The sequence below is a fragment of the Dendronephthya gigantea genome, unplaced genomic scaffold (assembly GCF_004324835.1).
Source record: "Dendronephthya gigantea isolate DGI-Jeju-01 unplaced genomic scaffold, DenGig_1.0 000208F, whole genome shotgun sequence".
NCBI classification, from domain to species: Eukaryota; Metazoa; Cnidaria; class Anthozoa; order Malacalcyonacea; family Nephtheidae; genus Dendronephthya; species Dendronephthya gigantea.
This window is the reverse complement of record NW_021163218.1, coordinates 11,462-121,516: the sequence shown is the minus strand read 5'-3', so window position 1 is coordinate 121,516 and position 110,055 is coordinate 11,462. Positions and strand designations below refer to the sequence as shown.

The 110,055-nt window shown below is 36.9% G+C and overlaps 4 protein-coding genes, 5 long non-coding RNA genes and 1 pseudogene across 10 annotated transcripts; 5 read left to right on the top strand and 5 right to left on the bottom strand.

Moving 5' to 3' along the window:
- Positions 1-30,815: 30,815 nt before the first annotated feature.
- LOC114539588 lies at positions 30,816-33,191 on the bottom strand. The gene is made up of 4 exons (XR_003688907.1): positions 33,105-33,191; positions 31,286-31,385; positions 30,965-31,088; positions 30,816-30,873 (listed from the first exon to the last, which is right to left on the bottom strand). It is a non-coding gene; the product is annotated as an uncharacterized LOC114539588 (long non-coding RNA).
- Positions 33,192-34,208: 1,017 nt separating this feature from the next.
- LOC114539587 lies at positions 34,209-35,493 on the top strand. Its single transcript, XR_003688906.1, has 3 exons — positions 34,209-34,412; positions 34,519-34,677; positions 35,315-35,493. It is a non-coding gene; the product is annotated as an uncharacterized LOC114539587 (long non-coding RNA).
- A 5,992-nt stretch (positions 35,494-41,485) lies between these two features.
- Positions 41,486-43,786, top strand: LOC114539596. The gene is made up of 5 exons (XM_028560232.1): positions 41,486-41,907; positions 42,032-42,187; positions 42,262-42,392; positions 42,538-42,732; positions 42,816-43,786. Exons 1-5 carry the CDS (start codon positions 41,486-41,488, stop codon positions 43,718-43,720), a joined length of 1,809 nt encoding a protein of 602 aa, XP_028416033.1. The 3' UTR covers positions 43,721-43,786.
- Positions 43,787-44,094: 308 nt separating this feature from the next.
- Positions 44,095-45,779, bottom strand: LOC114539595. The gene is made up of 2 exons (XM_028560231.1): positions 45,776-45,779; positions 44,095-45,203 (listed from the first exon to the last, which is right to left on the bottom strand). The coding sequence occupies exons 1-2, from the start codon at positions 45,777-45,779 to the stop codon at positions 44,095-44,097; spliced, it is 1,113 nt and encodes a 370-aa protein (XP_028416032.1).
- A 4,357-nt stretch (positions 45,780-50,136) lies between these two features.
- LOC114539585 lies at positions 50,137-60,028 on the top strand (annotated as a pseudogene).
- On the bottom strand, positions 50,432-53,637 carry LOC114539586. Its single transcript, XM_028560226.1, has 9 exons — positions 53,291-53,637; positions 53,153-53,194; positions 52,638-52,727; positions 52,492-52,560; positions 52,098-52,189; positions 51,885-52,014; positions 51,737-51,781; positions 51,544-51,620; positions 50,432-51,407 (listed from the first exon to the last, which is right to left on the bottom strand). Exons 1-9 carry the CDS (start codon positions 53,405-53,407, stop codon positions 50,975-50,977), a joined length of 1,095 nt encoding a protein of 364 aa, XP_028416027.1. The 5' UTR covers positions 53,408-53,637; the 3' UTR covers positions 50,432-50,974.
- Positions 60,029-62,023: 1,995 nt separating the features above from the next.
- On the bottom strand, positions 62,024-63,762 carry LOC114539589. Its single transcript, XR_003688908.1, has 4 exons — positions 63,668-63,762; positions 62,527-62,631; positions 62,224-62,344; positions 62,024-62,131 (listed from the first exon to the last, which is right to left on the bottom strand). It is a non-coding gene; the product is annotated as an uncharacterized LOC114539589 (long non-coding RNA).
- Positions 63,763-68,504: 4,742 nt separating this feature from the next.
- LOC114539582 lies at positions 68,505-74,659 on the top strand. Of its 2 annotated transcripts, none has more exons than XR_003688902.1 (3): positions 68,505-69,503; positions 74,245-74,388; positions 74,492-74,659. It is a non-coding gene; the product is annotated as an uncharacterized LOC114539582 (long non-coding RNA). The 2 variants fall into 2 exon arrangements; XR_003688903.1 differs by lacking the exon at positions 68,505-69,503 and adding an exon at positions 73,012-73,048.
- LOC114539583 lies at positions 71,963-74,263 on the bottom strand. Its single transcript, XR_003688904.1, has 3 exons — positions 74,177-74,263; positions 72,798-72,847; positions 71,963-72,097 (listed from the first exon to the last, which is right to left on the bottom strand). It is a non-coding gene; the product is annotated as an uncharacterized LOC114539583 (long non-coding RNA).
- Positions 74,660-89,076: 14,417 nt separating the features above from the next.
- LOC114539594 lies at positions 89,077-101,999 on the top strand. Its single transcript, XM_028560230.1, has 7 exons — positions 89,077-89,465; positions 92,786-93,760; positions 95,254-95,714; positions 98,008-98,418; positions 99,144-99,554; positions 100,060-100,473; positions 101,628-101,999. Exons 1-7 carry the CDS (start codon positions 89,213-89,215, stop codon positions 101,997-101,999), a joined length of 3,297 nt encoding a protein of 1,098 aa, XP_028416031.1. The 5' UTR covers positions 89,077-89,212.
- Positions 102,000-110,055: the final 8,056 nt, after the last annotated feature.

Below are 110,055 nucleotides of genomic sequence, written 5' to 3'. Positions count from 1 at the left end.
CTGTGTTTGTTGATCTTCGCAAGGCTTTTGATACGGTCGACCATGATTTACTTCTGGAAAAATTGCATGGTTATGGGGTTACAGGAGGAGAACTCGATTGGTTTAAAGACTATCTATCAAATCGTAAGCAACTGGTTGACTATTTCAATACGTATTCTGATCCACTATCACTAAACTCAGGTGTACCACAGGGATCCATTTTGGGACCTCTTTTGTTTGTCATATTTGTAAATGATTTGCCGAATGTTATGAAGTCTTGTTCAATATTGATGTATGCTGACGATACGGTAATTTTCTACAGTGGGAAAAGTGTGACTGATGTTGAGAAGGTTGTTTCAGCCGATTTGAATGCATTAAATGCCTGGTTGAATGCAAATAAACTTTTTCTACATGCGGACAAGACAGAATGTGTTCTTTTCGGCTCTACAAAACGGCTGCATACGATAGAAAACTTTGAGATTTATATAAACGGTCAAAGGATTAAGCAGGTGTTTAAATACAAGTATCTTGGAGTTGTTATGGACGACTCTTTGTCCTGGAAAGACCATGTATATCATACTCTGATGAAAGCATCCGCGAGAGTTGGAATGTTAAGGAGATTGCGGAATGATATTTCGACACATGCTGCCAACATCGTTTACAAATCCTATGTTCTACCAATATTAGACTATTGTGATACGGTCTGGAATTGTTGCAATATCGGGGATGAGGAAAAGCTGGAGAAAATACAACGTAGAGCAGCAAGGGTAGTAATGAAAGTGGGCTATAGTGATGATGCTCTGCACGATCTGCGTTGGGAAACTCTGAAAAGCAGGAGAGAACAGCATATTTTTAAATTAGTTAAGAAATGTGTGAGGGGAATTGTTCCTCAATTTTTATGTGACTATTTTAGTTTTAATCGTCAATTGACAGTAAGAACCACCCGCCAAAGTAACTTATTGCATTTGCCAAGAGTTCGAACAGAAATGGCGAAGAAATCGTTTTACTATAATGGAGCAAAGGTTTTTAATCGTTTATGTGACAGTTGCTAGATACTTTCAATTTTTGGGATTTTAACTTACCATATTACATTTATATCATAGTTAATAGTTGCATGTAGCGTAGTTTTTAACATTAGAGAAATTTTTGTAGTTTATATAGGGCTCTCGTTGATAACAGACCAGTTGTGGTCTGATGAGAGTACCCTATCAAAATAAAGGTTTTATCTTATCTATCTATCTAAAGTCGTTGGGGCGAAAAGCAAGAACAAGTCAGAAGGAAATAATGACGGATTTCAGCGAAAATCGAATGAATTGTAATTACTGTGGCGACTGGCGACAGTCACAAACGTGGGCATGAGTTTTGCAGAGCTTATGCTGAGGTATTATGCAATTATTTGTAAGAAGTCAAATCACTTTGAAAAACAATGCAAAATGAAGCTTAGAGCGTGAAAGCAGAAGAATTTAGTGGGGCAGACTCTAGTGATTTAGAATATTTGGATAGTGTGACTGTTAAACCGGAAACGATCAGCGCCGTGGGCCGTGACCAGCCGAAAAAAATTTATGCAAAGATGCACGTAAACAGTAAACCTGTGAAATTCCACATCGATTGTGCGGCGACGGTAAATGTTCTTCCGCTGAAACACGTCTAGAATAAAGAGATAATAAAACCGACTGATCGAGTTCTGCAAATGTTGAATAAAAGTGAGCTTAAGCCAGAAGGGACTTGTTGATTAACAATACAGCATCCAAAAGATAGTCGAAAGTATTCAGTCGAATTCATGATCGTTAAAGAGGATCTTACGCCATTACTGGGTGCCAGAGTTATTCAACAAATGGGGTTAGTAGAAATTCACATAGAAAAGTTCGAGCAAGTTGCGGGTATGGGAATAAGGGATACCCTGAAGGGAGCCAGAGACCTTGTGAAAGAATACGATGATGTGTTTACCGGGGAACTTGGGACTCTCCATCGTGAACAGCATTTGGAAGTTGATCCGTCTGTGACACCCACCGTCCCACCATCCCGTCGAGTACCATTCGCAGTAAAATCTAAACTAAAAGCTGAGCTTGACCGTTTGGCAGATCTTCGAGTAATTAACCCGATTGGATGGCCTACTGACGGTCCATGACGATATGGTAATTTATGGTGTTGGCGAAACCGAAGAGGAAGCAATTGTGGATCATAATACGAAGCTGGAAGGGTTTTTTTCAACGCTGCAGAAAGACTGGAATTAAGCCTAACAAGAAGAAATTGATGTTCCTCTGCAAGGAAATTCCATATCCTCGTCATTTATAGTTACGAAAGATGGACTAGATGGAAGCGGTGTTGAAAATGCCAAGACCGGAAAACGTGAAAGCAGTCCGGAGATTTTGTGGGTTTGTGAACTATCTCTCGAAATTTATGCCACATAATTTATTTTGATTTTATGACACACAAGGATGCGCAATGGCAATGGAACCATGAGCACGATGCAGCATTTGGAAAGCTGAAACGAATGATTTCGAATGCCCCAGTATTGAAGTTTTACCACCCAGAAGATGAGTTGGCGGTGCAATGCGATGCAAGTGAGAGAGGGTAGGAGCGACTTTGATGCAAAGAGGGCAGCCTATAACATTTGCAAGCCGGGCGCTGACCGATCCTAAAACGAGATATGCTCAGATTGAAAGAGATGTTGCCGGTCTTATACGCAATGCAGAAGTTTGATCAATACGTCAGCAAGGGCGGATCTAGGGTCCAGTCAGTCGCGTGACTTACGTATTTTTGGCAGTAAAAATGATAATTAAATATTCAAATTTATCTTGAAATATGAATAATTAACTTCCTTCGAGATTATAATAAGAATTACAATCATAGTCCAGTTTTAAGGGTTCAGTTTCAAAAAACTCGCAGAATCGAGTGGGTCCGCCGGCTCATTTGATTGGTCGATAAGCCATTTGGACTTATCTCGACTGATTTGTGGGGTGGCCGGACTGATTTGCACCTTAAGGGGGCCAAATCAGTGCATTTCTTGCATTGCGATTGGTCAATTTGAATTTACCGGACTTATCTCGACTGATTTGCGGGGTGGCCGGACTCACTCGAATTTTAAACGGGGTTCGATCGCTCTGTCTTCAGAGTGATAAAATTACAAAATTTATTATTAAACGAAGCCAGGCTCTCTACTTCCAATATTCTGTTATACGAAGAATTACAACTTTATTGTTAGAAAATTGTTTTAATACGCGGACATTCGAAGCAGGATTTTACAAGATAACTGGCTCTTGATAAATTTTAGCGTGGAGCAGCGATTTCATGCGAGCACTGTGTTGATGTTAGACTTCAATATACGAGGGAATTAATCACGATATCCCAGCTGAACATGAAAACTAACCCTGTGTTGGTAAGAGAAACCCTGTGTTGGTAAGAATGGATAAGCCTACTTACTCAGCACTCGTTGGAGTGTTTGAAAATTTGCATTATATTGAAGTTTGCGATGCATATTATAATATTCACGACTATTTATAGCACATTGTGTTTGTTATGATTAGCATGGTTTTGTAAAGTTCTTGTACGCCTAATGCATCTTACGCGAAGCAATGGAAATATTTCTCTTTGTTCTATTTGTGGATATTGTTTAATTTGTGTTAAATCAACTATTGCTATCATAAGGGGATAATATGTGGGAGTGCGAAGTTGTGATCAGTGTTAATTCATAGGTCATTTCGATCAGATTGATCAGTGTCATTTCATAAAATTTCTCAGAGGAAAAAGTCAACGACGAAGTGCGAGGGGTTTTCCGAAAGAACTTCGTCAACTGGGGGAGCTGTTGAAAATGATCATGCCTCAGACTCATCGATAAACAATAAGATGTCTGACTCAGGTAATAAAGATTCTTGTCTGCATGAAATAATAATTCAAAAGGGATTGAAAATAGCCAGTCTCAATATTAATAGCTTATTAATTTAAGACATATTGATGAATTTCGTTTGATATTACCCAACTCTCAAATTGATGTTTTTGCTATAAACGAATCTAAAATTGATAATACGGTAACTGATAGTGAAATAAGTATTTCAGGTTATAATATGATTCGTAGAGATCGTAATAGATTTGGCGGTGGAGTGGTTGTTTACATTCCAGAGATACACTCCTTCTACGAAAGGAAGGATTTGAATTACGGTGATCTTCAAATGATTTGTATTGAGATCTCTAAACAACGAAGTAGATCATTTCTTATTAGTGCATGGTATAGACCGCCCAATTCAGAGATGAAATCATTTGATTCCTTTGAAATTTTTCTCAGTAAGTGTAATGCTGAAAACAAGGAGTTGCTTATTATAGGTGACATAAATTGTAACATGCTTAATTCACCATATGACTCAAGTACCAATAAATTACAATTTTTGAGCACACTGTATAATTTGGAACAACTAATCAAGGAGCCAACTAGGACAACAACTACATCATCAACTTTGATTGACCTAATATTCACCAATCAGCCTAACAACATCTGCAGTAGTGGTGTTATTGACATAGGAATGTCAGATCACAGTTTAATTTATGCGGTTAAAAAAATCAATGTTCCAAAATATAAACAAACCTATTCGAAAGTTCGAAACTTCAAACGATTTAATGAAAGCGATTTTCTTGATGAACTATCTAAAATACCTTGGCACATAATCACACAGTGCATGAATCCAAACGATAGTTGGCATATTTGGAAATCTTTTTTTCTGGAAACTCTTGACAGGCATGCACCCTTAATTGACAAAAGTCTTAAGCATAATTCTGTCCCTTGGATAAATTCCAACATCAAAAATTTAATCAGATCTAGAGACTTTCATAAAAAGAGAGCAAAGAAATATAATTCTGAGGTTCACTGGAATATATATAAATCTGAGAGAAATAAAGTCAACTCGGAACTAAAAATGGCCAAAACAGTCTATTATCAAACAAAAATTAAGGAAGTTTCTCTAGCAAAAGATATGAAAAAAACCTGGTCACTGATAAATAACTTATTAGGCAAAGGTAAAAGATCTAATATTGCAGAAATCAACATTAATGGCAACATATATAATGACCGCAAACAAATAGCAGAACATTTTAACGACTATTTTGTTAATATTGATATAGTCAAATGGGAATGATCAAGTAATGATTAAAGATAAACCTGTTATTCGCTACTCCTCTTTTCGTTGTTTGGGAGTAGAACTAGACGAAAAAATGAGCTGGGATAAGCATATAGATGCAACCTGTAAAAAAGTTGCGTCCGGCATTGGAATTATTAAAAGAGTAAAACAATTTGTACCGTACGAAACTTTACAAAATTTGTATAATTCTCTCGTGCTCCCATATTTTGATTATTGCTCTCCTTTATGGGATAATTGTGGAAGCTTACTCATTGAAAAACCTGCAAAAACTACAAAACAGGGCGGCAAGAATTATGACAGGGGCCAACTACGATGTTAGATCAACAGATTTGCTCCATGCTATGTCGGGGAAGAATCTGAATGATAGTCATAAAATGAATAAATCTGTTTTGATGTTTAAAATACTAAACAACCACTCATCCCCTAACTTAAAACATAGATTTATTACCAGGGAGACAAATATGAGAAATTATAATCTTAGAAATGGCGACATAAATCTCTCACTTCCTAAACCAAAAACTGAATATTTAAAAAAGAGTTTTGGTTACAGTGGGGCTGCGCTATGGAATGGCCTATCAAAGCAAGCAAAGGTAACAAAATCTTTAGGTATGTTTAAAAATATGATAAAATAATGTAACTACTGAGTCAGAAATCGATTATTCCTAGTTTTTATCTTCTTTAATACTTACATTGCATGTTTATTCGTTTATATTATAATACTATTTTTAATACTTGTACATAGGTATTTTTAATCTATTGTAATTGTGTGACGCCCCTCACGAAAACCATAAACAGATGAGGAGGGTAGCGTGGTTAAATAAAGTGTTATTGATTGATTGATTGATTGATTGACTATCTAATCCTCGTTGACTATTATTCCAACTTCTAGGAAATAAATCGATTACTTGATACGAAGGCGACCACTTGCATAAGAAAGATAGAGAGCCACTTCGCATGAAATGGGATCCCTGACGTGTTAGTTAGTGACAATGGGCCCCAGTTCTCAGCTGAGAAGTTTGCAAGGTTTACCAAGGAATGGAGTATTGAGCACCGAACGAGCAGCCCTGGACATCAACAAGCAAATGGGAAAGCAGAAGCGGCAGTAAAGATGGCAAAGAGTCTCATACGTAAAGCAGAAGCATCCAAAGGGGATATATATTTGGCGATTTTAGCACAACGCAATACCCCGACTGAGGACATGGGATCTAGTCCGGCTCAACGGTTTCTCGGACGACGTTGTAAGACACTACTGCCGACCACCACCGCGTTATTGAAACCACAAGCGCTCAGTCGGGAAAATTTTCTGAAAGAAAGAAGAGCTAAGCAAGAAAAGCAGGGCACTATTATAATAAAAGTGCGAAAGATCTCCCAACGTTGGAGGAAGGGGATGCGGTAGGAATGAGACCACTCACAATGAACAAGAAGACTTGGGAAAAGCAACGGTCGCCAGAAGGTTAGACGAGCGGCCATATGAAGTGGAGACCACAGCAATGAATTACCGTCGCAATTGATCTTAAAAGAACGGACGAAATGTATACGACGGACGATGTGAATAATGAAGTTCTAAATCAAGAAAGAGAATCGATTGAGAAGTCTCGTGCAAACACGGGGAACGTGAAAAAGGCGAAGGAATCAGTTGAAGTATCGTCAACGGAAAAGACTGGTGGAGAATATGTGTCAAACGAACAAAGACAGGGAAATGAGATCATGAGCAAGTTTGTAAATCCGCGACTTCCAGTTGAAGTGAGGTCAAGGCCAAAAAGAACTACGAGAGAACCGGATCTAAAAGATAATGATGGACGGTGAGAGAGGAAAAAAAGTATGGTAATTGACATTTAACTCGAATTAGGGTTATATAACGGACAGTGTTTAGTTATTTAAATTTTTGTTGTAACGATCTTAATTAGTGATATAAATTTATTTTTAATCTAATGGGACATTCATAGTTTATTCTATACTTACTGGACAGCCCTAACGGACATTGAAGGAAAATTAATGAGATGTTATGTGATAGCTACATAAATTATGGATTAGGTGCATGTACTTCCTGTTACGTATACTCACTTCCGATTACGTGTAAACTATATAATTGGCTAGTTTTAATAAAGTTGTCTTGTTTTCGGAACGTAACAGTCACGACAGACGAGCAGTCCTTTAATATCCCAGGGGGGGTATTATCAATACCAGCGGCTTTTGATCTCTTTAATTTATTCAATTTCTTCTCTACATATTGCTCAGTAACTGATTTAAACTGGAAACCTTTTATACAAACTACTTCCACCTAAAAGGAAAAGGCGTTTAAGGGAACGAAAACATGATTTTCGAAGTCGAAAGTCGAAAAAGAAAGATTTAAAAGGCGTTTTTTAAATAGATGTCTTTTTAAAAATTTTAGCTAATTTTATTAATCTTAAATTTTAATAATCTTAATAGTAAAACTTAAAGGATTGACTTTGAAAAAAATCACCCAAGCCTCAGGCACTTATGTCTATCGAGCATACCTTGAAACCCTGCTAAATTATGGTCCGGCAGAAAATAAATCTCAACTCACTTCTGCACTGTTCTACAAAGACATCGCAGGCAGAATGAGCTCCGTTGACCCCACTCTGGCGGACAACAATGCCAACGTCAAACTTGATCTCAAAGCAAGATATCGATTCAATTCAGAAAGTAAAATAATCGAAATGGTGGGCCCTCTAATTAGCGACATCTTTTTTTCGGAACGGCTTCTCTTGAGCTATGTTGATCTCAAAGTCATTTTCAATCGAAATTCTAAAGAATTTTGTATAATGGCCGCTCCTGACGACAATTCTAAACTAGTCATTTCCGACGCCTACCTCAAGATACGAAAAGTCAAAGTGAATCCGAGCATTTCCTTCGCCCATGAACTCGCACTCAAAAAAGGACCGGCTATCTACCCCATTCGTCGCGTCGAATGCAAAAGCGTCATCACTTCTTGAGGAAATCCGTATCTCCGTCTCTGCGCAAAGATAACTTGTACAACGGTCTGGTTCCAAAATCATTCATCATTCAGTGCAGCGTTCAACGGTGCAAACGCACAAAACCCGTTCAATTTTCAACATTTCAATGCGTCATTCCTCAGCGTGTCCGTAAACGGCGAAGAAGTTCAGGCAAACCATTAAAGCCAGGGGACTTATTGACAAAGTAACATTGCTAGAATGCATTTAAATCCATATGGACTGCATTTAGATAAACATGGCTCGGCTATATTAGCGAAAAACATCAACTCGCATATATCTAATCACGTAAATAACTATTGACTTGATTTGGCGATTTGCAACTTACCACCAACAAGCGCTTCGTATTTACCAGACCAAAAAGTTAGTAAAGTTATTTATCCGAAACTAAAAGGATTAAAATTTGCCCATGACCATATGAATATAGCTAGCCTGCCGAAACATCTAGATGAATTAAAACTTTTTCTCGAAAAACTACCATTTGAAATACTAAGTTTAAACGAAACGAGATTAGACGAAACAATACAAAACAACATAATCCAGATTACTGGTTATGAGATAATTAGACGAGATAGGAATAGAAAAGGTGGTGGGGTTGCTTTTCTTGTCAAAAATAATTGTTTGGATTTAGTTCCCAATAGCTTGGAAGCAATCTGCATTGAGTTAAAGCTACGTATGAGTCAGCCAATTTTAATTTTGACTTGGTATAGAGCTCACGACTCCAATACAGGGGCAAATGATTTGTTCGAAGAATTTCTACAAGGCTGAGGCAGAAAATAAAGAATTGATTATTCTAGGTGATTACAATTGTGATTTGCCGGTACACGGTAAACTTAAATGGTAAGATACTAATTGAATTATTAAATGTTTATCAGTTAAAACAGCTCATTAAGGTGGCTCGATACAATTTTTCGAAATTTTTAGATGCACATTTTAAACAGGGATGTTAAGCACCTAAATATCTCACTATAAGGCTAAAAGTTAATATACTTTGCAGGAAACATATCTAGAGCGGAAATATTTTCAGAACTTTTGCCTGGCACCCGTTACCATGGCAACAGAGACGTTTCAAAATGGCCGCCAAACAGGGTTTAATCGTGTTTATATCACAAACGAGTTCGATGACCCCCAATTTTTTTTCATTAAACGTTTACGCCATAAATGTTTTATCTAAAAAAAGGTTTTAAAAAAATTCTAACATGGGGAATTTTTTCTATTTACAAAAACGTTATTTTTGCTTATTAAAAATTTCCCCCATATTAGAATTTTTTAAAAACTTTTTCATCCCCGAGCCGGTGCGGAGCACCGTGCGAGGGTACTAATTCCGCCCGGAGATTAGGAATTACACCCGGGGCCCGGGGGAACATAGCAGAATCCAAAGTTGCCCAAATGTCATGGACGTTCAATGGTCATGGTACTTGTGCGCATGCGTGAAATTCGAACGAGTGTAGACTGGTAATCAGTAACTTCCTGATTGGCTAAGACGAAACGTTTGTGTTTCAGTGAAAAACGTCAGCAATTTAAGTATTTAACTGTCATTTTGCAAACTATATTTTTTAAAAAAATGTTTCGAAAACAAAATATGAAATGTGGAATCAAAAAACAGATAAAACACTGGGAAGAGTTTAAAATATTATCAGAACTGGAGGAATTAGCGGTGAAAAGGAACAACTTGATTATAATCCTTGAAATGGTAGGAGTCTATTTTGTTTATTTCGAGGTTTATTTCGTGTTTGCTGTACGAATACTTTTATGACCTTGGTACAGTATGTCGTTTTGCTCGGTTTTGCGAAGACGTAACCGACTATTTAAGGCTTTACATCATCGTTTTAACTTCCAAAAGAGTCCTTAAAAGTGTAATTCGGAGTTTTAATATAACAACTATCATTTTAAAGGTTTATATATAGTCGACTGCAATCACTGCACGAATTTGATAATCGAAAAACAACATTCGACGTTCACTGCTTGGTTATTTATATTATTTGGGCTGTTTTGATGTTTTTAAGCTTTAGCTATAATGAAGTATTAACTCTCACTTAAACTGTGAAAGTCTATAACTTAATGCAACGGAAAGCAGCAGGAAAACGGGTGATTTCACTTCACCTTTACGACTGTGTTTGTTTCCGAAAAATTTTTAAACATCAGCTATCGGCTTTACATTTAGGACATTTCATAATACTGAAGGTTAGGTCTGGCTAGCTCAGGAAATATTTTGCTTCGTTTGAAATGCGAGGGGTTGCTGCATGCATGTATTTCTAGTAGATAAATAATCTATAGCGTAAACGTTTAACGCAAAAAGAATTGGGGGTCACCGAAATCGTTTGTGATATAAACACGATAAAACCCTGTTTGGCGGCCATTTTGAAACGTCTCTGTTTCCATGGTAACGGGTGCCCGACAAAGGTTCTGAGAATATTTCCGCTCTACATATGTTTCCTGCAAAGTATATTAACTTTTAGCCTTATAGTGAAATATTTAGGTGCTTAATATCCCTGTTTAAAATGAGCCCCAAAAAAATTCGAGAAACTGTATCGAGCCACCTTAAGGAACCTACACGCGTAACAGCCAATACAAGAACACTGATAGATGTTATCATAACGCAAGTGGGAAACACGAATGTTACTACTTTAGGAGTCATACACCTTGGAATTAGTGACCATAGTCTAGTGTACACTTGTCTTAAAATCGGCAACCAAAGGGAAAACCCAAAAATTATTGAAACTAGGCAGTTTAAAAATTTCATGAGTCAAGCATTTGAAAGTGATTTAGACCGAGCTCTTGCTGGTAGTGACCTTTACAATTATGAGGACCCAAATCTGACTTGGGACGTTTTGAAAACTATATTTACCTCTCTACCCAATAAACATGCACCTCTAAGACAAAGACAAGTCAGAAGCACGTATAATCCCTGGATAATAGCGGAGATTAAGAATCTAAGTCACCGCAGGCATTTTCTCAAAAGGAAGCGATCATGCATAACTCAACTTATTATTTTAATGAGTATAAACAATTAAGGAACTATTTAAATAAAACAATTAAAGAAACAAAAAGCAATTTTTATAAATCTAAACTGGATGCTGCAAGGACCATAAAGAGAATTGGAAGTTGATAAGCGAGTTGTTGAACAAGGCATCAAAAACTACTGTAATTAATGAATTACTAGTCGGCGAAAAGAAAATAATGGGAGATGAAAATATTGCTAATGAATTCAATAGTTTCTTTTCGCGTATAGGTACACGTTTGGCTGAAAATATAAAAAACAAATAATGGCAATCCACTTTCGTTCGTCGAAATCGATTCCCAGGGTCAAATTTACCCTATGGGGAAGGCATTAGGGAGTTTTGTCACATTTTCCGACCGCATGACAACATTCCGAGCATGCGGTCAGCACGCGCTTAGCAACAATTATCGCTTAGCACTTATAAAACGTTATTTTCTCCGCTTCTTTTGCACATCCTACCCCAACAATTACTCAGAATTATAACAGAATGATAGTACGTAAAATTCAGACATTTTAAAGAACACAGAGAACAAAAAAAGCGAGAAAATACTGAATTTCTAAAGTATATGGTTGCTATGGAGAGTAATTTGAGATAACAAAGCAACATATTATTTGATTCATGTTTTGACCTATAAATAATACAAATGCAGTTTATTACTATATGCGGGTTTGAAAATACTATTTAAATCGTCTTTTCAAGCTCTATCGTTTGGTGTTATTCCGGGGTCTTTAGCCCAAATACTTGCTGAGATATTTGATGTTTTGCTTTTCCCGATTAAACTGACATCATGCATAATTACTTAACGTCTAGATGCATCTTTGCCTAACTAAAACGAGCAAATTGTTATATGTTGGTATGACTGACAAAAACATTGCCGTGACGTATTAACTGTTATTGCGAGTTCTTCCGCTGGCATTAATAATTTGCGTTTGTAGCACAACAGAATTGAAACGGAAAATTTTTAGAACAAATTGCTCATCCATGCACCATAAAAACACTTAATCCGTTTCCAGGGCCATAGCGAGAAGCTTCATTGGGAGGGGCTGTATATTCATATGTGCCCCCAAGGTTTTGAAGATCGTTCTTTGCCAACTGAATGGCGGATTTTATATTGAATATTAGAAGCTTCATTAGGAGGGAGTGTATATTCTATATTTGTTCGACGCCCGACTGATTTCTTTTGTACGCTATTGTTCCTATCGTATATAAATATGAAAATATTAATAAACACCCCCCCCCCCCGATTAAGCGGTGTTGATACAGTTTCTACGCCACTTCGCTACAATTTGCCCTCCTGCATGTGCGTTCGCTTATTTTTGTCCGATTAGCAAAAACCCCGCCCAAACAAATGTGACGCCCCACCCCCCTTCGTACGCCACTGGCAGGGGCGGCGGAACAGGGGGGGCTAGGGGGGCTAAAGCCCCCCCAGAAATAAAAGTTGGGGGGCTTAGCCCCCCCAAAAATTTCATGAAGAAAGCCAGAATGGGAGAGCAAATATACAAACTAAATTACCACGAAGTCGTCAAATTAATGCTGGCTGGCGTATTAAATGCTAATAAGATATCCTATATTGTGATACGGATCAAGTGAATGTAAATTGACTTTCTTTGATCTTTCATAGTTGTCTTTAACAGCAGAATATTCGTGGTTGTATATTGTTATAATTTTCGGACCGCCATTTTGTTTGGAAATTATTTTCAGAATTTGAGAGATGATTTTTCAAATGTATAGGAGATATCACAACACGCGCTGTGCCGTTTTCAGTTCAGTGTGTTTGCCCATGAAAAACTACGATGAAAGTGGCAAGTAACACTTTGAAATGGCCATTTCCGAAGATCTAGAGCATTGAAATTCAAAATAAATTTCGCTCGGGGCCAACCATGGTGGCCCTCGTGAAATTAGCCCCCCCAAAATATATTATGTTCCGCCGCCTCTGGCCACTGGCCATTTACAATGTTGAGTACAATAAAAAAGGTTTATATAAAAGGTTTATGTTTAGAAAAAAAATAGAGAACGTGCGAAATTTGAGTAATTTTAAACCGCCTGGCGAGTGTTAGAACCAAAACCTAGGCGCTAAAGCTGGTGTAATGCGCTCCGAGTGGTTGGGTTGATAATTGTGATTTTCTAATAAAAATCAACAATCAGTATGAAAGAAGCTGTCGAATAAATTAGTTAAATAACTCAAATATATGCTGGAATTTTTATCCACGCCTTTTATTAATCAGTGCAACTTGGATGCTTTACATTCAATAACTTCTTTAATTAGACTATTTCTGTTTCACTAATACCTCCTCTCCGCGAGGCTGAAAAGGAAAAAGTTTGCGTTTAAAAAATGTGGAGAGAACAAATGAAAAATAACTTGAAACAAAACAAAACAAAATAAGAGGCAATACGCACCAACAGCATTTAAAAAAGCCTGGACAAAGTGTGCCACACTCAAAATCGCCCCTGAAACAAAGAATTTTTGCATCGGTACAATAACCACCAATTTCCCAACAAGTATAAGTTGATTTTTTTATCTGCATGATGAAAAACATGATAGTATAATAAAAGTGAGATGAAGAAAAGTCTGAAAAAGCAGAATGAAGGTATCTTTAGTTCAACCTCTGCTAAGGGAAATTTTTATCCCAGCCTAAACAATTTTTTACATATACTCTAACCCTGATATTTTGCGCTTTCCCGAGCTGATACGCTTATATACGTAATGACGTCTCGCGGCCTAGTATAGATAAAAAAAACCTTTTACAAATTCATGGCCATCAACGTTAGAAAATGCCAGGAAAAGTTTTAAAAGCAGGCAAACTTTAAGGCGAAAATCCATTGTGGGAAGGCCGAAGGAAACATATCTAAAAAATTAATACGAGCAAAGACAACGATAAATAAAATCAATAAATGAGAACAGATTCATTTGAAAATACGTCATGCATATGCTGATGTATTTATCGTAGCCTATCGTAGACTTCAGCCGTCTTTGTGTAAATAGAGAATTATAAGGCAGGTCTTAGCTTTCCTAAAATCTGGCTGTAAGCTTTCGCCTACTGCATTGCCCGCCTGATTTACTAGAACTCAATGTTGAACACCGATACGATTAAGGCTTGTTCCCTAAAATTTCTCACTCCAAGGTTTAGAATATCGCCCTTTACCAACCGAATAGCCTATTTTATATTGAATATCAACTTGATAAAACCTATTACCTTCAAAGTAGAATTTCAAATAAAAAGCTATTTTTCAGTTACTTTTCGAGTAGGTATAATCATGCATGTGCAATTAAAAATCTTGCATATATAAAGAAATTCTATGATATACTCTTGACCCTTGAACGTAAAATTTAAATTATAGACGAACATCAAATCAGATCACGAAGTAAGAAACTAGCAAAGAACCTAAACCTAACTATCGAAAGATATACTATGAATCTCACATCAGTTTGCAGTCGGCCAACAGTAAAGATTTCAAAACCTCTCAGAGAAACTTTAGTTCGTCGATTTCTTAGTCAACAAAATGACCAAAATAATACATGTTTGACGACACGTCTGCACGAAAAAGGATAACGTATCTATTTTCATCGATGTGTCGGATGTGACTGTCTAAGCTGTAAATTAACAATATCGATCAGTAACGTCCTTTCCGATGGCCGCCATTGTTATTAGTGGTTATCTGGATAATTTTAGTTACCCTTAATTGAGTCTGTCCATAATAAAAACATGCCTATATTATAGATCTAACAATTTATCTTTCTTAGGATGCTAGATTGATGTTATTCTTTGAGTGAAAGGAAAAAATCATTATTGAAAAGTGATATTAAGGTGTTTTTATTATTATCATTTACGCTAGGCTACCATCGCTTATTGCTGACTCATTAAACTGACATCATGCATACTTACCTGAAGTCTAGTTGCATCTTTGCCTAACGAGCAAGATGGCGAGCAAGATGGCAGCAACTTTTGCTGCTCCCGCCGAAACTCACAAATCGTCTCCCTTAACAGCTATCCTGTTTCTATATTTTACCGCCTGGACGATTATACACATACAAAGAGATAAATGGAGTTCTGTTAGTCATCATATCCACCAAAACAACCTCCAAGAGCCGAATTTACTGGTAGCACTCGATCGAGTTCGACTGTTGGACACCAAACGACGTCGAACAAGTTATCATTCATCGTATATTGGCTATTATCCAAACGCATTTGCTCGATTCCAGTTAGCTCGAATATCGACCAGTGGTGATATAGCATTGAATCCTGGCCCTCCAGTACCTGGCACAAATGTTACCAAAGACAAAGCTCAAGCTCGCTCAAACGGAACGCCTTTGAAGAGCTCAAAGGCCTTCGTTTCTATTGCCCACTTGAATGTTCGATCGCTATGTTCTCGAGAAACTTCTATCTTGTCTGGCAAACCATCGTGGATGGGGACTATGACATATTCACTATCTCAGAGACCTGGCTGAATGCCTCTACAACTGACATGGAAATTAATATTCCTGGATACGTTCTCTTCAGACAAGACCGAGGCGAACAAAAGAGTGGTGGCGGCGTAGCTGTTTATGTTAAAGATATTTACAAGGCATCGGTGATAAAAGACACATCCTCTGTTGCTGAAAGCTTGTTCCAACAATTTTGGCTTAAAGTACAGTGTAAAAAGTTTAAATCCTTTTTGCTCTGCACGGTCTATAGGCCCCCAAATACGCCAATTAGCTTTCTTGAAGATCTGAGCACCAGCTTTGTGGACTCTCTTTTGCCTGGATTAGACGTCATATTATTAGGAGATTTAAATTGCAATTTATTGGGAGACTGCCGCGACGGCCAAGCATTATTTGACTTCTGTTCTACTCTTAACCTGGCTCAATTAGTACAAGAACCCACGCGTGTTACAAATAGTTCACAAACTTTAATTGACGTTGCGCTGACTACAAATGTGAACATAATTCATGAATGTAAAGTGAAATCCTCGACGATCAGTGATCACAGCCTGGTCAGTTTAACCCTGAAACTTAAACCACCAAAACCGCGTCCGACTTATATTACTACTAGAAGCTATAAAAACTATAAACCCGAGAAGTTTGAAGATGACTTGGCCAAAGTTCCATTCCATATGATCAGTTTCTTTGATGACTTCGACGACCAAATTCATGCCTTCAATTGTTTATTTTTGGATGTGCTAAACGACCACGCACCAATGAAGCGAACAAAAATAAAGACAAGACCGAATCCCTATATTACCCAAGAGATTAGACAACTCATGAAGGTTCGCGATAAATGGCATAAAAGTGCAATCAAGACAATGGACAAACTCCACTGGAATGCGTATCGTTTTTTCAGGCAGGAAGTGAAGCGGGAGATCCGTATTGCAGAAAAAGAATACGTCCGATCTGAGCTTCTAAATAGCAAAGGCAATTCAAACTCGATTTGGAAAGTCATCAATCGTTGCATTCAGAGAAAGGCGACAAAATCGATTACAACTGAAGATCCGCTGACTGAAGCAAACAAATTTAACGAATTTTATACTTCAGTGGGTAAGACAACAGCCGCTAAAGCACAAGCAATAGCCGAAGATCACTGTTTAAATATCTATAATAACATGGTTGAACTTCGTCGTACAATCACAAATGAACCGGAATTTAACTTCAGACCAGTCACTACACAAGAGATCGAGAAAATTATAAAAGCTCTGCCCTCAAACAAGGCTCCGGGAATAGACAAAGTCTCAGCCCGTGTTCTAAAAGCCAGTATTCCCGCTGTATTACCAACTATTACGCGTTTAATAAATGGATCGTATACTTCAAGCACATTTGCTGAATCTTGGAAATTAGCGGAAGTAATCCCATGCCCTAAAGATGGCGATACTGATGAACCATGCAACACACGTCCCATCTCTCTGTTGCCTATTCTGTCCAAGGTTTGTGAACGATCAGCACACTCACAATTCGTTGAGTATCTGGACAGTAATGGAAAATTAGCCCAATTACAAAGTGGAAATAGGAAGTTCCACTCGACAGAGACAGCCCTACTTCACTTTACAGATGAGGTACTTAGTAACATGGACGAAAAAAGTGTCAGTGGTTATTCTTCTTGATATGTCTAAGGCGTTCGATAGCATTCGCCATGATATCTTGCTATCAAAGCTGCTCAACATTGGAGTGTCTAGTGCTGCAAGGGCCTGGTTTAAAAGCTATCTCTCGAATCGGAAGCAAGTTGTTAGGATTGGAAATACGCTATCGAACCAAATGCCTTTGTCCTTTGGTGTCCCACAGGGGTCCATACTTGGCCCGGTCCTATTCACATTGTATGTCAACGACTTGTTATCTGTTCCTACCAACTGTCGTGCGATGGGGTACGTGGACGACACGAAATTACTCCTTGCCATACCGCCAAAACAGATCAATGAAACAGTTACAGCCCTAAACGACGATCTTATAGCAATCTCAAAATGGTGCTGCGCCAACTCTTTATTGCTAAATCCTGATAAAACAAAGCTTTTGGTAATCGGAGTCCCACAACTAGTACGAACACTTCCTGTGGAACCTTCAATAACTTTGTTGGGAAAGAAGATCGATCCCGTTCCAGTTGCCAAGGATCTTGGTGTTATAATTGACAGTTGTTTGAATTACAACGAACACATCACAAAGACATCTTCAAGTTGTATTTACAAGTTAATCATGATAAACAGGATCAAGCATCTACTAGACAAAAAAACACTTCTTCTGCTAATCCATTCATTTGTGTTTACTAAACTTTTTTATTGTTCTTCAGTTTGGAGTAACACCTCAAAAAAGAACAAAAATAAACTTCAACTTGTACAGAACTTTGCGGCAAGAATCGTCCTTGGACTAAGGAAATTTGATCACATTTCTGAAGGCTTAAGAACTCTGGGATGGCTCAATATTGATAAAAAACTTTTTTCAATGATTCCGTTATGATGTATAAGTGCATGCATGAGAGCACTCCAACCTACCTTACACAGAAGTTCAGGAAACGATCTGATATTCACACCAGAGCTACAAGGCATGCCCAAGACTTGGATTTACCTAAATGTAGATTGACCGCGGGACAAAGATCTTTTGTGTTCCGTGGATCAAAACTATGGAATGGGCTCCCAGAGTCAATAAAGAATGCCAAAAATATTAATGCCTTTAAGAAACTGTTAGCAAAGTATTTACGAATAGAATGATTATATTTTATATGAGAGTGATTATGATTGAGAGAGAGAGAGACGATTTTTAATTTTTATAATATTTTATATTTGTATTCTTATACATTGTTGCTGAAAAGCCCTTCGCAGGGAGCCTCAATAAAATGTATGTATGTATGTATGTATGTATGTAACTAAAAAGAGCAAATTGCTGGCATTAATTTGCATTTGTACCACAAGAGAATTGAAACGGAAAATTTTTAGAACAAATTGCATGCTCATGCATGCACCGTAAAAACATTTTTAAATGTTAACGGATTAAAATCCGTTTTAAAGGCCGTAGCTAGCAGCTTCATTGGGAGGGGGGTGTATATTCATATATTCGTTCTATGCCCGACTGATTTTTTTCGTACGCTGTTGTTCCTACCGTATATAGACATGAATATATGAATATACACCCCCCCTCTACAGTTTGTACGCCACTTCGCTACAACTTGCCTTCCTTTGCGTTCAATTATATTTGTCCGATTAGTAAAAACGCCGCCCCAACAAATGTGACGCCCCCTCCCCTCCCTTCGTAAACCATGCACTGGCCATTTACAATGTTGACTACAAACTAAAAGGTTTATAGAAAAAAACGAAAAATGAAGAGTTGAGTATGCACTTGTTGCAAAACTCTCTAAACCATTTTGGTTTGTTGTACTTCCAAATTATGGATATGGGTTTATGTTTGCAAAAATTAATAGAGAACGTGCGAAATTTGAGTAATTTTAAACCGCCTGGCGAATGTTAGGACCAAAACCTAAGCGCTAAAGTTGGTGTAATGCGCTCCGAGTGGTTGGGTTGATATTAATTATGATTTTCTAATAAATATCAACAATCAGTATGAAAGAAGCTGTCGAATAAATTTGGTAAATAACTCAAATATATACCGAAATTTTTATCAACGCCTGTTATTATTCAGTGTAATTTGGATGCATTACATTCAATAATTTCTAATTAGACCATTCCTGTTTCATTTATACTTCTTCTTCGCGGGACTGAAAAGAAAAATGTTTTTGTTTAAAAAATGTGGAGAAAACAAATGAAACATAACTTGAAACAAAACAAAACAAAACAAAACAAGAGGCAATACACACCAACAGCATTTAAAAAAGCCTGGACAAAGTGCGCCACACTCAAAATAGCCCATGATACAAAGATTTTTTGGATAGGTACAATAACCGCCAATTTCCTAAATTAAAAGTAGGTTGATTCGACCGTTATATCTGCATGATGAAAACATGAATAGTATAATAAAAATGAAATGGAGAAAAGTCTGTAAAATAAGAATGAAAATATCTTTAGTTCAACCTCTGCTAAGGTAAATTTTCTGCAATCACTGCAACCAGGGCATTTTTTAACTGTATAACTACTGGGGCATTTACCCCAGTAGGCCCTGTGCCTGCCCCAGTAGTGAACCTTGATTTCCTGATAGAATGGGCCCTTTTTTCACTGTAAAGGGTTGGTAATTTATCAGTTTTAACATATGCGTCTTAAAATTTTTTCGAAGAAATAAATACGTATGTAATTACGGCATTTACGTGAGACGTCTGTCAGGGGCGGAGGAACAGGGGGGCTAGGGGGGGGGGGGCTTTAGCCCCCTCAAAAATTTCATGAAGAATGCCAGAATGGGAGATTAAATATACATACATATTACGTTACCACGAAATCGTCAAATTAATGCTCGCCGGCGTATCAAATGCTAATAAGATATCCTATATTGTGATACGGATCAAGTGAATGTAAATTGACTTTCTTTGATCTTTCATAGTTGTCTTTAACAGCAGATTATTCGTGGTTGTATAATTATTGTATATATTTTCGGACCGCCATTTTGTTTGGAAATTATTTTGAGAATTTGAGAGATGATTTTTCAAATGCAGAAGATATCACAACACGCGCTGTGCCGTTTCAGTTTGCGGTGTTTGCCAAAAACTACGATGAAAGCAGCAAGTAAGACTCTGAAATGGCCATTTCCGAAGATCTAGAGCATTGAAATTCAAAAAAAAATTCGCTCGGCGCCAACCATGGTGGCGCCTCGTGAAATTAGCCCCCCAAAATATATTATGTTCCGCCGCCCCTGACATCTGTATGTAATAGACGATTCCCTTTATTGAGATTTAGTAGCGCTTTGCATCATGGTTATAGTGGTATCTTTGATTGTCAAGCCACATGTAAATTTTTTGTCTTCACCTGTGCAAGAGCGTTTAGGAAAGTTGGGGCAGGTGTATAAGGAATAACCAACAGCAAAATCGTGAGGAAAACATTCAATATTTTCATTCAAACTGTCTTGAATGTCAGTGATAACACCATAACCATAATGCAAAGCGCTACTAATTCTTAGTAAGGGGAATCGTCTATTACATATTTGTCTTGCGCATGGGCCCTAATACACACTTTACCCCACTAGTCAAAATTCCTTAAAAAATGCCCTGACTGCAACTGGGATCAAAAAGGTTTTCTACTGGGAGGCGATTTCTTCATTGCGCAATCCACGCAATTCTTGCACCATCTGTCGACATCCTGGACCGAGAGCGGATTTTGCCATACGTTTTCTGTGTTCCAAGATAACCAGCGGTAGCATCGTCGTGAGCCCAAACCAAAACCTCTTGTTTTCAAGCGTCTGGGATTACGGGTTGTGAGTATGTATCAGGTTTATACGTTTTTTGGGTGTTCCAAGAGAAAATAACAGGTCATTTGTAGTAGTTACGTCATCATGTAACGTGATATAGAAACATACACATAACGTAGTGAGAGACAGTATACATTGGGAGCACATCGACAGCATTGAGAGCGAACACGTAACACTTATAGGCCGTATTCTCTGGTACGGAAAGTCGCTTGGAAAACGAGGCTCCCCTTCAGGCACTACTTAAAATATATCTATTTTTTTATATGTTACAATCGAGCTTTTACCGTTCAATAAGAAGCTCTTGTCCACCACTGTACTCACTAAGTATGAATTATTCATAAGAAACGTCCAAAAAATTGTAAACAATGCAGCGACCCTTTTTCGTAACAACTTAGCATCAAATGTGGTGTGACAACTGCCTAAATAGATAAAACACTTCTCGACGTTTCGACCTGTGGACCTTCGTCAGGATAGTTAGTATGACTCTCCTGACGAAGGCCCTCAGGTCGAAACGTCGAGAAGTGTTTTGTCTATTTAGGCAGTTGTTATACTTTGGCGCATTCTGCACCCATAAAATTCGCACCATTGTCACTGTAGATCGAACGAGGCTGGCCGCGTCTCGCCATCATTTTATGGAGGACTTGTAAGAAATCCGGTGCTGATAAAGACACCGCCAGTTCAAAGTGAGCGCATCGGGTGGTCATGCATGTGAATAAGCACCGTATCTCTTAGCCATATTGTTGCGGGTTAACCGAACCGTGATTGGTCCAAAGAAATCTACAGACGTGTGATAGAAGGCCGGTTGCACGGGCGGTTATTCTTTCGATCGGCAGTTCACTCATTAGCTGGTGGCCCACCTTGGCTTCTTCTCGCTTGCACGTCTGGCATCTTCGTTTGAAATGTTTCACCACCTGTCGACCGTGAATTATCCAGAACTTATTACGGATGGCAGCAAGCACATGATCAACACCTCCATGATTTTCGAGACGATGATAACAATCGAAAACCAACTCAGGTAAAGGATGCTTCTGGGGTAAAATAATTGGATGACAAGAGGACACCGACGGGCTTGGGACCCTTAAAGTGACGAAACGTTGAACTTGCGCCATTATGCGTTGGGCTTTTTCCAGGGATGAGCACCGCGTCAGGATTATGCTGACTGGATGTTTGGAAAGATCTCTTTTCGAGCTTGAGACAAACACTTTTCTTGGCTTTGCTTCACTTGGCTCGTGTGTTTCTTCAGTTGGAGTTTCTTTAGGCCAGTCGTCTTCACTCTTCACGTTCACTGTGAGAGGAACTCGGATCCGATGAACCACCTTTTGGTAATAATCTCTTCCTTGTTATCGGGTCTTGACCGAGTACATAGCCAGAAAATTCGGACATAGTTAACATTCTACTTCCGCCTAAATTTGCATATGGTGTCAAAATAAAGCTTCGTGAGTTTATAGTAAACTGTAATGTGCACAATACTAAACGCTAAAAATACACCTTTAGGTCGATTATAATTTGCCTTAATTGCTCGTTGCAGAGCAAGTTAATCTTAATATTTTTATGTAGTATTTCAAAATGTTTTATCAATTTAGTCCTGCATTTTTAAAAGAAGGTTTTGGTCATTTATCATGTTGAATACCATATAAAACGAAAACCGTAATAGCGTAAAAATAAAATAAAAATGCAAAGCCGACATAAACCTTTACCAACAAAATATCACCTCAGGATCTTTAATATGACACGAATTACAAAAAACATGCGCAATATAATTTATAGTTCTGCAAACGAATAATATTTGAACAGATATGCAAATTTGCTGCGGCAATCTGCATATTCCATGTCCGTAATTTCTGGCCATGAGCGTAGTCACTCACATTCAACCGACCTGGTGCATGACGTCAAGACTTCGAATCGGTCAAGGCTTGGATCTCTCCGATGCGATGGGCCACAAAGGGCTAATACCATACAGCAGTGGAGCGCACCCATCAAAGAACGCATTTGCTGTTCGTTCAGAACACATGCCGATGTATAGTTAGTGTCAAGGCTTTACGAACGTACGTTGCTAAACGCGCACCGAGAAGCGCAACTTGCAATTCGAGTCGAGCAACACTCACTGCTTTCTTCGAGGCCACCTTTGTCTTCGCCATAATTATGGAGCACACGATGCTCCCATCTGCATACAGGCTTCAAAGGTACACCACAGCGGAAAGGGCTTTTTTCAAAGCATCACAGAGCGTATAAAGTTCAGAGCTTCTCACCTCCGCTATTCGTCGTTGTATACAACGTGCTATTTTGATTTTTTCTAACTCCGATAGTTTTGACAGCCAGTTTTTCCATTTGCTCAACTGAGAGGGTGGAATAGGATCGTCTCAGTCAAGTCCTAGAAGGCACAACTGCTGAGTGAGGATCTTCGCCTTTATCGTATAAGGGGAACAAAATCCAAGAGGATCGAATATTCCCGCTAGTTTGCTCAGCAAACCTCTCCTAGTGCAGGTTACATCTTCGATGGTGGTCACATTAAAGGTAAGTTCGTCCGAGAGTGTGGTCCATTTTACCCCAAGCATTTTTGCTTCAGACCCATTATTGGCAAGATCAGCTACTTTTCCTTCCAGTCCTAAATCTACCAGATCATTTCCGAGTGCGGCAGTCACTTCTGGGGAGTTGGACACCCACTTTCTGAGATGGAGGTCACCTTCAGCTAGGATGTTCTTCACTTCGTTCCCTCGTCGTATCGCGTCTCTTGTTGATTCTTCCGAGTCGAGATAGTCATCGACACATACATTCTCTTCAATAGCCCTTACAGCTTCTTCTTTTCCCATGCCATAATCGACGGCTGCACGACGCGTAATATAGATCACTTCACAGCGTGAGGATGTGTCGCCAAAGGCTGAACGATTCATCTGGTAGGTGTCAACTTTGACACTGTCCTTCTCTCTCCAAAGAAAACGATGGTATCTTGCATCCTATTCACGTAGCCGTATTCGATTAAACAGGTTTGGGCTAGGTAATAGTGCATCATTCAGAGATTAGGGTTGGGCTAGGGTAATAGTACATCATTCAGAGATTTTCCATTATATTTGGCTGCGGCATTGAACACTAACAGGTCTCCAGGTGTAGCTTCTCCAGATGTCTCCACTTCGATTTTATATCTGGCCATCGAGCTGTCTCGATGGGTTTACAGATTGATCCAAGACTCCAAGCTTTGAATGTGACATGGTCATTGCTTCCTTCAGGGGTCTTGACTCTGAGGACCACTTCAGTTGATGCCTTCCGTTTTGCTTCGCAACCAACACCAGAAATTTGAAGAGTTGTTTTCTTCCCCCTCAATCCCAGCTTTCTTACTTCTCCAGTTCTGGGAAACATGAAATGCCTCCAAGCAACTAAAACAAAGCCGCTTTTCTTTTGCAAAGCTTAATCGAGCTTCAACTGACAGTTCCTTGAATTGAGCACAGTTCATTGCCTTGTAGTCACCACTGCATTTTGGACACTTGGAAACTTTTCCTTGATTGTGCAAAGTTCTCCGGTGTCTTCTCTGGTTGTCTCGATTGATGTTGCCGGGCGGTAGTGCACTCCAATAAGCTCTCCCTCTGGCTCCAAACCAGGTGCGGAAATCCTCTAATGTCATTGCGACTTGCTCCTTCCCGACCATGGTACGCCAGGCCTTTGCATCATCTCGTGGTAGCTTGTTGGTTAATTCATGGATGAGGCAAGACACGAAGGGTGACACTCCTCTGCAGTATCTGCGAAATAAAGCCACTGCAGGGGATCGCCATTATAGACTGGGACTTCTTTTCGAACTGGGATCTTTCCAGGGTCCAGTGCTCTAGATTTGCTTTCACCATACTTCTGGAATTAGACAATCCATTCATCTTCCAGCTGAGGGTCATTATTGCAGCTTTCAACCTCTTGCGGTTCTCCAATTCGATCGAGATGTTTCACATATAGGGCTGCTTTCTCTGTACCAGGCATCTCTCTTTCTTTGGGGAGAACAGGTGTCATATGTCCTTGGGCGGTTCCCTTCTTGCTCGCAATTACAGACCGATTCTCGGCTTGAGATTGATTCTTAGCTTGTTCCTCAAGTTGAGCTGCCTCAGGCGTCTTCTGTCGAGACATTTGACTCAATTCTCGCTCTTCTCCATCTTGGTTCTCAGCATCATCTTGGTTTATTAGATATTAGTTTCGAGTTAAAAGGCGCAACGTGCCAACGGCAAAATGCTTCGCGAAGTTAGATCTCTCCCAAGCTTACCACCAGCTTGAACTCGACGAAAACAGTCGGTATATAACAACGTTCAGCAATCAGCACATATGTCGGTTTGTTCCTGTATAAACGACTCAACTATGGAACAAACGCCGCGACCGAGATATTCTAGTATAATATTATGCCTTATATAGACACAGCTTGAAGGCCTCACTGGCGTCAAGAACATCGTCGACGAAATTCTAGTACACGGAAAAACACGGAAAGAGCGATAACGGTCTAAGTCTAAATGCGAATGCAGCTTTGTAAACAAGACACTTGAATTTTTCGGTCAAATTTTCTCAGTGCCTTTTTTAAAAAATTTTTACTGGGAGGGCAAAGCAGGAAAAAGGCGAAACGAAAAATAAGCCAACGAGGTTTGGCAAACGCGCGGGACAGAAGGAAACCTATGTTTAATTGCAAACAATAATTGTAACTCTTTGCAGTGGCCGTAGCCAGTCCAAAAATTCAGTCATGCTATGCTAATTTTTTGATGTAATTAACTGCGAAAACAATGAATTTGTAAAGAAATCAATAATGTTAATAACATGAAATTTGCATAGCATGACTAAATCGTCACGCTGGCTACGCCACTGACTCTTTGTAGTTATAGTTGTACAGCATCTATAACGCGAACGAGCGAAGCCTTTTTTTAGTAATAATTCCATCATGTTGTAGCCTGAAGAGCGATATTTTCCCAGAAATATGCTCGCTTACATTTGCTTTTGAGAAATTTCGACGTATTCATGAATCATGGCTAGAAATTCGATACAATATGGCGGGTGAATACTAAAACGTATGCGCACAAGTTCTTAAATTCGTACATTCCAAATGGCGGAAAGGCAGGTGTGCAGTTAAGAAAACCTCAATTATCAATGCGCAGACAAAAACAAAGAAATTCACTCAAGATCCACACATCGAAATGTCAATAAAATTGTCCAAATATCACTAACCTTGATCAACAATATTTACAGGTTAGCCCAGAACTTGCACTGCATGAATACTCATTCTGAGGGCATTCTGACGGGTGGTTTTACGTAACATCCTAGACAATTGTAAGATATCGTCCGATTTGCAATCCTTACTATGCCAACATTGTTGGTTTCTGGAGAGGCCCACAGAGCGATAAAAATCGTCGATATAACAACCGTTATTTAAACAATAAACAAAGTCCTTTTCTTTCTTGCGAAATGCAATATTTGGTTTAATTTAAGCAGTATTTGTTCTCACGAGTCATTTCTCAAACGCCCAAATAATCAATTTTAAGCCAAAAAAACACTAAGTTTCTTCTTCGACTGCCATTTTGATTTTTTAATATTGTGTGTAACCGCTGTTCATATAAAAAAGGCTCAAAAAGCTTTCCGAGGCTTTTTATCTGGAGTTTTCACAAGTTTTTACTGTTTTTTAAAAGAGATTTTTGGGAAAAGTCTTTAACCGTTTAGGTAGAACAAGCAGATTTTTGGAAAAAATCTCTAACCGAGGTAAGCTTTTTTAACATAATAAAAATTGTGCACTTTTTGTGGGTATACTAATATAATAAGATAATTCAAAAATTTGAAAAACACTTGTGGCTACTTTTTCAGTATAAAAATCTTCAGTAGTGGTGAGACAGTGGGTGGGGCTTGTAAAGCTGAGCCCCCTGTTTGCTTTTTTTGTTTAAGCTCACTTTTAAAAATATGTAAAGCTAGTTGAAACCAATATATCATCATTATCTCTGTTTTCCCTCCCCCAAAATTAGAAAACTGTGGAACTTCATTACCTAAACACTTCAGTAAACTACCAGTAAACTACAGTAAACTGCCAGTTGAACAAGTGCTGTGTTGTAATGTGGTCATTGTAGGGTTACCCCTGCCAATCCCTGTCCAGAGGGGCAAAATTAAAGGTTAAGGGGGGGGGGCACCTTAATCAATGGTGGTGCTAGAATAATAAGGAATAGAGTTTATTTTAGCAGTTTTTTTCATATAGGTGCATTATTTGTGGATTTGGGAAGGGTTTCAGTTTATGCTTCCCCTCTCATTGCTTCTTTGACCTTTATTTTTGAACAAAAACCGGAAAACATCATGCCGAAAGTTAATGCATGTTGGAAGGGTGCTTTTTGACTTCAAATGCTCAAGAATTCCAATTGCAATAGCATCTCTTCCCTCATCGATTGCTTCAGGAGAAGGTAAGGGTGTTCAAACGATCTAGGAAATGAATAGGAATTTTACTAATTATATTTATCTTGAATTTTTAGCTCTCCCCTATGTGGGGTTACACGAAAAAATCCATTGTCTTTCAGTTATTTTTTTCCCTCTGGATTAATAAAGCAGGCCGTAGTAATTAAAGTAACTGTAAACTTAAATTACACTAAACTTTCCTGTAAACATTTGACGGCTGTATCTTTCTGACGCTATTTAAATTTTAAGGTTACTGCAAACATACCTTAGAGCCGCAGAGTTCAAATGCTCCTCTGGCTCCCACGAGTTGTACAAGCTCGAGTATCCTTTCCATTTTATGAAATATTCGAACTATAGAAATGTATTATGAGCTAAGTGTTAGATAAATACCACGAACAAAAACTATCGACACTAAATTCCTTGGCAAAATGTAAGATAACGTGTTAATTACTTGCCTTTCCTTTCGACTTCCTTCGTGTGATCACTCTTTCAACTTGGTAACTTTTTCTTGTTGAGTTTAAAGTGTAAAATTCGGCCGTGCTAAGATTATTTAACTCTTTATAGAATCCTCCCGCCATATTGAAAAACTGGAAATTATGCGCCGGCGATATTAACCGCTGGGTGTAGCGAATTTCTAGCCATGTTAATGCATTCGATTTAGCCAGGATGCAGCGAATAGACCAATTTAAGGTGTTATGAATAAACTTTATCCGAGTTCAAAGTCAAGAAGTATATATATATATATATATATATATATATTATATATATAATATATATATATATATATATATATTATATATATATATATATATATTATATATATATATATATATATTATATAATATGTATATATATTATATATATAACATGTGTAAAACAATGTGCCCTCCCAGCTACCGGAGGAGGTGACTCCTGCACTTGGGACATAGGACGTACGGTTACACATTGTTGGAATTGTAAAGTGAAGTCACCAGAGTGCTCAAACTCCTTGGATACCCATTATCGACAAACACATCTGTCAGCTAGCGTAATGATTCGTCGATAATGGGTATCCAAGGAAATTTGTCAAAGCTACAATTCGAAACACCACGAATATCAAAATTACTAGAGATGATGAAACAAAGCATATTTACTTAAAGCTCCCCTTCATAAATGAAGAATTTAAAAGGCGTGCATTGGCAGTGATTAAACGATCAGGAATAGACAATGTCAGAGTTCATTTTATGAACGGTAAATCGTCGCGCAGGGTATTTGCTCCACCCAGGCAACGAAGCATGCAAATGCACCAACAAACTCGATAGATGTCTGAATAAGAATGTAGTATATGAAATTACGATTCCTTTCTGAGAGACAGAAAATCTTTAAGCTTTGCACTCATAAAACCTGAACCTCTGTCCGTGTGGATATACACCGGCATACCGAAGATGGAAAACAACTGGCTAAGGCACTCTATAATAGTTTCTGCATGGAAAGGCAAATGGGAATCTTGAATATTGATCTACTAGAAATACATGCATGCAGCAACCCCTCGCCATTTCAAACGAAGCAAAATATTTCCTGAGCTAGCCAGACCTAACCTTCAATTAGTTCAATATTATGAAATGTCCTAAATGTAAAGCCGATAGCTGATGTTTCGGAAACAAACACAGTCGTAAAGGTGAAGTGAAATCATCCGTTTTCCTGCTGCTTTCCGTTGCATTAAGTTGCAGACTTTCACAGTTTAAGTGAGAGTTAATACTTCATTATAGCTAAACCTTCAAAACATCAAAACAGCACAAATAATATAAATAACCAAGCAGTGAACGTCGAATGCTGTTTTTCGATTATTAAATTCATGCAGTGATTGCAGTCGACTCTATAAACCTTTATAGTGATATTTGTTATTTTAAAACTCCGAATTACACTTTTAAGGACTCTTTTGGAAGTTAAAACGATGATGTAAAGCCGTAAATAGTCGGTCACGTCTTCACAAAACCGAGCAAAACGACGTACTGTACCAAGGTCATAAAATGTATTCGTACAGCAAACACGAAATAAATAAACCTCGAAATAAAAAAATAGACTCCTACCATTTCAAGGATTATAATCGAGTTGTTCCTTTTCAACGCTAATTCTTCCAGTTCTGATAATATTTTAAACTCTTCCCAGTGTTTTATCGGTTATTTGATTCCACATTTCATATTGTGTTTTCGAAACATATTTTTAAGAAAATAGTTTGCAAAATGACAGTTAAATTGCTGACGTTTTTCACTGAAAAACAAACGTTTCGTCTTAGCCAATCAGTAAGTTGCTGATTACCAGTCTACACTCGTTCGCATTTCGCGCATGCGCACAAGTACCATGACCATTGAACGTCCATGGTCCAAATTTAGGCGACTTTGGCTTCCGCTATGTTCTCCCGTGTCCCGGGTGTAATTCCTAATCTCCGGGCGGAATTAGTACCCTCGCACGGTGCTCCGCACCGGCTCGGGGATTATAGTAAGCATGAACTTGTTCTGATTATTCGTTGGTAAAGGTCCTTTAAAATCCAAGCTGAGTCGTTCAAAAGTCCCTAGTCCCTAGGCCTTGGCGCGGATAATATACCTACGTATTTTTAATGATACTTATTTCTTACATTGGAAAAATGTTCACGCATGACGACGATGCATGAGATGAGTTGTGTGGCACTTTGAAATTTGATATGTTAAGAATGTACATCCGCACTGATAAATACATAAAATCAATCTCACATTCAAGTTGATTAACGTTTTGGATGCATGGATGTATGGCTTGGGTTGTCTGTGTGTGTGTCTTTTTCTGCTTTTAAACCGCCTCCTATAGGGTCCCAAGGCATAGGCACTCGTGATGAGTGAGCTGGTGAGGGAAAGGGACAAATTTACATTCTTAGGTTTGAATACGCCCGTCAAGGGTAAGTATAGTAAACACAGAGATCACAGAACGAGAGAGAAACCTTATGAATATGATGTTTGCAACACGAAATTTTCACATGATAGTAATTTGGTTACCCATTAAAGAATCAGGCTTTACGTATTTAACTACATTATACTTTAGTCCTTTTTGAGTTTGAATCTAAGTAAGATAACGGATAACCATGTTCAGAAGATAATGATTTTCTATCAACAAATTTCACTTGGCTCAGATGGATTCGTCAATACGTATCCCCCAAAATGCAGGAAATGAAGTCAGAGAGACGCCAAAAATGCAGAAATTTTAACCCAGACCCCGACAAAATCTTTTGCAAATTGTTCAAGCCCGAATCCGCCACTAACGAGTTCTTAAATTAAAAAAGGCTGGCAAAGAAGATATATACTGGAGTGAAATCCATGAATGTTATGTGTGTGAAAAGAGATATATAACGTTAATGTTAGGAGCAAAACCTACGCACAAAAGCTTCTGTAATGCGCCCGATTGCTTTGGTTCATTGTCATTTTCTAATAAAATTCAAGAATCAGTACAAAAGACGCTATCGAACCAAATTCGTTAAATAACTCAAATATCTAAACTGGGATTTTTCATCAACCCTTTAATTAATTAAAGTAAATTTGATGCACAATAACTTCTTAGTTACACCATTCCAGTTTTATTTTCCATTTTAATCCAGGCTGAAAGGAAAAAGTTTGTGTTAAAATATTGCGGAAAGAACTAATGAAACATACCTTAAAACAAAACATTATTAAAAGGGACGTTACTCACCAACAGCAAAGTTGTAGAAAGCCTGGACAAAGTATGCCACACCCAATATAGCCTGGGTCACAAAGGTTACCTCGATCGGTACAATAACCACCGAAGTCATCACAAGGATATTGATCCGCTTTATCTGCGTGATTAAAACATTAATCGTCATGAAAATGGGCTGACGAAAAGTGTGAAAGATATCTTTAGTTCAACCTCTGCTAGGGAAATTTTTTTATCCCACCACAAAAAAAATCTTACGCATACTCTAACCCTGATATTTGCCTCCCCCTGCTGATACGCCTACGTTATGACCCCTCCCTCATAGTTAAAAAAAAATACCTTCTACAAATTGACGGCCATCAACGTCAGAAAATGCCACGAAAAGTATCAAAAACAGACAAACATTCAGACGGAAATCCATTTTGTGAAGAGAATATATCTAGAAAATAACAATTAAGGCTTGGATAAATAACGTCAATAAATTTAATGAGAACGGATTGATTTGAATATACGTCATTCAAATGCTCATCTATTTATTTTAGCCTAACATTTATGACTGCAGCCCCTCTTTGTGAAAATAGAGAAATACAAGGGAGGTTTTGGCTTTCCTGAAATCTGGCTGTAAGATTTTACCTGCTCGACGCTAATTTCGAAATCGTAGACAGTGACTCGCATCGTTGATGGTCAGTCGCATAATTTAAATCGACACCAGGTTGCTAGAACACTGCCGATTTAATTGACCGACATATATAATATAATGTTAAACTAGCGGGCTTTTTATCCATGGATTGCCGGCCAGTGTTCAAAGGTATGGTTCTTGTGCTTGATATATGTGTTCGAATACTGCCTGCATGTAACCACTTTGTTTTTTCTTTTTTTTGTATTTGCAAAGTTCCGATTTGAACAAGTGAAACTACCTTTTGGTTACTTATTTGAGTTATTTGGGGGTTAGGTTTAAATTTTTCTGTGTATACTGGTCGTTAATAACAGTGTGAGCCCGTGTTCAAGCAACTTGATTGACATCGAGTTAAATGATGCGACTGACCATCAACGAAGCGATTGACTGTCTACGGTTTCAAAATTTGCTGCGTCGACCGCCCGATCTTCTAGAAACTCAATGTTGAACACTGTTACGATTAAGGCAGATTGCCTAAAATTTGACCCTCCTTTGAATATCGCCCTTTATTAACAGAATAGCGTATTATATATTCAATACTAATGTGATAAAACCTATGGTCTTCGACATTACCAGAAATTTGCGACATGATAATTTGCATTTATACTAATTTGCATTTAACTTTCAGCATAATGGCCTTCAACTTTTACTATTAAATACATATAGTAAATATACAAAACCTTAAAATGTCGTTGCCCTAGACCTTGCCCACTGTTTGCCGACCTCTGGGTCAATAGAACAGCCGTTTCCCAACGTTTTAATGATCGAATTACTTACCTTAGGTATTTCTACGTTCGGCCAACTGATTGTGAACAAATGTGTATATAGCCTTCGTATTGTTCAAGTTCCTGATAAGACTGATAATATTTTTTAAAGTGATTGCAGTGAAAATCCGAGCCGTACAGAAAAGTTTATACACAAATACGAAAGACAATATCTTTAACAACTTTTTTTGGTATATTACACGTCAATTCATCAACTACCTGAATCGAAATATTCGAATCAATGTGAGCGATTTTATAACTTCGTTGACAGAACACGGACAAAACTTTGAGGTCTTTGAGCGATATATTTTTAAATTTGGCAGATTACAGAAATGCCCAAGCAAAAAAAATCGGCCACCAAAACGTTTCTAAACAGCTGCTCGACCGATCTAGAGGTCGGCAAACAGTAGGCAAGGTCTAGGTCAACGGCATTTTTAAGTTTTGTATATTTACTATATATTTTATAGTAAATGTTGAAGGCCATTATGCTGAAAGTTAAATGCAAATTAGTATACATGCAAATTATCATGTCGCAAATTTCTGGTAATGAAGTATAGAGAGAAATTTCAAGTAATTAGTTACTTTTCGTGTATAATCATTCACTCACTCGTGCATATGGAATTCAAAATTTTGCATAGACGGTCATCAGATCAGATCACCAAGTAGGAAACTGTGAATCAAATTGAACCTAACTATTCAAACTTACAATGAAGCTTACCTCAGTTCGCAGTCTGCCAACAGTAAAGATTTCAAAACTTCTCAGAGAAACTTTAGTTCGCCAATGACTTAGTGCTGTATGGACCTGAGTATATATGCTATTCGTTAATCAAAAGATGACAAAAATCGTGCAGTTTGACATTTCCGAAAAGGTTATAGCTATAAGTATTTTCATCGCTGTGTTGGATATTAGTGTCTCGACTGTAAATTAACAATATCGATCTCTAACGTCCTTTCCGATGGTGGCCTTACTGATAGCTATTAACGATTTGTCTGAGTAATATGAGTAACCCTATAGTCCGGCCATGGTAAAAACATGCCTAACGGTTTAGGGGTCTAAATTTCGTGTCGAATTATACACACTTCAAATTAAAGCTAGCACACACAAAAAACAGGTGTGTAGAATTACACACCAAGGTGTGTTTGACTACACACCAAGGTGTGCTCAATTGCACGCCATGGTGTGTAATTTCTGCACACCTTTCTACGCGCTTTTAGAAAACACACCTTGGTGTGTATGGAAACACACCTTTGTGTGTACGCAAACACACCTTCGTGTGTTCGAAAACACACCTTCGTGTGTTAGCGAAAACACCTCCTTTTGCACACCTTTTCTTTTACTCATTAAGGTGTTTTAAGTAACACACGTTTTCACTGAAAACACACCTTGGTGTGTTTGACAGCACACCTTGACCCATCCAAGAAACACATCTTTTGGCGTGTTATAAAACACACCTTTAAATTATTAACAATATGCTTGATTGGCCTTATTTATTATACTTATAGTATTTTAGTGCGTCGATAAAAGCGTCAGCCTTACGAGGAATTACACAAGTCACAGGAAATTTCACGCTTTCCATCGCATTTAAATTTAACTTTTTGCTTTAATTAAATTCCTGTTATCTTTGGCCTGCGTTTCAGCTTTGATTAGTATTAAAAACTCCAAACATTGCATAAGACATAAATTTAAGGAGATTTACAGATCGTTGTGGTTTACTTAAGTAAGAATGATTAACGTGGGTTGTTTTTGAATATCGATCTGCCATACAGACTTGTATATACAGGTCAGTGATCTAATACGTCATACGTTTTTAACCAATAAGAATGTCGCGAGGTGTGAAACCCACGCGCACGAAATACAAATTACAAACCACTGTTTAGTGTTTACATTTCCTTCTCTACTGTGACAACTGTGCTTCGAGTCTGTTACAAGTTTAAATTATGTTTATTGTGAAGGCGATTTTAAGATTTTTTTGGAGATGAACACACGAGAGCTTATGATGTTGTATAAAGAAGAAATTATAAGAGGGTAAGTTGTATTGCTGTGCTTTTCAAATCGTTTGTGTCAAACATTTGTATCAATTTCAATATGGCCAACGAGTGTAATCAATATGGTTGTCTCTATCTATTTGTAGCGAATAAATTGATGGTTCCGTTACAAACGATGCAAAGAAATTCAAGACTTCGAAGGTCCCGAATAGCTTGAAAGTGAAAAGTCTGCTTCATTCTAATAATTCAGAGACCACCGAAGCGCATGGCGACGCGAACAGATTCGACATCACAAGAGAGACTTGGTGAGTGTTACGTTTTATCTTTCAAAATTGAATTGTTCTAGGTGCTTTTAGAAGGAGATTTACACGTATATCGGTGTATACATAAGGCTGTTTATGCCATAGTTTATGCTTGGTATAAAGAAAGCATATAATTCGCTAGGTGTAATCTTGATGAATTGTTTTGTGTCTTAATTTATGTTTAATATTTTGTATTCCTTTTGGGGGTTAGTAACATTCCAAAGGACCAATTTTTGTCCTCACTATACTGCATTTGCTTTCTAAATGTTGTAAATATTAGATAGTTGATTTGACTTGAGTGTTCCAGAATGGTTTATGATTTTTAATACTATAGACTTGACTACTTATCCTGAAAGATAGCTATATATACATATTTAAATAAATCTTTCCCATTTTAAAGAAACTATAGGAAATGTGCCTAGACCCCAATTTTTCAAATTTCAACAGAAGGTTATAATTCATGTAATTATACCTGCCTATACCTGACAATACATCCTAAATTCTTTTACCAAAAATAAATCATAACTCATAAATTGGGTATCATTTAGCATGTTCCATTAATTAACAGATGCTTGTGCACATCTTAAATTGGAAAATTCTAAATACCAGATCCTCTTATGCATTTATTTTATATTTTCAGGTGACCTTTGTTGATTATGAAGATCATGAATTAAGGCGATGATGTTATTGCAACAGTTGAGCAGGCACCATACACTCCAACAAACAAGAACAAGGGTGACCAACAAGACAAGAAAACACCACCAAGTGTCAAGTCGAGACGACATCAAGTCAATAAACTGTTTATAGAGTAAGACATTATTTTAAAATAAACTGCATGCTTCAAGATTTATATAATTCATTACTGTGACTTCATGTTAATTCTTAATAGTATTGGAACTTAAAATATATTTATAAATTAATATTGTGTTTGTGTGTTTTCTAGCCCGTTTATATGTTACTTTTAGGAAAGGTGTGCAACTTTTTACTTAAACAATTTGTGTGTTCTCCAGCACAGCTTTAGCTGTGTAATGAAACACACCATGGTGTGTATGAAAACACACCTTCTTTGAAAACACACCTTAGAACGTGTTAAAATTTGGACAAGCCAAAAACACATCTTTTGGTGTGTTTTTTGACACACCTTTTAGTGTGTTCTACACACCTTTTGGTGTGCACAAAAACACACCTTGCTTTGTGTTAACACACCTTTGAAGATGCTTTTTGCACACCTTATGGTGTGTTAAGCACACCTTTAGGTGTGTTTCAAAACCCACCTTTAGGTGTGTTAAAATTTGGACAAAAAGGTGTGTAAATTTAACACACCTTTTTTTAGTGTGCAAAGGGTGATGGAAAAATTAGTCAACTATAGGTCTTCCGGCAGGAATCGAACCTACGCTTTTGCTATAACGGTGCAATGCTCTTGCCACTGAGCTACAGAGGCAGCTGACAAGAGCAAGCGTGGTTAATGTGTATATGATGGTAATGCCAGAAATTGGTGAGGGTAAATTAATCAATTAAGATTTTTGGCACTTCGCTCGATGCAGGTAAAAACTAGAAGTTTAAGGGTCTTAATTTCGAGTAGAATTATACACACTTACATGTTACTCCTTTGAGTGATGGCTCCATTAAAATGACGTCATGCATAATAGCTTGTCATCTAGATGCATCAATGCCTAAGTAAAAAGAGCAAGTGGTGTGTATGTTGGTATGGCTGACAAAAAATATTACCGTATGCATACAAATTTTTAGGATGTATTTCATGCATGTTTGTCTGAGAACAGGACCTTAATGTGACATTTTCGAGTTGTGAGTAGGTATAATTTTGGCCATAATGCAAGGCCAGTGGTTTAGATATGTTCAAGTGTTGATCTGAACGTTCTCGTGTATTACATGTATTTCCGACAATGAATAGCAATTGCACTGCATGTTAACTAAATATGCTATAAAAACGTCGTAGAATCACAATGATTTTACCTATTCGATTGTGTTTTTCCGTATTCTCTTTATTTTTTACTCAAAGTACTTTTGTTTAGGTGTTGGATCAGTGTGTCTCGGCCTTAAGAAATGACAGCAGTAAAAAGCTTTCTTCGTTTCAGTTTAAAGATTTTTGTGCACAATACTGCATAATGTAACCTGCGAGCATGCCTAGTATTTGGTTCCTATCCAAGTGTGGACACTTGCCTGAGTATAATGACTTCACTTTAATTAGCTTTTTGAATGAGTGCCTAGTTTCTCTACGACGATTGTGTTTGTCTAAGAGTTCGCGAAGGGGAAAAATTACTTACAGAAACTTTACTTCGCTGCAACAGGCGCAAAACCGTCTAATTTGTATACTTATATATATGCGCAGTATACATATTCTATACCTATACAGTTATTTGATTTTCATCAAAGCTACTCAAAAATTAGTGTATATTATAAAATACATTTTAATCAAACTAAATGTTTCACTGATCAAAGCTTCCTCATGTACAGAGGAAAACTATAACGGGCGAGAATGCATGGTCCTGATAATATATTTGCCACTTAAATGTCGGTGAGAAAAAAAAGCAAAGAGGCCAAAAGCGATCGCTATATGCGTGAATCTGTAAAATATAATTATTATGCACTCCTGCTGCTAAAATGTCGAATTTTTTTAATTTGACGATGCATCATACTTACTGAGTTTATACGAGATTCTAGCTAATTCAAAGACAACAAAAGTGATTCATTCATTGCCCATTCCTTTCTTACGGAGAACATTTACTTCATGAAAATAACAAAAATATCCAAACACAGTTGAGGGGAAAGAGTATACGTCCATATCTTATATATATAAACACAAAATTTTCCTTTTTACCTTTATCGTCCATATACTATGATTAAATGGCTAGCACTGGCTTTATCTCTTACTTGACTGCGGTCGCTATATCTTTCAATACCCGCGTGTATAGATACACAAGTCTTTCAGGTACACATGTCCTTAACATTTCCGACAATGTCGCTTCATTGTACACTAGAGAGCTGCATATCGAGAGAGCAGCCAATTTTCATAGCTATGCAATATTTTGCCAGTAATAATAATACGCAGTATTTCTACGCACCGAATAACATTTCATTTCAATTTAGACGTCTGTTCATCAATTATATGAAAATTAATAATTTTATTAAGCTTGTTGACGGAATTTGAGATAGAAATCGAAATTTTTTCGATTTTTATACAATCATTAAAATTAATATTGATCCTGTTATCACCGGCGACGGCTCGATGACCAGAAAATCCCAATCATCACGCAAAAGCCATCTAATCTCATAAACTATAGTTGTAATTGACACGAAACAGCAAGGGCATTGGGTAAACCTCTTGGCTCTTCCCCCTGCACAACTATCAAAAGGTACAAACAATAGGAATCACCAATCACGTGGACAGGGATTATCGACCACGTGGACTGGGTACATGTAAGATATTCGCATGAATGTCGATCATGTGAATAGGGATCGGTTGTAAATTAACAATAATAATCAGTGACGTTCCTTCCGTTGGCGGCCATAGCTATTAACGATTTGTCTTTAACCCTAAGTCTGCCGGTATAAAAAAACATGCCGGCTATAGATCTTAAAGTATATACTGCTTATAGCATGCTAAGATGTTTTTCTTCTGAATAACGATTAACATATAAAGTGATGATTAAGGTGCTTTTAGTTTAATAATTAATCTACGCTAGGTTACCATCATAATTGCACACCCATGCAATATACTGACGTCATGATATCACTATTGGTTTTCAACATGTGATATAAATGCTTCCTTGCCTAACTGATTTCACCCACATACACACACAGGAACATTGATAGTCTATGCCACATGAAAATAATTTTGCAAATCTTCACTGAAGGAAAATAAGTGGACAGAATACTTATTTGAAAGTAGCAATATTGGTAAAGTAAATTGTGTATCCCCAGTGATGTATGCAAATAATTTTTTATTATGTATTTTGTGTTTGTCTGAGAAAAGTAACCGCATGGAAACATTTTTGAGTTGTGATTAGGTATAATTGTGGCCATAATGCAAGGCCAGTGGTTAAAATGCGTTCAAGTTTTTATATGAACGTTCTCGGCATGTATTATCATATATTTCCGGCAATGAATGTAGCTATAATGATTGTACTTATAATGATTATAATTAAATCTACTGTATAACACAAAAACGTCCTAGAAGTGCGACAATCATACCTGTTCAATACAGGGCGGTACAAACGGGGGAAAATGCAACTTACAATTTTTAGAAGTTGTATGTAACATCTTGTTTATAAAAAACACTGTCCCTCATCCAAGAAAAATCAGTGCTCTCCCCCAGCTCAAAAATTCTGCGTACGGCCTTGCTATTCTATTGTGCTTTTTCCTATTTTTATTGTTTTTATTATTTGGTGTTAAATATCAGACAGTGTCTTGGGCCTACTGGTTAAGCATAGCATATCCTAAGACCATCAAGTCCGAATTTCTCAAGATGCTACTTACATATTACTATCATTTTCGAATGAGATACACAAGTCACACATGCGCTTATTTACGCGAAGTAAAATAGCGCTTGTCCCGCAAACTAAAAGCGGAATTAACGAACCGTAGCATAAGCATATTGACTGGCTGTTCGATAATTTATTCGGAATTTCCGAAGGCACACGAAGTGTCTAAGTGAAAACACTGGAACGCGTTCATTTCGAAACGCGTTCAGAATGCGTTGGTCGCATTACGTTACTTCTGATCAGTACTGTACCTTATCTAGAATTGGAGAAGTGAAATGGGCAAAATTTGAGTCTTTTTTTAACCACATCATTTTTAATCACAGTGACATTTTGAAACCTCGTGTTTGGTTAACTAAGGGCAATGTTAAGTTTATGTTGAAAACACAAGACAGGGTAAAGTATTTCTAACCACCAGTAACAACATATATGTCTATAGGTTCTGTTGCATATGAAAAATTGGTGTAAGCACTTACTAAGAAAAGGCTAGTAAAGGCTGTTAAACAAGCATCATCTGTGGCCCAAACCAGCTGCTTGGAAGGATACCACTCAGTTGCTAATCAGTTTGCCCAAAAATGACCCATTACTCATACACTGGAATGCTTTGCAGGTAGATTACATATAGCAAATTGCTAACAGAAGAAATTTTGGAGTGAAGCAAGACTTTGTAAGTCATAAAAAATTTACTTACTCGAATAAGATTAATGCAACGAAGATGTCACCAGATGTATTGTCAGCTCATTTGTAGTGCGATGTGGCTGTTCCTAATTAAGTTCCTTTCCTTAGACACTTCTTTAGCATATATTGAGCAAATTTATGAAACCATGACAAGTACTCCAAGAAAAGAACTGCATGTTCTGTCCATGTCATGAACTGTCCACCTACATGCTCAGGTAAAATTAGTTGCATTTTTTTAATCATTCAGTAAATAAAATAATTCAAAAATTCTTTTTAGATCAAGAACTGCAGGCTTTGTTGAGCAAAAAGTCTAAAGGACAGGCTGCAAGAAAACCACCAACATGCAAGACTTGTGGAAACCCAATGAAAGGTCACAAGAAGGTGGATTGTCGTGTAAATAGTTTGGACTATTTTGTAAATATTTTGACCACAGTTTTAATCATACAGTCACCATTTCATTTACACAGCGTCTTTTCATCCTATGTGAAGACTGCATTCACCTCCCTTACCCTATTTATGTCCTCGTCATCTTCAAAGCCAGTGTAGTCGCGGTCATCTGTGTTGGGAAATGTCGAGCGTATCCTTTTGTAGCAGCAACACGGTAGTTGGATGTGTCGTGAGCTGCCAGTGAAATCCCACACCAAACGCACCAGTTGCCTGTATGACACCGCTCGTAAGAACCTGCAAAGATATACATATATAAATTGTCAGCAAATATTTACAGGACAAAAGTGTGGTTTACATTTAACGTTTAAAACTTACTCCGCTCTTGTCTTTTGACCTTCTCGAAACACAGAACTATAATTCCTGTGCCCTTTTGCCTTTAATCCCAACGACGCAATTTCCAAAACCCATGCATTTAGACACACGTCGTTAAAACCCGGGTGATCAACAATGAATTTTTGATGGCCTTCGTTTTCATGTTCATACAACTTATCCCTGCACTGACTTATTTCCATAAAAAAGCGACACTCTTCAGGATTCACAATCATGTCGTGGGAACAATTGCCACATTCGCACCTTGCAAACAAGAAAAGGCTTAAATAATGTTTGTTCTGCTGTATATAATTATAACAATTATACATACACTTACCAAGAAGTGACGTCCACTTGTGCTTCAAAACGTATTCGCGTATACGAGCTATTTTTACATGGGTAAAATCATGTCCAGAAAAATTTACACTTTTTGATGACAGATTTTCGTCACAGTGGCACTTTAAAAAAATGAAATAGATTTAGTAAAAGGCATGCCAAAAAGTTATCTATCTTATGTTTTTCCTTTGTAGTTGTGCCAGTGCGTTATGCCAGAAAAAACATTTGTAAAATTAAATTATGTGATGAAGTAAATGCGTCAGAGTGCGGTTTCCGAACCGGGACTATAAGTACATATAATGGCCGAACTATTTCGGTAGCTATAAAGTATTGATTGTTGAGTATGGCGTTGTTAAAATCGTTGTAAAATATTAATTGAAAACCCAACGTGTTAGTTGTGAATCAGCGTGTGCAGACAAATTCGCTGAACGAATACAATGAATTCTGCGACAACAATGTGTTGTTTTATTTTTTACTTACATTCTCCTCTTTCACAAATACCATAATGCTTTGCGCTTTGGGGGGACTGCGATGTAAACAAAATGGGGGACAGACAGAAAATATCAATTGCGAAGCTTGTAAACTCGTTAAAGACGTTCAAGGACATTGCACAACTGTCGAAAACAAAATTAAAACATATCGCTAAGAGTTTGGACATTGACGTTGAAAAGTCGTTTGGAAAGAAAGCCATACTTAATCTTGTCTGTAATGGTTTAAACATATCAACTTCGTCTTCGAGTTCGTCTGTGCCGTTGCCCCAACCTGCTGAAGACCAAATCTTACCGTCGATAAGGCTGCTACAGAAACTAAAAAACTGGAGCAAGAGTCTCACCGGGTTACCGCAAGTTGTGGACGAGTCCATGGTAAAGACCTTTTTAGTTGGAGCGGGTTATACCAAAGCGGACGTCAAGAAATACAAAACCCTTCGTGCTTGGGAGCACAAACAAGGAGTTCACTCTTTAAAGTAAGTATTTACAACAACATATCTAGTGCACAATATTTGTCTGTAGCAGAAACATTTTTTCCTAAAAATTTATACCTATATAAATATTAATATATTTCCGTTTTGCTGTTTTGCTGTAAATTAGGGTTCATTCATTACCAGAGTTTGAAAATATGTGGGTCCTAAGAGGTTGTTGCAACCCATCATTCTCCACCGATCCAGAAGAAATGAAGACAATGTATGTTGTCATGCACATGGAGACCAGCAAGCCATTATTTGCATATTGTACCTGCACAGTTGGGTAAGCTATTTTTGCAAATTTGGTGTGATGGTAGTAAGTGTGATGGTAGTAAGCGTGTTTTTTCCATCATAAAGTTTGCGAGGTAATTGCAGCCATGTTGGTGCTTTGTTGTTTGTCTTGGCTGACATTATTGCAGAAGGAAAAGTGCAAATCCCTTCAGACCCTACTTGTACCGACTTGCCTTGCTCATGGACAGAACCTAAAGGTAAAATAATCATACATAATCTAACATGTCAGCACTGAAATAGAATACGATATTTCTGCACATTTTTCTTTGTAGAATCATCTTAAGAATTTTTGCTATCAGCTGCCTGTGAATTATTGTGGAATAATCTTTGCTCTTTTTCCAGGTGCCAAAGTAAAACCAGCAATGGTTGAAAATATAAATATTTACAAAGCTAAAGTGGGAGAGCAACCACCTGAAAATAAATTCCGACCATCTCCTGCAATAACAGAGGATTTGTACAAAAACAGTGATGAAAATCCCCTAACAAAGGAAGAACGAAAATCAAACTTGAGGCAGGCAATTCTAGAAGCAAATATGGGTAAACCAATGCCTCCATAGTTTACCTGTTATCCAAGGTGGAAAATGATTCTGCCCAACCTGCATCTGAGTGTAATCTACCAGATGTTTATATTTGTGAGAATTATAATGCAAGTTTAGCTATTTGTTGTGATATTGAAGTACAGACTAGCTCATATGCAAATGCTGACAATAATGAAATTGAAGAAATCTTAGAACATAATCCTGGTAATACAGTTTGCTTGCAAGAAATTCGAGAAAGAGCAGAAAATGTTTTGAGTGAAATATGTGTAAGCCAGGAGGAAGTTGGTTCAATAGAACGGGAAACCAGAGGCCAGCACAAAAATCCACTGTGGTTTACACACCGCATGCCAAGGATAACTGCATCAAAGTGTAAGCGGGCAATTCAAAAAGTGACTACAAGTCCCACTAAAGCATTGCGTGACATATTGGGCTACAACAAGCTCATCCAAACATCATACATGCAAGATGGAAAGGATTCAGAACACAAAATTATAGAAATGTATGAACAAAGAAACAATGTCAATGTCCAACCATGTGGATTTTTCATATCTGTCACCCATCCGTTTCTTGGTGCAACACCAGATTGTTTGGTTGGGGATGAGGGTATAATTGAAGTAAAAAAGATCCACCCACACACTGCAGAATCCTTACTGGATGCCCTCAAAAGGCAATGTATATTAAAGGAAACAGGTAATCAAATCTCATTTAATAACAATCACCCCTACTATTACCAAATTCAACAACAGCTGTTTTGTTCAAGAAGGTTATGGGCTGATTTTGTTGCTTCAGATGGAAAGGCTATATTTGTTCTGAACACTGCTTACTGCCAGAAATTTTGGGAACAGCAACTACCCAGGCTTAGGAAATTTTATTATGCCATTATTTTATTGGAGCTTGCATATCCTCGGGTTAAGTTTGGACACAGTAGAATTGGTAAACTTGGAATTACATATGAATCTCTCAGCACTGTTGTAAGAGAGGAATAATTATTATACAAATACCATTGAATTATTAGGGCTGCCCCAAGGGTTTCTAAATGTAATAAAGTAATGTAATACTATATCAAGTGCTCACTGATAGTACCACATATATATGTGCAGCAAAATTTACAATAACCCACTGGTAATATTAATGAAATGCATTAATAATTTATTTATCCATTGTTGAAAACTTTAAATAGTTGAATTGTACATATAGTTTACTTATACTGTAATTTATTGTACAGACAAATAATATGTTAGGGAAATATATATCAAAGTATGATTCTGAAATGTTTGATATTGAAAAGCTTTGTTTCCAATGCTCTATTCAATATTTAATTAACTGTCAACCTATTGTAGTATTGGGGACTGGAAATTAACTAAATAGGCACAAAAATAAATATTTGTAAAGTAAATATTTGCTCAGCTAAGTGTGTCATAGTCAAAGGTATTTCAGTTCGAAGAATACGATAAATCTTGATTCTCTGTATTGCCCTCTCCACATGTATTCGTGCAACTGCTATATTTTCTGACCTTCTACTTTCAACTGCCCTCATTTGTGAGCGGTCTTTCCCCTTAAAATCTGGGATGATAACTTTAACACTTGGAACACTTAAGACATCATCTATGTCAAATCCTCTATCAGCCATTATCTCATCCCCCTCTTTCATTGCATCTAGTAAATCATTACAGTTTGATGTAATATGTTTGTCCGAAGTGCGCCCACCCCAAGCTCGAGAAACATAAACAACTGCTGCATGTGTGTCAATTTCAACTAAAAACTTGAATGTTGTGTGCCCTTTATAATTGGAATATATTTCTTTGCATGTTTGCAATGATGATGGTTTCTCTGTAAAAATTTCTGTACAATCAATGATAATCTTCACATTTGGAAAATTGGAAAAGTGCTTGGCCTTTCCTTCATCCAGGGATTCTGGCATTTGGCAGAGGTCTTTTAATTCAAAGTACAATAAATTGATCCAAGTAGTGAATATTTTGCTAATATTGCCTTCACTGAGCATAAAACGCGATGCCAAGTCAGTCAAGGTGAGCCCAAGTCTGAGGCGAATCAGAACCATAAAAAATTCCTCCTCAAGTGATAACTTGCTTGGGGCCCCTCTCTTTCTTTCTGTTACATTTACCTTGCGTAACAAATCAGATCCCCTCCAGTTTCTCTTGTTTACTAAAGCACACTCCAGGTACTGAAACAAAGCACTGAAAGAACCATAATTAGGAAATCCAGTCCAAAACTGAAAGCTAGAATCATCATGCTTCAATTGGGCTAAAATGAGGCATCGTGAGCGAAGATTTTTGTTTTCTTCTTCAAGTTTCTGTACTGTACTTTCTAAGTCATTGATATGCTTTAAGGTTTCTGAATCAAAGTTTAGGTTGTCTGGATAAGCCTGTGTTCTACAATAATCATGTGCTTTCAGAGGATGGCTTGAAGGAAGGCATACTCCCCAAACATTGTGCCTTCCAAAGTTATCATCTTGTGGTTACCTTTAAGCCTCCCTTTTCGAGTGGGTACCTAAGTTAAAATATAAAGGATTTTAACAATTGCTGCACAGTGCGCAAATGTTGAATGTTACAGAACAGGTTATGAATTATTAAAATTCACAACTGGTTTTTAAAAAGCGTATCTAATTGGTCTATGGATAAAAAGATGCCAATGAAACCTTTGAGGAAAAGATAAATCAGAAGGAAGTTTAGACAGGCTTACCGGCATTCTTCGTTGCCTCTTCAGCTTCGGTTCTGTAATAACTTCCAATGCTGTATCTTTGGTGGCACTGTTGTTCGTGGTCCTTGGAGTTGTTTGTGCCAAGTGAGAGTGTTCAAAAATCGAAAAAATAAAATTTCGACTGGTTCTTTCATCTGACTTGACGCCGTCAGCGAAATGAGAAGAACACAGTCGTGTGTTTTCAGAAGGGACAAAATCACGCCTAATTCTAGCCAGCCAGCTCTTTCTCCTAGTTTTCTCTTTAGGAATTCTGTAGAATTGTAGTTCAGGGTTTTTCGTTCGGTTATTTGAACATCCAGGAGCACAACAATAGTCTTTTTTACCCATTATTAACAATGTAAAATTGTAAACAAATGGTACAAAGGAAATATTTTTTAAATAACCCCCCAAAGCGCAAAGCATTATGGTATTTGTGAAAGAGGAGAATAGCGTGGTTACAATGACCGGATATTTGTTAAACTAGACGTTACTATCGCGAGGGGAGTGCTGCCAGGCGCAAAAAGCATTTTGTACAAACAACGATCGGTGATTACTTTAGCAAAGACACGGTTAATGAACATGCTGAATTTCATCCTGTTATTTGCCTTTTGGTTGCTTTTACACGACAATTTTTTTCTCCTGTTGTATGTAAAGTAGATGAGTTATGAATGTCTTTTATAATTTGCTTCAATGAGCAACCATAATGTTTTGTGCTTGAATACGCTCAATATCACATGCGTATCAAGATAAGAAATTTGTCAAAAACTATTTGACCGCGCAAAAGCAGCCTTAATCAAGTGAACTAGACCAGCAAGCATTATAAAACCAATTCAACATGAATCACATTGAATTGTTTTTATTTACATGATTGCTCTGATGGAGGCTTGCAGTTTACAGCCGATATTTAAGTTGTATTTAAAGAATTTTACCGCTTTAAAGTGTATATGCAAGGAAAAATGAAAAAATTAAAATTATGAAATTCCGAAAGACTTTACTGCCCTTGACTCGGTAAAAATTTTTTTTTGTTGTAAAAGCGTTGCTAAAGTCTTCAAAACGGCCTAAAACTTACGAGAATTACGCGTTTTTTCAATCGTAAACTGTTGAAAGACTGGTACCGAGAGTTTCGGACTTGTGACGTATGCAGTGTGACACAGCAATAAAGCTTGGCTATAAGAAAACAACAAAACATCACTGATCGCGAGACAGTGGCTTGTCTTTTTTGTTGCATTTGTGCGAAATGTCGGATAACGAAAGCTTTGAATCACAGACAGATACAGAACAGTCGACAGATAGCGAAGACGTTGCTGAACGCCTGAACAGTCGTCTGTTGTACAGCCCTATCGTCTGTTGTACAGCTGCCGAAAAGTTTGATGCGTATAACACGCAATCCACCTTCGCGCTTTATGTGGTTAAATATGACAGACGAACTGAGGTTCTTTGGCCTACGTATGGCATATATCAATTTTCAATTTTTCTCATTCGTTTTGTCATAATAAGAAACAGTATAAATCAAAACTATCTGCCTGGTTTCTATGTAAATGCCGTTATTGTACATGGCCTATCCACGCCTGTTGCAAAGCATATATGATTTCATTAGTGATAAGGAATTAAATTTCTGTTTGTCTTCTCTGTAACCGGCTAAATTTTTAGTATAAGTGCGTACCTATATTGGCGCGACAACCACGATTTGCGAGTAAGGAATAAATTACGCGTAAATAGGATACCAATACAGCACATCTAATCACCACAAATAGACGAAAACAGGACAGGTCAAAAGACTGAAACGGCAGACAAACAGGCTATAAATCTACCTAGGTTCACAATATAACATATAGCCTAGTATAAAAAGTTTGTTGAATCAACGAAATGAAGTCCATCCGGTACTCCAATATTAATTACGGATTATAAATATAACCAGAGAGGTGCTGAAATCACCTAACGCTCGCCTGCACTGTTTGTCTAGAATAAGGCTAAACTCTGTATGAAAGGTATCTGTATGAAGCACAAATTACCGATCTTTTCATTACAAATTACAAAGCTAAAATCCGCGTTGGAAGGTAATATTAAGCACAAACTTCAGATATTAGTTGTGACCTCAGAATTACTGGCCAAAACTGGCCGCGGAATTACATTAGTTTTATTTGTGACCAATATTTCTTCCGTTTCTCGCAATCCGCGCACGCGATATCAACTTGTAAGTTAACGGACCAGGCAAAAGTCCCTGCTTTAAGCCGGGCGCACACACAACGATTTTACGGTAGTTCATAGTTGGTCCATTCAGGTTTAGACATATAGGCAGCCCTTGCCCAGACATGTTTTCCTTCTCGCGGCGCTCGCGCCTCGCGCGTGTATAGATCGCCAGTCGCCACATTTTGATGAAAACATCCATCTAGACAATCTAGACAGGAATCGGCAGACTAAAATCTTCGTGTGTGCGCCTAGCTTTATGAAATAAACAAGATTGGATTTTTATATCTACACAAAAAAGGATTATGCATCAAACAACGAAAAAGTATGTACATAAATCTTATTGGTAGTTCAAAGGGTCCTGTCTACAATTTAACTGGCTTTAATAATATATTTGCATGTGTATCTACATAAATAATATGCAAATATATGATGTCACATGCGTTGCCATTTGCCTTTGCATTCCGAGCCTATTGGCTTTCTACTTTTAATACTTATGTGCTAAAGCTTGTAATTGCGAATTATCTGACAATATTCTTTAAACTTTAACGTTGGACTATGTTTTATATATTTTCACTCCCTGAATGATTTCTATATTAAGCGATTGAATTTTGATACGGTATGTCACAACACAATCTCATAATTTATAATTGTACATGTACAATACAAACAAATGGTAGCATACAGGTGAAAATATTTGAAAGTTTCTCATTTGGCTTAGGGTTGTACAAATACTTTCGTTAAATATGATTCAGCTACAACTTTGAACTAAAAAAAAAACAGGGCTACACATTAGCCCTGAAAATCGTAATCAGCGTGATAACTCTGGATATAACTCTAACATTAACCTTATCATGATGCTAATAAGCTTAACATTTGCCTTATCATTTGATAATTTTGAGCAAAGCTCTCTTTATTATTGTATAAATGTGTACCAAATGGCACTGAATAGTCACAATGCATATCGATGACTTATATTTATGATGATTCCTCTGATGTAAAGCCATAATATTTAAAAAATATAGCATCTTAACATTGACCTTATCATTATGCTAATTAGCTTAACATTCACCTTATCATTTGATAATTTTGAACAAAATTCCCATTATTTTTGTGTAAATGTGTACTAAATGTCACCATATAGTCACAAGACATATCGATGAGCTATATTTATGATGAATCTTCTGATGCAAAGCCATAATATTTAAAAAATATAGCATCTTAACATTGACCTTATCATTATGGTAATTAGCTTAACATTCACCTTATCATTTGATAATTTTGAGCAAAACTCTCTTTATTATTGTATAAATGTGTATCAAATGGCACTAAATAGTCACAATGCATATTGATGACTTATATTGATAATGATTCCTCTGATGTAAAGCCAAAGTATAGAAAAAATATAGCATTTTAACATTGACCTTATCATTATATTTTGTTGTATAATTTTCACTCCCCCCTGGTAAATGGTTCTTTTGCAACAAATAGACTCCTTAAGTAGATAAGTTGAAAATAATTGGAAAATAAAAATGGCATCTTAACATTCTACTTATCATGTAGTGTGGACGCGGACGGGGACAGTGACGGGGACGGGGACGGGGACGGGGACGGGGACGGGGACGGGGACGGGGACGGGGACGGGGACGGGACGGGACGGGACGGGGACGGGGACGGGGACGGGGACGGGGACGGGGACGGGGACGGGGACGGGGACGGGGACGGGGACGGGGACGGGGACGCGGACGCAGACGGGGACGCGGACGCGGACGCCAAGACTATAGCAATAGCTCTCTTGCACTAAAGTGCAGGCGAGCTAAAAACTGTTCTAGTAGATGCACAACGAAAATACCCACAGTTCAAATGTAGCTAGTTAGAAAGCTAGAATTTGGCGAAAGGAAGTACAACTGCGCAGCGTCAATTTATATACTAATATGCGGCGGCTTATAAAGCGACTAAAAAGTAAAAATTGATGTATTTTGATATGATTCTCTTCACTTGACCAATAAACTGCATCTACAAGACGCATATTTCTTTGGGAGCTCATCAAATTGCAAAAATATTGCGATTTTATGTGGTAGACGCTGCAATGTTTATAGTTGTTTATAGTATTTCTAAATAGGAAGAGCGCACTGTGTCACACTGCATACGTCATCACGACCTTTTGGCCGCGCGAGGAATTTCAACAGTTTTTATTTTCATAGCCCAACTTTAAACCTAAATTTTTCTTACTTCTAGTCCGAATTTGTCGACAATGTTGGTATTTTTATGATCGGAAAAGAACAAATTTTCATAAAATACAAAAAACCCGAAATCGAAATTTTCATTGCATATACACTTTAAACTTGGAATGTTTTTAAATAGATCAGTTTCAAAACTTAAATAGTTTATCATGTACTCTACTGATCGCCAGAATAGCATAATAGCAGCATATACATATATTCAATTTAGTTTCAAGTGGGATTTGTTTAGAGGTTGCTTTAACAACAGGGGCGGATCTAGGGTAAGTCCAGTCAGTCGGAGCAGGGTTTGGCAGTGTCAATTACCGGAGAAGACCCGCACGAGAAGACCCAATTACACGAGAGAGCCCCGGCCATATATGGAGTGATACATAGAGGAGTGATATGCAATGCCGCCATTATTGAGTAAAAATCTGTTTTCTAATTCAACATGTCGGACCATTTTAAAGATATTTAAAAAGTGAGATCTATATGACAAGTTGGCTTAAGGAAGGATTGGGAGTTTAAGCATTGCCAATAGAAAATGTCTGAGACTACTAAGGAAAAATACAGCGCAGATCGTGTAAGTAAAAAATATATATTAAAACTATATAATTGTGAATATTTTACATGTGATTTATATAGATGTGAATATTATAAATGGACAACAATGTTCAACTAAATACTAGCATATATTTACAAACAAATTTTAAGTTGATATTTTCAAAGACAATGAAAATTTCCCTTGGGCTTTAGCAAAGTCCAATTGAAATGTTTCATAAGGACATAGGTGAAAGAAGATTCTGATAAATTTGTGGAGTTGTCAGTATATTATGTACACAATGACCATCAAGGGTGTCTAAAGCCGGTTTTCCACTAGCGATATTATTCGTGCGAATCGACATTTTACATTTGTTCCAGAGCTCTTAACTGCAACCATCTGGAACAAATTGCTCAAATACAAAGGAATAAAGTCGCTTCGCAAAAATATTGCTAGTGGAAAACCGGCTTAACAGTGGCAGCTATCTGTGAAAATATCAGCCTGGTATTATGTTCAACAGATATTATGAAACATGATGTTTTCTTAAAGGTTTATGCCATATATAGTCCTGATGTAATTACTTCCAACTTTATTAATTAGCTTTCTTTAATGCACTCTTTACTGCAGAATCCTGGATATTCAAGAGTTGAGTAAAATTTTCTGAACTCGCCAAATTTACCATTTCCAATAAAGCCATACATTTCTTTAAATGACATGCCACATTGAAAACAAGTTTTTATTTCATACATTTTGTAATTCTCCTCTTTGAATTCTTTTGATGATGAATTCCATTCCCACACACTGTTTAACCAGGCGAAGTGAGTGGTGCGTCTAAAAGAGTCTCTTCCCACTATCTGTCTAAATCGCTTACAAACCAAGCTAATTGTTAAGAATCCTTTATCACCTTCCTTTAATACTTCTTTAAAGACAGACTCTAAGCCATCATCTGATAGAGACAGAATATTTCTAACCTTTGCTTTAAGTGTGTATGTGGCATGGTCATCCTCATTGCAATGTTCAGTTTGTTTCCTAAAAGCAATTGGTACTTGTAAATGAATTGTCTTTTACTAGCTACCCAAAATTTAGAGTATGTGTTAGTGAGAATAGTTCTCAACAAATTCCATTATGTCAACAATAGATTTTAAGTGACATCCATTTAACTGACCTTATTGGTATTTGGAAGTTTTTTTCAGGATTTGCTAGGCGAACAGCCATGTATTTTCTTAAACATGGTATGTCTTCCTTTAGGTAAAAATGCAATATGATTTATCATAAATTTAAACATATTAAAATACAGCAGGGGTTTTTCTGTGGTTTAAATAATGTAGTTACCAGAAATTGTACTTCGATATAATTACCTGTGTAAAGTTCACATCCAAACCATTGACCATATAATCAGCTACCTAACAACAAAATATGCCGCTAGACATTACAGTAATTGAAGCAATGGGAAAAACATAACTATAATATATTAGATAATTTATATCAAATGTATTTTTCACTTACCATGCATACAAAAACCCCACATGAACTTCCATCAAGCTGTCTGGGTTCAAATTTTGTGGAGTTATCAAAATATTTAACATCTGGTGGACTCATTTCTGGGCATATTGCCTGAAGGTGTGCTATCAGTAATCTATAAGTTGAGTGAATGTTAAGTAATACATCCATGTCAAAACATTTTTTAACACCTAATTTATCTGTCCATTGAAGGCCTACCTAATTTTTTTGTGGAAATTTCTCTCTTCTCTTAACATTGCCATAGCCATAGGGTCATAAAGAAATATGGTACATGAAGTAAAGTCCACTACCTATAAGGATTTATTTAGAACAACAGTCCAGAAGTGAAAAGTATTGCCTAAAACGTAAATTTATTGAGTTGAATTTATTTTTTTAGGAACCTGACTAAATAAAATATTCGTTTTCTAAATTTTTGAAACAGAGGCATATACTGTATGTATATTGTATTCTATCGCAGGTTCTATGCGGTTCTATCGCAGCTCAAAAGGCACTTGTTTTTAAATGAAGTCTTTATGTTTACTACTTTCCATTACAAAATTATAAAAAACCCTGGGTTTTTTGCTATTATACTCGCATTTAAAAAATGACTTACCCCAAGACTCCAGTGATTATTGTCCCAATTTATTGGTATGAAGCACAGGTCTGCTTTAAAGAATGGGTTCTGAAAGATCCCACACAGAAATCAGCGTTGAGCAACATACAGTATAAAGCATTATTTTGAAAGAAACGAATCCATACCTTTTGAATCCATTTCGTTATGGAATGGACGCCATATTTACATAGTTTTGTGTACATGAAGCTGCTCATGACTGCTACACGATTGGTACCCTAGTAAAGATAAATATTTAGCTGATTAATATATATCACAAAATAAGGAATACCAAGTGATCTTATTTAAATATAGAGGATATAGCACGGATTTTATGTTCGAGTAGCAAAAACAATCTCACGAGTGAGCGCACCGAACGAGTGAGAAATTGTTTTTGACACGAGTGCCATATCTTCAAGCGAACCGTATAATGTTCTGTTTATTATATGGATTTAAGCGAAAAATATTTTGAATGTTATTCCTCAATCCTCAGCGTGACATACGAAAAATACGCGCACCTGGTCCCTGATGTAGTGGCGTATGAGCGTTCCACTAGTGTTTTAGTTCCCAGTAAACTACCCTTGTTCATATAATAAACTGTTAAGAACACTATCTGCGGTTGTTATTCTAGTTTCAGTACAGACAGTAGTTTACTTTCCCCTACCTGAGATTTTCTTTGTACATCGATTAGAAAATTGTTTATTATCTAAATTTCAATGGAAAAATACATGTTTATTCATGATGTGAGTTACTGTAGCTATGTGGGTTCTCGGAATTCTATATCAATTACACCAGTGATTACCTTATCATTTAGCCATCCTTCGTTATACGTTTCTCCATGTTTGGTTGCGTATTGTTCAAGCAATGTTTTTTCATAGTCGGAAGGCGCTTGGTCAAGCAGCTTGATGTCGTAATACATTAACGGCGTTCCGTTGATGTGTGATACAATGTGATGTAGCTGATGTCCCTTGCGCAAATCCCAATACCAATAGTCTATCGTATATACTAAAGCATAATCACAATGTATATTATATTAACGACGAAATGCTATACTATATATCCGTACCAAAATGAAGATTTAAATTCCTTATCTTCCAGCTCGAAGTAGTTTAGCAGCATATTTTCCACCGTTTGAAGACATTTTTCTCTACTTGGCAGGTTTAATACTGTGAAGGCAACATCCTGGTGCTCGTTATGTTTTCCACAACTTCGGCATACTAACTGCACCCTTTCAACTCCACGACAGGCACTGATTTTTAAATGAAATGGATGTTTTATATCGATGCCATGCGATATCAATAGATCGGAACATTTATAATTGAGTCAAGCAACAGATAGGTATTATACTAAATTAATTGTATATAATATTTACCTGCTTACCTGCAGGACCACCAATGAGAACCAATGAGCGTTTAGTTGATATCTCAAAAAAGATTACGTTTCCTTAGCTTAGGCGGAGTGACCCTCGGATAGTTTTCTCAAAATTCCGTATGAATTCCTGTTTTATTTCGCTAATTTGAAGGCTTTCGATGTTGTTTAAAAACATGGAAACTGCAGGATAATGTAGTTTAATCATCGGTAATTATTAGGTTGTAGTTTTTGTGGCGTTTCTTCAAGTAATTTTTTAGATAATTATACATTTACGAAGGTATATCTGTCATATTTTGATAAACTCTTTCCTATCTTGTCATAATATATGGACGAAATAAACAACGTAAGCGCGACACGCGCGCGAGTATCACACGCGCAAGTCAAAGTCTGGGCTGCCTATGGTATAAGATGTTAAAAAATTGAGTTAATAATATTTGGGAACAATTCTGAGAGCCTAATTCGAGGTACCGCTCACTGCGTCCTAAGAACGCAGATATCTTACACAGAATCTTCACCACGTCTCTCACATCTAGAATTACAAATTTTAAGTGAAATGCTGTGAGTGAATACACGTAGTACTTCCAGATAGTAATGGCAATATTGCGCGTCAAAAACTTGATCTTGTTTACACAATGATAAACTATACAATATTATATCGTGCATGGTTGTGCTGAATGCTGATGACAATATTTTCTACCGACTTGAGATCGCGAATATTACGCACTCGTATAGGATGAAACCGCAGTACTATGGTACGTGTGCTCAAAAAATCATCCTGACCAACAAAAATCGATGAAATCGAGATGCATGTCAAGAATATAAGGTTAAATATTCATTTATTTTCAGTGACCTATACATTGATAACATCGTCGTCGTGCCCCCGTCCTACATGCTTAAGGTCCTTTTTGGAATGCTGCAAGAGAAGCTAATATCAGCATTTTATTATTGATCGAAACATGTATAATGTCTTAATGACGGCCATGCTAGCTGAATAAAATTGTGTATAAGTCATGAACAAAGCAGAAGCATTGTGCGGTCCTCGTGTATTACACGCGTAGCACTGTGTGGACATAAAATGCAAGTCCACATTATGGAAAAATTCTTGTACAAGTTACCTGTGCTGGTAAACGCTAGTGCACTTGCTATCGTGCTTGCTATCGTGCTATCGCAATGGTTCCATTCGACCGACTCGAATAATAAACATTTTACTTGTTAAATCTCTGTTCTTGCAGTGCGTGAAAATGAGAGCTTTTCATATTGACCCTATAATTATTTTTGCGATGTGAAAAGAATAAATTTAATTTCCACGAGGATACAAGCGCAGTTAATGAAGTATGATGTTTCCAGCAATCTGTTTAAAATTTAAAATCTATTTTTTTCCACAACGCTATATCTTGTCACAGCATGGTAGAAGATAATTGGCGAATGACAAATGCATTTGACAATAGGTGTCCGCTGATGAATATTGAATATTTAACCAAGATTACAAAGATTTTTATCTAACTAATTCAGTGTCGATCTCTAAAGAATGTAGATGCTTAGATATCGTCGCTCTTCTGAATATTATTGCAGGATAATCTTTTGAAGGTAGGGAATTAACCTTCATATGTATACGCAGCAATTTTCCCCAGGACGTTAAACGAAGCTAAGAATTCATTAGAAAACAGGCAATAAGCGGCAAACTTTATTCGAAGCATTATCGTGCATTCATGGTAGCCCATTCGCATGCTCTCACTTTGTGCATAATTTATTTTTTCCCACAATGGCCTTATTCCACACTATATAGACGGTAGTATCACTTACACAAGAGGATATTTACCTTAACTATAGAATCGGCCAAGAACGGTTACTTGGTAATCTAGTGAGAGTGTAAACCATAACCTTAACTCCCAGTGTAGACATGGTCCCTGAAATTCGGCTAAAACTCAATGGTTCAATTCCTGCGCTCTTAAATGAATATGAGCTGGAATTTGTATCCAGGAAAATTGAGGTGTTGAGTTTATTTTTTGAATCTTCCGCGCAATTCCAAATAAATTATATTGAAATTGTGTGGCGTACATGTAATTTGTTCTGGCCAGTGAGTTTTCACTGCCACGTATGCAACATATATGTCAGACTTTACACGCATTGTGAGTTTCAGTTTGACATGTTATATATCGCACAAAACAGTGTTAAAAGTCTCACAACTGTCTCACTATTAAATAATTTATGAAAGGTCTCCCTGTTGAATGTTGAATAGTTTAGAGCGACTATTCACTGTTAGTACACATTGCATGAAGGAAACCATGCATTTAATCCATAATTCCATTTCATTTATTTCAGTGTTGCATGGAGAAAATAGTAAAACTATTTGCCTGGGATTTGTTTGTCCATAAGAACTTATGGAGGTTATTGATATGTCTACATCTGATGATGAGACTAATGACTCGGACTTGGCCACTGCTGATCCACTATTGGAGTTTGAGCAACTACAACGAAATTATGAGAAAACTGCTGATGATGATGATACCTCAAATAAACTGTAATTATTCAAATGTAAAGTTGTGAATAATATAGTGATCTTTATTATGCCCATTACCATGCTCACAATCTGTCTATATTCATTTTTTTAGAATAAACCATTGGAAAAACAAAAGAGATGAACCCAAGGGCATTGTTTTTCTTTCTCAACTACTGCTTCTTGTACAACATTGTCACATCTGTTTTAGTCCTAAACCACAAGTAAAAACAAGTCGCTGTGGAACCATGATAGTTGTCAGCACACATTGGAAGACCTGCAAGAAAAAATTTATCTGGAAAAGCCAACTTACTTTTCTAGGAAAGTTTCCAGCTGGGAATATCCTTCTTAGCTTTGCTATCCTATTTGCAGGAGCATCCCCCAGAAAAGTACTTCAGGTATTCAAGAATATGGGAGTTTTAGGCTACAATGAAGTGACATATTACTACCATCAAAGGCAATTTCTCTTCCCTTCCATTGTAATGTATTGGAATTCCTACCAGAAAAAGATCTTGGATTCTCTGAAGGGAAAAGAAGTAGTGTTAGCTGGAGATGGACGACATGACAGCATGGGGCATTTTGCAAAGTACTGCACATACACTTTGTTTTGTTGCACAGTTGGACTCATGATTCACCTAGTAGTTATTCAGGTAATTACAAAGCCAAAATATTCATAAAAGTAAATAAAACATAGGCCAATTACCGCAATGTTTCACTAAGTACACTTCTATTCCACAGGCAAACCAAGCAGGGAGTAGCACAGCAATGGAGGCTCTAGGTCACAAAAAGCTTTGTCATTTCTTCTTTCAACTGCTATCATCATAACAACATTTGTATCAAACCGTCATGCGACAATTACGAAGTGGATGAGAGAGACGTGTCCTAAAATGTGCAAGCAAGCAGTCATAAAACACTTCTTTGATTTGTGGCATATTGGGAAAAGTATTTGTTTTATTATTTTTTTAAGCTGCCCGATGTTGGTATAAACACTAAAGCATTTTAACTGCTATTTTGCAGAAATTCAAAAGATTCTGATCAAACTTGCGAAGGAAAAAGATTGTGAAGTACTTGGGAAATATAGAAAAGCATGTGTGCGGCATTTCTACTGGGCAGCTACATCTGCAGTACTGCTCAGAAATAACCTAATCAAAAACGCGTTCCGAACGCGTCCGGAACGCGTTTCAGGACTTCGATACAGTTTGAATGCTGTGTTGTCGCCGACAAGGAATGAAGTGCAGGTATGAACAAACATGCAATTGTTAAAGTGCCTATATCACTTGTGGGATCTTTACGGTTTGAATAGGGCTTGAAAAATTTGTGTATAAGTTCTACAACCTTTTTTGATATAATTAAATAGTTTCGAAAATACGTCGGTTGGGGGGACTGGGACTCAGGAATGATTTGCAAACACGCCGTCTTTTATAGTGTAAACATGAAGAGTTTCACTGGCGATATAGTTTGCGCTTTTCAAGAAAAAAAATGCGGGAACGGTGCGTTGTGTATGGCTGTAGCAACTGGGCGAGTCTTTCTCAAAATATCTTACGTTCGCAGTAAAATTACAATTGATTATAATATTTGACGAGAACTCGGTTCCTGAGTCCCAGGCCCCCGAGCATGACGGAAATTTAGGCAAATCGTCATGTTTAGATGTAAATATTTCCGAAACAATTTAACTATATCAAAAAGGGTTGTAGAACTTATACTAAAAACAAATTTTTCAAGCTCTATTCAAATCCGTAAAGATCCCACAAGTGATATAGGCACTTTAACTGAAATAGCTGAGAGCACGTGTCGACTATAATTTAGACCTTCGTTTCACAATATCGGAACCTTAATTGTTTTACATGTAAGGCACAGTATGATATGAATAAATAATATGGTAATTACCGTGACTACTGTATACACTGTTTAAATGTATACAAACTAAAAAGTAAAAACTAAAAACAATGGTTTAACTATCAAAAGTTTCTTTGATCAAAGACGGTGATAAGAGTCATCTAATTTTAACAGCGTTTTCCCAGCCAAATACTGGCTTTGGTTAAGCATAGCATATCCTAAGACCATCAAGTCCGAATTTCTCAAGATGCTACATACATATTACTATCATTTTCGAATGAGATACACAAGTCACACATGCGCTTATTTTTACGCAAAATAAAATAGCGCTTGTCCCGCAAACTTAAAGCGGAATTAACGAACCGTAGCATAAGCATATTGACTAGCTGTTCGATAATTTATTCGAAATTTCCGAAGGCACACGAAGTCTCTAAGTGAAAACACTGGAACGCGTTCATTTCGGAACGCGTTCAGAACGCGTTCGGGAACGCATTCTGAACGCGTTCGTCGCATTAGGTTACTTCTGATCAGTACTGTACCTTATCTCGAATTGGAGAAGTGAAATGGGCAAAATTTGAGTCTTTTTTTAACCACATCATTTTTAATCAAAAGCTCTTTAACAAAAGAGGCATCATCTGTGGCCCAAACCAGCTGCTTGGAAGGATACCACTCAGTTGTTAATCAGTTTGCCCAAAAATGACCCATTACTCATACACTGGAATGCTTTGCAGGTAGATTACATATAGCAAATTGCTAACAGAAGAAATTTTGGAGTGAAACAAGACTTTGTAAGTCATAAAAATTTACTTACTCGAATAAGATTAATGCAACGAAGATGTCACCAGATGTATTGTCAGCTCATTTGTAGTGCGATGTGGCTGTTCCTAATTAAGTTCCTTTCCTTAGACACTTCTTTAGCATATATTGAGCAAATTTATGAAACCATGACAAGTACTCCAAGAAAAAAACTGCATGTTCTGTCCATGTCATGAACTGTCCACCTACATGCTCAGATAAAATTAGTTGCATTTTTTTAATCATTCAGTAAATAAAATAACTCAAACATTCTTTTTAGATCAAGAACTGCAGGCTTTGTTGAGCAAAAAGTCTAAAGGACAGGCTGCAAGAAAACCACCAACATGCAAGACTTGTGGAAACCCAATGAAAGGTCACAAGAAGGTGGATTGTCGTGTAAATAGTTTGGACTATTTTGTAAATATTTTGACCACAGTTTTAATCATACAGTCACCATTTCATTTTACACCGCGTCTTTTCATCCTATGTGAAGACTGCATTCACCTCCCTTACCCTATTTATAATTATGTCCTCGTCATCTTCAAAGCCAATGTAGTCGCGGTCATCTGTGTTGGGAAAGGTCGAGCGTATCCTTTTGTAGGAGCAACACGGTAGTGGGATGTGTCGTGAGCTGCCAGTGAAATCCCACACCAAACGCACGAGTTGCCTGTATGACACCGCTCGTAAGAACCTGCAAAGATATACATATATAAATTGTCAGCAAATATTTACAGGACAAATGTGTGGTTTAAATTTAACGTTTAAAACTTACTCCGCTCTTGTCTTTTGACCTTCTCGAAACACAGAACTATAATTCCTGTGCCCTTTTGCCTTTAATCCCAACGACGCAATTTCCAAAACCCATGCATTTAGACACACGTCGTTAAAACCCGTGTGATCATTAATGAGTTTTTGATGGCCTTCGTCTTCATGCTCATGCAACTTATCCCTGCACTGACTTATTTCCATAAAAAAGCGACACTCTTCAGAATTCACAATCATGTCGAGGGAACAATTGCCACATTCGCACCTTGCAAACCAGAAAAGGCTTAAATAATGTTTGTTTTGCTGTATATAATTACTAGAAATACATGCATGCAGCAACCCCTCGCCTCGGTTAAGCGAAATTAGTTAAGCATAGGGATGCTTACATGATAGTTGGAAAATATTTTGTGGGTTGGGGTGTTTGGAGGGTACTTGGTATTGTTGGTATGTGAGAAGAGAAGTATGGAAATATATTTCTGGAAGCGGAAGCACTGTAGTCATAGCAACTCGCAACCAACATCGCAACGGCCGTATATTTTCAAAGAATCAAAGTTTACCCTCATATTTTTGTGAAAAAAAGGCAAAAATACGACAAGATTCTAACAATTTTCTGGAAGTTAAGTCACTCATCTATAGTCACTGTTATGGTAAATTATTTTAATCATTAATTACAATGAAATATAACATCAGACGTCTCATACGACTTCCGAAGCTTTATGTTTACGCCTCGACTGGTTTTTGCACGCGAATATTTTGAAAAAACTGAGTTTATAAATGAAATTATAATGTCGTCTATCGCATAACACATTCAGATTTGCAGTGAAATACTAAAGTTGTGTTTACCACAAAAGAATGACTTTTTATACCTGTGCCGGGTCTTATTTTCAAGTGTAAAATCTTCCGACTTCATTATACACGGTGAATTGGGTCGAAAATTTAGTCTTGTTTTTTTTGTTAAACCGTAAAAAGTCCTGACCACATTCGAGTTTCCCTCTAATGTAATTTAAAAATACATATATTCCATATTTATGAAAATATAAATAATATGAAAATATATTTAAAAGTTTCTTCAAAATTTTGCGAAATGACAGTTATGCACGTTTAAAAATACAAATATTTGCCTCGACCAATCAAGAGCTTAGTAGCTTACACTGGCGCATGCGCATAACGTAGAAGACCGTCCATGGCGTGAGGTCCATTGCATAATGGCGGACAACTTTGATTTCGCATTTGCAAATCGTGGGTGTAAATATCCGAGCGGAATTAGTACCCTCGCACGGTGCTCCGCACCGGCTCGGGGATAACAATTATACATACACTTACCAAGAAGTGACGTCCACTTGTGCCTCAAAACGTATTCGCAACATATTTTCCAATTGCAGTTCTTCGTACTCAGCTACTTCCTCAGGTGACGCAAGTGGCTCAACACTGTCGTCAAACGGCGCAAAAATGTAAGCGTTCGAATCGTGCGATAGCCCCGAGTTGGCTGTCGAATAAACCGATGATTCGACAGAAGAATCTGACTCGGTCAAAGACTCCGAAACGCTGTTAGATTTGGATGAAATTGACATTTTATATCGTGTATGCCGCACTATACTGGTATAAATACTGCTTTGCTTCCTATAATATTCCCAGTGTGTTATTGTGGAGTGTTGAGACTGTGACGTCACGAGCCATCTCAAAAAGATGAAATAAAGATGGCGGATTTTAATGGCGGATGATGATTTTGGACATTTCCAACACTTATACTGGAGCGGATACTGCTCCATTTCGACTGAAATTTTGAGTAAGGGCTATTTTTACATTGGTAAAATCATGGTAAAAAATTTACACTTTTTGATGACCGATTTTCGTCACAGTGGCACTTTAAAGAATAAATAGATTTAGCTATAGTAAAAGGCGTGCCAAAAAGTTATCTATCTTATGTTTTTCCTGTGTAGTTGTGCCAGTGCGTTATGCCAGAAAAAACATTTGTAAAATTAAATTATGTGATAAAGTAAATGCGTCAGAGTGCGGTTTCCGAACCGGGACTATAAGTACATATAATGGCCGAACTAGTTCGGTAGCTATAGAGTATTGATTGTTGAGTATGGCGTTGTTGAAATCGTTGTAAAATATTAATTGAAAAACCAACGTGTTAGTCGTGAATCAGCGTGTGCAGACAAATTCACTGAATGAATACTGCGACAACAATGTGTTGTTGTTTTTTTACTTTCATCGCGTGGTTACAATGACCGGATATTTGTTAAATAACTAAAGTATAGACTGGAATTTTTTATCAACCCCTTTAATTAATCAAAGTAAATTGGATGCATTACATTCAACAACTTCTTTCTATTCTAGAGACGAATCCGGTTTCATTTTCCACCTCAGAACGGGCTGAAAAGCAAAACGTTTGCGTTGATATTCTGTTGAAAGAACTAGTGAAACATGCCATAAAAAAAAATTACAATGGACAATAGTATACGTACCAGCAGCATTTGTTTCCCGGTGTGCAAAAAAAGTCACAACCATATTCGTTTGGGTGGCAATATCCTTCAAACGGAACACATCGACTACCAAAATCACCACAAATAGGATCATTCGCTTTATCTACGTGATGAAAACATGAATAGTGATGAAAATGAGATGAATAAAAGTCTAAAAATGGGAATGAAGAAATCTTTGGTTTTACCTCAGCTAAGCGAATTTTTTATCCCCACTTTAAAAATTCTAACGTATATAATTCTTATATACTTGAGTTATGACCCTCATTCATATAGCTACAAAAATACCTTCGGCAAATTTACGGCCATCAACGTCAGAAAATGCCACAAAAAGTATCAACAAAAGACAAACATTCAGACGAAAATCCATTTTTGGGAAGGGAATATAATTATCTAGAAAATAACAATTAAAACATATATTGGATAAAAAACATCAAAAAAGAAAACTGGTTCATTTAAAAATACGTCATACATCTGCTGATTTATTTATCGTAACCTATATAACATTATGATTATATTACAGCCCTTTTTTGAAAAGAGAGAACTAAAAGGCAGGTTTTATCTTTCCCATGCATAATCTGGCATATATAAGCTTAGTACCTGGTGCATCGCCCGTCTGATTTACTAAAAAAACAATGTTAAACACGGATACAATTAAGGCAGGTTGCCTGAAATGTGTCCCCCATGGCTTTGAATATATATCGCCCTTTGTTAACCGAAAGGCGCATTTTTAATTACTATATATATATATATACTATAACGAGATAAAACCATTAAAACCTATGACTTTCGAAGTATAGAATGAAGGTTTACGCGGGTCGTAAACAATAATTTATTAAGAATTAACTTATTAAGAACTGGAAACAAAAAACATGCAGGTTTGTAGAATTACAGCGTCAGCCTTACGACGAATTATACACAAGTCACAGGAAATTTCCCGCTGTTCCATCGTATTTGAAATCCTTTATTATCTTTGGCCTGTTTTTCAGCTTTCATCAGTATTAAAAACTCCAAACATTACATAAGACATAAATTTAAGGGAATTTATAGATCGTTGTGGTTTACCTTAATTTGTAGAAATTGTTAACGTGGTTTGTTTTTGAATATCTGCTATACAGACTTGTACATATACAGGTCAGTGATCACAGATTACTGTGTGTGTAAGTAGCTCTAAGCTCTTTACAATAATTTCAAACTAAAATTGTGGAATAGTTATATTGAATAGTTGGATCCCTTTGACTTTCAAATAAAAAGCAATTAATCCAGTTTTACCTTCCCAGTATAATCGCTCATGTGCAATTCAAAATTTTGTATAGAAATTGTATGATGGTAAAAACTTGCAGAAAATAATTTAATTTATATCAATTCACCAAGTCAGAACCTTGAAATCAAAGTATAACTAAGCATTCAAACACAAGATTAAGCTTACCTCAGTATGCAGTCTGCCAACAGTAAAGATTTCAAAACTCGGAGAAACTTTAGTTCGCCAATGACTTAGGGTTGTATGGACCCGAGTATATATGCTATTCGTCAGTCAAAAATGACAAAAATTATGCAGTTTTACATTTCCGAAAAGGATATAGCTATAAGTATTTTCATCGTTGTGTCGGATGTGAGTGTCTCGACTGTAAATTAACAATATCGATCTGTAACGTTCTTTCTTTCTGATGGCGGCCTGGTTGTCGAACATCTACTTTCGGATATGTGTGTCTCGGTTGTAAATTAACAATATCGATCAGTAACGTCCTTTCTGTTGGGAACCGTATTTGTCTAAGTATTACGAAAGGCTCTCGACTTTCTCGATTGTAGAAATATGCAAGTAAGTCTGATAGTTCAGCTGGTTTCCACCAGGCGGAATTTTTGGATCGAACAAAATTTTTTGTTTGATTTCAAATGCGACCGGTGAAAGGGAATCCGCTACGGTTGACTTCTCACAATTGAAAAGAATATTGGAACAAAATTTCGTTTGGTCAAAAAATCCGTGGAAAACCGGCCTAACCTTAAAGATGATGTAAAGTCCGTTCTGAGCATATATTCTGCGCATAACAATGTTTGTTTACGTTGGTTATATAATCTTTACATGACGCATGCGTCGTTATAATTTTCTTATTTTCTTCTCGCTCGACCGGCTGTGATCTGTGACGAATATGCTTATTTTATATTATATTTTGAAGAAAATATTGTTATATTTTGAAGAAAATATAAAGCGAAGCTTGTAAATAAACAGGCCGTTATTTAAAACGTTATATTTTTGTAATTGTAGGACAAGCGAGAAGGTAGCGTCTGTAGCGACGACAAATAGCCTCGCCATTTCGGGCCTCATTTAACAAATAAATTCTTGGAGCATTCCTTTCAGCATAATATTGCTTCTCTTTAGCAGCCTTATGATAAGATAAGTTCTCGTCGTGACTCACAATTCGAGCCTCTTCGCCTTGCGACATAAAATAAAATAATTGTGCTCCCGAACTGCCGTTTGTAATACAACGCGCTAATATCGCATATCATTAACATTCCAAAAGTTGCTCCCCCACTGATGGAATGTGTTGCTGCGCGGATTATATGCGCAGAACGGACTTTACCTCATCTTTAAAAGTGATGGTCTAAGCTGGTTTTTCACTAGGCGGAATTTTTCAACGAAACGAAATTTTTCGCTCGAGTTTCTTTTCAATTGCGAAAATTCGACCGTGGCGGACATATTCAAATTTATTTTGCAGCGAGTATCGATCAGTAACGTTCATTCCGATGGTGGCCATACTGTCGAAGATCGACGACTTTGTCGGATGTGGGTGTCTCGGTTGTAAATTAACAATATCGATCAGTATATTCATTACGACGATCAGATAAGTTATGTGAGACTTTTATATTTTAAGACTGTACATTTGCATAGATATATATTTATATGCGTGATGTTACAAATATAAACTCTCCAGGGCAAAATCTGCCACTGGGTTGGGAAAACAAAGTCAAAGTAATATTTTTCAAAACGGATTACTATGCGTGATGTTACAAATATGCAATACTGCTAATATTTCGGTTTTTTTCCTTTGCCCCTTTATATATACGCCTTATCATATAGTATATAACTAGAAGCAAGAGCTGGGAATCTCTATTCCCATCATGTGGCATGTATAGACCCGAGTATAATTATATGTTATCCGTTAATCAAAACTATGAAAAAATCGTGCAGTTTCACACTTTCGAAAAGGATACACGTGTCCATTTCCATCAGATGTGAGTGTCTCAGCTGTAAATTAGCAATATCGGTCAGTAATGTTTTTCCGATGGCGGCCATATTGTGGAAAATCGACTTTGTCGGATATGAGTGTCTCGGTTGTAAATTAACAATATCGATCAGTAACGCGTTCATTTCGATGGCGGCCATATTGTCGAAGATCGACAACTTTGTCGGATGTGGGTGTCTCGGTTGTAAATTGACAATATCGATCAGTAACGTCCTTTCTGATGGCAACCGTATTTGTCTAAGTACTACGAAAAGCCATCGAGTTTCCCAATAAGTAAGTCTAATAGTACAGGGTGTTTCAAAAAAAAACGCAACCACTTAAATATGCAATTGAAAACGGCTCTTAATCCTTCATTTAAAATGCTAAAAGTCATTTTAGCTGAACTGTGATCCAAACCCGACCAATATTATACAGGGTGTCCCAAAAAAAACGAAAACTATTGAAATCACTCATTGTTAAAATTTGAATGCCGTGTTCACGAATTTCAGCCCGTGAGGATTTAATGCAACTTATAAAATGCTAAATGCTTTGTGTTGCTAAAGAAAGGGGACACGTCGAAGGTCATGGTCCTTGAGATGCACATTTAAATATTGTTATCCATATTTGTAAATTGTAAATATTGTTAATAAATATAATTTTTGCGAACAAGCAAATTTTACTGCATTATATGCATGCATAAAAATGAGTATGGTACACATTTATACACCTGTGGGTCCCAACAGAGTGCTTAGGCATTCAAACTCTAACAATTGTATTGTTATGGATGATTTCAATAGTTTTCGTTTTTTTTGGGACACCTTGTAGTATATTCTTGCATATTTAAGTAATAGTCTAATAATATATTCCGCCGGTTTTCCATACTAGGCGGAATTTTTCGATCGAAACGAAATCTTTCCCTCGATTTTCTTTTCAATTGTGACCGGTGAAGGGAATCTGCCACGGTCGAAGTCTCACAATTGACGCCTGATTATGGATTATAATTATTGCGAAATACATGATGACACACGCAAACTCGCTCGCGGACAACCACGCTGATATCCAAGACTGATGTAAAAATGCTTTGACAAAGATTGAAGAAAATACGGGAAAGCGCTATAGAACAGGTATATGCATGATCATTCCACTCAAACATTGGTCATTTTTGCATGTTATACACATGCAGCATGCAGATTCAATTAAAAGTACAAAGGCTATTCTTTGTCGGAAGTGCATGATAATGCATAAGAACGTTCAGATAAACACTTCAATGCATCTAAATCATTGCATGGCCTTGCATTATTGCAAAAATTATAGCTAATCATCAAAACTAAAAAATGTTCCATGTGGATCCTATTATCAGACAAACAAATGCAAAATACGTCCTAAAAAATTATTTAAAATATTAGTAGTCATAATTGCTACTTTCAATAAGTACCCGTCTACTTATTCTCCTTCAGGGAGATTTCAATCATTTTACAAATGTACATGTGTTCAATATTTGTTGCGTGATATATTAACAGAAGTTATCGCAATCCAAAAGGCATGGACTATAAAATTAATGTTCCTGCGTGATAATATATAGTATAGATATCCTCGAAATCTGAGGGCCAGCTACTGTTTATGTCAGAGTCAAAGTAAATAATAACTCGATATAGATACATAATATATCGGCACCTCCATATTATGGAGCCGAGTTAAGTGTTTTTATGGTGTATATGAACAAATAATGCCTTGTGCAATTTGATCGAAAAATTTTCCGTTTAAACTCTGTTGAAATTAACGCGACATAAACAACTGGCGCAAATTGCTAAATGTCACTCATATTACTGAGACAAACCAAACGCGGCATGATACCATGAAATTGAAGGAAATCGACGATGGAACACTATAGCTCTACGTGGAAAACCGGCCTAACCTTAAAGATGATGTAAAGTCCGTTCTGAGCATATATTCTGCGCATAACAATGTTTGTTTACGTTGTTTATATAATCTTTACATGACGTATGCGTCGTTATAATTTTCTTATTTTCTTCTCGCTCGACCGGCTGTGATCTGTGACAAATATGCTTATTTTATAATATATTTTGAAGAAAATATTGTTATATTTTGAAGAAAATATATAAATAAACAGGCCGTTATTTAAAACGTTATATTTTTGTAATTGTAGGACAAGCGAGAAGGTAGCGTCTGTAGCGACGACAAATAGCCTCGCCATTTCGGGCCTCATTTAACAAATAAATTCTTGGAGCATTCCTTTCAGCATAATATTGCTTCTCTCTTGCAGCCTTATGATAAGATAAGTTCTCGTCGTGACTCACAATTCGAGCCTCTTCGCCTTGCGACATAAAATAAAATAATTGTGCTCCCGAACTGCCGTTTGTAATACAACGCGCTAATATCGCATATCATTAACATTCCAAAAGTTGCTCCCCCACTGATGGAATGTGTTGCTGCGCGGATTATATGCGCAGAACGGACTTTACCTCATCTTTAAAAGTGATAGTCTAAGCTGGTTTTTCACTAGGCGGAATTTTTCAACGAAACGAAATTTTTCGCTCGAGTTTCTTTTCAATTGCGAAAATTCGACCGTGGCGGACCCATTCAAATTTATTTTGCAGCGAGTATCGATCAGTAACGTTCATTCCGATGGCGGCCATATTGTCGAAGATCGACGACTTTGTTGGATGTGGGTGTCTCGGTTGTAAATTAACAATATCGATCAGTAACGTCCTTTCTGATGGGATTTCAATTGCGAAAATTCGACCGTGGCGGACCCATTCAAATTTATTTTGCAGCACAATAATGTTCAACCTATTGAAATCCTACAGAGTATTGTAGGCCTAGGTTCCTAATAACCTGTACTTGGCGCGGATAACTATACTTATTACCTGCATAGTAAGAATATATTCATTACGACGATCAGATAAGTTATGTGAGACTTTGATATGTTAAGACTGTACATTTGCATAGATATATATTTATATGCGTGATGTTACAAATATAAACTCTCCAGGGCAAAATCTGCCACTGGGTTGGGAAAACAAAGTCAAAGTAATATTTTTCAAAACGGATTACTATGCGTGATGTTACAAATATGCACTACTGCTAATATTTCGGGTTTTTTCCTTTGCCCCTTTATATATACGCCTTATCATATAGTATATAACTAGAAGCAAGAGCTGGGAATCTCTATTCCCATCATGTGGCATGTATAGACCCGAGTATAATTATATGTTATCCGTTAATCAAAACTATGGAAAAATCGTGCAGTTTCACACTTTCGAAAAGGATACACGTGTCCATTTCCATCAGATGTGAGTGTCTCAGCTGTAAATTAGCAATATCGGTCAGTGGCGTTTTTCCGATAGCGGCCATATTGTGGAAAATCGACTTTGTCGGATATGAGTGTCTCGGTTGTAAATTAACAATATCGATCAGTAACGCGTTCATTTCGATGGCGGCCATATTGTCGAAGATCGACAACTTTGTCGGATGTGGGTGTCTCGGCTGTAAATTAACAATATCGATCAGTAACGTCCTTTCTGATGGCAACCGTATTTGTCTAAGTACTACGAAAAGCCATCGAGTTTCCCAATAAGTAAGTCTAATAGTACAGGGTGTTTCAAAAAAAAACGCAACCACTTAAATATGCAATTGAAAATGGCTCTTAATTAATCCTTCATTTAAAATGCTAAAAGTCATTTTAGCTGAACTGTGATGCAAACCCGACCAATATTATACATAGTATATTCTTGCATATTTAAGTAATAATCTAATAATATATTCCGCCGGTTTTCCATACTAGGCGGAATTTTTCGATCGAAACTAAATCTTTCCCTCGATTTTCTTTTCAATTGTGACCGGTGAAGGGAATCTGCCACGGTCGAAGTCTCACAATTGACGCCTAATTATGGATTATAAGTATTGCGAAATACATGATGACACACGCAAACTCGCTCGCGGACAACCACGCTGATATCCAAGACTGATGTAAAAATGCTTTGACAAAGATTGAAGAAAATACGGGAAAGCGCTATAGAACAGGTATATGCATGATCATTCCGCTCAAACATTGGTCATTTTTGCATGTTACACATGCAGCATGCAGATTCAATTAAAAGTACAAAGGCTATTCTTTGTCGGAAGTGCATGATAATGCATAAGAACATTCAAATAAACACTTCAATGCATCTTAACTATTGCATGGCCTTGCATTATTGCAAAAATTATAGCTAATCATCAAAACTCAAAAATGTTCCATGCGGATCCTATTATCAGACAAACAAATACAAAATACGTCCTAAAAAAATTATTTAAAATATTAGATGTCATAATTGCTACTTTCAATAAGTACCCGTCTACTTATTCTCCTTCCGGGAAGATTTCAATCATTTTACATGTGTACATATGTTCAATATTTGTTGCGTGATATATTAACAGAAGTCATCGCAATCCAAAAGGCATGGACTATAAAATTAATGTTCCTGCGTATACGTAATAATATATAGTATAGATATCCTCGAAATCTGAGGGCCTGCTATACTGTTTATGTCAGAGTCAAACTAAATAATGACTCGATATAGATACATAATTATCGGCACCTCCATATTATGGAGCCGAGTCAAGTGTTTTCATGGTGTATATGAACAAATAATGCCTTGTGCAATTTGATCGAAAAATTTTCCGTTTAAATTCTGTTGAAATTAACATAAACAACTCGCGTAAATTGCTAAATGTCATGCACTAATATTACTGAGACAAACCATGCAAACGCGGCATGATACCGTGAAAATGAAGGAAATCGACGATGGAATACTATAGCTCTGCGAAAAATTTGAAGTCGAGATAGCGGAATGTGATATATACTATAGTAAAGGACATATATTCTGTTGTTATACAAGCGCAAATTAATGCCAGACGAAAGACCGACAAAAGCCGGACGCGATCCGCCAACTTGAGGCGTTTTTTCAGTTTTCAAAAACTGCTAACTTTGACTATGTTGTGATATTTTTGGTAATTACTGTTTGTGTGGGCCTGAAGAACTCCCATTAATAGCTAAACGTCACGGTTATGTTTTTTTATCAGCCATACCAAATTATGCCGCTAACTGAAAATATTTTGCGTGAACAAGCTTATAAAATTTTCAAATATAGTTAATAAACAAGCTGACGTGTAAATTAATATGAAATGCTTGTGCCGTGAAACACCCGTGTAATTTGAACGAATATTAGCTATGAAAATTGGCTGCTCTTTTCATATGCAGCTCTATTAGTGTACAATGAGAAGACATTGTCGGAAATGTTAATGACGTGTGTACCCGCAAAGATTTGTGTTTCAGCACACGTAGGTGTTGGGAAATATGGCTAACGCAGTCAAGTAAAATTTGGCGATCAAATGAGCGCCAGCACTTACTATAATCATAGTATATGGACGTTAAGGTAAAAAGGGAAAAAACGTCTATAAAAATAGGAACGGAATTGAACTTTTTGTTCACCTAATCACCTTTTCAATAACATTACCATTCATTTATATATTAGACTGTTTGTTCTCTACAGTGTTTGTATAAGTATTTCTTGTTTTGTTCATGAAGAAAATGTTCTTTAGCAAAAGGAATGGAACAATGACTCGATCACTTTTGCTGTTTTATTGAATTACTGAATATCTTATTACACATGATAACCTAATTAAGTAGATGTAACGTAATTATCCTCTGAGAGGAATTCCTTTATTATCTTATACTACAAGGTTTTCGATGAGCAAAGATATAGCATATGTACTTCCCACATGATGGGAATAAAGATTCTCTGTTCTTGCATGCTTCTAGTAATTCTCTGTTCTTGCTTCTAATTATGGATTATTATATGGGTTAATATATATATATACATATAATCCATATAATTGTCCAAATATAATTATATAATTGTCCATATAATGATGTACTTTGATTATAGTGCTAGCGCTGAGTTCATCTAATAATATTTATCTGACTCCATTCGCTATATCTTTGCAGGAGCACACCTCATTAACATTTCCGACGATGTCATTTCATTGTACACTAATAGAGCTGCAGATCAAAAGAGCAGACAAGTTTCATACCCATGCAATATTCGCTCATATTTGACGGGGTTTATAACGTACCGAATAACACTTTTAAAATTTCAATTTCATTTACACGTCAATTCAAACACAACAACTATTTGTAATTTATTTCAGTATTCATTTTATGAGCATGTGGACGGAATCTAAGAGTTTGAAACGGCGCCGATGTTTTTATGTAATTTATTAAATATTGATCCTGTCATCACAGGCAACAGCTTAATGACCACAAATCTCAATCACCCTTTTCAAGTATTAAAATATTGCAATGCAGGCCCAGCTTATTTGCAATGCTTTGTTTGTCTACGACGATCAATTGCAATTGGCAATAAGGTCGGCGAACGGAATAAAACTGCAGAACAGAACTGCATGTATATATCAGGCATAATGTATTCCACTGTACTTAATTTTTCTGCGCAGATTAGATGGCTTTTCATAACAGGCATCGTACGATTTACTGTACCTGTAGTCAATTTCTTTTTCATTTCTATAATCATTGCGGCGATATACAACTCAATTCTTTCTGTTCGCAGACCCTAAGACTGCATGATATCCAAAACAAAATATAAAAATACTTTGAGTAAAAGATGAAGAAAATTCGGAAATCCACACTGGGATATATAGGTATGATGTATCGTGCATTGTAAAGGCGATTCTCCATTACGTCCGCTTTGCCCGCGCGCGCGAAGCGCGCTTTGTTTTTCAGACCCGTCAAGGTTATATGGACAGAATTTCAAAAGCCGCTTCGCCCGCGCGGGTGAAGCGAACGGCAATGGAGAATCGCCTTTAGTACTTCTACGGCGTTGTAGTGTTATAATCGTTCAGATAAACGCTTGCATGAACGTATCTATATTGCCTAATAACTAATCACAATTCCGCTCGGAGTATTACGACAGATCGAATCTAAAGTTGTCCAAGGTCTATAGCTATGACACGCATAGACGGTGGTCGTTCGACCGTTTTCTCGGTTATGCGCATGGTAATCAATAACGTTCGCATTGGCTAAGACAGAAAGTTTCTACAATCAATGAGAACGGCAGCAATTTAACTACCATTTCACAAACTCTTTTGTAAAAGCGTTTCATAAATCAAGCCTAATTTAAAAGTGTTTTAAAAGAGTACGTGTTAATTTACTTATATACATGTATTCCGTATTTGCTTCGCGGTATAAAAATGCAGTTTATTTCTAAAGCGAGGGGTTGCTGGATGCGTGAATTTCTATAGTAATAAAATTTTACCTACATTTTAACAACACAAGAAGCCATGAAGACCAGACACTCCTTCTGTAATAGCTATGATGATAAAAATGTTTGTATTTCAATCAAAAACGTCAGCAATTTAACTGCATGTCATTTTGAAAATTTTTTTTAAAATTTGTTTTGTAAACAGAATCTGAAATGTGGAATCAAATAAAATGATATAAACACTGGCAAGAGATTAAAATATTACTATTGGTGAAAAGGAACAACTCGTAGTTTATAATCATTGAAGTGGTAAGTGTCTACTTTGTTTATTTCGTGTTTGCTGTACGAATGCATTTTATGAGATTGGTATGTCGTTTTGCGAAGACCTAACTGACAATTTAACCAAGGTTTTAATTAGATCATCGTTTTAACTTCAAAACGAGTTGTTGAAAGTGTAATTCGGAGTTTTGATATAACAAATATCACTTTAAAGCTTTTATATAAATCTAGAGTCGACTGCAATCACTGTATGATTTCAATAATCGAAAAAAAGCATTCGACGTTGAGTGCTTGGTTATTTAAATTATTTGTTCTGTGCTGTTTTAATGTTGTGAAGGTTTAGTTTTTAGAGTGAAGTATTAGCTCAAACTTAAAGTGTAAAAGTCTATATCTTCATGCAACGTAATACAGGCAAACAAGCGGGTGAGTTCGTTCACCTTTATTACGACTGTGTTTGATTTCGAAAAAAATGTAACATCAGCTATTGATCAACATTACATTTAAGTCATTATTTTCATAATATATAAACTTAGAAGGTTGGTCTGGTTAGCTCAGGAGATCTTTGTTTGAAATAAGGAGCTCTGCATGCATGCATGTTAGCTCGATTAGGAGAGCTTCGTTTGAAATAGGGACGATTGCATGCTCCTATTTCTAGTAGAACTTCATAATTATAGTGTATATGGACGATAAAGGTATAATTAAAAAGCAAATAATTGCAATTATTGTTTGTTTATTTTGGTATGTATTAATTGGTTACGGACTTTCAACTATTCTGTCCAGCTTATCGCTTTAATATTTCCATGTATGTCAAAGTATTTCTCTTCAATAACGGATTTTTGTTATGTGACGATTTCTTACCTAAAGAAGAGTAGCGCGCGGGGCGGCATGTATACTATATAAGAGATATTAGGTAGTTTACAATCTACGATGCGGTTAGCTGACGTCGCTATTCAATTATTTTGCTAGAAAATAATTATGCTGCAAGGACTTTGAAATAATCAAACATTTTCTAGCTATCATTGCAGTTCAATATAAGCTGTCAAAAAGCTATCACGTTGCCGCCGCATGCTTTCATGTCATCGAGAGGCCGTGAATATGCCTCATTTGAAGGCGTCCTAAGAAAGATAACGCTGTCTTAGGACCAAAAATTACGCATACCTATATTGTCTTGCGTGTGGTGTTTCGATTTTCAAATTTTTCTTCATCTCATTTTCATCACTATTCAGGCATGTTTTCATCAAGTAGATAAAACGAATCAACCTGGTTGTTCTGACGTTGGTGATCAAAGTGTCGCGCAACAGCGAGGTTTCTTGCCTCGGAGGCTGTTATTCGTGTCGCCTTTTTTGCCCAGACGGGAGAAAATGCTTTTCGTACGTATTGTCTATTGTAATGTGTTTTTTTTAATGTTTTCTTTTATGACACATTTCACTGGTTCTTTCAACAGAATATTAACGCAAACGTTTTCCTTTTCAGCCGCCGTGTGCATGGGCGTGAAAATTAAAACGAGATTGGTCTCTGGAATAGAAAGAAGTTGTTGAATCGTCACATAAAAAAATCAACTTTTCAAGAGAAATACTGTGTCATACATGGGAATACTTTATTAAAGGTGATAAGTTGGACTGAATAGTTGACAAAATATCAAGTCGTAACCAATATATAAATAAAGTAAAATATAATTAAATTATTTCCTTTCATCCCTACCTTCAGCGTCCATATAAAATTATTATACTCTGATTAAAATTCTACTAATGATTTCATCTCCATGCAAATTCGATTGAATTCCAGATCACGGATGCACAAATGTTTCCATGCAGGTTATAGGCGTTGTAATAATACAGTACTGTCCAGAAATAACACTGCGGTTGCGGTTCGGTGGCAGTTCCGTTGCGGTTAGGTCGCGGTTCTGTTGCGGTCGACCGATAGAAACCGCAGACGACTGCAAGAAAAAAATACTTCGCATGGTCGTTCAATTCCGAGCAAAGTATTATGAACAGCTGAGAACGAAAACACAATAACCAAAGCGAAAAAATATTAAGAAATGTTTTTCAGACCGAGTTAGACCGAGGTTTAACCTCCGTCTCACCGCGGTTTGACCTCGGCGAGACCTCGGTTTAACAGCCGATTAGACCGAGGTTTGACCTAGCTTAACCGCGGGTTTTGTTAGCCGGTTATTTCTGGACAGTATACTGCATGTGGGTATTATAGAAGGAGTGCCCCTATAAATATATAGGAAACGAAAAATTCAGTAGAATGATGGAATTGTATAAGGCGTCGCCTATTATCACTAGAAATACATGCATGCAGCAGCCCCTCGCTTTACAAGTAAACTGCATTCTTATACCGCAAAGCAAATAATAATACGGAAAGCATTGAAGTAAACACAACACTTATACGCTTGCACATGAATTGTTTCTTATACACCGCTTTTTCTTGAATGGTATCCATGTTATTCATAGCTATATGGCATCCTTTATTTTGTTTCTTCATACATTTTTCACCAATAATTTATAAAACACTTTTACAAAAGAGTTTAGCGAAATGGCAGTTAAATTGCTGCCGTTCTCATTGACTGTAGAAACTTTCTGCCTCAGCCAATGCAAACGTTATTTCGTGCGCACAAGTGCCATTACCATTAAACGTCTACGGTCCATAACATAGAATTTGGACAACTTTGGATTCCGATATGTTCTGTCACAATGCCCGGGTGTAATTCCTAATCTCCGGGCGGAATTAGTTTCCTCGCACGGCGCTGGTAGCAGTGAGTTTAATAACAAAGTTTGATGGGTTATTACTATCGCCTTTTTTATGGATGAGTATTGTACGCGCCTTCTTCCATTCTGATGCTATGGTTTTGGACGACCAGAAATATAGAGCTGCAGATTAAAAGAGCAACCAATTTAGCTATAATATTCGTTCAAATTACACGGGTATTTCAACATGCGTGCATTACATATTAATTTACACGTCAGTTCATCAACTATTTGAAAATTTTATAAGCTTGTCGACGGAAAATATTTTTAGTTAGCGGAATATTTTGGTTACAAAAACGTTACGTTTAGCTATTAGTGGGAGTTCTTCGTCTGGCATTAATTTCTGGCTTCTTTAAACAACGATGTTTATCGACATAGCGTGGTGACGGACATATTCGTTAAATAACTCAAATATATAGACTGGAAATTTTTATCAACCCCTTTATTAGTCGCTGGGGCGTAGCCCGCAGCGACTTAAGGTTTCGCCTCGCATTTTTGTCGGATCTCGGATCTTTAGCCACAAAATTTCAAATTACGTCATTCGTATTCGCGCTGTATTCAAGATGGCCGCTTACAACGAGCGAGTTTAGCATCAATTTCAATTACAAATTAGCATCAATTTCAACTTGAAATAAAGGACAAAAAGTTCAATTTTACAAAGAACTTTGGAACGGCAACATTTGGCTCGCGCAAACTGCTGTTTATTTGGATGCTTTTCTCTGTGGCTCTTGCTGCAAATATAAATACTGTTACGGGTATTGATATTAAACATTGATAATACTGTCATCTCGGCAGCATTTGGCTTGCGCAAACTGCCGTTTATTTGGATGCTTTTCTGTATTACTCTTGCTGCAAATAATACTGTTAAGGATATTTATAATACTGTCACTTGGCTCGCACAAACTGCTGTTTATTTGGATGCTTTTCTCAGTGGCTCTTGCTGCAAATAATACTGTTACGGGTATTGATATTAAACATTGATAATACTGTCATCTGGGCAGCATTTGGCTTGCGCAAACTGCCGTTTATTTGGATGCTTTTCTCTATTACTTTTGCAAATAATACTGTTAAGGATATTGATAATACTGTCACTGTCATGGTGTAGCCTAACAAGACGGCAAGAGTGTAAGACCGAAATACAACCACAGTGATCATCATTAATCACTACGTGTGAAATTTAAACTTTGTTACTGTGGCTCCAATGACTGGAATATTACAGGTTTACAAGTCGAGTCTGTTACTGTGGCTGCGAACTGGAATAATACAGGTTTACAAGTCTGACACCTGTTTCAACTTTTCAAGGTCAAGATACCATATTAAATGAAACACAATACTCACTGTCAATAGTGCAAGGGCTGCAAAGGGGCCCTGTTAGGGGGGGGGGGGCTTGTGATGTCGGCTGTCGGCTGTACATATCTCATTTTGTCATGTTCTTGATCATGAAAATTAGTATCCTCTCCAGCTTCGGGGCGGTGCACATCTCCCAGTAAACCTATCCATCCCATCCCTAATTCCAATGACACTCAAAATTATATATTTGCCCAATCACCTCTACCACTGTCAAAATGTGTTAGTATAGGTAATAGCATGGTTTCGAGTGCAATTACGGATAAACAAGCACAAGTGAGTATTTTAAAGACTGATTTCTAGTCTTTAAAATACTCACTGTACATCTTTAACTATATTTGCATCAGAAACCAAAAGATGATCTACAGTCTGGTCTGCGCATCGGTTCTGCTTATAATAAAAGCGAGACTCTTAATATAAACATTGCCCAAATTTCGCATCTTTTGAACTTCTTCAGAACTAAAACTCTGGTTTATATTCATTTACAAGCATAGCAAACCAGAACAGTGTAAGATATTCAGTTAGTATATCATATTTTACAAATACAGCAGTTCGAAATGTAAACCAAGCATTTGTTTACTTCCCGGACTGAAAAATTTAGATGAAAAAATTTGCACTCTTACCTTCGCTACTTAAGCATTGTCTTTTTTATGATATGCTCGTTGCATTCTCAACTTATTAATTTCCTCCAAAACTTTCAAAACAAAATGTGAAAAATTCAGATATTCGTTCCCAGGCTCTGTTGACTGTTCTAGTTCTGCTCCCAGTCCCAGTTGCAATTTGTATAGGTAATTGCACTCCTTTTTAGCCAATCAGCACACAGGCGGCCCAATCGCGGGTAGTGGTTTACTAAAACTATAGATATAGTAATACTATATGTACAATATATATTAAACATTATATAATTCTGTCTCTGATGTATATATTTCAAATATAATTTATCTACATGTACCTTGGGTGTTCTCATTTTATTCCTGCTGTGTTCCGTCGAAACTCACGCTCTGTAGTGGTAGGTACATGTAGATAAATTCTATTTGAAATATATACATCACAGACAGAATTATATAATGTTTAATATATTGTACATATAGTATTACTACATCTATATAGTATTAGTAAACCACTCTACCCGCGATTGGGCCGCCTGTGATCAGCAACCAGAAATTTTTGCACCATATTATCAGTTACGAAAAGCCTATATCATTAATACCCCAGCGACTAAACGCTCCACGGAGTGTCTTGTTTATCAAAGTAAATTGGAAGCATTACATTCAATATCCTCTTAATTGTACCATTCCAATCATACTTTCCACCCATGCTACTTACTTGCTTGGGCTGATAAGGTAAACGTTTGCGTTAATATTATTGTCGAAAGGACCAGTGAAACATATCGTAAACGAAAACATTAGAAAAGATTACAATAGATAATACGTACCAACAGATAGATAGATAGATGTTTTAATCAATAACCATTGCAGTAACACAAACTATTACAGTTGCGACTGAAATACATGGTGCTTACAAGTTAAAATATCTAATTAATAACATCAATATAAAGTTAAAACTAAGAAAAAATTATTTACTTATTAATCTTTAAACTACTTGCTACTAAAAAGGTGTTCTTAAATCGTTCAGTTTTAAAATGAGGAATGTTTATTAATCTATTGCAACGAAGGTTATAAGGGGATGCTGAATCGACTTTAGATATTAGATTGTATAATTTATCATTAGGATTATCTAAAATTCGTTGGAAGAACATTTTACTCGCTTGTTCTCTTCGGTCATAGAGAGTTAATTCCCCAGATTCAATTAGAGCATCCCTATAACTAAGGTCCGTGTATATGATTGACAATGCACGCCTTTGGATTTGTTCTATTTCATCACTTAGATATTTTGGTAGAGATTGATGGAAAACTGTAGACGCATATTCAAGTACAGATCTAATGCATGACTTGTAGAACTGCATGATATCTTCCCTTTTAACATTTGCCCGTTTCAGTTGTATTAAAAGATATAAACGTTTGGAACATTTTGTAATGATGTGGTACACATGACTGTTCCACCTCAAGTCCGATCTTAAGGTCACTCCAAGTAACTTTGCTTCGTGGACTATCTCTACATCTCTACCATTGATACTAATTGGCGGGAAAGTACTTCTATCTTGTTTGAAATCAATTCTAAGTTCCTTGCACTTGCTATCATGTAGTCGGAAAAGGTTATTATTTGACCACTCCTGAATATCATTCACCGAGTTTTGGATCATACTTGTTTCAAATTTAGGAACTGTTTCTGAAATCGTTAGATCGTCAACAAACTTCGCTTGATCTACTCCATTAGGTCGCAAATCATTTATCATCAGTACAAATAGCCAAGGGCCAAGTTTGGTACCCTGAGGCACTCCTGCAGGGACATTTCCCCACTCGGAGAAACACTCATTGGCTAATTTCACTCGCTGTTTCCTATTTGTTAGAAAGTTTATGATCCAATTTAAGGATGGAGTAGGGATACGTAGTGACTTAAGTTTGGATACCAGAATAGAATGGTCAATAAAATCAAACGCCTTCTGATAGTCCAAAAGAACAACACGTACAGTAGATCCATTGCCATCTGTGGTTTCTGTCCATTTATGAATTAGCTTGATCAGGGCATGGCTCGTTGACGTTCCTGGGATAACACCAAACTGGTCAGGATCTAGGACTTCTAAAATGGCTGGCTTGAGGTGCTCCTTAATTACAAATTCCTCAGCTATCTTGGATATTATAGGTGTTAAGGCAATGGGACGAAGATGCTTGTTTACTGATTCTGCTGGTTTTATTTTGGGAATAGGGACGACGTTAGATGTTCTCCACACAGAGGGTAACTTTTCCTCTTCATACGAACTATTTAAAATGATACTGACTGGTAAGGAAAGTATATCAGCATATTGCTTATAAACCCATGAAGAGATGTTATCGGGGCCACATGCTTTGAAAGGATTTATTAATTTCAAAACTTCATAGACGTCTTCCTCGGAGACATGTAAGCTGTTCGGAGTCATTATTCCTGTGTTCTCATTTCCAGTCGTGGAGGGGGTAGGATTTAACGGTTGGAAATCATTCAAAGGTCCGAGAAACAGGTTGTTTATAGTGTTAGCAATTTCATAATTATTCATGCCATCAAACATTTCAATTTGGACGTTTGACTGTAACTCTGGTTTATGAAGAGGACTCATGCCACTAATTTTCTTAACAGCAGACCACCAATCTTTGGGCTTCGCGTGCTTAAGATTTTCTACCTTATTTGAATAATAAACTTGTCTACACCTTTTTCGTTCACGGTTAACTTGATTGCGGTAATACTTGAAGGCATCTTGATTACCTTCTTTTAATGCCTTTTGGCGTTTTCGAATGTTAGATTTAAGTTTCTCAGTCATCCAAGGTGCATCACTTGTACAAATTTTCTTATCTTTTATAGGCATTATAATATCCATGGTGGTAGTAAGAACATCATTGAAGAGGGTGACTTTACTTTCACAGGTTCTCAAGTTATGTAGGCATGACCAATCGAAACAAGACAAAACTCTGCCCAGTGCCATTTTATTGCTTTGACTCATATCTCTAGTGCGTAGAATTTTGAAATTGTCTGATTTCCTTGACCTTTCCATCGGAAGAACCTTAATGGTAAAGTGGTCGGACAGACCGAATGGAGGGAGTTTTTCAGGTTGATCGTAAAACTGGCTCAAGTTTGTTAGTATAACATCAAGAGTACGCTCTCCCCTAGTATTGAATTTCATGAGCTGTTTTAATTTAAACTGGCGATTGATACGGCTAGTATTTAATCTATTTAAATCTCCCATAACTATAATGCCGCAGTTCGAATTGTTAGCCTCAATGCTGGTTAGTGTTTCAGTAAGATAATTGATCATGGCTTGGTTGTCCGACGCTGGTGGGTGGTAAACTGTACCTATGAAAATACAGGATATACCACGAGGTAAACGTTTAGGTCTTATTTTAATCCACAAAACTTCAAGATTTGAATGGTGGAGATTATTTAAAGTGGTGGTACGAATTTCATTCCTGACATAAATGCAGACTCCACCATGTGACCCACCATTACGGTCCTTTCTATATATCCTGTATCCTGGTATGTCAATAACAGTGTCTTGGATTGAGTCTTTCAGCCATGTTTCTGTAAATGCAGCGACATCTATTTTTAGATCTAGGAGAACAGGTATTATTTCATCGATTTTCGGAGTAATTGACATCACATTTGAAAGAACTATTCCAGGTACAAAGTTAAAATTAAACTGATCCGCCATTGTTTTAATGGGAATTAAGTTAGAACGATTTACACCAATGTTGGCTGTGTTATTTTCCAGACTAAACTCAGATGATTGAGCCAGTCTGGGTCCCGTCGAGGGGGTGTAACCATAGTTGAGGGAAAGACAATGGGACCGAGATTTGTGGAGATCGCGGGAAACTCGGCTGTTGGAATGTACCCGGAAAAAATAGTCGCTTCCGAAAACCCTGATTATGGCTGGATTTCTTTATAAACTTTCTCCGTAATTTATGTTTTTGTTGTAAGGAGGCGCGATTTGTTATTCTTACTGCAATGGGCATTTGCGAACAGTTTGTTGTTGGATCTCGGGTGGGTTGTGGGCAGCCTATCGTTGGTTCTTGGATTGAATTCCCACCGATAACACTGTCAACGACGTTCACCGTTTTCTCGGGTAAACGGCTACTAGAAGGTTCTCGGGTGGGTTGTGGGCAGCCTATCGTTGGATCTTGGATTGAATTCCCACCGATAACACTGTCAACGACGTTCACCGTTTTTTCGGGTAAACGGCTACTAGAAGGTTCTCGGGTGGGTTGTGGGCAGCCTATCGTTGGATCTTGGATTAAATTCCTACCGATAACACTGTCAACGACGTTCACCGTTTTCTCAGGTGAACAGCTACTAGGAGTACTGCAAACATCCGCATTTACAGCTAGACTATCTCTTTCTTTTCGCGATTCACAACTTGTTGCTGATTCGTAATTTAAATTTCTAATAGTGCTGAGACCGTTCACAGTTTTCTCAGGTGGGCAGCTACTAGGAATACTGATAATATCCCTATCTAGAGTTTTACCAGACAAGCCTGAAAGGCTATTCTGATTTGATGTATTGATTGAGCACAATTTACCTTCCAACTCTGAGATACGTGATTTTAAATGCAAATTTTCATTTTTTAATTTACATAGTTCTTGTTGACTTGCATTAATGATGTTTTCCTGTTCAAAGATTTTATACGACAGGCTTTTAAGCTGACCCTCAACATACTCTTTAAGTAAGAGAAACTGTTCTTCCAGTTTGACTGAAGTACTTTCAGGGGATCGCTGAACTGGTGTAGATACATTAGGCTGGGCAAAAACGTTAGAGAAGGACTTGTCGATATAGGCTTCGAGGTCACTTATAATAGAGGCATCAAAGCTTGTCTCGGCTGTAGCTGTTGATTTACCACTGGTTTTAACTGTGTTTAAGGCACTCACCAGGCGTCTTTTAATTAGGTTACCGTCTTTCCCCTGGAATAACAAGGAATTTTGTTTCCCTGGGTACCATATCACTGCTAGATCGAACGTTGAATCAACAAATTTCTTAGATTTACCGCCAGGTGACATCCATTTGCCGTTCAAACCCATAGTCTTTTCAACAAAATTCTTTAAAGAAGTAAGATCCTGTGACCATTTAAAGCGGGTACCATCGTACTCCAAGTGACCGCGATCATTCAGCTTCTTTAAACTGTCTATGTTTACAATGTCCAGCTTAGATTTTCCAGATTCAATTGGGCTCAATAAACTATGACCTTCCGCCATGTTGTATGATGATGCATGATCAAGGATGCAATGATCAAGGATATTTGGACACGAATGCTGACACGAAATAGTGCCAAAGGGGCAATGGGCAAGGTTGATCGATACAAATACCACCAAAGTCAAAATCATTAGGTTGATTCGCTTTATCTGCATGATGAAAACATGAATAGTGAAAAAAATGAGCTAAAGAAAAGTCTGAAAAATCTGAATGAAGATATTTTTAGTTCAATCTCTGCCAAGGGAATTTTTTTATCCCTGCCTAAAAAATTATTACGCATGCTCTAACTATATGATATTTGCGGCTCCCCGAGCTGATACGCTTACGTTATAACCCCTCCTCCGTCATATAGTTAAAAAAAGTACCTTCAACAAATTTACGGCCATCGACATCAGAAAATAGGAGTGGAAGAAGTCTCGAAGAGGAAAAAATTAAGTCGCGTAGGGCTTAATGTCCTTCGCAATGATTAATTCAAGTCCAAATTCATTACATTGTTTATGAAAGTGCAGGAACTATAAAAAGTTCCTACTGCAGAGAAAATCCGTGAAATTTAATATTCACAGAAAACGGAGTTTTGAGCTTGGAAAAACATTTTACATCGCTGTAACGAAGGCAAAACTGTATTTTTGACTCACGGATATTCCGTAGGAGTAACAGGGAGTCATTGCTAACGGTCTCGCATTCTTTAGTGCCATTAACTCGACCAATCTGCTTTGCGCGCTTAGTGTTAAAAACTTGTTTATCTGCATGGTTATCAACAAGCCAACAATTAATCGGCTATTCGTTGCATCCGTGAGTCGTGTCATTGAAACCTTTGATTTTAATTTTACGATGCTAGGAATCTCTTTGCCCCATCATGTGGTATAGGACCTATCTAATCATATTATGTCCTTTGCTGATCAGAAACTATGTAGCGTGCATGAGGGCGCCCTAAATGGTCAGTCCGGTCATCTTTTGAATTCAAATAGAGTATTTCTTGGAAAAAATAGCGGTTAAACTGCATTTTTCGTGCTAGGCTGATCAGGTAAATATTGATATATTTAAATGCAGTTTTCTTAAAACACTAAAAAACATCAGTAATCTGTCTGTACTGAAACACAACAAGGCTGGTCTGGCCGTTTATACCGTATAAAAGAAAGAGCCCTAAGAAAACCAATCAGTTTCTTTCAGAGGAGAATTTATCTGGAGATATTTAATTCAAAGACAACAAAAGTGATTGAGTCATTGCTGCATTCCTTTTGCTGGAGAACATTTACTTCATGAAAGTAAAAAAAACCTTCCGACGCAGTTGAAACGAAAAAGTCTGATAAATATACGTCCATATCTTATATGTATAGAAATAAACGCTAAATTGTTTTCTTTTTACCTTTATCGTCCATATACTATCATTAACCGGCTAGCGCTGGTTTCATTTCTTACTTGACTGCGATCGCTATATCTTTCAATACCCGCGTGCACAAGGCTTTGCAGGTATACATGTCCTTAACATTTCCGACAATGTCGCTTCATTGTACCCTAATAGAGCTGCATATCACAAGAGCAGCCAATTTTCAGAGCCAATAATATTTTGCCAGTAATAATAGTAGCCCGTATTTATACATATCGAAAAGTATTTCATTTCAATTTAGACGCCAGTTCATCAATTATTTAAAAATTATTAATTTTATAACCTTGTTGACGGAATCTAAGATAGAAATCAAAACATTAAATATTGATCCTGTTTTCACCGGCGACGGCTTGATGACCACAAATTCCCATCACCGTACAAAAGCCATCTAATCTCATAAACTACAGTAGTTTCAATTAAAAAAACATAATTATTACAATTACTAGTTTATTTAACACGAAGAAACGAGGGCAGTGGGAAAGCATCTCGGATCTCTCCCCTGCATAACTATCACTTTAGATGCACATGAATGATCAATCAAGTGGACAAGGATTATCGACCACCTGGACTGGGTACATGCATGTAAGACGTATGGGCAATGAATGTCGATAATGTGAAAAGGGTTCATCAAACATGTATAGAAAGGAGGGTGGGACACGTGTGAAATCTAACCCCTTCAGAACGGGTTTTGCATCATTGAACACTTGAAGAGAGCACGATGTGCTCGTTTGTTTATAACTTCCATTCGGGATAAAATAAGTTCTTTATGACAAATATATTTATGTTTTTGTGTTGGACATAGCAGTGTCTCTGCCTCAAAAAATATATATCTTTAAATTTAAAATGGCGTCATTGTTGCTATATAAGTGCGTAAACCTCTCTTCTTGCTGAGTACCACACGAGTCAGTATTTGCTAGTATAAAGAACGCTTTGCAGGCTCGCAACATTATGCCGCCGAAAGTGCACCAAGTTTTAGCAGTGTCCCCTTCCCCCTTATGATCTAAGTTTGTGTTTTTCTGAAAATAGGATCCGCATGGAAACATTGAGTTCTTATTTTGTATAATTTTAGGCACAATGCAGTCTGAGCGTTCACATGTATTATCATATAAATTATTTCCTACAATGAATATAGCCATATTATAGTATCATTATATAATAGTAGCCGTTATGATTATATAGGCACAAAAACGTCATTTTATAATCTAACAAGTGTTTCTATAACTATATAGAAACACAGGGAAAATGTTTTCTATTTCTTTTATAATATAACTCAATAAAAAATTTTGTACAAATATTATAATTCGATTTAATTACAAATTCTCATTACATCGCTCCGCTTGTCAAGTTCGGCCGGTGATTCTATACAGTTTTAGTATACACCCGATTATTGTCTATTACAAATCCTACATTCTGATTGGCTACTCAACCATTGTCTATTCGTGATGGTGCACGCTTGGGAAAAATTCGCTCGCGCGGCCGTATAAAATTGAGTTAATTAAATTATTTTTCGGTGTAATTTTGCGGTGTATCGATTATTTCCTCGAAATAAATATATCTAGGTACAGGGTGTATAATAAAACAATTAGACAACTCGCCTTCGTTGCCTATGAGCGAATAGTCAACTCAGGCTTCGCCTTCGTTGACTATTCGCTCATAGACAACTCGGACTTGTTGTCTAATTGTTAAATAGAAACACGTTTCTTGATGAATCAGCACGCGCGTACTATAAATGTTGCAGTCGAGATTTCGACTGTGTATACGTCCAGGGAAGCCGAAGTACGTCAAGAATAGTTGCTGGTGCACGGCAGCAATTATTTATTTATTATTTGATGCATAAAATTTCGACTTTTGTGGCTCACTCGTTTGTACGATTTTTATTACGCGTTCATTGTGAAGGATTGCAAACTTAGTCGTTCGTCAGTTTCGATTCCGATCCTTCACAACTCGCGCATAAAAGTCGTATTCGCATACACTCATCAACCATTAAGTAATCTCTATTTATTCTTTTGAATTGCCTAAATTGAAATTTTTCTATAATTTCAATTATACATAAACTGCACAATGACTCATAAACGCAGTGGCGTAGCCTGCCCGACAATTTAGATCACATAAAATTTGTATATAGCATGACTAAATCGTCCCGCTGGCTACATAAACGTAACCTTGCATACAAGCCTTAATATCTTTTGTTTCCTCCTGTTTTCTACTTTTGTTTAGCCACGGAGGTTACATTAACTGAGTCAATTTATAGAGTGTGCAGTGTGAAGCGGCGCCAAGTTAGAATTGCGTGCCTTCACAACATGCCTTTACTCCATCATGGCAACTATGCCGGATAATATGAGTTGGTCTGAAACCAAAGAAGATGGCATAGTTATTATCACCCTACCAGAGAACAACACCAAAACGTCCCTTGAAAAAATTGATTATTTCGTTGGCAACAAAAATAGCAGGACAGAGTAAAAACACATGCACTGTGAAATTTGTGGGTGAATGGGTTGAGCGGTTTGAAGCAATCTAGCAATCGAGTTTCAGGACGATCGCATGGCTGCTCAGTGTGAAATACAGTCTCGGTCAGCGAAAACAGTGAGGTATGCAGTTGCTGATTACGGGGTTGTTGAAAATGCTAAAGATGAATCATAGAAGAGTCAGAAGACGGTTTCACATCATGCTACTGCTGTTGTAGCCTGCATGGTAGGCGGTCCCTATAAATAGTAGGAAAGGCGACAACAGCGAAAGACCGCCAGGGCTCTTACTTTCGGGAAAATTTCCCCAAAATGGAGAAATTGGTAGATTTTTGGGAACGATCTGGGGAATCACTTTTTTCGCGGAAATTTTTTCAAGTGTTGCTGAAAGTCGTGCGTCAGTTGTTTTTTCCTGGTTTTATGTTAAATATGATTATTTTCTCTAATTGATCACATGTGGCCAATGATTGTTACTTGGGAAAATTTGAGAAATTTTTGAGGAATTCATCAATTTTGTTGTGAAAGCCCTGAAGACCGCCTGCCGGGTTTGGCTATGTGTTTTAGAAATTAATGATTGGCTGCGAGTCTGATACGCTGTCAACCAAGAGTAAATATTTTTAATTTGTAACGGTCAAATTTGTAGGCCTCTGGTCTTGGCGGAGTTTATTGTCGATTGCGTTCGCTCCGCTCTTCTAAAACTAAATAATTTTCGAAAGTCGAAACGCGAACTGATTCTTAAACGCGAGCAAGAGATAGCGTTAAAGATTGACTCCTTGGGAAGCATGTTTTAGCCGTTCTACCTGCTAGTAGTTATGCATAGCCAGAAATGAGCGACATCTGTGCCCCCAAGCAACAACACTTAATGTCAGCGGATTCAAATTCACACATGCGTATTCGACACCAATCGGGAAATTGAATATTTTAATTTGACCTTTCGCTTGACCTTTCGCTTTAAGGTCATGCCAGTGAAGTAAAATTTGCCGTAGTGAGGAGTCTCCAAGACAAAATTAGGCTTTTTAGGTATTATATTATTTTGGTCGTTTACGTCGCTAGCCCTTTCAAAGAAAGTTATATTTAAGTTAAATTTTAAATTTTAAACCATAATACATCGTGTATAAATAGCTTATTTCAGATCAGTGACTTTTTCCCGTAATATTTCAAATTTCCCGCATATTCGCGTAATAACATCAAGCAAAGCTTGAGTTCCAGCGGTATTTGGCGATAGGAGACATGCGCTAAAGAACTTAGAAGCATGTTATCTAAGATGAGAATGAAACGAGTTTCAAAACAATAGTTTTGGGGAAGAAATTGACCGAAATATTACCAAGTTATTGCCATTTCAAGCGAAACAAAATCCTTTATTATAGACATGGATGCTTAAAACTACCTTAAAAGAAGCTGGCAGGGACAAGGCAAAGTAAGGTTTTTATTTTATAATTTTTATATCTTCGAAGTTGCAAGGACATTATCTTGCCATTACAAGCTTCGCATATTGGAATTTCTTGGGGAATGATATTTCAAGAAAATTGTAAATATAGTCTACATATAAAAGCTAAACTGCTAAAAGCAAACAGATGTTTGCATGTCATATGATCCTTGCGTAAAGAAGGTGCTTGTCAGGAAGAAGTACATAAGCTGTTTAACAGCTTAGTTTTACCTATTCTTACCTGTGGTCTGTTAGTATATGGTGCCTAAGATTCGGACATGACTGTTGTACAAACGTTTTTAGATAGATGTTTTAAAATATCTCTTATTATATAAATGTACGTGATCTTTTAGAAGTTAATGATAAAAAACTTTATAATAAAGGTATTTCTGATGCTGAACATCCTCTCAAGAAGATTTTACCAAACAAAAAGACAACTTGTTACAACCTTAGAAAGCAGAGGAGTATTCACTCAAAGATTAATACAAATAGATTTAAAAATACTTTTGTAAATAGACTTTTTTACATATGATTTATAGATTTGAAATAGTTGTAACTTAAGATATCTTAAGATGATCAAAAGATTGATTGATAGATTGATTGATTGATTGATTGATTGATAGATTGATAGATTGATTGATTGATTGATTGATTGATTGATTGATTGATTGATTGATTGATTGATTGATTGATTGATTGATTGATTGATTGATTGATTGATTGATTGATTGATTGATTGATTGATTGATTGATTGATTGATTGATTGATTGATTGATTGATTTGGCGGCGCACAAATTAAAATAAGTATGTTTTCCGTTTGACATCCTTACACGAAGTACTTCCAAAGTAGCGCGTGTTCATGTGTGTTCATTCCTCGTTTATTGCGATCTAAACTAGAATTTGGAAGAAAATAATCTAAAAAATTGGTTCCTACTTTTGCGATTTTTCATTCCGTGATCTCTCCTTTTGGTAGAAAGAGCTCCTAGATTCGGATGAATGGATGCGTGATTCCGCACACGCCAATAGCAGTTGATTGTTGGCAAAGACGGCTTGTGCATGCCAAAATATGTTTTCTAACTCACATGCACACAGACCATACTCAAGGGTTAACCTCATCTTGGGATCAGCCGATCTATTGCTCTGAAATCACTCGAAGTTTGGCGATAGAACACTTGAATATTAAACCATGTTTTCTTATTTCAATTCCTGTTGGTCAAAGCACCATTATTCCTTTGGATGATGCAGGTAAAATTAGCTTCATATGCATGCACCTTTTGCAGGAAAACTGTAGTCCAGTAAATGCAATGCAGCGGTTTGCTAAGTGTACACACTTTGCTAAGTGTACACACTTAAATGTTTTGTGGAAAAGTCAGGTGCTGTGGTCAGATTTTGTGGGTGTATGTAGGTCCAAACATATGCACAGAGCTGGAGCTATTGTTCAGTGTATTGAGTTTTAAGAGGATGTTATCAACCAGGATTTAGGCAAATTCTTAATGATGAAAAATGTGTGTTTAGGTACTTCCCTAGCATGTGCAGTTGATAATTTTTGCTTACATCACCTGGGGCCAGTCATATAAAGGCTAGTTAATTAGCTGACAGAAGTGGCCAATAAGAGTTGTGTAAAACAGTAGAAACTCCATTTCAAAAATGTAATTTTCGACATTTCAATTAAGCTATAGTCAGGAAGAGAATGAGGATAATATTACATATGTACAAGTATATATAGTGAAGTAATTTAATATGTTTAGCTGAATATTAATAAATATATAGAAGCTTTTGTTCCATGATTAAGAATAGATATCTTTCTATTCATGGTATGGGACTCGACTTTAATTTAGTTTAATTTAATTAATTTAGGCTTATAATTAAACATATCTAATTACTTCACGATATATACTTGTACATACGTAATATCATCCTCACTCAATACACTGACTATGACTTAGCCGAAACGCCGAAACTTATGTTTTTGGATGTTTATGTTTACTTTACAGAGTTTTTATTGTTTTATATAAAATATTAAAATGAAATACTCAATGGTTCCCGTAAAGAGTTGTGTATTGTAAGAGAAAAGTCCTGAAAAGTATGCTCATACCAGTTTGTTTGTCTCTATTATTTTCAACTTTGTCACTTCGTCTATGTATCACTCTACATACCAGTACCCCAGAGGATCGAGGAAGAGAACATAAGCCATAAGACTTTGACTATCATAACCAAGTAAACAGAACAGAACATGCTATTAATCTTAGAAAATATTTGAGATACCTTGTGTCACTGATCAATTGGATTGCAATGATGCAGGCCAATATGCCCCTTCCATTTTTCACAATTCTCCTATAATTTACAATCTATAATCCAGCTTCAAATCCATGAAAAATTAGCTGATATTAATATTTAGATTTTTCTGTTCAAAAATACAAAAGGTCTTCTTTAGCTAGAATATGGCTATATATTAACAGAATGTCGATCATTTCCCCTAATTGCCTTTTAGGCTACAGGAACTCTCAGAGACTCTCTGTTGGGAATATTGCCAGATTGTAATGTAGCACGTACCATACCATGAATTCATAAGTTCATTTTTCATGAATTGTGAAGATAAATAAGAGCAATATAAAACCTTGTGCTATATGACATAAAACAGAATTCTGGTTGTAAAGTTTGCTGGTGTCTGCTCCTCCTTCTGTGATCAAAGTATGCTTGGTTTGATCCTCCCATGAACCTTATTCTACCCTAATTATATTTTCTGTTATATGCTGTTTACGAGGATTAAAAATTCATGTACTACCAATTCCAGCCAGTCTTCCAAGGTCATTGTTAGGTTGTCTCTAAAATTATTCAAATAATGTGAATAATTTGTCCTGTTACAAAATATGTGAGTCTGCTCAACCATCCGTGAAATAAATACAGTTTTATGTTCCAATTTGAGACAGGTGTGTTATTGTTGTTGCCATTATAGCAGCTGATCTGCAATTATGCCAACTTGCATTGAATTAGTGTACCAATGGAGTTAAGTTACCAGTATTGCTTTAGAGAAATCAATTAATCCTATATTCTAAATTCTTTAAAATATATCTCAATAGAAGAAAGATATAGATTTTTGCCATGATGAGAAGCAATACATATTTCATCAGTTATGGACTGTTATTTCACTCTCTGGTGATAGTTAGGTGTTATTTCATTGACTGGTGCCTGCTTATTATTTCATTTAGTAGTGACTCGTTATTATTTTATTGAATATGTAGTGACTGATTATTACATTGACTAGTGCCTGGTTATCATTTCATTGTCTAGTGACTGGTTATTATTTTGTTGGTTGGTTACTGGTTATTATATCATTGGCTAGTGAAGTCCTGGTTATTATTTCATGTACTAGTGACTGGTTATTATTTCATTTACTTGTGACTACTGAAATTACTATTTCATTTACTAGTGACTGGTTATTACATTTATCATTTAATTGTGACTACTGTAATAAGTATTGCATTAATTAGTGACTAATTACTATTTTGATGACTATTGACTAGTTGTTATATCATTAGGCTAGTGACTGGATATTATTTTGTTGACTAGTGACTTGTTATTTCATTGACTAGTGACTGGTTATTATTTCATTTACTAGTGACTTGTTATTATTTCATTGACTTGTGCATGACTACTCTAATTACTATTTCATTGACTAATTACTGGTTATTATTTCATTGACTAGTGACTGGTTATTATTTCATTTACTAGTGACTGGTTATTATTTCATTTACTAGCTAGTGACTGGTTATTATTTCATTGACTTTTGTATGACTACTGTAATTACTATTTCATTGACTAATTACTGGTTATTATTTCATTTACTAGTTACTGGTTATTATTTCACTGACTAATGACTTGTTCTTATTTCATTGACTAGTGACTGGTTATTATCAATTTTTATTCACTATTGAGTGGTCATTATTTCATTGACTAGTGACTGGTAATTATTTCATTAACTAGTGATTAATTATCATTTCATTGACTAGTGACTAGTTATTATTTCGTTAGCCTAGTTACTAGTAATTATTTCATTAACTAGTGATTAATTATTATTTTATTGACTAGTGACTAGTTATTATTTCATTAGCCTATAGTTACTGGTGATTATCTCATTAACTAGTCATTAATTATTATTTCATTGACTAGTGACTAGTTATTATTTCATTAGCCTAGTTACTGGTAATTATTTCATTAACTAGTGATTAATTATTATTTCACTGACTAGTGACTAGTTATTGTTTCATTAGCCTAGTTACTGGTAATTATTTCATTAACTAGTGATTAATTATTATTTCATTGACTAGTGACTAGTTATTATTTCATTAGCCTAGTTACTGGTAATTTTTTCATTAATTAGTGACAGGTTATTGTTTCATTAGGCTAGTGACTGGTAATTATTTCATCAAATCTGGCTCAGCACCTGCCTAAAATATACAGTTGATAAACTCTATTTGACGGTAATGAAAAACTCCAAGCTGCTCCTGGTATAAATAGATATGAAGCTAAGTCTCATACGTAATCTACATTTTCTATCTTTTTAGGGGTTGAAACGATGACGGTCACCTTGATCGATGCTAATCACTGTGCCGGCGCTGTGATGTTGTTGTTTCAAGGTTATTTTGGTTGCATTCTTCATACGGGTGACTTTCGATACTTCAACGGAATGCTTGACGTTCCTCCATTCACGAAGGACATCGTCATCAACACGTTGTACTTAGATAACACATACTGCGACCCACGTTGCGAGTTTCCTTCACGAGCTGAAGCAATCAAAAAAATTTTAAATATAATACATGACAACCCTGGCAAGGAAGTCAGAATTGGTCTCGATAAACTCGGAAAGGAAGAGCTTCTTTTTGAAATAGCTAAGGACCAAGGTGTTCCAATTTTTGTTGAGGAAAAATTGCGTCTCGAAGTGGCCGAGTTGCTTGGTCATAGCGGGTTTTTCACAAGAAGTCAAGAGGACACGTATATTAAGGTGTTCAGTAGGCGTTCTGTAAACAGACGTGCGCTGATGGATTTGAATAGGAATGTTCGTCCAACCATAGGCATATTGCCAAGCGCTTTATACATAGGCAGAGCAAACCCATTTGCAGAAAGCGATGAGATTTTCGTTGTGCCATACTCAGACCATTCGTCGTTCTCCGAGCTGAAAGCGTTCGTGGCCAAGTTGCGACCTGAACGTATCATTCCGGTTGTTCGTAAGAACGGCCGAAAGGACGAAGACTCGCCCGACCGTTCGGACATGACCATATTTGCGAATGAAATGTCAAGTAATGCAGGGCCCCACATTTTTGACATACCTCCAACGGTTCGAGAATTCATGTCGGGAAGTTCCAACAACAACCGCAACACACCTTCTGTAAAACGTAAGGCCTCCACCAGCTACTTTAACAGCAGATCTAAACGACCGTGTGGTATTGTATTTTCTCCTGAAAAGCAAACGGCAGCTTGCGTGGAAACAGATAAAGTGGCAGTCCAAGAAGAAGCAAATACCTCTAACCAGCCGCACGAAGGTACAGTAACACAAATTTAACGATTCTACATAGCGTATAAAGAACGCAACATTAAATATTCATGATATTTGCATACGTTTTTTGGTAAAGGGCCCTTTTCTTTATACGATACTTCGTCATAATTACAGTAGCCTTTCTCACAACGAGCGTGAGATCTCGTAACGACGAGTTTCTTTATTAGGCTGAATTTATTCTTCAAATGGTTTTTTGATTCTAAAAAAAATGCTTTTCATGTTGTTATATATATTTTTAAACCTATATTTAAGAAAATTGAAAGTACTCCAATAACGTCATCGTGGGAAAGGCTAATTCTTTGTAATTTGTTGTACACTGCAATTCGGTGACATATGGAAACGCGAAACTTTAAATGGGCACAAAACATGGGCCACGTCCTTCGAGATTGCAGCCGTTCATCTCTAAGTACAGTTCTGCTGGAGCTTGCGTACCACGCAAAGATCGCATGAAACGTTTGGGCTGCTGCCTTACAGTAAATCATCGAACTGCGAACTGTTCGACAATTCACGGGTGTAATACTGGCGTTAGTACGACTGCTGTAGCCATGTGGGCAACGATCTTTTGACTTTTGTGATCGATGCCAAAGCGAATATCATGAATATTATTAACACTTTTATTGACAAAAATATAACGCATGAAATTTTACATAGTGGTAAAAAGCATTCAAATTAATACCAAACTAATGCGGGAACCAATGAGCATTTTCATCAAATACACAACAACGGTAACTCCGAATGAGGACATGTTGATTCAACGTTTCGACTTTATTTAGTCATCATCAGGAATGGATAATGTTACATATATATATTGTACTTCGTAAGATATACAGATCTTTTGTTATTTAATCTCTACTAGTAGAAAACCAATAGTTCTCGGGATGCTTTCATGCCATGGTTCATTTCCGGTTTTTGCCTGTGGATGGCGAGTGCTTCTTTGAATAATAATACTGACCAGCGTTTTGCCATATCCAGGATGATGGAGTTTTGGAGAAGGAATAGCTTAGTCTTACCTAACGCTGGAGATTAATTTTAAAAGATCTGTATGTATTACGCAGTACTATGTAACATTATCCATTTCTGATGATGACTAAATAAAATCGAATCGTTGAATGGAAATGCTCTTGTTACCGTTGTGGTGTCTTTGATGAAAATACCAAATGCATCTAAATTCTTACTTCATTCAAGTTTTTTAGTCCTAGTTTTTAGCTCTACCACTGTTAAAGGGCTCTTTTCAGTAGGCGGAATTTTACGTGCTTTTTGTTTGTTTTTTCTTATGTTAGTTTTGCATGAAAGCGTACAGGCAATGAAAAGTTACGCTCCGCGCGCAAATTCCCCCCTAGTGGTAAACAACCCTGAAACTAGCTAACTGTCCATATGATATAGAAAAATTACGTCAGGCTAATGTTTACAGTGAGTCGTGCTTCGAAAGACACCTTGTTATTAATTTGTATCAATCCACATGTTCCGACTTATATATAGAGACAGATGTGGTGAACCAACATCGTCTTCCTGTGAATGAAGCAAGCAAGATATTGCAAGAAGAACGAGCTCCTTTCGACGAGGAAATGTCAGCCAAATCACTAGGCGACAATGAAGTCGACAGGTCCCCTGGTTTGCCAAAACAAGGAAAATTCTCTGAAAGCCAAAATTTGAAACTTAGTGGAACACCTAGTAAGCGTGTGTTGCAGCTGAAGCAGAGTATTATTGAACATATCCAGCGTATGGTTGAGAGTCCTTCTGCAGTTGCTGTCAACCCGAAGGAACCGCGAGAAAATGCTAGCGCTGTAGAATTACCAAAGGACACTGAAATATCGTTCAATAAAAGAAACACAGATAAAATTAACATTTTACCCCAAAGTGGCAATGAATTGCAACAGAAGCGAGATGACGACTTGCCAAACTTGCCAGAAATAGAAGCGAACAAGAAATCGGAGCTTCCGGTAGGCTTTCATATTGCGAATATAAGTTTGTATCTATTGATAACCAAGGAGCAGCGTGGCAGCGTCTTCAAACAACAATGTTGATTTGTTTCTCTTTGTTATTGATCTGCTTTTTCACTGATAGTGGCGCTATATTTATTAGTCATGCATAATTACTGGTAGCTAATTCAGGGGTAAAAATCCACATCTAGAACCCATATAATATTGGCGCGCTTTTCTTAACTCTCGCAACATTCTCGCGTGTTTGGATTAGGCCATGTATCCATGCAAACACGGAAACCATTAAGTAATTGTTTAATCAGTTATAGAGCGAAGCGTATGAGAACAAACGTCTGTGTACACACTGATAGAATATCCGTAGGTAAGGATTAAGGAGCACCGCAGAAATTTGTATTTATGAAGTTTCAACCCGAAAATCTGATCACTGGTTCACAATTGTGTATTTCTGTATAAAGGTCAATTATCTTTTGAATACGCAATCTCCAATCTTTTGGGAGCTCATCATACTCATCTTACAGCTGTTAAATGGTCATTTTGAGGCTTAAAGAGAATACACAATGGAAATTACGCATTTTTCCGAGTTTTATTGTGAAAGAATTTTTCGATTTTTTAAAAAGGAAAAAATCTTAGAGCCGTTTGGATCCGTGAACTCAAATAAGACTGGAACGCTAGCTCTCTGACTTTCCTTCATTAATGAGTAAAGCCAGGATGGCGGACAATGAAGCTGAGCTATATTAAAATTCCTAGAGGACTTGCTCTCGGGCAGATCCATTGAGCTATTTTTAAATCCCTGGACGACTTGCTCGTCATTTCTCGCTAACTTCGCCGCCATGTTTTTGTCACCAAAAACATGAAAAACATGCCGAATTTCGTCATATTTACCACTGACCGCGATCAATTAATACAAGTCATAGATGCTGTTTATGCCAATGCAAAAATAAATATACATATATTGAAACGTCAAAGAAATGTGGACAAAAGTTGAACTACAAATTTTCATAATCACCGTCTGACACTGAATGACAGGTTTATTTTTTATTTTCTTAATGATGTTTTCGTTATTTATACATTCCTATATTAAATTTAACAAATGCTCAAACTTTTTGGCACTATTTAGCCCTACTTCATATACAATTTTAATCTTAAGTTTGGCCAACCTATAAGATGCTCATGATAACATGGGAGCTTTTGAATGTAACAAGTATAAAGAAAGGAATATTGATCATGGAACTAAAGATAAAGTTTTACAGCTTTTAATATTTTTATGCAGCATGCTTGCATGTATGTACAAATTAGAAGGAGTAATAAACAGTCATATGAATAATTTGACAAAAAAATTAAAATTAACACCAAAAAGGGTCATTAGATGTTTTCATACTGATCTTTATGGGAAAATTGACTTCAATAACATACAAATGGTGTATTTGCTGCAAATTGTGTACTGCATGTATAAGGCATGGACAAGACATTATAGTCATCAAGGTTCCTTAACTTCATGGTCAAGGATGTATTTGGAGCTTATAAACAGAAGTATTTTTGCAACTCAAGCTTTGCTTTATTTCCAACTTCAAGTTGAAGCAACTATGTCAGCAGGGTATTGCACATGTGATATTATTAATTTGTGACATTTGTAACATCTTACTACCATTGAAGTAACCGTCAACCTAGCCACCATTGAAGTAACAATAAACATTACTACCATTATTCTGCCTTTAATAGAATAAAAGCAACACATAACCATCAGACAGTTTTGAATCCCTGTGTTAGTAGATTAGGTGGAATGTTTATTTTTTTATAACATGTAAATAAATATCGATCAAACTACCAAGTTTTAAAAGACTTTATAGCGACTTCTGAGTGACAATATAAACAGAATAGATCAGGCCATCCAATGGGCTTCAACCAATCAGAACACGCGTTATATACATATTATTTATAATAACATATACTTCCAGCCACATATCAACAAAAACCCATTTACCCGTAATAATCTTTGAAATTGAACACTTTTTTAATCGTTTCGCAACAATCGAGCAAAATGCACATGTATAAATTTCCCTCACTCGTTATAGATTTCTATGGGACATCGCCCTGGCCGCGAGCCCGCCCCAGTGTTTTCATGCGTTGTTTTCTCTGTCAAGTTTGAATATCCCGGTAAAACACTCGCTTTCGCTGTTCATATATTATTACACCTAAAATTTAACCTCAAGTTCCATTAAAATGTCACATCTCGTTGCCTCAAATCATTCTTTTCTCTTAGGTATTTAAAAAAAACTTCTCTATTTCATCACAGGTAAGCCTGGACCAACCGAGAGAGATGCAGCTTGAGTTGAGTTCCACAGAACATACCGAAGCATTGAATGACTCCAACTTTACATCGTGTGGTTCACAAACTACATCAAATGGTCCGGAAACGCGCGATCCACTGGCAACCGTGCGCAGAAATTCAGGCATTGAACTTGGTCATTCTGAAGGCAAAGTCGAAAACACGTCGATCAGTTCGAAAACCTCAAATGAGTATAACCCACTAGAAGCTGATGTTTCAGTGTCGAAATCTGTAAAAGTTGTTGAACCGCAAGTAAATGAGGCTGAAAATATCCTGGGAAAATCTGAGCCCCAGTTGGTCCAGCAAGGTGTCCAAAGTGATGTTTGCAACTCCCCAATAGGGAATGGTGGCGAAACTAAGAATGGAGAGAGCGAAATGGTAAATATACGCTAAACTTTATTAATTTTGAAATATATTATTTAGCTATATACCGTCAACCAATCTTGTTGTGATAAAATTTAACGCTTTTATTAAAGTTTAATAAAGTTGCATCTTTAGATTATCACTAATAGAACGAATTAAGTGGTACAATTAATGCCAAAATCATACTCGTAGTTAACAAATGTTGCTCGTGCTGGGCGATGTTGCTCGTACAATTAGGGATTAATTGTATTTGTGATGTTTGAAATTTTGACAAAATTTTCACAAAATTTTCTATAAAAACGTCACTCGTATTCCAATAATATTTTCAGATGTGCTAGAGCACCCCGCTGAATAGCTGGCAAAAATTTAACACTTCCCGATCTCTGATTCACATATACTTCATGCCACATATTCACAAAAACCTATTTATCCGTAATAATCTTTGAAATTCAACATTTTGTAAATCGTTTTGCCAAAATCGAGCAAAATGCGCAAATATAAATTTCCCTCACTCATTATACCTTTGTATGGGAAATCGCTTTGGCCGCGAGTTTGCCCCAATGTTTTCATACATCGTTTTCTCGGTTTAGATATCCCGGGAAAACACTCGCTCTCGCTGTTCATATGATTATTACATCCAAAATTTAACTCCAAGTCATATTTAAAGTGTAACATCTCGTTGCCTCAAAATACTCTTTTGTCTTAAGATATTTAAAAAAAACGTCTCTATTTCATCACAGGTAAACCTGGACCAACCGAGTGAGATGCAGAGTGAGTTGAGTTCCACAGAACATACCGAAGCATTGAATGACTCCAACTTTACATCGTGTGGTTCACAAACTACATCAAATGACCCGGAAACACGCGATCCACTTGCAACCGTGCGCAGAAATGTAAGCATTGAACTTGGTCATTCTGAAGGCATAGTCGAGAACACGTCGATCAGTACGAAAACTTCAAATCAGTATAACCCACTAGAAGCTGATGTTTCAGTTTCTAAATCTGAAAAAGTTGTTGAACCTCAAGCAAACGAGGCTGATAATATCCTGGGAAAATCTGAGCCCCAGTTGGTTCAGCGAGATGTCCAAAGTGATGTTTGCAACTCCCCAATAGGGAATGATGCCCAAACTAAGAATGGAGAGAGCGAAATGGTAAATATACGCTAAACTTTAATCATTTTAAAATATACTATTTAGCTGTAATACCACCAACCAATCTTGTTGTGATAAAATTTAACGCTTTTATTAAAGTTTAATACAGTTGCATCTTTAGATTATCAGTAATAGAACGAATTAAGTCGTACAATTAATGCCAAAATCTTACTCGTGGTTAACAAATGTTGCTCGTGCTGAGCGATGTTGAGGGATTAATTGTATTTGTGATGTTTGAAATTTTGACAAAATTTTATTAAAACCGAAACGATTAATTAAAACAAAACAAAACGATTAATTAAAACAAACCGTTCTTCGCAGTTCTGTTTTCATACATTGTTTTCTCGTGCAGTCGGGTTTGAATATCCCGGTGAGACACTCGCTCTCGCTGTTCATATATTACATCCAAAATTTAACTTGAAGTCCTATTTAGAGTGTCACATCTCGTTGCCTCAAATCACTCTTTCTCTTAGGTATTTAAAAAAACTTCTCTATTTCATCACAGGTAAGCTTGGACCAACCGAGTGAGATGCAAAGTGAGTTGAGTTCCACTGAACATACCGAAGCATTGAATGACTCCAATGTAAAGACATCGTGTGGTTCACAAACTATATCAAATGACCCGGAAACGCGCGATCCAATGGCAACCGTGCCCAGAGATTCAAGCATTGAACTTGGTCATTTTGAAGGCATAGTCGAGAACACGTCGATCAGTACGAAAACCTCAAATCAGTGTAACCCACTAGAAGCTAATGTTTCAGTGTCTGAATCAGAAAAAGTTGTTGAACCTCAAGAAAATGAGCCTGAAAATATCCTGAGAAAATCTGAACCCCAGTTCGTGCAGCAAGATGTCCAAAGTGATGTTTGCAACCCCCAAATAGGGAATGATGCCCGAACTGAGAATGGAGAGAGCAAAATGGTAAATATACGCTAAACTTTAATAATTTTAAATTATACAATTTAGCTATATACCACCAATCAATCTTATTTTGATAAAATTTAACGATTTTATTGAAATTAAATAAAGTTGTATCTTTAGATTACAGAAGATATATAATTAATTAATGAGTAATAGAACGAATTAAGTCTTGCAATTAATGCCAAAATCATACTCGTGGTTAAAAAATGTTGCTCGTGTTGAGCGATGTTGAAATTTTCACAAATTTTCTATAAAAACTTCACTCGTATTGCTATAATATTTCAGATATGCTAGAGCACCTCGTTCAATAGCTGGCCTTCCGCGTATACGCGTTTTGTATAAATAAGAACTCTATATTAACAATGTTAAGCTAGTGGGTTTTCTGGCAGTGCAAAGTAGTGGAGTGTTAAGCGGTTTTGGTCTCTAGTGCGGTATGTGAATGTCTGGGTGCGAATACGCGCCGTTTACTTTCTGTTTTTTTTTACCTTCTTTTCTCTTTTGATGTTTGCAACCCCGAAAATGAACCTCTGAAAATATCTTTAGGTTAGTTTTTGGGTTATTTGATATCTGATTCATTTTTTGAGTTTCTTTGTTTTCTCAAAAGTGCAAGCGTTTAGCGGAGGCCTGGAGATGAAGTGATCTACCATATCTAAATTAGCTTCATCGTTAATTCCAAATTTTACTCGCTATCGCATAATTATCTAAAATTAAATCAAATCAGCATACAAAATAACTAAATAAAAACACCAAAATAAAACTTTGCTTTAATTGTAACCACTCCTATGCAAAAAACATCAATAATAATCATGCATTGCGTATCACAATCATTCTTACCTATCTTTCACGTATTTAGAAATTGTAAAGAACTCACCTTCCGGAGACCTTTTGTCTCGATTCATTCGAGAAGCCACTGGAACAACTTCTGTTCGTGTCTCTCTGGGATATCCAAACTCTTGAAAACGAATAATTAAAACATTCTGTTTTCATACATTGTTTTCTCAGTTGGGTTTGAATATCCCGGTGAGACACTCGCTCTCGCTGTTCATATATTACATCCAAAATATAACTTGAAGTCCTATTTGAAGTGTCGCATCTGGTTGCCTCAAATCACTCTTTTTCTTAAGATATTTAAAAAAAAGTGTCTTTCATCACAGGTAAACCTGGACCAACCGAGTGAGATGCAGAGTGAGCTGAGTTCCACAGAACATACCAAAGCATTGAATGACTCCAACTTTACATCGTGTGGTTCACAAACAAGATCAAATGATTCGGAAACACGCGATCCACTGGCAACCGTGCGCAGAAATTTAGGCATTGAACTTGGTCATTCTGAAGGCATAGTCGAGAACACGTCGATCAGTACGAAAACCTCAAATCATTATAACCCACTACAAGCTGATGTTTCAGTTTCTAAATCTGAAAAGTTGTTGAACCTCAAGCAAATGAGGCTGATAATAGCCTGGGAAAATCTGAGCCCCAGTTGGTGCAGCAAGGTGTCCAAAGTGATGTTTGCAAGTCCCCAATAAATAAAGACAACAAAATGGTAGCAGTTGATTTCCAATTTCCTGATGACAGTTCTCCGGTTGCGCATTCTAAACCGGATGATTTAACTAGGGACACTGTCGAACATCAGTCTCAGCCCGGCCTTGAAGACTCTCTAAAGGCATTAACTAATTGGAAAATTGGCGTTGCAAAAACAAATCGTAAAAACGATCTTCCTTCAAACGAAATTTGCAGCGCGGAAAAATTAGACAAAGCGGCTCCAAATGGGGATTGTCTCAAGGTATCACAAAAGGTCGACAATCTTAATGCAGAACAAGGAAAACAACATAATTTAGATGACGTCTTCAGCTCTGATGAAGCAAAACAACAGACGTTAAACGATAGTTTAACAGAAGTATTTGCTTCTTGGGGAGAAAAATCGACTAAAAATCAGAGGGCTTAGGAATACGTATTGCCGAGGAAGAAAAATTGCACACGTTGAACGATAATACTACTCAGGTATTGGGCGAACAGACCGTTACTTTGAACAAAGAGGTTTCTCGGGAACAAAAAGCAAATGAATCATTAACTTGGCATGACTTAAAAGGCCTTACTAGTAATGAAAAAAGGAAACTAGAGACGTTGAAGGAACTCAACCGCGCACAGGTTTGTGAACCAGAAAACGGGGTATCTGTCGGTATAGACAATAATCCAGTATCATTAAACAAGAACGGAGAACAATGTAAGTTAAATATGGTTTCTGGCACAAGAGATTTCTTCTCGTAGCGAAGATAATGTCACAAACGAAGAGGAATTGGCCGTACCAGTCCCGGAAGCCAATATGCAATTAATTCTCAGAGTTCTGGATTCACAGGAAGGGGCTAAAACGTCCATTCGTGTTCTGGAGGAAGATGACATTGGACTTGCCACGTTAGACAGGTTTTGTAATGTGAACGACTCCGAGGGATGCGATTCCAACGATATTGATGTGTATCTCAGAATTTTGAACAAAACGGGAAGACCTTTAGGTATCGAGGTGGATAGTGCAGAACAGCTTGTCGGAAACTTGACATCAAGTGGATCCACGCAAGTGCATTGTCTCACTTCACAGGCACTCCAAGAAACTGTAGCTGAATTAGTACAACGACAACCTATCAGCAACCCTGCACCTAATTCTAGAAAAAAGAGGAGAAAACTAACTGGGATTTATAGAGAAATTCTCTCAAGAAAGCCCACTCGCACAAGAGATAATTACCCAAAATAATGCTGATGCCGGTGTAAACTATTACGATATCGGGAATTCTTGCCAAAGGCATTATACTGAGATGACGAAGACCATTCTGAACGAACGTCACAGGTTTAAATTGCGTTTTTTATTTTCCCAGTTGTGTTAATTTTTTGGTTTATTTTTGTTTTTGCTGGCAACATGCGATATATAGTAAAGTGAAAAGCTATCTTCATGGCCAACACCACCTGGTTATATACAACAGATGTCAAATCTTACTTTCTCCATTTTATAATTAGAGGTTTACTTTAGTGCCCTGTTATGATAGCTTAAAACTAGTTCATGTCCGGAATCATCATCATGTGGTAATGTAGCGATAACATCATATACCATGATATAGTATGACGTTGCATCACATATCACCAATCATATGACTTCGCATCATATTACATCACACAAGCCCCGTCTACGGCTAAAATGGGTACTCGTGCCCAATTATAATATGATAATATCGCAGGTAACGTAATTTGAGTACTTTGAATATAATGTTTCCAGTAATTCGACGGTTACGCGTACTGTCCACACGTATCCGGCGTTTTCTCCCACTCAAAAAGGGGGGGGGGGAATCTGAAAACGCTCTCCAGAGTGGAAGAATTTGAAAACGACGGCTGAGCGGATACGAGTGGACGGCTTTGCCGGATAAATTTGAAAACGTCACTAATCAAATTGTTTCCATATTAATAAGGCTTGTTTCACGTCTTGTGGCTTACGCTTAACTTTATATTGCTACATTACCGTCAAATGAGTCCTATTTAAAACATAGTCTGAAATATTAACCATTTGCGGTGACCTGATGAAAACTGAAGTTGGTTGGTAGGAGACCATATAAAGACAGCTACTGACGTTTATTTTAGTTATTTGTCCTTCATCAGCTGTATTCGGTGTTTTTTGATAAGAATAAAGCATTGTTATTACGAACTTCTGTATTCGAAATATTACCATTGTTAATCTTGTACACGAGTTGGCTTCGGATTCTAGTCCATGTTCCTTATAAGGGTTTTCCACCCCAGCTCAGCCTAAGCAGCTTCTGAAGGACCGTGCTCGTTGGGATAACCCAAAACTATTCTCGCAGCCCTGTTTTGAAGCCTTCGCTATTAGATTCATTATACCCATTCTGAAATCAATGGCGTTTCCTGCTAGATATTTATTTGCGAATTCTATCAATAACTATAGTTAAACTAGAAACACGTGTATGCAGCAACCCCTTGCCTAGGTTAAACGAAATCATTTAAGCATATGGATGGTAGCATAATATAGTTGAAAAATTTATGTGGTTTGGAGGATGGTCGGGGGTACGTGTGGTAACGTGCGGTTTGTGAAAAAAGAAGTATGGAAATATTTTTCTGCAAGTGAATGTACTGTAAGTCATAGCAAGTCGTAACGGCTAAGAGCCGTATATTTTCAAAGAATCAAAGTTTACCCTCCTATTTTTTGGAAAAAATGGCAATAATTCTTACGTTTTTCTGGAAGCTAAGTTAGTCGTCTCGAAACGAAAACTATTGAAATCACTCATTGTTAAAATTTAAATGCCGTGTTCACGAATTTCAGCCCGTGGGGATTTAATGCAACTTATAAAATGCTAAATGCTTTGTGTTGCTAGAGAAAGGGACATGTTGAAGATCATGGTCCTTGAGATGCACATTTAAATAATGTTATCCATATTTGTAAATTGTAAATATTGTTGATAAATATCAATCTTGCGAACAAGCAAATTATACTGCATCATATGCATGCATAAAAATCAGTATGGCAAACATTTATACATCTCTGGGTCCCAACCAGTGAACTCTAAAAGGACTGGAACGATAACTTGCCCGCCATCTTTAAAGCCAGCACTGATGGCCGCCATGAAGGCCAAGAGTTGAAATTACACCACCAAAACAACGCCGGTTTTTATACACAAATCCTTCTCATCTGATCATGAATAAAGCTTAAAACAAGCAATAACACTTAGCTTTTACTAAAAAAGCAAGTTTCTTGAACGTGAAAAGGTGCAAACCTATTTTTTTTGCGAGTTGAAGGCGAAGTTTTTTTTCGGCCCGTTCAAATTCTTTAAATATTTCAAGTACAAAGCTGGTACCTCGCCGGTTTTTACAGTAAGATGATGCGGATTACTTAGGTCTATCCAAAAAGGGTAAATTCGTTGTTTAAAGTTGAAGTGGTCAAATAAAAATTGCACTTTTCTCGCAATTTTTTGCCAAAAAATACGATTTTTACGGAATTTTCACTCTCCCCAGTTCTTTTGAAGGCTTGATTTGCTCGCTCGGCTGCCGCCTTAATCAGCAAATTATATTCAAATCGGCTTCATCCAATGACTAGTCTTTATTGTTGAGTTATCGTTCTAGTCTTATTAGAGTTCACTGGTCCCAACAGAGTGCTTAGGTATTCAAACTCTAACAATTACATTCTTATGGGTGATTTCAATAGTTTTCGTTTTTTTGGGACACCCATATATATGGGACATACATATATATATATATATATAAATATATATATATATATATATATATATATATATATATATATATATATAACCAACAAGTATTCCCACACTGCTCGGTAGCAAAGACATATAGGAAACAATTGTAACTACCACGGCCAGAAGTAAAACTAAAAGATTTTATTAAAAATATATTATATAAAATATATTATAAAGATTTTATTAAAAATAGATTTTATTAAAAATAAAAAACCCAAATCTAGAGGTGGGAAATGTGTATTTGTAACCAAATACAATCCTCACGCACCCAACATCGCCAGCATTTTGGCTAAACACCGTGATATCATTGACACAGATGAGCGTGCTAGCGCTATTCTTCCCAAGGATTCTATCCAAGTAGCATATACCAGGGGTGCTAATTTGAAAGAGCTGTTAGCCCCGTCTAACCCTTATCGTATTATTGGGCCTGTTGGTCAAGGTTGTATTAAATGCACTGCCAGGAGATGTGATTGTTGTCAACATTTCTTAAAACCTGGTGGTGAGTTTGTGTCAGCCGTGACGGGGAGAAAGTTTAGTATTCGTAAGACTTTGACGTGTACCTCTGAGCATGTTATTTACCTAGCTGAGTGTGTGGCTTGTAATCTGCAGGGCATTGGTTCTACTATTAATTTCAAGCCCCGTTTAGCTAATTACAAGTCCCACATTAAACATGGTCGTAGAACATGCGGTGTAGTTAACCATTTTATTGATAAGCATGACAATAAGCATTTGAAATTGAAGTTTATGTTGATTGATCAAAACAAAGAGGATTTAAGAAAGTGTGAGAACTTTTGGATAGGAATGTTACTGACTAATTTGGGTGGTTTGAATAGCACTCATGACTTTTCTCAACAATAGGCTATAATTTGTATTATGTATTATGCATGTTCTTCTCCTTATATATTGGACTTATTTGTATTAGTTAGTTAATTTCTGAAGAAGGCTGCGGCATGTGGCCGAAAATTTAAGCTTAGTATATTTTTAATAAAATCTTTTAGTTTTACTTCTGGCCGTGGTAGTTACAATTGTTTCCTATATATATATATATATATATATATCGCGATCCGTCCTCGTTATGGGTGAGATTAAAATATGATTAATGCAAATTCGCTGTTCTAACATATGTCTCAAGGGATGACTGAATTTGTGATCATGTTTTGATCTATCTGTTTAAACAAAACTTGTTGGTGCACAAAGATGCAACTGCTAAAACTAGTAATATGCATATTTTTTAACAGATAACCACCCAACACATCATGTACAAGAAGTTGTAGAACGAGTGTACGACAGTCCTGATTTCAATCCTATTGAAGAGGTTTACATATAGCTTGCTATCTCATTCAACTGTATTTGCGGCGTTCGCAGTAAACAGTCCATGTTAATATATTCTTCGTGTGGGAATAAAGATTTGCTCGCTGTTGGGCGACCCATACGGCAAGGCTTTACATCACCCGTGTTCCAAAAGGTGCTGAGAGTACGATAGACGGTTTTTAAACAAACAAATAGCTGTGCTGTAATTTCGTCGATGATTCTTTCGTAAAACAGTCGTTGGTAAACCATTCTCCACCTTAAATCATCCGAATATGGTCTTGGCATTTTCTAATCGTTCACCTTGCTATACTCGAACTCGCAATTAACACGCTTGTACAATCCCACGCGTGTTGATGCATAATAATGTCACGTGATCGATATATACATATACTTGCTCAGGACAACCTTTTGATAACGACAGTATATTATATATATATATATACATATATATATATATATATATATATATATATATATATATATATATATATTATTATATATTATATATATTATATATATATTATTATATATATTATATATATATATAATATAATATATATATTATATATATATATTGTAGCTACCGTTTCTTCCGGTAAGTGGTGTTTTCCGGTATGCGAGTGTTATGTGACGGAACACGCGGGTTTCAGAGGAGAGTTTTTAGGCGAATGGACGCCATATTGACAAATTTATATATGCATGTAGAACCAAACGGTTCTAAACGTACTCAAAGGGTTTTTAAATGTACTCTGAAGGAGAGTAAACGTAGTTAAATAAAGTGAACTGAGGTAGTAGAGGAGAGGTAAAGAAAAAGTTATTGTAAACGCGAAAGTAAGGTAAACAAAGTTGAGTTAAATGGAGTTGTGTGTATTAGTCCGGGTCGGCGTCCAAAGAAAGTTACAGTTTAGAACCGTTTGAGAATTCTACGCGTGATCAGAGTGAAAGTCGTCAGAAAAAAGATAGTATTACCGTTTGAAAATTGTGTTGTTTCAAGGGAATATGGTATGGATTATGTCGTTACTTTAGTTGGAAACAAGGTGGAATCGTGGGATTATAAGTATTAAAGTCGTGGGTGTCACGTGGAATTTAATACGTTTGAAAAGGTTTGGTCTTCAGGAAGAAGACGCTATTGTTATTTCACATTGCATTGTTGAACGAGAGTGTATTACTTCATAGTTGTTTACGATAGAGGATCGATATTACGGAATTATTCGGTCATTGGTGTGTTGGGTATAACATATGGTACTTAAAGGGACATATTTCAGGAAGAAACAATATTGTATTGTACAGTACGTTGGCTATAGCCTTAAATTGTCAGCTTGAACACGTCGAACTGGTTTCGGTAGTTAAACTCGCGATTACGAGTTAGTATTGTTTGGATATATTATTATTGTGGAACATGAAGTAATGAGGATGGGGTTTCATCTAGAGTGATATATTATGAACATTGTGTACATTAAACTTTAAGTAGACTGAGAAAAAGGATTTGCAATTATTGAAGTGCAATTAAATTTAGCTATTATGAGTCGTGAAGAATATATGCTGGAGAACATAAATAATCTATTCAAGTCCAGGTTGGAGTATATTAACAGTTTATCAAGATTACACGAGGACATTCAAGGACTTATGGATGCAGGACTAGGAAATACTGACGAGATTGTGTCGAAGAAAAATGGGTATGATAAACTATGGAGTGAATTTGTTAGTGTTCATGAGCAGTACTTGGAGGTTGTTACAGCTGAAGATGAAAGAAGAAGAGCTAATTTAACATACAAAGATCAGATGGACGAAAAGGTACATTTGGACCAACTATTTGCATGTTGGGGAAGAAAGTCAAAGTTGCAGAGTACTGGTAAAGGTCAAAGCCAAATTAGTGTTTCAACAAGTGGTGCAAGTTCAACATCAGCCTTGTCGAAGAAGAGAGAGAAGGTAGCCCTTGCACAGTTAAAAGTTAGCCAGTTAATGCAACGACATGAAATGAAAAGGAGAATGGCAGAGCTAAAGTATGAAGAAGAGCTAATGGAGGAACAGGCAAAGGTTAGTTTCAATATTCAAAATGAACTAGCTGATGAGTATATACGGGGACAATATGAATTAGACCCTCTGCCTGAGAATGTTGTTTATGGATTGGATAGTGAAATTTATACTGGTCGTCCTTCAATCCAAAACCAGTCGAGAACAATGCAGAATTTTGGGAAACATGAAGCGTATAGACCGGTAGTGTGTGTAGCAAGTAGAATGGACTGGGACTATGCAAAACTCACAATGGCGAATCGTCCAGTTGTGAACTACCCCACTTTAGTTCTAGCAGCGAAGCAGCATACAAGTCAGCCTAGTGCTTTCAGCCCTCAAACAAGTAAATTGTGGAACTATCCTGGAGATGATAGATTGCAGTTAAACACCAAATTACCCTCAGCATTTCAAATGCCATCTGTAGAGAACTGTAGAAACTTTGATACACCTCTATGGCACCCAACTGTAAAATTACCTACAGAATCAGCAACTAAATTACCATGGCAATCACCTGAGAGGAGGGTGGAGTTGCCAATGCCTGTAAGGAGTGACAGTGGCGAAGAGATGGTTAGAGCATTACGACAAGTAGTGTCAACCCCAAGGATTAAATACATGAGTTTTGATGGAGAGCCTATGAATTATGTCTCCTTCATTCATAACTTTGAAACTTGTCTGGAGAAGGATAACCCTGACAATGCCACAATACTTCAACTATTGATACTGCAATGGGAAAGCTCTTGAAGCAATAGAGTCTTGTGTGAACCTGCCAGTGGAACAAGGTTATGTTACGGCAAAGAATACCTTAAAGGAAAACTTTGGGAAGCCCCATATAATTGCGAAAGCACATATCAGGAAACTGGAGAACCTGCCGGTCCTGAAACAAGCAGATGGACCGAGTTTGTTGGAATATGCAAGAAAGTTAGAAATTGCTAACAGAACCCTGACCAGTATGGGGCCAGAATATGAAAGTGAATTAAGTCACGTAAACACTTTACGCGAGTTAAATAGGAAG

Bases quoted from the DNA above. Each gene is read 5' to 3' on its own strand.
- LOC114539596 (XM_028560232.1), top strand. From the start codon at position 41,486: ATGGGGGACAGACAGAAAATATCAATTGCGAAGCTTGTAAACTCGTTA. The intron at 42,188-42,261 runs GTAAGCTATTTT...TCCATCATAAAG, and splicing joins TATTGTACCTGCACAGTTGG to TTTGCGAGGTAATTGCAGCC. The intron at 42,733-42,815 runs GTAAACCAATGC...GTAATCTACCAG, and splicing joins AATTCTAGAAGCAAATATGG to ATGTTTATATTTGTGAGAAT.
- LOC114539586 (XM_028560226.1), bottom strand. From the start codon at position 53,407: ATGTATTACGACATCAAGCTGCTTGACCAAGCGCCTTCCGACTATGAA. The intron at 51,621-51,736 runs GTAATTATATCG...TTTTACCTAAAG, and splicing joins TGGATGTGAACTTTACACAG to GAAGACATACCATGTTTAAG. The intron at 51,408-51,543 runs GTCAGTTAAATG...AATTGCTTTTAG, and splicing joins AACTTCCAAATACCAATAAG to GAAACAAACTGAACATTGCA.
- LOC114539594 (XM_028560230.1), top strand. From the start codon at position 89,213: ATGAATGGATGCGTGATTCCGCACACGCCAATAGCAGTTGATTGTTGG. The intron at 93,761-95,253 runs GTACAGTAACAC...ACTTATATATAG, and splicing joins CTCTAACCAGCCGCACGAAG to AGACAGATGTGGTGAACCAA. The intron at 98,419-99,143 runs GTAAATATACGC...ATTTCATCACAG, and splicing joins AGAATGGAGAGAGCGAAATG to GTAAACCTGGACCAACCGAG.